Source organism: Labrus bergylta, chromosome 13 (assembly GCF_963930695.1).
Source record: "Labrus bergylta chromosome 13, fLabBer1.1, whole genome shotgun sequence".
NCBI lineage: Eukaryota > Metazoa > Chordata > Actinopteri > Labriformes > Labridae > Labrus > Labrus bergylta.
In genome coordinates, this window is record NC_089207.1 from 1,745,962 (window position 1) to 1,852,419 (window position 106,458).

The following is a 106,458-nucleotide window of genomic DNA, read 5'->3' on the forward strand; positions in this document are numbered from 1 at the left end:
TATATGAAGGGAGAACTTGTGTCTTACATTAATTCTGCTCTGCTGCCTGTTTTTGAGTCTCTATTCTGCATAGCATCCATTGAAGGGGCAGCCTGGGAGAAACTCCTTTTGATACAGAGCATAACAGAGTATAAATAAACCACACAAAGAGCTGACTGCCAGCATCACCATGCAGCAGGAGAAAAGACTTAACTGCAAAAATATGATAAGTGCCCTGCAATATCTAATGTCGACTTCATAGAAGATCATTTATACACAAACATATTATTAACGTATCTATCATGCATTAGAAAGGTTTCACGGTTAGGCTGCTACAACGCTGCAAGAAACGGAAAATATATAGGATCAAAGAAAATTAGAAATAAAAAGTAAATAACAAAACAAAAAAGCAAAGAATCAGAATGTTTTTTTATTGCCAATTTACACATACAAGGAATCTGTCTCGGTATATTGGTGCAAACACAGTTAAAGGAAATAAAGCCAAAATAGCAAGAACTTAAAATAAGTTATTATAAATATATATATATATATATATATAGTGGTATAAATATACTACATAAGTATAAATAACATAACAACAAAAGGTGCAATTAATGTAATGCATAAAAACAGATTCAGTCAAGCAACACTTAAGTTACAGTAGTGCTTAATTAATCATGCTGTTTATAATTTGTACATCGTCATAGCAACTTGTAATACTTCTGTGATGTGTGTATGATATGTAGATGACTGAGGGTAAGGCAAATCAGAATCAGAATCAGAAATACTTTATTAATCCCAGAGGGAAATTCGATCGTTACAATTGTTCCTATAGAAATATAATAATACAAATATTAATCAAATAGAATAGGAATGTAAGTAAGTATATTTACACAAATAGTCCAAAACAAATTGTTTGTTTCAATATTGCACTTTGTTATCATGGACATATTATTCATTATTATTATTATTATTATTATATTGCAGTTTTAATAAATAATGAGTTATGTGGAGGTTACAGTTTTTCAGTTTTTTATTTATTTTTTTCAGTTTGAACTAGTCCAGAGTCAGACGGCGTGTTTGTCACTCAAAGGGAGGAGTTTTATAAAGTTTGATGGCCGCAGGCAAATGTGATATCAAAAGCTTTAAACACATAAAATTACTATTTTTCCATTCATCATTTTCAAACTATAAACTCTTTATAAATGCCATTGTATATATAGAATAGAATAGAATTACTTTATTGATCCCAAACTGGGAAATTGTGGCGTTACAGCAGCAGGTTATCCAAACACACAATATGAGTAAAAAACACAATATTAGCAAATTTAAACACAATATAATATTAAATACAAAGTAAATAAGTACTAAAAATATCAAAACTAAGAATGTGAATATATACAACCAGGATTTAACTAAGCATTACTAGTCTTAAATATGAAAGATTAAATGTAAATGTGTAAAAACAGAGTTGTAAATGAACAGTATGACATGGGGAGCAGTGCAGAGCTGTGTAATCAATGATACAGAAGTTAAAGTGCATGAGTGTAGACATATTATCAGCAGAAACTATTCAATATAACAGAGAGTAGACAAATGAAGAGAACAAATATATATTATATTGCAGTTTTAATAAGTAATGAGTTATGGTGGAGGTTACAGTTTTTCAGTTTTATTTTATTTTTATTTTTTTCAAATAAAATTTCAGGCTGAACTAGTCCAGAGTCAGACGGCGTGTTTGTCACTCAAAGGGAGGAGTTAGCAAATTTAAACACAATATAATATTAAATACAAAGTAAATAAGCACTAAAAATATCAAAACTAAGAATGAGAATATATACAACCAGGATTTAACTAAGCATTACTAGTCTTAAATATGAAAGATTAAATGTAAATGTGCAAAAGAAAGAGTTGTAAATGGACAGTATGACATAAGTTAAAGGGTGAGTGTAGACATGTTATCAGCAGATAATAAAGTTAATGGCTACTGTACAAAAACAGATGTAGTGGTGAAATTAGCCTGAATTAATTTTTTCAGTGATAATGCAGACCCTGCTCATATGTACAGACTCATTACAACAATTACTTTGCTTTATGGCACTAATTAAATGAACGTGCCACGGGGCCTCGTGAAGTAGGATGGGCTTTTTCTATTTAACATAGCAACAGTGCTGCATGACCACCGGTGTGTCTGTGACAGCTGGGCCCATTCGTACTGACAGTACTGATTCTGGAGCCCCATTGGCTGACGAAGCCATCAATCATGTGAGCAGAACCCGCCCACTGTCCCCGTCGCGGCATGGAGAAAAAGCCCTTTGAAGTCGCGAGGGCGGCGCCAAGCAAATTGTTCCATGTGGTGCTCGAGAACCGGCGTCCTCATTGGATCAGATAAAACCCGGTCAACGCCCATTTCTGAAGTATCCCCTCTTCTGATTGGTTGAACCCGCCACTTCAGATTCGCCGTCTGCGCGTTCACAGTTTTCCTATTCTCCGTTTAGAGTTACGACAGTTGCGTAAACTTCCTTCTATGATGCTGGAAGTAGCCCTACGTCCCGTAACGGATACTGCGCAGCTAATGTGCGCAGCGACAAAAGACAGCGAGACCTGTGGGGAAGGAATAAAAAAAAGAATTTCAGTACCGTCGCCCTCTGTGTGCTTTAAGACCATCGTTATCTGAAGAGGTCGCTGCCCCGGGACTTCGGGAAAGAAAACCGAGAATTTGCGGGCGACGAGGTGCGGCGGGGTTTGTTTGATTGAACCGTGAGGTGCTGAACTCGTTGTTCTGAAGACTGAGGCAACGGGAGGATTTTTCCGTTGGACGGTGAGGCTGAGCGCACAGCGAGGGAGCCGCCATGGCAGTCGGATCATTGAGCCTCCACATCGGGATATGAAGAGGAACCGCATGTGTCCAGAAAACACCGCATTCACCGGGAGCACAGATCCTCACAGCTTGTTTTCAGATTTGTGAGAATAATTCCACGTTGAAATAGAAATCTCAGTCGGTTTTAATCGGGGAGGGGGCCACAGGGAGAGGCCAGATTCATGACTATTTTAGTCGGAGACGTGTCTTCAAAGGCCCGCTGAGAGAAAACCCTGGAGCACACGGAAGAAATGATGCTGTGATTTTAGGGACAGAAAGAAAAGGGTTCTTTTAGAAGGTGTTGGAGGATCTTGGACTTCGCTTTCTGTCTAACCCTTTCTCTTTTCATTTTTTTTTTTTTTTTTTACTGGTATTCATTTTTCTGCCATCCTTTTTTTTTTTGGATGAGAAGGTCCGGCGGATCGATCTGCCCGTCTGCCGTTCAGTGAGTGAGTCTCCAGTCTCCGAGTCCAGAGAGAACCGAAAGGGGGGTTTGGATCATGTCGGGTCGGCCCAGGACCACATCCTTCGCAGAGAGCTGCAAACCAGTGCCGCAGCCCTCTGCATTTGGCAGCATGAAAGTCAGCAGTGAGTACCCCTCCTCATGTCTTCTCCACCTTCTCTCTGCATGCACCAGGCCCCGAAAAGTGGGGCTTCACATTCTTGCAAAACCGGACTGGAAATGTGTCTAGTGAGCTAACGTTAGCTTCTTAGCCCCTGTCATGAATCTTGGTCACAGGCTTGAGATTGGCAAACACACACACTGCTCTCCTCAGTGTTAGCACCACACACACACACACACACACACACACACCGCTGCATTCTGACGCGCCGGTCAGCCTGACCTGCTGGGTTTAGCAGCAGGCCGTGCCCGGGCAGTGCAGCAGGGGGGGAAGCTGGGGGGTTGGCACCAGCCCAGCCGAGAGAACCTAGCCAACTCCTTTTTTTTTTTTTTTTTACTGCAGGTCCGCTCTCATTAATGCCCACTTGAATGTCGATTAGATCTCATAGCTAGGATTTGCTACATAGCATGAATACCGGTATGCGTAATAGCGCGTAATGGCGTTAACGCGTTAAAGCGATATGGCCGGTCCATTACGCAACTTGTCAAATCGGAAGGTGCCGCCCCACAGTTGTCTGGTTCACTGATATTATTTGTTCTGGGGCCGTTTCGATGTCAGACGTCGCGACGACTGGAAGGGGAGTGTGACAGAGAGGATCCTGTTCATGGAGCCACAGTGGCACCGTGCCACCGGGCTGCTTATAGACCGGCTGCAGAGAGAGAGCTGCACTAGGCCCAACGTTACCTGCAGAACCATGGGACTCTGACATTCCTCCTTCAAACTCATAAATCACTACATTTTTTGCTTTATAGTATCTCTGTATTTAGTCATAAGCATGCATCTTTCCACTGCACGTTTTGTTCAAATGTCTCTTGACTAAATCGCTTCTTGAAACATTTCAGCACTGTGTATTTTTACCATAGATTGCAGACACTGTACGTTCAAATAATCCTGTTTTTTATGATTATTAATGAGGGGCTGTCCCTGCTGGAGATATACAATTGACCTATAGCTACCACCCTTTCTTATCTGATGTGTGTGTGTGTGTGTGTGTGTGTGTGTGTGTGTGTGTGTGTGTGTGTGAGGAAAAAATGACTCCTGTTAAGGAATGTGTTGGTGGTGGTTTGAGGCTGTGATGTGGTCATGATGTGTGTTAGTGGGGTGAGGCCTGGGGCTCTCCTCTGGGCCTTGGCAGAGGAAACTACCCAGTGGACTAGGACACACACACACACACACACACACACACACACACACACACACACACACACACACACACACACACACACACACACACACACACACACACACACACACACACACACACACACACACACACACACACACACACACACACACACACACCGTACAAAGGAGAAGCACTTACATCCAAAATGTGCTACTCCTCTTGCCCCAGATACTACGGCTGTGCTGCTGTCAGTGTGTTACAATCTTGGATGTTTAGCTATAAAAAAAAAAGGAAAGGAAAAGCTCTCCAGGGTGGAAATCTTGTGTTTTTTCAATGAAGTCTTTTCCTTTATTGTTAAAGCATAAAATACTGAATTTAGCACCAAAGAGCAGACATTGACATTACATGACTGTTACACTGTGTTTTTTTCCAAGGCTCATCTGGTTAGTCAGTGTTTCATTATCAATCATTAAGAGCTGCAGTGTTGGTAGTCATCCAATTAACTAGGTATTAAATCAATGGATTTTTTTTATTAGCCCCATAGAGGAAGGTGTTAGCAGTAAACACATAAAACATTTATTTGAAGACTTTAGCAAAGGGTGATAAATCTGTTTGACTCATGAAAATCATAAAAGTTCAAAAGACGAATTGGATAACTTTTTTTGCATGATCGTGAATAAGTTGATACCTTTGGTTTAATAAGGTTGTTGTGTCTTTACAAGAGGGTTCACAGTGCATCGAGTTCAATACTTGTTGTGCTTTCAGTACAGGAAAACAGAATGTAGAAAACAATGAGCTTGTCCTTTATTTTGGAAACTGTAAACGATGGCCTACACTCTTACTACGAGTGGTAAGAAACTTAAAATAATGAAATGTGAATCGAGACTCTAGACATTTGGAACGCTGATTTGGTCTTAGTTTTTTAAGATTACGACCCCAAGCTCTCAGTCATAACGCGTCCTTCTTTGATTGTCACACTTTGACTCAGTTGGTCCACTATCCTTATCTGTAGATTCTATTTTGTTGAACTATTTTGTGCCATTCACATCTGCAGAGTTGTTCAGCCAGAGACTATCTCTAATTTGAAACTCACTAAGCCCCAAACAGAAGTCGGCTCGAAAAATCTTCCTTTCATGGGATTGAAAATGGCACCAACACGTTCTTGGAAGAGTTAAAAACATCACAATGAAGAGTCTGTAATGCACAAGTCTTTTGGTTTGAGGATAGAAAGAAGTAGAAATGATGAGAAGCATTGCAACCATCTTTTAACTTCTAGGTTCTCTAATGGTGATGTCCTGTTTTCCCTAAAGGCAATCATATCCATGTGTGTGTTGGGAAACTCCAATCCAATCCAACTTTATTTGTCAAGCACTTTAAAACAACCACAGTTGACCAAAGTGCTGTACAGAAGAATAAATAAAATACATAACAGCTCACATGAGATAAAAGAAAACTACATGTGAAATACAGAATCCATTTAAAAGAAATAAAACGAATAGGCACGCAAAAAAAGAAATCAAATCAATAAGTCGACGTCTTACTGTGTGTTAAAGGCCATGGAAAAGAGATGGGTCTTAAGACGAGATTTAAAAAGAGGCAGAGAAGAGGCCTGTTTAACGTGCTGAGGTAAATCGTTCCACAGCAAACGCACGGTCCCCTCCGAGCCTCCGCTTGGTTTGAGGCCCCCTCAGGAGCAGCTGATCAGCTGACCTGAGAGAGCGGGTGGGCGTGTACGGGTGTAGAAGCTCAGAGCGGTAGGGCGGGGCAAGACCATTAAGTCACACCCACATCTGTCAAGGAATCACTGATGCATTACTTATGACATTCTGTGAGACTATAGGGGCTCTTTGGAAAAGTCTTAAAAAAAGACCCCCATATGTCCTTTCTTATCTGCTTCTCTTGACCTTGTTAAAAAAAAAATGTCACAGGGAAAAGGAGAGGTTTGAATAAGAGGATAGGAAATGAGAACGGAGGAGATAAGGGAACGTATCTGACTGGTGGATGCTACTGATGTTAGCAGGTCTGCTAGTATGAAAACTACAAATCAACTCAAATGGACTACAAAGAGCACGTCTATCGCCTGGTGCGATCTTGACGCGTCTTTCTTTTCCAGCCATGAAACTCTGTGATAAAAACGACCTCATTAAGGTGCTTAAAGGTTACGAACCTGAACAGGCGGCCCGCTCAGGACTAGCAGCTTTTAGCCGCTTTGACGGCGAGCCTGCAGATCTGAGACTTCCTGTAAGGGTACATATCTGTAAAGTAGAATTTATTTGATATTAAAAAGGGTTTTATGACAGTTTTTTTAAGTCCTCATTTTACTGAAGTAATGTATTAAACTTATTGAATTGTCTTTAATTTAATTTCCTTTTGAATTAGTTACGACTTGTTCTGTCGTCTTTATCATTTTATCTTAATTATGAGGAAATAAACAACGATCTCGTTTCGACTAAGCTATCTTTAACGACATCAGAACGTCATAAATCCTGCTTCATATGGACAGTGGTTAAACTTTAACCACACTCTATTCTCAAAGTGATGCAGCTAGTGCAGTTGAATTATTGATTGATAAATCAGAGATTGGGATTAGAGGAATATTAATGAGCAGAGGACAAGGTGAGGCGATGTGGTGTTCAGGTGTTGAATGGTTGAGAGGCTTTCCACCTATAAGAAGGTTGACCCAAGGAATTGTGGGTCAGATGTTCTTCTTCTCTTTCATAAATGATGGTCAGTGTGTCCTAAGGCTAATGGAGATAATAAATGGGTCAAATGTTCTTTCTTCCCTCATCATTTAGAGAATTTAAAAAGCTCTCATCTTCTAACCTTCCTAATTAAAATAACTATTTGAACAGACTCCAGATTTTGTCCTCTGTTTTTTTTTTTTTTTAGCTCCACTCGAGTGAAGTTTTAGAATTGTGTAATGTAGAAGTAATGATTCTCTTATCAACAAGTGACAGAAATAACCTGCTACAACCTGATTCATCATCAGGAGATACACATAATGCAATGTCATGATTGCACTTTGGACCTACAATCACTCACACACACACACACACACACACACACACCACACACACACTCACACCCCTTTTATGTATGAGAATAACTTGACTATCTCAAGCAGCTGCTGTAGCGAGTGTGTATGATCCTGGAGAGAATGCACTTACCCCTCCTACACAGGCAGACAGGAACTAACACACACACACACACACACACACACACACACAAAAGCATATGCATGCATACATTTCCTCATCCACATGAGCACTCTCACTCTTTGGTTCTGTTTTTGGGGGTGAGGCAGCTGGCCAAGAACAACGAGCAGCCTGTTTAGCATTTCAAAGCTGCATCTCTTTTCTCCCCCCTCCTCCTCTCTGTCCTCCCTCTTTGCCACATTTTGCAGATGATGACGGGGAGGGGGGACACAAAATGAACTAATTATATACTCTTTGATTCCAAATGAGACAGTGAGGGGACCAGAACCAGAATCATGCACAGGATTTAAATAAGAAAGAGAAACAGACACTGTAGAAAATGATCCTCATCAGGTGTTTTCTGCGACGGTTATTGAACATCTTGTATGGTGGCCATTTTCCTCTGATGTCACACTCAGGGTGGGAAGCTCTGATGCTCTAATAATGTCAAACCCTGCAGTTGCTTGTTGTTATTTCAGCTAGTTATTTACCTGTTTCTGCTAACCAATTAGCTACTGCGAAACAGCAGCTAATGCCTCTCAAAAACTCCTAGCAAAATGTCCTCATAGTCAGAAAACATCAGGAAGGCATATATTCCTAGCTAACGTTTTCCGAGGAACGTCTGTCTTTACTTTTGTCCTGCTTTTTTTTTTTTCAAGCTTTGTGCAGGATTCCTCGTTAGCATACCTTGTTAGCATCAGGCTGAATTGGGAATCTACATTAGTTATTTCCGGCTTTTCCATCATATCATGTAACACAATCAATCTTTAATTTTAGCTAGAAAAGCGAAATGTATCTGTTGCCCAGAAGAAGCTAATGGGTTTAAATAAGGTGTGTGGGGGTGAACTAACTGTAAGATGTATAATGTTAGCATTTGTCCAGATTTTCTTTTAACTATATAATTCAAAAAGTGGAATACATCAGTGACGTTAAAGCTTCCGAGCTATAAGTGTGAAACCAGAAGAAAATGTCCCCTGAGTGAGTATGGACGGCTCTGCAGGCTGCATACAGCCACTCTGCTATCTGACATCTTTGCACCGCTATCTGCTCACTGATGTCTTCATGTCTTCATGTCTTCAGTGTTGCATAGCCGAACGTCTTCTGTGGACATTCCTGTGACAGGATTTTCCAGTACTGTAGTGAACTATCTTACCATGATTGCAACAGTGATGGAACATTTCATTTCAAACCTTTTTTTAAACAATGTTAGACTGTGTGTGTGTGTGTGTGTGTGTGTGTGTGTGTGTGTGTGTGTGTGTGTGTGTGTGTGTGTGTGTGTGTGTGTGTGTGTGTGTGTGTGTGTGTGTGTGTGTGTGTGTGTGTGTGTGTGTGTGTGTGTGTGTGTGTGTGTGTGTGTGTGTGTGTGTGTGTGTGTGTGTGTGTGTGTGTGTGTGTGTGTGTGTGTGTGTGTGTGTGTGTGTGTGTGTGTGTGTGTGTGTGTGTGTGTGTGTGTGTGTGTGTGTGTGTGTGTGTGTGTGTGTGTGTGTGTGTGTGTGTGTGTGTGTGTGTGTGTGTGTGTGTGTGTGTGTGTGTGTGTGTGTGTGTGTGTGTGTGTGTGTGACCATAGTGAAAAAGGACGCCCATGCCTTTAGCTTGTGGCCGTATGCTGCCCAGGAATTATGCAAATCTCCACATATATTCATCACAGATTTCCCTCTCCCTGCAGCCCAGTGCTGCATGTCACTACATTCATCTTCTAGTACTCAGCCTTATTGTTTCAATTCAGAGGGTGAATCTAATTGCGATATTCTCTCAGTAAATACATGCTGTGTATATCCATACGACTGCGTTTCCCAGATTTCAGACTGGTTTATAAACATGGACAGTTTTGCAGGATTAGGGTCTGTGACAGTCACTGGAAGTGATTCATAAACCCTTTTCACACATACAGAAATCTCCTGAAAAACTCCAGAGATTAGTCTACCTGGAGGTTCTTTAGGCTGTGTGAACGCAAACAGACGCATTTTTCGTGCGGACTTTACCCAGAGTTCCTCCTCCAGACCTCTAGTATTTTATCCGCAGAAAGTCCGAGTGAGCTGATGTCTGAACGCAGCAGCATATACTCCAGAGATTAGTCTACCTGGAGGTTCTTTAGGCTGTGTGAACGCAAACAGACGCATTTTTCGTGCGGACTTTACCCAGAGTTTCTCCTCCAGACCTCTAGTATTTTATCAGCAGAATATCCGAGTGAGCTGATGTCAGAATGCAGCAGCATATAAAACAGTGGCTGTCTAAAGTGTCTGCACGCGACCTCTACGATCTCCGTGCACGTAATTGAACGTCTTGTCATTATAGCTGTGTAGCGCCCCCTCTGACAGGGAAAGTCCCCCACTGTGAGGAGCATATCTGAACGGCTAGGTCGGGAGAATCTCCAGAGAAGTCCTCCTGTAAATATCTAGATATTATCCGGAGTGCAGATGTGAAAACGGCTTTAAAGAGTGGTGTGAAGGTTTCCCCTCAAACTGCAGTTCAGTCATGAATGATGTCACCGCTGTGACCTCGGAGTGTCTCGTGGTTTAATCACTTCATTTGTATCCTCAGGTTACCTACAGAGTAGAGGACTCGGGTCAAATGAGAGTTTTAAAAAGATGTTCAGTAATAATTATAAGCCTGTGATTGTTTATTTGTCTTTGCTAACATGAAGGGAACATATACCGGTTGTAAAAAGTTTGTAAATGTGGAGGACGTATTTGCTTTTTCTTAATGCATCAATTTTCCTGTAGATGGATTAAAACAAGAATTTTCAGAAAAAATATGTTGTGCATGCACATCATGTGCGTTAATAGACAAAATAAAAGATTGTTTAAGAGATCATTTCTGCACCTCCATCCAAAAAAACCCCTCAAAAATGCTCTTAATTAAGCCCATAAAAAAACTCCATAAAAACCCTGCACCTGTTATTTGTGGACCGTCAGAAGTGTCTGCAACCCCATTAACATTGCACTATCATCAGTGCGTTTAATGACAGCCAGGAGAGTGTGCACGCATTATCCTGCGCACATCGTGTCTACACATTATTGTGTGAATAGTTTGGCAGTAACAGTTGTTTGTGCTGTACTTACAGGTGAATCATGTCGCCTGATTTAACGCTTCATTATGGTCATTTTAAATCAGGCAGTCTGCGTTTTCATCATGACAGTCAGAGATGCATCGTGGTATTTTGGTAGCCATGACAGCACCAGATACATTGTTCAATCAATCCTACATGTGTCCTGTAAGCACATAACAGTGGTGGTGTCTGGCCTCATTAATACACACGTTGTTGTTAGCTGTGTTCTGCTCTGGCCTGAAACTACTCTGGTGACCTGAATTGAGTATTGATGCTAAAAGTTGCAGCAGCTGTTTCTCCTCTGTCACTTTGATGCAGCCTTTAACATGAAATCAGGCTCTGTGATTGGTCACGCACTGTATGTATGTGTTCTCTGTAGAGGCTGTGATTTCAAGTTTAGTTTGAGTCGAGGGAGATTTCTAACATTTGATTTTCCGTTGGTTCACTTGGTAATAACGTATTTAAATGAAAAGGTTCTTCAAACTCTAAAAAGAGTAAAATCTGGCTGTGACAGTTTCCTTAAAGCATAAAATAGAAGCAAATCCAGGATAATTTCTTGACCCTATTTGAAGCCCATAGCGAGTGTATAAGTGTGTAAAAGGCCATGCTTGGTGCTGACTTCCAATCAGCCATCTAAAAATCCTTTTCATCGCACCCTGATTGCTGTGTCATCTCGTATTCTCCCGTTGTGAGACCTCTCTGTGCTTGTACAGTACGAGTTGTTGCTGCGTGAGCGTGCACAGACTTTTCTCACGGTTTGAGGAAGTGCAGAGGCGTCATAGAAGAGGCCCTGCTGGAATATGAAGAGAGCAGAGTCTAACTCCTTTCTCTATGTCTCTCTCTCACTCTCACTCGCCCTCTCACCCTCTCTATGTCTCTCTCACTCTCACTCGCCCTCTCACCCTCTCTCTCTCACTCTCACTCGCCCTCTCTCTCTCTCTCTCACTCTCACTCGCCCTCTCACCCTCTCTCTCTCACTCTCACTCGCCCTCTCTCTCTCTCTCTCACTCTCACTCGCCCTCTCACCCTCTCTCTCTCACTCTCACTCGCCCTCTCTCTCTCTCTCTCTCTCTCACTCTCACTCTCACTCTCACTCTCACTCACTCACTCACTCACTCACCCTCTCTCTTTCTCTCTCTCTCTCTCCACTCGCCCTCTCTCTCTCTCTCTCTCTCTCTCTCTCTCTCTCTCGGAAAGTCTATTTCTGTCGTTACACAATCCGAGTTCAGTTACTCTTTCTAGACTCGGTCAGGGGGAGTGAAGGCCCTGCTGGTTTCTCACCCCTCCCCTCCCCTCTCTCTCTCCCTCTCTCTCTCTCTCTCTCTCTCTCTATCCTTTCATCTCATCTTCAGTAATTGGACCACTCACTGGTCACACGGTAGCAAAAAAAAAAAAGTGCAAACACATGCGTGATAATTTTATGTCTTGGTTGGACTGTTCTTGCTCACGTTTGAGTGCTTGTGTCTATGTAGGCACTATTAGTGTCAAAATCAATGCCACAGCTGGAAAATGAGCCGAGCGAGCCAATGAGAGCATCACAGCGCTCTGTGTTACCGTCTTAGTCAAAACGTCCACTTTCTGCTCGTCAGCCACTCGGGGGTTAATCTCCAAATCATTTAGTTAATTTTCCAAACAGACTGATCACATGCTGATAATCTGCAAGAAGCCTGCAGCCCATGCATGGTCACTCCCTCCTCGTATGGATCAGACTCTGTGGCCTGTCAGTGTCCTCCACATGGAGGTGGTCTGCTCCCAGCGTGCTGCAGGACGTTTCTATTAAATGACACCATAATAATCAGGGACAGTCACGGGTATTAAGCGGCACTAAATCCCCTCAACATGATTTGTACCCACTTGAGAGCCGGAGACAGATTTGATCGTAGGCTGACTGTCTCTGCAAACTCGTCAAGAATTAGGCAAATCTATCAAAGATATTCAAAATGATTTTAGTAATGTGTTTCTTTGTTCTGGGTGCAGTTTTGTGGGGAAAAAACAACAAGTATTAAACTAATACAAAGATTATGAGGGGGATTTAATTGTACAGATTCTGTGGTGAAATTGTGATTAGAATTAGGAAGCAGGCCAAACGTTTGTGGTATGCGACACACACGCATACACACAATCGCCTGGACGTCCTATTACAGCCAGCTAATGTGAATTTTGCCCCTTGACACTGTGGAGAGGAGGGAGGGAGGGAGGGAACCCACTTAAACAGGAAAGAGCCTCCATGTTGGGATCTCAGGGGAGCAGAGGCAGACTGGAGAGGAGGGAGGGGCAGATACTGATCCATAGTGCATTAGCATCAGATACAGATCTTATGACTTTTCACTGATCATGATCTTGGGTATTGCAGTGGTCGTGTCTGCTCACCATGGTTGGTGAGTCCGTCTTAAGGTAATGAGTCGTATCCAGTTGGGAGAGCCTCAGAAAGCTCCTCACTGATAATCGTTATTTGATGGATGAACTATGTGGCTAAAAGCTTCTATCTGCTATAACACACAGATCAATATCATTTAAAAAGAGTGTGTTTCTGGCAATAGCTGTTCATACTTTTATGTTTTTTTTAACATCATGACATTTACATTTTTTCACAAACCGGATATATAAAACAACTAAAACCCAGCAGTCCTCCTTTCTTTGTTTTAAGGGCACCATGTAATGATTCTTTAAAAAGGAACAGTTGGATGTTCTGTTTCAGCTCAGCCATGATTCACACATTCACACACAGTCAGCTGGGAGCTGATCAGTAAACCACAGCTGTTGACCAGTAGGAAGCACTGCTGGAACGAATGGGGCTTAAAACGGCCGTAGGAAGCCAAAAATGGTTGTGTGTCTCACAGTCACAGTCACATAGTGAAAGCTGCAACCTGTCAATCAAAAATCAGCATCTCCAGGAAGACGGTGTTTTCTGAGTCTGACTCTTAAAGACACTCTTTAAGACGTGAGACGTGAGACGCACGGGTGTAGATTATAAAAATGAAAGATGGCTGAATTCCAGTCAGCAGCTGTATTTTCAGGTTTTCTTTTGTGTGCATTGTTTCTCTCTGCCACTGTGTCGTTGCTTACTGGGAATGGAACACAACCAGTGTTTAAATGACTGGTTTCACATGTGAAATTAGAGAATTGATTCAAGTCTTTTTATGAGGCAAACACAGGAAATATGAATAAGACCTGTGGTAGGGAATTTCACTTTAACTCAAAATGCATGACATGACCTTTGTTCTTCAGGTTCCTCTCTTACCCTGCTGCTACCAAAAAGAAATCGGGTTCTGAATCTGCAGCACCACTTAGCTGGTCCAGAACTGCTAACTGCTAGCATCACTACAGTTAGCTGTCAGCATGACAAACCATTACTTTGTGCCTTTTGTTTTCAGACCCTAATAGGCGATATAGACCTAAAATCAAACCAGTAGTTCATCGGGGTCCACAGACTGGGACATGGTGCTGTGCGTCTTTTAGCTCAAACATTAAGTTGGCACTACATTTCAAGTTTTGCTGATAAAGACTCCCAAAGTCTGAAGAGACGATGAGGTCTCACCATCGCTGTTGTTTTCTACAGTGGAGTTATTAGTTGGCTCTCCGGCCTGTGGAAAAAAACGAGCTGATTCTTAAGGAGTAAGCTAGTTTTACTGACTGTTAGCCCAAACCGTGCACGGACCACGACCAGGTTTGACTTTGTGGAAAGCAAAGTGCTGAATTATTTTGCCGAAGAAAAGTGAGTTCTAAGCGTTTGTATTGATCTCCTCTCTCTGTGTTTGTTTCTCTTCAGGGGATAAAGATGGCAGCAAGGTAACAACAGTCGTGGCCACTCCAGGCCAAGGCCCCGACCGGCCACAGGAGGTGAGCTACACGGACACCAAGGTCATCGGCAACGGCTCGTTTGGCGTCGTCTACCAGGCCAAACTGTGCGACTCTGGAGAGCTGGTGGCGATCAAGAAGGTTCTGCAGGACAAGAGGTTCAAGGTAAATCAGGAGCGCTAGACTCTCAAACGAATGCAGGGCTCGACATTCTAACTGACCCGCACGCCCGGATGAATGATTGACAGAGTCTGAGCTGATTACACGTTCAAGAGTGGAGAGTGACAGCAGGACGAAAAGAGAGAAAAGTTTGATCCACAGTGACAGACAGCTGGAGGAGCTGGAACACGTTAAAGTTAAAGACTAGATCCTGCTAAAGATAAAAGTTATTCACAAAACATGTTAGCCCTGAAGAGAGCTCCTAAAGTAAAGATGTAAGGATGAAGAGTTTCTCACAGAGAAGAAAGAAGGAGAGATTCAGATCTATCACAGCCTCATATTAATATCACATTAAGTAGACTCTTACAGTTAGCAGCATGGTGAATAAACATGAGCACATAGATATAAGAAAAATACAAAATATGTTTATAATTAGAGCTCAATTCATAAATAAAAGTTGTAATTGACTTTTGCATCAGAATGGTTCAAGAGTAAATTGGTGACTGTTATTCTTCGGATCAAAAGTGATGTTCCTGGGCCAGCGGCTACATGGGTCGGGCCACTGATCTCTGAAAACCAGTGGACCGGAGGCAAACTTAATGTCAACCCCTGTAATGCTACACATCTTTAATCTGACTCACGTCTCTCGCTTGTCAACCAAAAAACAAGAAAGAAAAGTAGCATGTACGAGTGCTGATGATGTGCAAAAACTTGCTCTAATTTGTCTTTTTATTTTGTAGTCGTCCTTATTTTTTCCAACTTTGTAACCAAAGTAGGGACTTGTTGCTTTAATAAATGTGACTGAGTAACTGTGAAAGAGAATTGAATGGAGTGATCTTTCACAAGAACAATGAGATCAGTGAAACTGCAGAAAAGAAAGGCAGAAATCTGTGTTTTGCTTCAGTCAAAAAAAACATCCTTGCTTTAATCTGGTGTATTTCCTCGCAGGAAGTGTGTTGTGTGCGTGTGTTTGGAGGGAAGCTCTTCTCTTACACAAACAAACCTGAACCCATTAATACCCAGTCGTCTGTCTTAAGTGAGGTTCAGTCACCACCATGCCAACGTCGACCTTAACTTCCAGGCAAATCTCTGCATGAAACCTCCTTCTGTGCTTTGAATAGATTTGACTCATGGCTTGTTGTTTCTTGGCTGGGCTGACATTGTTTGCTTTACTCTTCATTGTGGGGAAGGGGGGTTAAAGTGGACCCTGGTGCCAGCTCACATAAAAGACCAGAGACTGCCAAGCCTGCAGGACAGCTGTTTAGAGTCTCATTAAGTTTATAGTCTTCAGAGGTTGGAGTTATGGGTGCTCTGTGTCCTGCCCATGTTATTGGCCTTGAGTAATACTGAACTAAAGTGATAAACAAGTTATCACATTTCTAACATTAAAACTACTACAGCCTGAAAACACAGCCATTAAGCCATTTTAATGAAATGTATAGAAAACCATATCCAAACACAGCAATACAAGTCATTCTAAATAGTCTTGTCTTGTCGCTACAACTATAAAATTACAGATTTCTGTTGCTTGATAACTCTGAATTTTGATATTTTAGCTTAAAAAATTCAACATATTGTACGGTTAAATCTTGGTGGCAAAAATGAAATTGCATTTCTTCTATTTAGACAGTTTTTAATTCAGCGACAGAGTGTCAAATTACAACCTGTAACAGAAGCAAAACCATATTCTACAATTCACTCAGCAGACGCTTTTATCCAAAGCGACGTACATCAGAGAGTAAGAACAACACAAGCAAGGATCTAGAAAAAAGGGAACAATGTGAGTAAGAGCAAACGATCAGCTTTGAGTCTGATTGGACACACAGGTGCTGACAGGAAGTGACCAGAGGCAAAGCACAACATTGAGGGCAGTTCTTGAGAGCTCTAATCAGTATAGAAACCATCTTATAAGTCATCGTTATCAAACAAAAACCATCGTCATTACCATCATCATCATCAATAATATGGAGACCATCATCATTAAGTTAGTAGGTATTCATGAAAGAGCTGGGTCTTTAGCTTTTTCTTAAAGGTGCAGAGGGACTCTGCAGATTGTCTTCAACGTTTCATTCACTGTCCCCTCTTATGTACGCTGCAATAGAAATAGTTGTTGTCAAACAGTATAGCTCCAACCCAGGCGTCCAAAACACCGGTCACAGTACATCAACAGCCAAAGGGCACATTCAAGATGATGCAATACAGTGTGTGGCAGTAATGGTTTCCACATGTGAAAGTCAGAACACACACACCATGACTCTGCTCTTCCAAAAAATAGGATTTCAGCTCATTTGAACATCTTAAAGTTGTAAAGAGAGGGGCCCTTCAAGGAAACGTTTCTAAAGAAGGCTTTATCACTTTAAAAAAGGATTGAGAGTTTGAGGTTCAATAGCACTCAAATGTCTGTACAGTTAATGTAAAGCTTCAGCTAACAGCTAACCTCAGGATTTAATAAAGCTGTGTAAAAACTACAGAACCCACCTACCAGCATCTTAAAAGCTTTCTAATGAACACGCTGTATCCCATCGGTTTGACCATAACAGAAAATGAATCAGAATCAGAATCTTGGTTTATTGCCAAGTACATTTACACAAACAAGGAATGTGACTTGGTGTATTGGTGCTAAACAATTAACAAGGAAATAAAGCAGAACTAACAACAACTTAAATAATACAGAATAAGAAGATATTACAAGATATAAAATAAATTTAAAAAAAAGGGACAATACCAAAATGTTACTGATAGATAAACTTCATTTTCTGTCCCAGCAGTGACACAAATGCTCCTTTTGACAAGGCTCAATCCATAAACACAACTTAGATTAAATCACACTTCAAACAGAAAGGGGAACTGTTAAAAACAACAGTGCTGCAGTAGGTTGACACCCGGTTTAAATCCCACAGTAGTTCGATGAGTCAGGGTGAGAGTTTTGGTCGTTACTGCATGGTGGTAAGCTCCCAATATATCTGGGAAAGGAGAGAAAATGAACAGAATCTTTACTATTTGGAATCATTCAAGTGTGAGAAAAGCAGGTACTATGTAATCAAAGGTCAAAGGTATCTTTATTGTCCCCACAGGGAAATTTGTTTGCAGCTGGAGACATAAATACATAAACAACACTAATAAATCATCCAAACATCAAGTACATGAAACATGAAGCCCAGCAGAGATGCTCCATCATCATGATAAAAATGATAAAGTGCAATGAGCAAAGGATTTAGAATTCAACTGCTATTCAACAGACGAATAGCAGCAGGTACAAATGAGACCCGATGCCTTTTAGTCTTCACCACAGGAAGTCTGTACCGTCTGCCTGAGGGGAGAAGACCAAACTCTGCAAAGAGAGTTGCACGTACTCATAATCACACTTAGATGTTTGTTCATTTGTACCCAGTCAAACGGTCATTTTAATATAGAGAATGAGTTCACACATCAGAGGTTTTCCTCAGATTGTACGAGCCAGCAGATGTCAAGCTAAGCTAGCCAGCTGCTGGTGATAACTGCATATTTACCAAACGGACATAAGAGTGGCATCACTCGCCCGCTGTGGGCAGCTCCCTCACTCTGACATCTCTCCATTAGTGCATGTCCATAGGATCCTGTCTGTGTGTATAGTTCAGCCTATGTGTGCGTTGCATGGTTAACAGAGTGTAAAAACTTAAAGTTCCCCTTGCAGGGATCAATCCAGTAAATCTTAATTAATCTTCTCTATCAGTAAAAACCTGCATGTTTCAAAATGTGGCTCTGCTGTGGAATGTGATCCTTGTTATATTCATTACAAAACTAAGGAAATTAACTGATTTAGATTTTTGTTGGTACAAATTCTCTCAACGGATTTGATTTTTGGTTATCACACAGTTAGTAACACACGACTTCTCTAAGTGAAGTTCTCGACGATCGCTCTGCTCAGAACTAAAGATCTGCTCCGTCCCTCTCAGGAGAGTCGAGGTGTGTTGGCGAGAGAAGAGGAGGAAGGGTACAGGACAGGCCTAGGTGTCTCCTCCACTGCAAACCTCCAGCTCTGTCTCTTGTGACTGAAGTTTAGTAAAGGTTCAGTCACATGGGTTTGCCTGTAGCCCCCCCTCCCCCCCCGGATCTGTTGTGCTGAGCAAACCGGTTCAGCTAAATACTTGAGCAGCTCTGTGCCCCATATTTCACCTTTTAGCAGTTTTTCCAGTAACTGCTAGTAATCCACTCTTTGAAAAAACACAAAATGAATGATGGACCAGCTGCCATAAAATGCACACAATGTAAATATCATGCACTCTTTGTGACTCTGCCATGATGAGGTCATGTCCTGCTCTTCATGTTAGCCTGTCCCTGGTTAGCCTGTGGTTAGCATGACACACTAGCAGGAAACATCCTTGAAACAGTGGAAGAAGCTCACAAACATTTTCTTCCTTGTTTGTCGTTAAGCTCTCTCTCTCTCTCTCTCTCTCTCTCCCCTGTTGCCTTTAGCTATGTCTCCTTCTCTGTCTTAACTGCCTCCGCTCCTTCCTTGTGAGCAGCTTGTTACTCAAAACTGAAACAAATGAGTGCTAAGACTCCTCACATGACTGCCAGGCTAGACCGTGTACCACAACCCTCCCTCCACAGATAAACACACAATCATATCCCAAACACCTGCCGCGTTCTGGTTTCTTCTGAAGCTCACTCCTTCTCCTCTAAAGCTCTTTCTCTACACTTAGATTCTTTTTTTTTATGTCTCATTTGGTGTTCAGTTGCCACACACACACACACACACACACACACACACACACACACACACACACACAGAGTCAAAACAGGACAGTCATGTGAATAGGCTCTGTGTTGGGGAGAAGCTGATGAATGTGTAGGGAAAATCCTTAGTGGGTTTTTTACAATCAGCTCCTGGTGCATTATGGGATACGTCCTCCTCCACTCCCATCAGAGGGATCACATATCAGCCTATTGGAAAATGGATGCTCTCGTTAGAACTGACAATCACTCAAACGGACAGACAGACAGAGGGTGAGAGCACGTCTGCTAATGGCCCTTACACAACACTCTTACAGTAACACTGTTCCAGAGTCTGTTTGGGATATTTTGCTCATTTTTAAAAGGAAAAAACTACGACAGATTCTCTGACTGATAAGTATCGTCTGTGTAGTCATAGCCGGATATCGCTTATCGCTGTGTGTCAAATGGTTTCTAAAGACGTCTCTAGATGAAGAGATCTTCAACCCGCAACAGTTCTGTGGTTGACACAGTTTGTTGTTGAAGATGGACGATACGTTTTCTAAAATATTAAATTATTTCTGCTGCCAGAGACCCACATGTGTATTAATTAACAACTGAACCTAGTTACCTAAACATTATTTACATCCTTGATTTACTTTAATAAAACACCTTTAAAAAAATTAAATAAGATAAGCGAGACTTAAAGGCTTTACATGCGATTTATTGATTTCTATTATATTTAAGTGTGAAAAATCACAGAAAGATTTTAAAGGACTTGTTATATCAGCAATGAGAAGTGAAATATTGTAGTTACAGAGAAAAAAGATAAAAAAGTCCTGCGTTCCCCGTAAATGTCCCGTTGTGGGATGAATAAAGGAGTATCTTATCTTATCTTATTCAGTATCGTCCATAAGCTGTTACGTAAGCAGAACAGTAAGACAGTGTGTGTCTTTGTGTGGGTGGTGAGAATGAGATTGCTCTAAATCCTGTTGGAAAGTGGATGTGGTTTTTGTCTGACTCTGCACATCAGCAGCAGCATGAAGGTGTAGCACTTCAGGGCGCCTGCTGTCGAGGTCTTCTCTCCTCTTGTGTCTCTGCTGGCTCGGCTGCTGACACACTGGAGGATGACAGGTCAGCAGGAATGACTGCAGTATCACTGGAGCTGGGCAGGGCTTCACTGAACAGCCTGTCTGCTCCTCCTCCATATGGTACCATCGCTCTCACATACAACAACACACACACACACACACACACACACACACACACACACACACACTACCGACTGAGCCACTGCAAGAAGACACAAGGGCGTTGCCTGCAGTGCACGATAATTCAATGGCTGGTCGTTGACCCACACACTATGATGTCACTTTATATTATAGTGGTTGTGTGTGTGTGTCGTATATGTGTGTGTGTGTTCATCATAGTGGGGTAGGGGGTTAAAAAGCAAGGGGGAGTATGTGGGAACCTTTTGTGTCTGCCTGTAAGTGAATCAGGAGAATCGTCCATATCAGGCGGCTGCTGCTGCTGCTGAGACGCCCGTGTCTCGTTTAGTGGACACACCGCTCTCTCTCTGCTCTCTTAAAAAATGAATGAGAGTGGATTAAATCCACATAAAGAGGCGGAAAAGTGTGGAAGGATGACAGCATATCTGCCTGCGCCAGCCAGCATGGTTCTGACCCACATCGCAGGGGGAGCTCATTAGTCAGTCAGGCAGATAGCACAGTTTCTCACTATTAAGTCAAACAATCCTCAGACAGTCCACCTCCTGCTCAGACGGTTTATCAGGCTGCTTTTCAAAACCATTTCATCCATGTAAGGCAGGAACATCTACATGATCATGTATAGCACAATTTCAGTTAATAGTCAGCACAATTTTAATAATAATAATAATAATATACTTTATTTGGCATGGACATCACAGATACATTGGACGAACCAGATGATTGTTTAAGTGTTTTAGCGAGCATGCTAGTTCTCAACACCTGTCCACAGGAGGCTTTAGAAAGGAAAACAATTATTTAATTCAAACAAAACACCCAAACATGTCTTGTTCTATCTTTTAAACTGAACATCTCTTGATTTTTTTATAAATTAAATAATAGTAAGACACATGTTTTTTGCTTTAAAATGTCATGTATCTTAACATATTAGGACCACATGACGGAACGTTTTTTAAAGTTTTGCCCTTTAACTTGACATTCAGGTTACTTTTTTTTTTCATTTTCTTCATGTAATCAAGCTCCAGAAATGAGGAGGAGGGTGCAGCTAGAGGGGCATCTATCTTCTATTAATATATCAGTTGTCAGAAAAGTTGAAAACACATTTTCTGCAGATAATCTTTTCATTTTAGAATTCAGAAATTATCCAATAGATTACATAATTTAGACCAATCAAGACGATGCAAAGAAGTAGTTGTAGCACCATAAAAATGTTTCATCCTGAGATAGAGCTTAATTAAAAAAAACATGTCAACTCTACATGGTTTACCTTAGTGCTATCCACCACCTCCAAAACAGAAGCATTTGTTTCCACCAAATTTCAGGTCAGACGCTCGATCAGCCGGTCATCCAGATAATCAAAATCCCCCCCCCCCCCCCCCCCCCAAACATCTCCCCACATTGTGTTGATGGTACATAGACAACACAGCAACAGTTAGTCAGATAGATTGCTAGTCAGCTTGTCAATCACACTTCAACCTTCAGCGTTCAGTTTGGGAATAAATCAGTGGGAGAGTCACCGGCTCGTCATCTGGCCAGTTGAAACACACAACTCAAATGTCTCAGTAAATTTCATCTGATTACATTCTGGTTTTGAATTCATTATTTCCATCCTGCACTCCACTGAGTTTCTAAGAAATGGATCATACAAATACCAAAAAATGTGAGCTTGCACATGTGAGGCAAAAACAAGTGACATCAAATAGTGCAAAACCTGTCTTCTATTAATGTAGCTGCTATCAAATAAAAAACAGATTATCATATGGTTTCTCAACTTCTCAATCGCTGTTTTCTGCTCTCCGTTTGTTTCCGTTGGTTTTCCATTCCACAATCTTGAAATGTTACACAAGCACTTAAAGGGACACTTCACCCATTAGCATTAATCTTTGTATCATTAGAAACCTGGTGGTGTTTTTGAATGGTCGTGCATCCTGCCCTCATTTTCCCCTGAGATGAGAAATCTTTGTATTTCTGAGTCTGTAAAGGAGCTTCCAGTGACGCAAAATGACCATTTTTGCATCACTGGAAGCTGTTGCGGTTAGCGCGGTGAAACTACAACGCTAGTTCCTCATATCGACCACTGAAGCTACAGACCAATCACAGATCAGTGGGTGGGAACTCACTCCCAGAATCCAAACTTAACTCTAATTCTAGCCGCCGCTGGCCTGTGGTGCTGTGCATTCTGGGATTTGGTGTCTTTCATCCACGAGCCAAAAAGACACTTTCTGTCTTTTCTCGGCCAAGAAGGCTCCAACTTCAAAATGTATTTCACATTTCTACATATATGACCCAATGTCAATACAGATTAATGTTTCAACGGGTGAAGTGTCCCTTTAAGAACATCTTAAAACACTGTGATGAAGAGGATGGAGGGAAGAAGAAGTGGAGAAATGGAGTATAAACTATAATGGATCTGTTTGTAGAGCGGAGCTTAATGTAATGGTTTTATCCCCGCCCGCCAACAGAACGTTAAAGTCCATGAGCAAAGCCACTCTCTGCATGGACACTGTGTGTGAGTGCCATCATTTTGCTCTCGTGGCTCTGAGAGATCCTGATGCATGTCCCATTATTAACAAAGTTGACTTTTCTTAAGTGTTTCTATTACGGGGTTTGTTTTCCGATCTCTTTGTGCTTCCCACTGCTCTTTTGTTGTAATTGTTGTTGCTTTGATGGGAACAGGCATTCTGCCACACAGTGCATTACTGTGTCATCATGTTTTAAACTCCTGGGATGTATCCGTCCCTGAAGGAATGTTTCTCCATTTTCTCTATTTTTTTTTTTAAAAGCATTCTTTCTCTGCACCCTCATCTCATTTTGTCATCTGGACTCCTGACACTCTGTCACATTGAGCTCGTGACGACGACGTAGCTGACAACAAGGTGATTGTTTTTCTGAGAGGATTAGTGACACAAGTGTTTTTCAGTCACAAGACACAGAAACAGTGCAAACAAGACTACTGACCCATGCTTCTGGCATTTTCACTTTTTGGTCCTTGAGTGAAACTTTCCACAGTTGTGCTGCAGGTCAAATGAAAAGCCTTCAAAGTCTCCTAAAGCTCCACTTTGATTTTTTGAAACCTGGCCCTTAAGACTTCAATGTGATGTGTCATGATTGTTTTTTGTGTTTCACAGAACCGCGAGCTGCAGATCATGAGGAAGTTGGACCACTGCAACATCGTCCGCCTGCGCTACTTCTTCTACTCCAGTGGAGACAAGGTCAGTGGGATGAGTGATGCTTCTTTCATCTTCTTCTTCTGAGGTTTCATCCATGCAGTCAACTGCAGAACAGACCAATGTGGGGGGGATTTAACACTTCAGGAGGAGCTAGGCAACTGTGTGATCAGTGGACACGCTCTTCCTCCTAAGGCACAGTAGTGACTGTTATACGAGAGCCCAACAGATGGATCTGTCACCCAGTGTTTTTTGGCCAGTTTTTGCTTTTCACACGAGGGCGGATATCTCACTTCACTATTGGGGGCGACAATTAACAGGATTTTTTTATTTTATTATCTATTTTTCTAGGATTGGGGGGGTCCGGACCCCCCTGTCCCCCCCGTGATTTCCGCCCATGTTTTCACACAAACATCATAAATGGTGTAGATGAAAGGCAGCGATATGGAAACTTTCCTTACAGAACACATTGCTTGGGGGTCGATTAGTAAAACATTTTATCATGTGTCTAAAAATGCTCGCTCCACGATGCCGTCACCTCTGTCTAGAAAACACGTAACAGTGTAATAAATAAGCGGACAGCGGTCTGCTCAAAAGTTTGATATTGGACCTTTTATGATAGTCCATAACTTTTTTCCTCTCTAAAATAAACATAAGTATCGGCGCCAAAGTCTCCATTTGAGGCTCTGGGAATGAATCGTTGTACATGTTCGATTCAGTCTTTATATGTTAGTCTTCTTTGTATTTAATGTCAAATCTTAACATTTAATCCATTCTTTTGAATATCACAGTTCTTAAAGTTTAAAAAGCTTTTTAAACACATTCAACTTTTGTAGTTTTCAGGAGAGATAGATCCCTCCTCCCTCCTCTGTGTCATGTTGAGCCTCTTCATCTTCAAATGCACCATAAAGTGTTCCTGGGATTACAGTGTTTAAAGGATTGAGCAGCTGGCTTTAATCACACTGGTAACATAATATTGCCCCCCCCCCCCCACGTCTCAGACTTAGTGTAATCACTATTAATACGCACAATATCTAAACTTTCCTGCCTTTTTTTAGAGGTTTATGTAACCTGTCTGCTGCACCGTCAGACTCCCTCTCTTTGGCCTTTCATATATTCATTAGTGCGTTCAGACGGTACAATGGGCAAAGGGAAGTCCCTCTCTCTCTCTCGGCTGTGGCCCCCCGCCCTTTGCCGTCTGTCTGGAGGGTCCGCTGGAGACTACAAGGCGAGGATATGTCATTCAACTATCTGACGGAACAGGCAGCGCTCCATGTGTCAAATATAGCCACACATGAACCTGGCACACGCTCGCATGCAGAGGGGACTTTAACCATGACTCTGCAGATTGGAATGCTCCCATGTTGCACACCTCTTGAGGCTAAAGGAAAGGCTGGGGGGAGGGGGAGAGGGGGGGGGGGTGATGGTGTGTGTGTGGGTGTGTGTGTGTGTGTGTGTGTGTGTGTGTGTGGGTGAGAGGAGAGACAAATGAGAGACGGGTGAGAGGGCCCCCAGTGAGCCGACCACTCACTGGGTATCGGTTAATTTTAGACTCACACGATTTTGGCCCTCCCCCTCAGTGCTGTAAGCCCCGCCCACTTCCCGCCCCTCGCCTTGTGCCATGTGCTCTCTGATCTCTGGGAATCAGAGCTAATTCTTTGTATACTGACTTGGCAGAGAGTCGACCCCACTCCATTCCAAATTTGATAAAGTTCACTAACAGGATCGAGTTATTTGTTTATCCACAATATTCAGTTGTGTCTATTCTAATCTCTGCCACGTTTGCACCATTTAAATACCCCTGTATTCTCTGTCATGTATCCATTTCTTATCCCCCCCTCCTCACTATCACTCAATGCTAATTATGGAGACTGGCACGGTGTTGCTGGTGTGGGCATTTACCACCTATAGAGCCCAGATTGAGAAAGGAAGGAGTTTGTGTTGCTGGTGAATAAAAGGCAAAAGGTAATTTCAGGGAAGTTAATGCAGACAAGTTCAATCAATCTTTATTTCTTGAGCACATTTAAAACAACCTTGATTGACCAAAGAGCTGTACAAACACACAATGTAAAAACAACAAATAAGATATAGAATGAAACACAATAAATAGGAGCATGAATAAAAATGTAAAAATGTCAAGCTCAAATGGATTTAAAAGTCAGAGCAAAGAGGTGAGTTTCAAGCAAAGGTTTGAAGTAGTTGATGGACTGAGCAGTTCTTATATTAACAGGTTGACTGTTCCACAGATTGGGAGCTCTGTCACCTCGGGGGTTTTTAGCCTGCTGCACCTTGGAACATCCATCTGCTGTGTTGACCGCATCGCTCTGACTGGAGCATGGAGGTGCAACAACTCGGACACATATTGTGGCGCCAGCGCATTAAGGGATTTAAAAAACCAAATAATAAAATCTTAAACTGGATCCTAAAACCAACAGCAAGCCAGAACAGAACGTGTGTGTACGTGTGTGTGTGTGTGTGTGTGTGTGTGTGTGTGTGTGTGTGTGTGTGTGTGTGTGTGTGTGTGTGTGTGTGTGTGTGTGTGTGTGTGTGTGTGTGTGTGTGTGTGTGTGTGTGTGTGTGTGTGTGTGTGTGTGTGTGTGTGTGTGTGTGTGTGTGTGTGTGTGTGTGTGTGTGTGTGTGTGTGTGTGTGTGTGTGTGTGTGTGTGTGTGTGTGTGTGTGTGTGTGTGTGTGTGTGTGTGTGTGTGTGTGTGTGTGTGTGTGTGTGTGTGTGTGTGTGTGTGTGTGTGTGTGTGTGTGTGTGTGTGTGTGTGTGTGTGTGTGTGTGTGTGTGTGTGTGTGTGTGTGTGTGTGTGTGTGTGTGTGTGTGTGTGTGTGTGTGTGTGTGTGTGTGTGTGTGTGTGTGTGTGTGTGTGTGTGTGTGTGTGTGTTGTCACTCTCCCTGATGGGAGGCTTCACACTGGCTGCAGCTGTGAGCAGGTTAGGACCACAGCTGTTGTTGTAAGCCGTCAACATGTGCACAGGTAGGCTTATGTAACGGCTGGCATGTGGCGCAGCGTGCTACTGCTTTTACCCTTTAACCACTTATATAATACTGTTCAAACAAGGAAGGCCACAGGTCCAAACTGCGTGGGCAACTTGGCAAACAGCGGTTTGACTTTGTGCCTCCTTTAAAAATCTGTAGTGACAAAGATTGTGTGTGTGAGAGACTTGGAGCTGCCCTGTGCTGTGGTGGCTGTGAATCACATGAGTTTATAGAAAAACATACAAACGCTTTTATTAAACTTCAAGTCACTGAAACAAGTCCACCTATGCTTGAATAAAACTCAACCTACCTTTACATCGAGCACCTTCAAGTATAATCAACACCATATGCTATTAAAGTTCCATCTCATATACACACATCACCTACGTCTAGGGGCTTCTTCTTTTTATTGCACAAACAAACACAATAGATCAATGGAAAAACAGACAGTACATAATTATAAGTTCATTAACAAAATGTTCATTTTGAAAGAAATGTGCTGGAGGAGTGTAGCCCTCCTAAAGAGAAACATGTAACACAGAGACAAATTATTAATGTAGTCCAAGCAAAAACAATAAAGCTAACAAGAACACATACTGAATAAGGTGTAAAAGAAGAAAGAGACAAATTAAAGAAGAGGAGAAAAGGAAAATAAGCTTTTATGGTAGAGAATGATTATAATGGCGCGTTGGTTAATTGGCCCGCTTTATATGGTTTTTAATTCTAATCACATCTTTGTGACCTTTTGAGCCGAACTGAAACATTTTATGATTCCATGTTTGATCCACTAATAACCAGTACAGACACCAGATAACATACCAGAGCAAGCATCATGTGTTTCAATAAAAACAGAAAATATAACGTCTCTAACACCCTGTTGACAATCTGTTCAGGTTGTGTTTACATGATGTTTGTTTTTCCTGGGGGAGAAATGGTATCAGAGTAGTTTCAGAAATAGTGAAGCTGTCATGTGTTGTCTGCTCGTTGCTCTGTAGGAGATCTTTACTTACAGTACACACACACTGAGGGGAGAAAGAAGTCAGGTGAGCACACGTGTTTCTCAAAGGGGATTCCTGCAGGAGAAAATAAACAACGACATTAATCACTCGATCTAACATTATAATACACAATATACAAACTCACCGCTGTGTAAATGCATGCAACAGTTGTCCCGTCTTGGACAACCAAACAATTCTGTCTGTGCAAGCATGAGATGAGAGGAAGTGACCGCGTGAACTGGATGTTTATGATAAGTGGGATGAGCTCTGATTGGTTGATAGATTTTAGCGGAGTTCAGGTGAGGTTTTGGAGGAAAAAAAGAATAGGGAAATAAATAAATACAAAATAAAATGATTAATCATAATTTATGGAGGTTCACTGAGGTCACTCCCCTCTCAAAGAAAAAAAACAGAAGGCTAAATCAAATTCAATTAACCTGGGTTACACACATCTTTTTCCAAAGCGTCTCGGCAGATTTCTTTTTTTTTTGCCCCTCACGAGCGTGATGAACCCACGAGACACACGAGACTTTGAGTGCAGTAAAGCTAAAATAAAAAAGCTGCAGGTGGCAGATAATGATGCATTCAGAATATTTCTGAAGCTACCAAGATGGACGAGTGCAAGTCACATGTTTGTTTTTTAATAATGTGACCGCATTTCATGCTCTGCTGAGACGATGAAATAACTGACCCCGCCCAGACTGAGCGACACAAGGTGTCCCTCGTGTTTCTCACACTGGTGTGAATGTCTCTCTGTTGTAATCACATGTAGTGATGATACCCCTTTGTTAATGTCCTGTATTTATATATATCTGTGCTTTTTTTAGAACGATATGGAAGTATGACAATGCAAGTGCCTGTTTCAGATCGGAGGTCCCTGCACAATTTTTCACATTTTTTTTTTAAATCTCAAAATGAGTGATGCTCCTCACACAGTTTGTCCCTTCTTTCTGTTTTTCACAGATATGTCATCACGGCTGGTTCTCTAATCACATGTATTTTCATGTGTACTATGCATAATTGCCAACTTAGATACACACATGTACACTTAACTTAGACCGTGCATTTCATACTGCACAGATTCCATCCATCCCTGTCTCTTCTCTGCGACGCAGCGCTGTGGGTGTAGCTGATAGATCGCTGAAGCAGTTGTTCAGGTGCAAGCGGTTTTTCTCAGCAAATTGGAGGCTGAATTATTTAGCCCGGGAGTGAGCGAAGGAGCCAATCACATCCCCGCCACTGGCTAACCATCTGGGAAAGAGTCGAGGAAGTGGCTTTGTAGTGTAGGCAGGAAGTGAGTCATCACTGTTGCTAGGCTAAATATAGCTTTGGTGGCGCTAGCAGGAAGGTGGAGCGGGGCCCTGTAGTCGTCACAAATGTTATCAATGGGATTGGAGAAAGACTGGGTGCACTGCGCACACACACACACACACACACACACACACACACACACACACACATATGCACACGGCTACAGGAGAAAAGCACACTGAGGAAAAGTGTGAGGGGGAAGGGAACGAGTGACCAATGTGTGCATAAATGAAACGATCAATGTTAGCGAGCTGTTTTGGAAAACGCTTCTGGTCAGTCATGATATCTGAACCTGTTTCTCTCTCTGTATAACAATAAGTCACCATATATGTCTAATGGTTTGGGGGGAGGGGAAACCAGTACAAGGAAAGGTGTTGAGCCAAACGACATGTACCAAAAAAAGTGAGTCTAGGAAGCTTTTCACAGAATGAACTGAGTCACTCATTGAGCTCTATGGACATGAAGTCAGCAGCGTGTCAGCTGGACTGTGAACTCTGAACAGATGGGGGGGGGGAGAGAGATGGACACTCAGTCAGAGAGAGAGAGAATAATTAAATGAATTGAAGTTGGAGGCCCCGGGGCAGTATGTCTCACACTGTGTGTTTTAATGGATGGACTCAGGTCGGTGACACTATCACACAAAGCTTCAGTGTTTCAGTATTCACTTCATTTCCCTACAGGGGATCTGATAGGTCGAATAATTCTATCATCTGAAACACGAGTGGTCGAGTTTTAATAAACAATAACATCCATGGAACTGTACAGAAAGTTCAAACCTTTTTGATGCTTGAACATGTTCCAACTCCAATAATCAGCAGCTAGGGCCATACGTGTGATCACCCACTTCACAGTGAGTTTGACCTTTGACCCTCAGGTCGTCGTTTTAGAGCTCCTGTCAGGAAGACTAAAAGACTCCAGGTCTCATTTTTACAAAGAGCAATTAATATGTTAAACAACAATGAGCTATTTGTTGCTCTTTTTGCACATTTGCACACCTCCACTTTGCACTTTAATAACTTGAATTTCCATTCTGGTCCGGGCTCTTGTCTGATTATATTGCGCTGTTTTTTATTTGGTTTTATATTTTGCTGTGTTGTCTGATTCTCCAATTTGTTTTGGTTTATGTTTCATGGTGATGTTGTCTTTGTGTTTCTGGTCTTCTGTGTGCTCCTGTTGCAACGCAAATTTCCCCTTGTGGGACAATAAAGAATCTGAACCTGAAAACTCTTCAGCAGGCCCAATGTGTGACATCTGAGGAGCTGGCTGCTTCCATCACTCAAACCTTTAGTGACAGGAAGAAGAGCTAAAACTGTGATTTGCAGATTGATTTAAAGGCCTCAAACAGTCGCTCCATTAGAAACACCCCGTGACTCAGTTTGCAGCTAACCCTGCTCAGAATCAAAGCAAAGAGGAAGTCCATTTGGGTGGAGAAGCCTCGACACAGCATCCTCTCCGGGTCAGCGCTCTCCAGCGGGGGGGAACGTGCACAGACCCCGCCCTTCAATCCATGCCTCCTCCAACCACAGAACAAGGAAATGATATCATTGTCTGCGGCCGCTTGTTGGAGTACAGGCCGTTATGACGCATGCTTGGATGTGTTTCCTGTCCTCAAGGGAAGAGTCCTTTTACAACGGACCACCAGTCAGACTAAAACTGTCTGCTGCATCAGAACACAACCAGCTTCTTTCATCAGGGGAAGTTTACTCACAGCCAAGGAGAGACAGAGAGGAGGAGGAGGAGGGATTGACAGGAAGTTTTTCCTGACCTACTTGGCAGCTGGAACGAGTCATTTGAATGTCATTTGTTTTGTAGGGGTTTTATTGTTAGCATATTGTTAGCATTTGCAGGGATTTTCTCATTGCACACAATGCTTTTGACTTTATTTTCTCTCCTCTGAATGTGCACGTCTGACCTCCTTTTGTGTTCTTTTCTTCCTCTCCCCGACAGAAAGATGAAGTGTATCTAAATCTGGTTCTGGATTATGTTCCTGAGACCGTCTACAGAGTGGCCAGACACTACAGCCGAGCCAAACAGACTCTGCCCATGGTTTATGTCAAGGTACACAAGTTCCTGTAACTTATCATTATAAACAAGACCAGGTTAGATACTAAATCAAATCATCGCACAGCGTACTCTGTGTCTTATCACTGCATCCTTCCACACTGTGTAAGATCCTCAAGTTGTGGTTGATTAAATGTTTTTGGTTGAGAATTTTTTAATGATTTATTCACAAGTACACCAAAGAATAAGTGATCATCAGTATATGAACCCGGTACACCTTCCACATATTGTTTCACCGTATCAACAACACAGAACAGTTCATCTCTTCCATCTCACAAGAAAGTTAAAACTTGAAAAACTTAAAACGATATGAAGATGTCTCCTAGCTTTATCTGAAACTCTGTGTGTTTAAAAGAGGTGAATGCTGATTGAATATTTATTATGCTGCATAAAGAGCTAAAGAATCAGAGTCACTGCTGTCACACGTTTGTGATAGAGATGTAGCACACAGATGATTTTGTCTCTAAATGGTCGTGTTTCTAAAGTTGAGGAGTTTGAAGAGGCTTTGTGAGACATCGTTGATGAATTGTTCTGTGCTTTAGTTTGATTTAAAGTCTTTAGTAGTTGTTTCTATCCTTTAATCCTGAAGTGAAAACTTGACGGCTGTTTGTATAGTGCTAACGTGTGTGTGTGTGTGTGTGTGTGTGTGTGTCTCTGTGTGTAGCTGTACATGTACCAGCTGTTCAGGAGCCTGGCATACATCCATTCGTTTGGGATCTGTCATCGGGACATCAAGCCTCAGAATCTGCTGCTGGATCCAGAGACCGCCGTGCTCAAGCTCTGTGACTTTGGCAGGTGAGACGCAGTCGGCGTGTTTCAACACATTCTCTCTCACGTGGGCTGGGTTTTTTTTTTTGTTGTTTTTTTCCCGCATGTTCAGGACTGTTCGATATTTTGTTCATCAAACCTGCTTCACTGTCTTGCTGAGGACATAACGCTCGTGCCAGCAGCTTGTTAAGCTAACTAAGCTAAGGGGAAAGAAGAGGAGATAACTGATGAATAAACTCATGGTGACAACTTCAAAGTCGTGTTCATAACCGTAGACAGCTTTGGTTGCAGACTTTACAAGATTTCACTGATTTATTAACCTTCATATTATTGCAAAAGGGTTGCAACTTCTTTTTTTCAATTTTCTTACTTTGAGAGTTTTTAAAAATTCTTAGAAGATTTTTTTTTAAACCACCATACTTTTAATAAACTAAGATTGAAGCATATTTGAATACAGAAACATATTGAACAATCTGAGATGTAGGTAGAACCAGATATCTTTTAATTGATGTAGTTTTTAGGTGAGTACATCAGTTCCTCATATTGCTGAGCAGACTTAACGTGAGGACAGTGAACACATCACGATGAGTGACTATAGTCTGCATGTTTAGAGGGGTGGATACAAGCACGTCTAACTACTCCTTTAAAGAGTGTATTGTGGTTTGATCATTTTCAATTTTCACCAATGAACCAAAACGGTTTCCATATTGACTTTCTAATAGTGGACGGTTGTTTTGTAGTTTTCTTCAAAAAAAACATCAGAATCAGATTTATTGTCCAGGTATTCTTAAACACACAAGGAATTTAACTTTGGTGAACAACATTAAATATCAACAATAAACACAAAAATAAGCAAAGACTTATATGATACAAGGATAAATAGGATAATATAAGATAATAGTGCATGTTAGAAACTTTTTCCATAGGTGTGTATTTCTTCTTCTGTTGCTCTAAAAGCAGCAGAGTATGGTGGTGATAATTGTGTGCTTTTGATTTTGCGTGCAGTGCTAAGCAGCTGGTCCGAGGAGAGCCCAACGTGTCGTACATCTGCTCTCGCTACTATCGAGCTCCTGAGCTCATCTTCGGTGCGACCGACTACACCTCCAGCATAGGTACGCCGCCTGCAGCTGTAACAAGCCCACCTTTAACTCCTCATCCACTCAGTCAGCTAAATAACAATCCTGTTTAATGTTTTTATCATCAAAAGGTTTGTCTGATGTTTGTCCAGGTTGTTAATTATCTTCTTCATGTTTTCTGTCTCTTCCTGTTAGACGTGTGGTCAGCTGGCTGTGTGCTGGCAGAGCTGTTGCTAGGACAACCAATCTTCCCCGGTGACAGCGGCGTGGATCAATTGGTTGAAATTATCAAGGTGATCACCGGCGGGGGGAAAAAAAGTCTTCACAAACTTCTTTTTTAACTGCAAACAAGTAAATAGAGAATGAAGCTAACGAGCTACATGTGGGTGTCGTCTGTCCTCTCCCCCCTGCAGGTTCTTGGCACCCCGACTCGAGAGCAAATCAGGGAGATGAACCCCAACTACACCGAGTTCAAGTTCCCCCAGATTAAGGCACATCCTTGGACTAAGGTGAGTCAACAGGTACAAAAAGACCCTTTTTTCTTTTCTAAGATCCACAGCATCTCTTGTCTCCATGCTTGTGTTTTTTGTCACACTGTAGTCACATGACGCCGCTTCACCGCCATCCAACCTCATCTCCATCTGTCAGAGCTGCATGAGACGCTAGCTGCCCCACGTCAGGGCAGACAGTGATTTGTGTCTTTTTAGGAATGCAAAGAGAACTGCTGTTACACTCACATTGATGTTAATGGACACCAGTTTGGAGATCAACATGAAGATTTAAAAACACTCCAAATAGTGTCGTTTAATCTGGAAATGTCTTAAAAACTCAAAACGTGTTTGGACTTTAATAATAATAATAATCTTTATTTATAGAGCACTTTTCAGAAACAAGTTACAAAGTGCTTTACAAGGACAGCAAATCTAAAAACAGGCAGGTCATAGAATAATAAACAGCAAGATTAAGGAATAAAAATCACTTGAAGATATAAAATCCCTTTTTTAAAAGAACTGTAGAATACAGAATCTTTTAAAGGAAGTGAAAATAGTAACAATTTAAAATCAACAAAAATCAGGAAAGGCTCGCCGGAAAAAGTGTGTCTTAAGAAGAGACTTAAAAGAGATGAGTGATTCGGCCGACCTGATCTCCTCGGGCAGGTCGTTCCAGGGTCTTGGAGCCCAAACGGAAAATGCTCTATCCCCCTTTTGTTTTTAATTTTGCATTTGGAACCACCAGGAGACCTCTGCCCCCGAGGATCTCAATGTGCTGCGTGGGTTTAGGCCACGGAGAGCTTTAAAAGTAATCAGTAAAATCTTAAAATGAATTGTAAAACACGCAGGGAGCCGCGGTGTAGAGTGATGTCCTCATGCTTTCTGGTTCTGGTTTAAAGTCTGGCAGCTGAGTTCTGATCCAACTGCAGTCCAGCCATAGATTTTTTTGTTCAGTTAAGTAAAAAGGCTTTTACAACAGTCAAGACGTGATGAGATAAGAGCATGTAAAATCCCCTCTGTGTCTTTACTTCCTGACAGTAAGTTGGTCAGGCTGTTTGAATTTTTACATTTTCCAGGAAGATTAAACAGAGCTGGTGATTTGACATTGCATCACTTTTTCTTTTTTTTCCACATTTGGCAGATTATTTGTAACTGGCTTTAACATGTTCTATGGGTTTGTAAAGTATGTTGAACCCTGTGTCATCTCATTTGAAGCTCTGGAACAACAAACTGATCAAACAGTCCATCAGGTCAGCAGTTTCAATATTTCTAACAGGTGGAGCGAACTCTCCTACTAGCTTCCTCTCATCAGTCCCACCCACTGCACCTTCATTGGATAACACACTCGCCCAATCAGCAGGCAGCAGCAGCAGGTCTTCCTGTTGGCGTCTCAAGCGCCCTCCTGTGGTTGCTCTCTGCAACTGCGTGCAGAACCAAAAGTACTTTGGACTATTGCAGCAAATCCCTGCATACAAACTAAAACACTCAGAGGGGTTTCACTGTTCACTGAAGGTAACTTAGAGCAGTGATTCTCCAAGTGGGGTCCCAGGACCCCCAGGGGTCTGCGAAACCATAGCTTGGGGCTCCACGGAATAATTTACAAACAATTGTAGAAGTGTGCTATTTCATTGAAAAATCATAACTACAAACTGGGAACTCTTGCTCCAATAAAATCAGCTGTTTTGTCCAATACTCCCGCCCACTTTAGTTTTAAATTCTGATATGATCGAGACATGTCGGTCACTTCATAGTGAGAAACGATAAAAAAACTCAAAACAAAAAAACACCTCGGCGCAACATTTTCTCAAAGTTTATCAAATGAATTACTTAAACTTATATACGTATATTAACTAAGTATAAATGTAGCCTTATTCTATTGTTGCAAAGTACTACATAGTACATTATTACATAGTATTAATATATGCTAATCAACGACAAGATCCTTGGAAAAAGGGGTTCATGGTCTAAAAAAGTTTGAGAACCCCTGACTTAGAGAGACACAAGTTCATTTTGTGTGTTTGTTTGTTTGTTCATCAACAAAATTAAATTGTCTCTTTTGTTTTTAAAAATCTCCTGTAATCACTCCCGTCTGCCTGTCCGTCTTTTTGTCTTAACTTGTGTTCAGGTGTTCAGGCCGCGCACGCCTCCGGAGGCCATCGCTCTGTGTTCCCGCCTCCTGGAGTACACGCCCACGGCCCGCCTCACTCCTCTAGAGGCCTGCGCACACTCCTTCTTCGACGAGCTGCGCGACCCCAACGTCAAACTGCCCAACGGGAGAGAGAAGCCCTCGCTTTTCAATTTCACCACCCAGGGTACGCAACGTGGAAGTCATGCACAGAAAACAACCTTTTTCACCCTGCAGAAATAATTTACCAACATGTTCACAACAACACATTCATTTCTCATGAGAGCTACTTCATAGAGAGGATTCTCACCCCTCCCCCTGACTCACTCAAATGTACTGGACTTCCAGAGTCTGAAACCAGAGGCAAACCTAAAATAAATCAAAGTGTCATAAGGCTTTTTGAAGACTGCGTTTAACAATCTAAAAAATCATATCAAGCAAGTTGAGTTTATTTATGTTAGCACATTTCCACAACAAGGCAATTCAAAGTGCTTCACACAAGACATCAAAAAGAGGATAGAAAATTAAAAAATCACTGAAATGATTAAATCTGAAAATATGTTCAAATGAAATTAATTGAAATAAAAAAGTAAAAATATAAATAATAAAGTTTTTTAGCTTTCGCTGAAAAACTTTTCAAGCACAAAAAAAAAAAGCTCAAACAAGAACAGAAAAAAAATTCTGAGACAAGTTTTTTTAAAGAGTTAAAAGTTACAGTGCAGAGTTAAAGTTTAGCGACATCCTGCTATCCATCCAAGAATTACAGTTAACGACTAAACACCTTTTTTTTTTCTTTTTTTTTTGTCATTCAGAGTTATCCAGTAATCCCTCTCTGGCCTCCATACTCATCCCTGCCCACGCCCGCAGTCAGGCCGCAGCCTCCACCCCAACCAACGCATCTGCCACCACAGGTTAGAGACATGCTTCAATCTTTCTTTTTTTTTACCCCATAAGCGTTTATTATTGTCACTTTTTGTTGCTGCTTTTAACGGACACAACAGATGAAATGTTTCTTAGATGAACGGGTATCATAAGTGAAGTTCAAGTTAAAGCTCTCTGGTTTTGGACAAACTGCTACATAGAACCCTTCAACTAAGAAGCAAAGTGAGCAATAAAGCTGCTGTTTCCATAAGATTGCATCATACCAGCTCATCTGCATGCATTTTACACCTGGAAGTTTTCAGGTACATCTGGAGACTGTTGGTCACCGAGCAGCTTCACATTGGTGTTAGAGGTTTATTATAAGACTTGATTCATTTTAGAAACTGAGCATGATCCATTCATCTCCCTGATGATGCTCTGAAAGTCATCTGTAAGGATTCTCTCTCTCTCTCTCTCTCTCTCTCTCTCTCTCTCTCTGTCTCTGTCTCTGTCTCTCTCTCTCTGTCTCTGTCTCTCTCTCTGTCTCTGTCTCTGTCTCTCTCTCTCTCTCTCTCTGTCTCTCTCTCTCTCTCTGTCTCTCTGTCTCTGTCTCTGTCTCTGTCTCTCTCTCTCTGTCTCTGTCTCTCTCTCTGTCTCTGTCTCTGTCTCTCTCTCTGTCTCTGTCTCTCTCTCTCTCTCTCTCTCTGTCTCTCTCTCTCTCTCTCTCTGTCTCTCTCTCTCTCTCTCTCTCTCTGTCTCTGTCTCTGTCTCTCTGTCTCTCTCTCTCTCTGTCTCTGTCTCTCTCTCTCTGTCTCTCTCTCTCTCTCTCTCTGTCTCTGTCTCTCTCTCTGTCTCTCTCTCTCTCTGTCTCTCTCTCTCTTTGTATATCTCATAACAAACCCTCATGATGACATCACAGTTTTTATCTTCCTGTCCACAGATGGCAGCAGCACAGAACGAGGTCCCAGCACCACCACCGCCTCCGCCTCAGCCTCCAACTCCACCTCTTGAGTCCGCAGACCGCCCACCACACCCGCCCCGGTCTCAGCCCCAGCCCCCAAAGGCCTCTCCATTGCCCCCGGGCGGGGGGAGGGGGGGGGCTGAGCTCCGCTCCGCTCAGCGCTGCTCTGCCCTGCTCCGCTCCCTGACACAGCAGCGGAGCGATGCTGATGCAGTCCGGGTTCAACAGCTAGCCAACAGCCCCACACCACGACCATAAACCAAGCCCCCCTCATCTGTCCCTTTTTACCCCCCCCCCCCCCATCCCCCCCATCCGACTGGCTCCTTTTCATCCAGCTGTTCGAACTCTACTCCATCTCTCTGCGCCCTCTCGACGGGGAAGTGAAGCGCAGGGCCCGAGGTGTCGTCGACTGTACTCTTGATTAAAGTACACTGTACATGTATACACAATGCTAGCCTGCTAATGTTTGTAAGAGGACAATCTGTAGAAAAAGTCCTAAGCTGTCCCCCCCCCACTCCCCTCCCCCTCAGCCCTCTCTTTTCCTGTCCTCCTCCATTTTTCTGCAAACTCATCCTTCGATCTCAGACCCCCGCGTCCCCCCTCCCCCCCACTCTTCACCTCGCCCCCTTCAGGGGTATCCTCCTCCTGTAGTGCATGGCCTGAGTATGGTTAGGATCACCCGGGGGGGGGGTCTCCCGCCCTCTCAATTCCACTTCCACAGACAAGGCATGAGGCTCACGCACGGGTATACACACACACACACACACACTCAAACACACACACACATGGATGCATGATGACCCTGATGTATGTGGAAAGAAGAAGAAGAAGAAGAAGTAGTCCCACCGATGACGAGGGGGGGTTAGAGGTGGGGTTAAAGTTTTTTTTTTTTGTTTTTTTTTTTTTCTTTGCCTGGGGTTGTTTTTTTAAACGGTTAGCTGCCGTTTTACTCGACCTTATCTTAAAGTTTATTTTTTTTTTACTCCCCGGGCAGATGTTTTTTTTCCTTTCTTGGATTGCCATGTTCGATGGATGTGACATGTATCTTGGTCCTGTGTGCTTGTATAATATATACATACAATACAAAACAAACATGCATTCATACACAGTTTATATATTACTTTTCCTTATGTATAAAAAGTATATATATAGATATATGTATATTAACTACAATGGTTCAGAAATCATTTATGGTGAGCTCATATCCGGCAGAGCAGCGGCAATATTTGCTGCTGCCTAAAGACAATAGATTTATAGAAGGTGGTGTTTTTGTTTTTGCTGGAGTGTGTTTAGATTCCAGCACTCTCTCTCTTCCCCTCTCCTCCTGTGTTGTCTGTGATATGGCTGTAGATGGATTTAGGGCATTGCTCTATTCTCTGTCTTTGTACCGCAGTGTTTCTGTGACAGTGCAGCGTCTAGACAAACATCTTCCCCCTCTCTCTGTCCGTCTCTGATTTTTCACTTTTTTTCTTTTCCTCGACATCCCCGAGAAGTTTTCGACGGCAGCGGCGGGTCTTTCATTCGTCGTCGACTCTCTCTCGCGTCGTTGTGACCACTGACTGAAGTGTTAGGCTTAGCCTCCTCCTTCCTGCTCCACCTGCCGCACATAGAGCCACTCGGTACAGTCTGTCAAAGGGTCTTATTTAACACAGAATACTCAACGTCTAGAAAAAAGGAATGAAAAGAAGAAAAAAAGCTGAATTTGTATATATACAGTATAAATGCTCCTCACCAAAATTCTGAATTCTATGGGTTTTTTTATGTTGTTTTTTTTTTCCATGTTGTGTTCAAGGTATGTTGTATATATGCAGACCCGTTTACTGTTCATGAGCAAAAACAAAGACGAGAAAGTGTAGGGGGAAAAAGTAAAACGATAAAAAAAAAAAGAAAAAAAAAAAGAGAATCAGGACAAAAACTGATGTTGATGGATATTGTAGATGATGAGCTTTATCCAGCCATATGTTCAATCTTACCTGTACAGTACAGTAGATGACAGCTGTATTATTGTAACAAGAACTAGTCATGTATAGTGTAACTATAGTTTGGAGTGCCTTTGCTTTCATACACCTTCGCCTTGTTTCCCTCCCTCAGCCCCCCTGTCATCAAACCTCCACCCTCCTCCCTCCCCCCCACCCGCCTTTAAACTGTGACTCTCCCTTTGGTGCTGTTGAATGTCCTGCTGTCTTGAGACACGCTCCGCCCCTCTTTTCTCTTTTTCATTGCACACTTTAATGTAAACTACAGACTTTGTTCATTGGAAGGATATTCTCCTTTAACTGAAGTGTTGATTTCAGATGTTTAAATCTTAAGACACAAGTGCGCGCACAAACATGTAAAACACAACAGTCCTGGCACAGACTCCGGGGAATGAAGTGGGTCGGGTAGCGGGAGATGTTTTAGATGGCAGCAGGGTTTTTCTAAAGACCTCATGTACTGTTTTTATATATATATATATATATATATATATATATATATATATATATATAAACAGTATGGTTTCTGTATTACTCAGTGTTGGTTCTGTTACCAAAGCCAAACTAAGATGTAGTTGTGATGAGCCATCCTCAGGCAGCTCCTTGTCTCTCTTAACTTGTCCCCCCCCTCCCCCCTTTCCCGTCTGTGTATTCAGGTGGATCTTCAGTAGCACCTAAGGGGGTCTGAGTCATGTAGCCTCTTGTCCCGTTTCCGGCTTGCTGTAATTTTTGCATTCATGAACATGTTGCTACCACCAGACAGTTAAGACCACCTCACCTCACCCTCAACCCCAGATTCCAGTTCAATAAAAACACAACAAAGTTACCAAAAAAAAGAAGGCAAACAAGTATATATGCTAGTGTGACATTTAACACTAGCATATATATGCTAACTGGGGGTTAAATAAAAAGAAAAATCACAGAAAATACTACGAAAAACATCCTGTGTAACAGTACTACTACTTGAATGCCTCTGTTTGTGACTGAATTTATTTTTCTTTTCTTTTTTGTTTGTTTTGTTCTGTGAAGGTATGCTAAATGTGCACCTCTGTAAATATTCCCTCTGCGTGCTCTGAGGAATAGTTCCCTGGTACTGTAATTTGCATTAAATAAAGAGTAGGATAGCCTGGAAATGATCAAGCGCTTTGTCTGTTACATCTATTTTTTTTAGTGTGCCGTCGTCTCTTTACGTTGATTTAAAAAAAACAAAAAAAACGTGAGCTTGTAGTAGAAATTAAGTTAAGTACAGCCAAAAGTCTTTACAAAATCAACCCAAATCCCATTACTACCAAGCTTTAATTATATAAAAGAACAATAATTGAGATATCAGACTGTATCTTAGACTTTTTGTGTATTTGTAGTTTTTCATCACTCAGTGTGTTCTTGCTTTTCTTCTTTGCCCTGCTCCGGTTCCACTCGGTGGATCATCTCCTCCAAGATTTGATTGGAGGCTCTTTCAGATGGACAGGTGAGCTGTGAGGCCCCTTGAATACTAGGAAGGAATCCAGAGTGCTCTGCGGTCCCCTGAATGAGACTCCGAGCTGCCTGCAGGTGTCTGAGCTGCCTCTGGTGCACTTTGGAGAGAGAAAGCAAAACGGTTAGATCAGTGAGTGAGGTCTCCTAAATTTAAACTGTATTTTAATTCTCTATTTTTGTTAAGGGCATTTCATTTCCCAAACCTCTTCTCCTGACGGTGATCTTCTCGACCTCTGGAATCAGGAAACTGTACACCAACTCTGACACGATCTCCTCAGACTGAAGATTGTTCAAGCTGCTCACAAACACACACAAGATATTTGTTTATGCTTAGGCTTCAATTTCTATTCAATTCAAAAAAAGCCTGAGCAGACGTGATGAGGTATCCATTACCTTTCCTCCATGGCATAAGCGATATCGTTGACCTCCTTTGCCCTCCTGTGGATCTCCTCTCTGGCCTGCTGGTCAGCTGTCTGCTCCACGGTTTCTAAGATGATGTCCTCCAGATACAGATCCAAAGTTTCCTGGTGGACCTGCACCACCTTGGACAAACACACACAAGCTGCAGTTTAATCAGAATCAGAATCAGAATCAGAATCGGAGTTTATTGCCAAGTACATTTACACATAAAGGAATTTGACTTGGTGTATTGGTGCTAAACAATTAACAAGGAAATAAAGCAGAACTAACAACAACTTAAATAATACAGAATAAGAAGCTATTACAATATATAAAATAGAATTAAAAAATGTAAAATAAAAAACACAAAATGTACAAAAGTTATTCACCAGGAACGTCTATTATCTTAAAGCCACTTCCTTAAATCGGTACATGTTACACACTTGTCTGAAGATCTCGTCTTCTTCTCTGCGTCTGCGCTCCTCCACCTGTCTCCTCCCGCTCTCCTCAGCCTCTCGCAGGCGGCGATCTCTCTCGGCCAATAGTGTGAAGGCGTGGATCCTGCGCTCCTCCTGGAGATGAATCAGATCTTTGGACAAGGTGTTGAACAGGTGTTCCAGCTCTGCACCCACCGCTCCGGCCTGAGACGCCGACTCCCAAGAGGTCTGGGAGAAGAAGAAAAGAGAGAGAGGGGAAATAAGATTTTGTACTTTGTAAAATGCTGTTAAGTATCGTGTCTTGAGTTTCACCTTATGTCTGAGTTTGTCTCGCTGCTGTTTCTGGGTCAGTATTCGCTCTTTGTCTGCTTTCTGTGACTCCTGCTCCTCTGCCTGCAGGGCGTTGACGCTTCTCAGTTCCTGGATGAGGTCAAGATGATTCTCTTTGCCTGTGAACATCTGCACCGCAACAATTAAGCCAGATCAACATCCTACTAGAAACTGTACAGGCATAAAAAAAAATCAAACATGGAGACACACACACGCATAAGTTCAGACCTCATATTGGACACTTCTCCCTCGCAGTAGTCTCTGCAAATGGATTACTGCGAGCTCCGTCTCCTCGTCTCCCTGATAAGAAAATAAAGATCAATCAACAAATAACCTTTCCAATAAGGGTAGGATGAACATGTTCGAGTAATAATAATGATAATAATAACTTTATTTCTATAGCACCTTTTAAAAACACAGGTTTACAAAGTGCTTTGACAAACAGCAAAAACAAGAACAAACTAAAGCAAACACAGAAGAACATAAACAACAACAAGAACAAAACAAATACAAAATACTAAAAATAATTCAATACAATTCAACAGAAAAGAACCCAAAGTGCACGATACCCAACAGACATATAGAACCAGACCATCAGAAGAACCATCACAAGAACCATCACAAGAACCATCACAATAACCATCATAAGAACCATCATAAGAACCATCACAAGAACCATCACAAGAACCATCACAAGAACCATCACAATAACCATCACAAGAACCATCACAAGAACCATCATAAGAACCATCACAAGAACCCAACAACACGAGCTGAGACCAAGAGGAGCAAAGATTTAAAAAGATGTAAGAAACTAAAAGAGATAAAAGAAAATCAAAAGAGAACAGCAATAAGAAGGTAAGAGCAGGAAAAGAAATAGAAACAAGTGAATAAATTATCAAAAAAATAATAATATTAATAAAAATCAAAAGTATATATACATAAAACATAAATAGACAAAGTAAGTAAGATGAAAAATGACCAAGTTAAAACACAAGAGGAGTTAAGATAAGAGCATAAATAAAAGAACAGTAAGAAGTAAAAGAAGATAAAAATAGTAAAACCAGTGTCAGTTTGTTTCACACATCAGCTGACCTCTGTCGGCTCCATCACTCGGGGAGTGACAGGACGAGGAACAGACTTCTCCTTCATCAGAAGAAAACGAAGGTAATTCTCTTGCTTCTCCTCCCTCTGTGCCTACAAAGTCAGAATTGATGACACATATGTAAATCGAACTTGAGTCATAAAGAGTCATTGAGTCTTTAAATAATGATTTGAAGGGTTGTGTTCAGATATTTCACTTTAAGAAAATGTATAAGAACAAAGTTATCAGACTGTATGAAATTTGCAGTTAGTGTGTTTTGTGTGTTTTCCTTCTAATTTCTGAGGAAGTGAAGACTGAATTGTCAGATTTGTTTTATGTTGATATTCATTCATTGATTGTAATTTGGACAGACCAGACATTTATTGTTTTGCTTTTTGAGTAAGGGGGCAGGCAAAAACAAGATGTATTCTTCTCCCTGCTCCTTTCTGTACATGGGATAAAGTGTGAATCGTTTTTTTTTTTTTTTTTTTCTGTTGTGTGTTTTGACATGTACGGAACAAATAAATTCAAAGAAATATTCTTAAGAAAGACATTTTGTTCTGCTTTACCTTGTATTTCTGCGTCAGTTTAACCGCTTTGCTCACTGAGGACTTGATCGCTTCCTTGGTGGTTTTGACTTTAGGTTTTGATCTCGTCACCTGTGGCTTGAGGGCTGAAGCGTAAAGTCCTGCTTCTAGCTCTTGCAAGCCTTTGAATCACAAAATTGAACATGATTTTAAACAAAGGAAGCTGTTGTGGTATAACGAGCTGTGAATGCTGTGTTGTATTTAAATCCAGACCTTCATATGTGTCCAAGTAGAAGCTTTTTAACTCATTGTTGCAGGTGGAGGTACGAGGAGCATACGTCTGAGAACCTGAAAAGCTTTTGACAGTTGCACGTTGCTCTCGCCTCCCTTCCAGATTTCTCCTCTTGGCTTCCAGTTTTCTCATCGCTACAGACAGAAAGATAAGGATACTTTAATAAAATGAGTAAACAAAGCCTTAGTTAATACATTTATGATCTCATTTGTATTGTATAATAGAAGAGGAGGCGGATGTCTTACACCTGAGGTAGTCCTTGTGGATCTTGTTCAGCTTGGCCTCCTTTTCTTTTAGGTGCTTAGAATGTATCTGGTTCAGTCTCTCACTTGTGATCTCTTTCTGGGTCTCGTCTCGCTGCTTCACGAGGTCCTTCAGCACAGCGAGACGAGCCTCCTGCAACCTGGCCAAGCACCACAGAAACAGAGGTTTTTGCATAGTACTGACAGCAGTAATATTAAGTTATTCAGGATTGCTTTATAAGCCCATCAATATATATATATGTTGAACATGTTCTTTTCAGTAAGAAATATATCAGCCAAAGCATTGTATGTTTAAAAAAAAAAATATTACAAAATTCTGGCCAAACTTATGTGCCAGCATTTACCCACTTTGTCCACTTGGGGGCAGAAAAAACAAGCTTTGACCCCAACACTTACTTAGTCAGAGGAACATTTTATACAAGTTTATTACCAGTGACCATTTACATATAAAAATGTGATCTTTCTGAAGTAAAACCAATAATCAACATAGCTTCTTAAAGCTGTTATATTTTACATTTTAACATTTTCAGAACACAGTACATACAGCCGCACAAGTTCTGGGACCTTATTGTAAGCTTTAGGGTAGTTTTCATCGGAGGAGGCTTAAGATGAAATGAATCTTGGACAAGAGGAGGAGTCTTAAACGACAGCACCAACAAGTTTTAGGTACGTGTGTGGTTACGTTTTGTATTTATGTAGTATATTACACTTTATGTGTACTGTGTGCATGTCTGTGTTAAACTGAATATTCTGACTACATTTTTGTCAAAACTGCAGCTCTCAGCTGATCTTTTTTTTAAAATCTATATTGTGGTATCAATCTATTTTTTGTACATTTTTTTTTTTTTTTTAATTTAAATTGTGTACTGTGTTCACTTTTTGTTTGTAATCTTTGCTCTTTGCTGCTGTAACACCGTAAATGTCCCCGTTGTGGGATAAATAAAGGATTATCTTATCTTATCCAGTTAGACTAACTTCTTGATTTCCCCTTCTCTGAACTCCCACACTTCAGCCTCCATCCCTTCCATCATGCGTCTCCTTTTGTCCAGCTGACTGATGTCATCCAATGGAGGAAGTGAGGCCTCCCAAACTCGTCTGGCACGGGCCCGCTGTATCATCTCCACCTCTGCCAGCCCTGCAGGCAGACCTCGACCTGAAAAGGATTTTCATTCATCAGAGAAGGTTCTAATGTAATTATTAGAAGTGAAGGTTGGTATTGGTCTGTTAGAAGAGGTACAAGTAGACTAATAATCACCAAAAGGAAGAGTAGTCATGTCTAGACCAAGAAGACTTACAGAGAAGTCAGTAACTGGAGAAGAGAGTAATACTTGTTCATGTACCCCAGGTCAAAGCTGCCAGTCGCAGAAGCTCTGAGGGGGTTGTCCCGGGTCGTACCACATACTCAGGGCTGTACGGGTCTGTCTGTGATTCACTTTCCCTGTAGTCGGTCTGAACCCCCACAGTGCAGTGAGTGGGCTGTCGCTCAGCTTTCTTCAAACCAGTGGATTCAAATTCCCCTCTGAGAAGATGAAAAAAAAGACAATAAACCATTGGGCAGCAAAGTGGCACAGCTGGAATAGATGGGAATATGTTGAACTTACTTTGGCAAAGTGAAAAAAACATCTGGGGGAAGTTGCTGTAAGGAGTGGATCATGGGGCTAAAAGTAACACAGACACACACCATCAAAAACTTTTTCAGTATATAATGGAGAAACTATGGAAGCGATTAGTGATCAGAATTCAAATGATAAAGCTAATTTGAAAATTAAAATGCATTAACAGAAATGCTTTATCATTTTCAGAATATTATTTAACTCAAAAATAAAATGATGACTAATTTATCTAATTTGGATTTTAGTTTTCATCTTCAAAAATGCACATTCTTTGGCCAAATTAAAATGAAGAAGAAAATGACATTTGCTTTTTCATTTTCAAAAAATGCCCCGCTAAATTTGTATCATAATTCAAATGAAAAAGCTAATGTTAAAATGAAAATGCATTAACAGAAACAAGTTTTAATTTACAGAATATAGGTGCGTTATAGTCACAGTGTTAAGACTGCAGGCTGGCTAAACTAACCGTTTAAAATATTTCCAGCGGTCTGCTCCGGTCACATGGCAATCCTCCCTCGTCAGACATAACGTGTCGTTTTGGATAACCCTGTGAAGAAGGCAATCAAGAATCACAGCTACGTGCTCATAAGTACATACGGGACACAGTTTATAGTTATTATAAGTACTCAAGAACCTTGAGTTAAAACACTAAGTAACCACTGCAGATTATGAAAATGGTGTATACCCAGCCAGCTGCTGCAGTGCTTCTCTGCGCTGCTCTGTGTGGCCTCGCCAGCGACGATCAATAAAAGTAGGTACAGGGTCTGCAGAGTCCAGTTGAAAAGTATAGCGTGGGTGGTGATGCAGGTTACTGAACATGGACCCAAATTCAGGCACTCTCCTCTGACGAAGGCAGAGAGAAACACTTGTAAACAATCAAAAAAAATGTATAACACTGACTAAAGCCTAGGGCTGAAACGTGTTTGCTTCCTTCAGCTTCTGTTAACTTTATTATTAAAAGTGTAATAATTTATTGTGTTGCTGACATTTTTTTGCTATAGCAATCAATTGACAGTTACTCATCCTCACAGTAACAACTGAGAAAATACATGATTATTGTATATTAGTCATGGTTATGGGTCATGGTTATTGGTTATTAGTTATTGGTCATGGTTATTGGTTATTAGTTATTGGTCATGGTTATTGGTTATTGGTCATGGTTATTGGTCATGGTTATTGGTCATGGTTATTGGTTATGGGTCATGGTTATTGGTCATGGTTATTGGTTATTGGTCATGGTTATTGGTCATGGTTATTGGTCATGGTTATTGGTTATTGGTCATGGTTATTGGTCATGGTAATTGGTCATGGTTATTGGTCATGGTTATTGGTTATTGGTTATGGGTCATGGTTATTGGTTATTGGTCATGGTTATTGGTCATGGTTATTGGTTATTGGTCATGGTTATTGGTTATTGGTCATGGTTATTGGTCATGGTTATTGGTTATTGGTCATGGTTATTGGTTATTGGTTATGGGTCATGGTTATTGGTTATTGGTTATGGGTCATGGTTATTGGTTATTGGTTATGGGTCATGGTTATTGGTTATTGGTCATGGTTATTGGTCATGGTTATTGGTTATTGGTCATGGTTATTGGTTATTGGTTATTGGTCATGGTTATTGGTTATTGGTTATTGGTCATGGTTATTGGTCATGGTTATTGGTCATGGTTATTGGTCATGGTTATTGGATATTGGTCATGGTTATTGGTCATGGTTATTGGTTATTGGTCATGGTTATTGGTCATGGTTTGGCCGTGACTTGTTGTTAGTGGATGAGAGGTAAACAGAAATTGTGTGCAATCATTATTACAATTATTATAATTGTTCAAGTGAATATTTCAGCTATAAATGGAGGTTATGTTTCTAGATGGATTTACTAAGGATAACACAACAATCAAATATTTTTTATTCAACACATGTAATATTCTTACTTGCTATAAGAAAAAAAAACCTATAGAAACATAGGTTGGACATAACTTACAATTCGGTGCTTTGAGGCGTAGGCCTTGAGGCTGGACCTGGCATGGTCTACCTCGGATGACACTGTGTAAACTGGATCTGTGGCAAGAAACAAACAGTTATCATTACAGTCAACCAAATGAGCTAACGTTAAACAGTAACTTAGCAAATGTTAAAACGCAAACTCCCGTTTGGTTAAGTGTACTTACCATACAGGTAGTCATAAACTCGTTGCCTCATGACAACTTTGTGTTCTTCATGTTTCTTAGGAACTGTGTGAGTGACAGAAACGTTCATTTTCTTAATTTAAGTAGCCTTTAAAAGGTGTTTTTTTTACCCCCTTCAAGACTCTGACAGGCAGCGTTATCAAAGACCTCCGTTAACAGCGTTACCATGGTGACAGTAAACAGAACCGTTTGGAGGTGGGCGGGGCTTATTGCGATGAAGCTCCACGAATGAGGGACAAATACAAGTGTTTCTTTGATGAAACTGTGGTACTAGTCTTGATTTATGTTTGAATTAACGTATTCCTGTGTATTTTGCTGTTGTATGTTCATCCTCTGTAAGATTTTGAACAACATTTTTTTGTATGTTTTACATTTTTTAATAAAGACGGATAAAAAAAAAAAAGAATCTCCTCTGACGAAGGCAGAAAGAAACACTTGTAAACAATCAAAACATTTTATAACACTGACTAAAGCCTGGGAAACATGTTTGCTTCCTTCAGCTTCTGTTAACTTTATTATTAAAAGTGTAATAATTTATTGCGTTGCTGACAATTGACAGTTATTCATCCTCACAATAACAACTGAGAAAATACATGGTTATTATTGGATATTGATCATGGTTATTATTGGATATTGATCATGGTTATTGGTCATGGTTATTATTGGATATTGATCATGGTTATTGGTCATGGTTATTATTGGATATTGAAATAATATCGCGGCGTAAAAAGTGGTGTTTGATTGTCGGTTGTTGTTTTGAACCGAACACGTTCGGAAAGTGTAAATTTGGCACTTTGGGGCCGCCATACATTGTGACGTGTGCCTGGCTGAGGCTCATGGGTAACGTAGTTGTAAAAGCTCCCCCCCCGAACTAACACTTTGAAAGACTCAGGCCCTTTCCGAATTACATAACCACACAGATATCCATAGATAGACCTCCATAGACTCTCAATAATAGACATTTACGGAGAGGGGAGTGTAGCCTACTTCCGGAAAACTCGGTTCCGTCCATGATTTTTTATTTTTTTTTAAACCCGTCTTTATTGACAAATTTAAAACATACAAAAAAATGTTTATACAAAATCTTATAGAGGATGAAGATACAACAGCAAAATACACAGGAACAAGTTAATTCAAACACAAATCAAGACTAAGGGGGATTATATATAAAATAAATAAATAAAAATCTATCTTTTCCCAAAAGTATGATTTTGAGTATCAGGCAAATATAAGCAGACAACCGCCCCTCACTGTTTCTCAAGGCAACCTTGTAGGCCTACGCATAATAATGCTCTTACAGAAAGCCAGGGAAAATCAAATGTTGAATTGGTGGATCTAGTTGATCTCCTACACACAGCCAGCAGCCTTTGTAATGTGTTGCTGAGGTCAGGAGGTGAAGAGCATTAGCCTACAGACTGTACAACAGCAGCTGATGACAACAATAACAGTCCGTCCTTGACACTAAACTTATAAAACACCCATAAAACACTACCCACATGACCTGCTTCATTAGTATCATTGTATTATTGTATTATTATTTAGGTCAATATATATACATATATACTGTACACTCTATATATTTTTATTATATTATTATACTAGTCCATATTATATAACATTTCATTATATTACACTATATTGTTCATATTGCACTATATTATATTATATTATACTACATTATATTATATAACTGCACTCTGCATCACTGTGGTACAACACTGCCTCTCTTCTCTGCTGTTTACATTACTTGCTGCTAATTATCACACCAAGTCACTTTGATCACTTGTCACTTTATCTTTTCATTCTCTACAAATACTGTCTCAATTCTCAATTCCCCCCAGTTAACTTCATCATTCATTTTGTACTGTATATTTTTATTTTTATTTTTATTTATCTTATCTATTCTGTTTAATGTGTATTTTTGAGCTTTCTTGTCTGTGCTGCTGTAACGCCCGAATTTCCCCTCTGGGGATCAATAAAGTATTATCCTATCCTATACCTTATTCATGTCAATGGAATGATAGTTTTATTTAACTTGTACAAAGAGGTGTCAGTGTGAGTTTTAATTTTAATGTATGGTCAGCTGTCACTTCCTGTCTGATATGAAGAACGCATGAAGGCATTGCTCTATTTGGTACAACTGATCTGTATTTTCTTTGGCGTATTCAAATAAATTGTAGGTTTTAACTATTTTCTTCTGAACCCTTCAGGGCAGATTTTCTACCAAACAAGGTTAATTCTGACATCAACAGGAAGTTTGTGTTATCAAAGGGAAACAGTGCACACATAGGCCTATACACAAAATATGGCACTGAGACTGTGTCAGTCATCTTTTACATATTTTTCTTACCCTTTTCTAATTTGAGGAACAACAGCTGAGGAACCTTAGCATGTGGGAGATTTCTCAACTCTGTGGAAAAGATAGTTTAAGTGCTAAGCATGCCAGCTCACAGTCAGCTGAACTTCTCCTGCCTAAATGTCAAATAAACACCGTCTAATATTAGGAATTGTAGGAAAAGGAGAACAGTCTTGTGACGGATTACTGCGAAAAATGACTCCCTCAAAATAGTGTCATATCTGTTTTTGAAACAGTTCAACCCGAGGATTTTATTTTTCACTAGACATAGCAGTTTAACTGTTTTTTTCTGCAGCATGCAGGAAGAGTGAGCGTACACGAAACAATAAGAAAGGCTGAGTTTCTATCAGGCGGTTTAACGATAATGGATATTATCAGGATGCCTCGGTTCAAGTTGCCCACTTGCAAACCACAAACTCCACAGCGAGCTTGCACATCAAAACCACATTATATACCTCCAATAACTCTGAAATGAGTTGTCAGCTAATCTGTGACACACATAAATAAAAGTGGAGTCAGTGATACTGCCTATACACCCACATTAACATTTTAGAAACAGGACATGTTAGAAAGTCTTTATGTTGAGACAAACAAGCTCCTTTTGTCAAAAACACTTACTCAGCATGAAATATTTCCCCTGAAGTCTAAAGTCATACACAGTGACATTCATGAAAGCTAATTACTTTTTCTTTGAAAAGGTTGTTTTAGCATGCTGCACGGTTAGATTGGAGTTTGGTATCATTTTGTTTTTGTGTCACAGTAAGAGGGATTTGAGTATAAACTAAACTACGGCCTTCAAAGTTTCCAAACAGAATTCACACATCCTTCTTTGTTTCAGAAAAATTACAGCCTGATCTTGAAGAAGAAACCACATTAGTTATATATACCCCACATATCAACACATTCATATAAAGCAAGGCGTTCAAGCCAAGTTATAAAATATATATTTAGACATATTGTGTTTGTGTCTGTTTTGTTTGTTGTCTAGCTTTTAGTGTTGCCTTTGTGAAAGGGTGATCATGTGACAAACAAAAGGAAACTGGTGTGTTGACTTATCAGACGTCATCCTGTGTGGTAGACGGAGGCAGATGTTAAAGTGGAAAGTAGTTTTGTGGATGGGGGAAGAAGAAAAAGAAGAAGAAGGGAGGGATTAGTTAGTCAGATGTTTTTGAATATATTCTTTTGTATCATAAAGGCTTGCCAAAGCATTTTTGAGTTTAGTTCTGGATGTGGTGGAGAACCCGTTCTTATCTCAGAGCTTACACGGCTTCAAAAAGAGAAAAAGGAGAATTATCTACTTCAGTTAAATGACATGACATCTCATGTCAAAACCAGTTTGGTGTTAGTGTTCAGGATTGAAGATTAAGTGAAGGACTTTTTTTTAACTGGAGTGAGAGGACTATATGTTGACCAGTTTGCAGAGGAGCCAAATCACAACAAGCGATGGCGTACACGATGTGGATATATGTCGTGGTTATACTCATATTATCTGAAGCGTGGGGCAAAGTGCCAGGTTTGAAATCATTTATTTATTTTTATGTTCTTTAACAGTATGCTTAACCTGACTATCTACGTATATGCTTGTAAAAAGGAGGCACAAAGCTCGCTCTGGATGCTGCCTCTGTTATATGCATTTTGAATCTGCATACTGTGTTTCTATGTATTGTTTCCTTTTCACCACTGGGTGATAAAATATGAAAAAGTTTTTGCAAATATGTGTTAGTACAATGATCGGAAACGTTAATGTATTGCAATAAAAGTATATAAAAAAAATCATTATCAGAATATTTAAGGACTATGTGATCGCCTTGTTGAGATGCTAACCTCCACAATGAACTCTTCATGAAATGCTGAGCTGCAGTTTTTAAGTCTACCAGTTGTGATTTGTTTAGACCTTGTGGCACTGATGGCCATGATTGTGATTTATTTTCAGAAACTTTCGAAATAGGTTCAAATGTCAAAATAGTTAATTTCTCTGTATCCTGGGATGTGTTGGTCGACCACTTTTTTGAGTCGTAAACTGTCAAAAGTGTGTAGGTGGCAGCTCTGAGATTTCTGTCAAAATGTGACTTTGACTCACAGTGTAGACAGAAGAGTGGAAAGAACAGAGAGGTGTGCTGAAAGTAGAGGATCTGTGAGGAAACTCTTAGATGTATGAAAAGGTTATCCCCAGAGTTTCTGAATGAATATAAAGCAGCACTTGTTGCTTCAGTGGAAATCTTGGTCTTCATGCCAGAGAAACATGATGATGCAGCTTTTCTCCACTGTGGGGGGTTCTGAAAGGTGGAAGAGACACTTATGTTTGAGGTCTGTGGTTTTTGTTGTAGCCTGCTTCATGCATGGGGGTTTTTGTAAACATCTTTAGAAGTAAACAAGTGTGAGACCTCCTGAACGATCAGCAGTGAGTGAACATTCATCAAACAAGACAGAATTTTCTGAAACCATTTCAGAAAATAGTTTCTGTCAGAACTAGTCCTGCTGCAGTTATTCATGTCATATCAGTTGTTCTTATACAGTTTTACACCTTAACTACTTTTTCTAACTAATGACAGATTAACCACATTCATTTTTTGCTCATTGAATTAAACATTTTAACCTCTAACTGCTGCTTTCCTGCTGAATAACTCCACACTGTTTTTACTAACTTTCCTTGAACCCACCTTCGTCTCCCTCAGGATCTAATCAAAACACATCTGTGATCACCAGCACTTCTCCTCCTAAAGTTCATGGTAAACTTATCCCCCCTTTTTATATTAAAACACGAGTCAATCGTTTTTTTATGAGACTATAAATAAAACCAGACCATGTCTTTTTAATCTTAGTTCAGATGTCAGAGTTTTTGACTCAAAGGAATCAGCAAATGTGCTTTGAAACATGAAGAAAAGTTTAGTCTGACTTTTTTTTTAGATGATATCGTAATGTAAATATGACTGATAATCATGAGAGTGTAACTAAACTGAAAAAGTTGGACCTGTTAGTTGAAAGACTTGATTTTAAAATGACTGTTCATAAGATTTTGTTGATCTAAAGGTGAAACTAAAGTGATTCATTTTGACTGTTAGCAGTTATTTTGGATCAAACATTACATCACTTTGCATGTTTTCCTCATAGAACAAATCTTAACACACCTTTTATATTGTTTTAATCTGAACGGCATGTAACATAAATAGAACTACAAGTATATTGTGTTTTTATTTTTCGCTATTCAATTGAACTTATCTTATTGTTTTATCTCTATTGTAATTTCTTGCTTTATTTGATTAATGTAAATATGTTTGTTTTTGAACTTTTTGCTATTTTTACTAATTATACTACTGTTTTTGAGCTGCTGTAACAAAGACATTTCTCCCAATGGGGGATCAATAAAGTTGATCTTTATCTTTATCTTCTTCTTGACAGTTTACAGAAACGCATTGTTCAACCAGGGAAGGGATGTGAACCTGACATGCAGCGAGAGGACATGGAATGAGACCTTTTATATAATCTGGGAAATAAAGCTGAAAAACAAAATCTGTAAAATATCCTTTAACAGTGATGGGGGAAGTGAAGACTCCTGCAATGACGGGAAGTCACTTCGTAACACTTCCAGCTCTCAGTCATACCTGCACATCTCAAAATTCTCAAATAACGACGTGGGGGTCTACAAATGCCAATCGCCTTACCGAGGAGGAACCGTGGATGTTATCATCAATGTGAATACGACAGGTAAGATCTTTTTTTTCAAGATTTATTTTTGTGCCTTTAATGGAGAGATAGGACAGTGGATAGATTCAGAAATCAGGGAGAGAGAGAGCAGGGAGAATGACATGCAGGAAAGGAGCCACAGGTTGGGTTTGAACCTGGGCCGCCTCCTTGGAGGAGCATGGCCTCCTTGGAGGAGCATGGCCTCCTTACATGGGGCGCGTGCACTAACCACTGGACCACCAGTGCACCACTAAGATCATTTTCACTTTAAAAGGTGATGGGTTTACATCACAGCATCATATTAATAAAGTTTATCAAATCAAAAATTAAAATATTCTCTTAATGACTTTTAGCCTTACTTAGTCGCAGCCTATTTAATGCATTCATTTAACCAACAGTTTGCAATATCATAGCCTCATAACGAGACAGCTGCAATGTTAATTTTCCTAATTTTGTTAAAGCATCTGTGGGGATCTTTCATTGTGTGTTCATTTTGGCAGCCCTGTGAACATGGTTTCCTTTGCTTCCCTGTCATATCTCAGGCTTCTTCAAACGGTTTTATTTTGAAATGTGACCATCGTCAAGCTGCTGCTTTCATTTGACATTTTCTCTCCGTCCCCTGGCTTTTCTTTTCTACGACCCTGAACCCACTCATCTGCAAATGTTCACCTCTCATGAGTGCTAGAAATTTACTGATGTTGCTTTTGTAAAATTGTACATAATCTTGAAGATCCTGAAATTACCAGCATGAAACCAAAACAACTCGCGATGTAAACAAAGTGAAGATAGGACTCTGAAAACTCTGAAAACATCACAGACAGTGGGACTCGGGTGTTACACCCATTGTAGACAGTCATGACTCACAGAGTTATTTTCAGAGGATATACTTTTTCTACATTTAAGTGTGAAAAATCATACAGAAAGCCTTTAAGGTCTCACTGTTACGGACCCCCAACAATAACTTCTCGTGTATCATTTTATCTTCAAACAGTGCTACAGGACCCAAATTTTCCTCTGAGGACAGTTTGTGTATCAAGTTATGAACATTGACCACAGAATCTGTAAATTTCTCCAACTTTCAAATTTCTCTACATATAGTGCACCTTTAATATTTTTTTATGTGATTAAGTTGAGCACACCTTAAGACAGATTTCTGAGTCTCATTTCTGCTGTTCTATCTCTCTTTATTCAGTTTGTCCCACTGTGACTATGAGGGTTAAACATGAAGACAACAAGACGGTTGCAGTGTGCAAGGCTGAAAGAGGATATCCTGCCGCCAACATCAGCTGGAACTTTACTGGGAACTGGTCTGTGGACCCTGTTTCCACAGAAGACGGACTTCTTACAGTAGAGAGTCGTCTGTTACTCCCCGAGGGAACAGACGCAGAAAACATTAAGTGTGTCGTCAGGCATCCCTGCTGGGAAGGGGAAAAGCCTTTCAGCCTAAACCACATACAAGGTCAGAGTTTTGAGATTTATAATACGTCTGAAAAAAACACATTCAGCGTTTTAAAAAAAACACAGTGTTAACATCAAATGTCAAAAACAGAAGAGTGTTATTTTGGCATCTAGCAAATTATTAACATACGCAATCTTCCCTTTCTCACTGTAGGTAATGTTCCTTGGCTGCTCATTCTTACTGTTATGATAATCACTATGTTGGTGGCGGGACTTTTATTTATTGCACAAAAGAAACTAAGAATGTTGAGGTAAGAATTATAAATTGAGAAATGAATGAATTTAAATAAGTTTAAGCTTGCTATATTTTCTGTTTGTTTACTTAGATGTGCACTTTTTTTTTTTTTAAAGGCAATGCCAGCAGTCTGACCCCTCCTCATCCAAATCTTCACCAGTAGGTTATCTTTCTGTAACTCTTACAGTTTATCTTCTCTTTTTAAATATATAACATGTCGTGTATAATTCTAATTCGGGGCACCAGCTTAAAGTATAAGCACAAGATAACTAACCTTAGTTGATTAATTAATCTATACATCTGTCTCATATCATCGGCAAATTCTCAAACAGTTGAAACCATAAAAATACACAGACAAAGTACTGAAAGTTTATGGTTTTAACTGCTTGAGAATTTGCTCCGATGATGTGAGATAGATTTATCGATTCATTAATTAACTAATGTTAGTTATCTTGTGCTTATACTTTAAGCTGGTGCCCCAAATTAGAATTATACGCTGCACACACATTACACCTCTCTGTGTTTCTTTTTTTTTTCAGACAGAGGATGTGGAGGAAGTGCAGCCGTACGCCAGCTATGTTCAACGAGTGAACTCTATCTATAACTCATCTGCCGATTTGTTCACATAAGATTCCACACGTTACACACGCTCGTTCAAATGCTGCATCTGCAAATGCGTCTCTTTCTCATTGTGAGAAACTGAAGGCTTTGAAACTGAGATGTGTTGAAATAGTAAAGAGAGATGTGAAGGTGTGATAAACTTTGATAAATATGGAGCCTAATGACTGATGGAACAGGGGATGTACCCAACAGCCTCAAACTGGCTCCAAAGCACAGTACATAAAACCAGCACCCTGTGTGTGTGGGTGTCAAGAAGAACATTAATACTAATGAACTGCCGTATAACAGAGAATATCATGTTCAGCTGGACACTGATTCTACAAAAAGACATTTCATTGACTGCGATTTTTATCTTGTTTTTTAAAGATATTTTTGGGGCAATTTTAGCCTTTATTGGACAGGACAGCTGAAGAGAGACAGGAAGTGTTGTGAGGGGAGAGTTGGGGACGACATGCAGCAAAGGGCAGGGGTCGGATTCAAAAACTAAGGCTGCTGCGATGGGGACTAAAGCCTCTGTTCATTGGGGCGCGCGACTCAACCACTAGGCCAGCCGGCAGCCCTTTTATCACATATTTAAGCACCGTGTGTGAAGAGTTGTTCATCGTTTGTTTGTTATATCGCTGAGGTCAAATTATTAAAAGGGTTAAGAAAAGAAAAAACGCTGTTATTTAATGATTCAAGATAATTTGTGTATTATTTAAAGTTCTCATGTTGTGTCTTTATTTATGATTCAGTAAACACATTAATCAAGAATACACCAGAACACATTCATCTACATCTATTTAAGCTCTAAAAAAAATAAAAACCTACATTGATATTCATCAAGAAAATCAGGTGATCAGATTGACTTATTTATTTTTCAGATGCTGATCACACTGTATGTTTGCAGTTTCATAAGTGTGGGAAGCAGTTGGCCATGTAACCATTGTGTTCTTTTCCTTTCATTTCTGCCTCTTTTTTTTTTACTGTGGTTACCATTTATAAGAAATGAAGGGTCAATGTGACTTTTCCAACCTTGTAAATTTGAGTACAAAAGCATGTGTTAGCTGTTTATCATCTTCAGTTTGTCAAATGTGTGATGATAAACATTACTGAGGTAATGACTATTTACACTTAAGTCTTTATTGTAGTACTCTTACGATGAGCATAAACTCTCTGATGAGAGGAAGAGGAAATGGAAACTTTTAATATGAAGTGTTTCTGCCAAACAATGTCTATTCTTGGCAAGCTACAAATGACAGAGCAACAAGTTGTAGTAAGTTTCATTTTTATTGTTGGGAGCTTGAAACCCTTATTTAGTGCGTCGATTTTATGGTACTATATAATGTGTTTCTTCACTGAGATTTCTTCAGTTTGATTTCTACAAAGGGACACTGTAGAGGGACCACTATGATGTTTTATGTACTTAAATAAAGAGAGCACTTAAGCTGCTTTTTTTTGCATTTAAAGTCTTTATATGTGATTTTTCACACTTAAATGTAATAGAAATCAAGTATATCCTCTGAAAATAACTCTGTGAGTCATGACTGTCTACAATGGGTGTAACACCCGAGTCCCACTGTCTGTGATGTTTTCAGAGTTTTCAGAGTCCTTTCTTCACTTTGTTTACATCGCCCGGACGGCCGGCTGACTCCTCCCCTCGTGTATAAAAGTTGTTTAATTGAGGGACTAGAGAAAAGAAGAATAACATACTGTACTCACTGCTTAACTGTGTTTCTAGATCACGCTCATTTCAGGTAAATTGAATGCAGTGTGAAGACACGAGAATAATAAAGATCGCTAGCATTAGCAAAAAAGGTTGCACAATTTGTTTGCCATCAAAATAAATTACTTTTTATTTGCAACCAGTCAACAATCCTAAATGTTGTAACTGACAGTTTCTCACAAGCAAGTGGTTTTAGTGTGTCACAACACATAAAAAAAGGTATTTACCTCAGTTCAGAAGTAAACCTACACCCCGTCAAGGTTAGTACCTCATCGCCAAATACGTGTATGAAGGTTTCTTGTGGAAAAATAATTCATATTCATATTAAAGAATGCAACCTGACCACTGCCCAAATCACACCAAAACAATTTGGCAAGATTTTCAACAATTAGGCTACTGCTTCCAATAGTATATTCAGGAGGATGTATAGAAGAATCTTAGTTCCCCCTCAGACCTAATAATAATAAAAAAAAATTCTTGAAGTGGATGGGCTGAAAAAAAAAATCACTATCAGCAGCAGTTGTTGATTCAGTAAAAACACAATAGCTTACAACTTACAATAGAAAAGTGGGTGCAATTATTAGTCACAGTCCTCGGATGAATCAGATCATAACTTAAGATAAGGGCCTTTAGAGAGCATACATTTGGATGAATCATGATGACGTGGAGTCCCCCAGGGTTCCATTCTAAGCCCTGCTTAATTTATTCTGTACATCCTTTCTGAGTTAAACCAAACAAGAAAATAATGTTGCATATTAAACTTATGCAGACAAGTCAGACTGATGTAGTTATTCACCTGAAGTGACTATGAGAATTACTATATATACTTAACACCAGAGGTTTGCTATATTATCAGCTTTTCCATCACAACAAATGTAATATTCTCAGGTAACTTGCAGTGTATGTACAAGCAGTAAACGTGTATGCTATGTCCTGCAGTGGGTGGGCGCTTCTGGTGGCTATGTAACACTGTAACACTGGCTCCCAGTTACTGCTGGCATCAAATTTAAAACTCTGCTGCTCGCTTACAAAAAAACGTCTCCTCCTTACTTTAACTCTCTGATCCAGGTCTACACTCCCTCCCCCCACTACGCTCTGCCAATGAAAGGCGTCTGATCCAACCTTCACAACAGGGTCCTAAGTCTCTGACTAGACTCTTCTCCTCTGTCGCCCCCCGGTGGTGGAATGAACGTCCAAACTCCATGTGATCTGCAGAGTCCCTCTGCACCTTTAAGAAAAAGCTAAAGACCCAGCTCTTTCATGAATACCTACTAACTTAATGATGATGGTCTCCATATTATTGATGATGATGATGGTAATGACGATGGTTTTTGTTTGATAACGACGACTTATAAGATGGTTTCTATACTGATTAGAGCTCTCAAGAACTGCCCTCAATGTTGTGCTTTGCCTCTGGTCACTTCCTGTCAGCACCTGTGTGTCCAATCAGACTCAAAGCTGATCGTTTGCTCTTACTGACATTGTTTTCTTTTTTCTAGATCCTTGCTTGTGTTGTTCTTACTCTCTGATGTACGTCGCTTTGGATAAAAGAGTCTGCTAAGTGAATTGTAGAATTGTACGTGCACAGGAGGAGGGGCCCAATTTGAATGTTTACATGCTGTGACGAACATTGCTACTGACTCTTTAAGCTAGTGAAGGAAGTTTTAATTCTTCTACCACTGATCTTGGTAATGCACCTTTCGTGTGGAAAATGAATTGAATGGAAAACTTAGCTGTTGTAATTATAACCCCAATTTCCAAAATGTATTAATTGACAGCCCACGGCTTATTGAAGAGATGACATATAGAGATGGTCTGTTTCACCAATCTCTTCGGGGACAGGCTGAGGTGTTAAAAAATGAATCTTCTGCTAAGATGCCCATGCCTTTTCTGGCAAACTGGTGCAAGAGAGATACAATCTGTGTTCTCATAATTTTGGAGTTAACAAGATACCATAAATAAGCTGAGTTATTAAACATGATGAAGATGCTTTTAGCTACTGTGCTGCAAACCAGTGAAACCAGTTGCTCAGTTGCATTATGTGTCAGGAATCTTGCCTTTGGTGGTAAAAGCTACAGATTCTCACCCAGAGGTTGAGTTGCCTTTTTAAAGAGGTCAAATCTGATAAGTATTTGTCCCCTTCTTTTATTCTTTTTTTTCAGAATAAAGGGGTTTGGGAATTTATGCTTCATTATTAATGACATAGAGACGGGATGAAGTTCTCAGCCTTGTATCGCTTTACAAGCAAGTTTAAGTCACAGATTTTCCAGTAAAGATCTAGATGTGGTCAACACTTAAACAGGAAACATGATTCTTGATATGTAAATGAGTTGAACGGCGCACAAATATCTGACACCAAATTTTGTTATTGATATTATCCACTACACCTTAGTAGACATAATTTTTACCACAGGTTCCTGTTTACCCATCATAATCATCTTCACATCTGCCCATAGATTAACTCTCAGAATTAGGTTGCAGTTGAAGTGCTGCAGGGACAGAAAAAGCTGCATACTCATCATCCACAGTGGAAGCTCTGGTTGATCTTTTTGGTGATGTTGTGGTCACTAAAGGAATATGTTTTAACATATAAACCTTATCACCCTTTCTTTTCTTTTAAAGGACTGATGTGCGATTAAGGCCGCAGTTGGATTTTAAAGCCAGGATGTCTCAACTTCCTGCTGAACTCTTGAGTCACTCGTGGACAATTGGACGGGTTGCAAATGGCTATTATCAGTCTGTGCACAAACAAAGGAGAACCCAAATCCCCAGGCAAGAAATGACAAGCCCTCTTAGCAATCTTAATGACTACACAGTATGTCTCAGTTTTTGGAATAACGGGTGACCTATATATTATAGTCTCTCTTTAAAATTACAAAGAAAAGATATAAAAATGAATACTTATACATTTGTACATTGTTAACCTTGATATTTTATCCCATACTGAAACCCCCCTCTATATTGCAGGCTGGTGTTCTATGTCAATTAAAAATGTATTCATTTGACAGCCCAAGTTAAAAAAAAAAGTGATAAAGTAATTGTATCCTTTTTTATATGTACACATTGATTGGGTATTTTATAATACAATGACAATTTTCACAGTGTTAACCATTGTTGGTGTTGTATTATTGTCTGACAGATAGTTAACAAACTTTTGTCTTTATCTCCCACTGAAGGCATGACTCTTCCCTGGCTGCGCATCTGCACTGCTGTGGTAATCACCTTGTTCTGTCAGGATTATTATTTCTCAGGCACAAGAAAACTGAAAAGGTAAGAACATTGTTAGTCCTTATAGCCATGCTGTTTGTATGCACTTCATACACTAGTTTAGCTGGCCTGAATGTGCAAGCTGCAGAGCTTCAGTCTAGAGCTCAAGTCACTGAACATGTTGTGTCCACCTCTTGCAAGCGACACTTAACCATCCAAACCTTCACAGTAGTTCATCTTTCTGTAAGGCTGCGCTTGTGTGTGCTTTTCACTGCACACTTTGTCAAATAGACAAAGAGGATGTGGGGCCCAACTCAAAGGGACTCTTCTGCCATCTACTGTTGGTTATCAGAACATCGTGATCATGAGCTGTCCACGTTTAAGATGTCTCATAAATATTAACTCTTGTAGATAGTCAGATGCCTAATTTCAATTGGAGCTGATTTTGTTTTCTGTAATAATTCTTTCTTTTCATGTTCTGCATTGATAGAGGCTGTAGGAGCCAAAATGCTTGTTTTATTTGATCCTTGCAAGAAACCTAACAGAACACTGAGAATTTGTATTTGAGTATAATTCTGATGCTGAACACTAGGTGAAGTCTTGACTTATGCTGTGCATAAAGCCAAGACTCCAGGTAATTGGATTCAGGTGTGTGTTTCGAGGCATATAGTTTTTTGACTGTCTCGGCCTGTTGGGTTGACTTGGATGTAACAGTTTATGCTTTATGATGTATTGGACAGAATGGGACCTTTATGTTGCATTATTGAACCCCGATCATGAACTATAATAAACGGATTGAAGACTCTATTGGAAAAGAGTACCAGACATTTGTTTGTTGCAACACCAGGTGCACGCGTCCGGAAATAGTTCCACAACTCACATATCAATGGTGACTGCTTTGGAAAATATAGGGTTTGTTTTAAAATGGTCACCACAGAGGCCTTCCTTACATGTTTGTCAAATCAGCAGCCCCCTAAAAGCCAGCAGGGGTCTACAATTTATGTTTGAAATCTGCTATTAAGTTGTTGGCCTTGTCAGCCATTCTGTCCTCACTCTCACATTGATTGTTAAGTTGAAAACAAAAGAGGAAACCGTTTTTGTTTTGGCCTAACGAATGTATTTCTGTCCACAGAACATGACATCCTTGTACTCTCTTGCTTTTTCTTTTCTTTTCATTTCCTTCTTGAAAGGGGGCAAAAAGCCTAACTGAAAGTTTGACCTAACTATGAAAAGTTGTTGATGCAGTTGGTTGATACAACAAGTATTTCTTTTATTTAAAGATGTCTTTTAAAAATCAGTAAAACAATAATCAAGCAATAATCAAGTAGCAAAACATTTCTGGTCATCCAGGTCCTAACGTCCTTAAGGCACGTTTCTAGTTTACATAACTGACTGGTGCCATCGGGCTTCATTGATACGTAAAGCTGAGTATCATCTGCATAACAATGAAAATTTATGCAGTGTTTCCTCATAATATTTCCCAGAGGAAGCATATATAATGTAAAGAGAATCGGTCCAAGCATTAACCTTGTGGCACTCCATGGCAGTATGCTGCTGTTTCATGAACCCCAATATATAAATAAATAAATGGATACAGGCATACGAAACATTCAAAATGTTAATGTCAAATCATAAATATATATTTGAAGTATATTTGTGTGGTGTTTATGGTTCTCAGGCGCATTTTGTTCCAATTGAGCACAGACTTTGATAGCAGGTGAAGGTATATGGCATGGACACAGTTACTGTATATATAAACACATAATATTATTTAATCATGGACATAACATGTAGTCCCTTTACAAAAAATACAGATTACAAAACTGATACAACAACGTCCTGCATAGTCCTCAACAAACATCAGGTTCTGTTTCCATCATACAATAAAACTGCAGATTTTTTCAGAAAAAGAAATTGCAAGTTTGTCCGTCGTAACATCACAGTTGAGACAAGGCTGGAGCGACAGTTTCTTCAGTAAAGATCAAGACTTGGTTGACAGCTCTACTGAATGCTTTGCAGCTGAAATGCAAATGAGTTCTTGGAAGCCGTCTAAAAAAGTATTTTACATAATTTCCTTCCTTTTGCCCCGTTCAGCCCATCAGTACATAATCATCTTCACAATCGCCTTTAATTGAGCCTCCAGACTCATGTTGGGGTTGGAGCGCTGCAGGCACGTAAACTGTTGCATAGTCACAATCATCCACAGGGGCAGCTCTGGTTGTTCTTGATGGATTAGCAGTGCTGTGGTCAATAGAGGCATACGTTACATCCTCGTTTGGCTGTCGTGAAATAACACACAGTGAGAGGACAGTTACTTGGATCTGAACATATGGTTGACATTATTTATTCTGCCGTTATACTGCGCAACTAGAATGTTTTTCAGATGTGGTTAGTGGCTGTGACTTCCTGGAGATGAAACAAACAGCACCACAGTCTCTTTACGACAGAGGCCTTACATTTATGTTCATTCAATATGCAAATCTAACACAGTAACAACTATGGCAGGCCTATCATAAAAGCACAGGAACCAAAGGCTTTGCAAATTTAGTCCAAACAAAAAAGACGTAATATTGATGTTTGAAAGCCTACCTTTGTATTCATGCTGTTCTCATGTTTGGTTGTGGAGTCCCCTGAAAGAGAAAACAGAAAAACAATGAATGTCAAGACTTTGTCAAGGTTCGCCATATATATATATTAACTATACTATCATTTGTGTAATTACCTTTCCTTTTCTTCTTGGTCCTGAGAGTAAGAAAACACAACATTAACCACTTTTCAACAGAACAATAAAACACACGAGGGTGGAATTTATTTCAAAGGCTTTTAAAACATGTTGATTCTTCTTTCAGGTAGACAGTCTTAGAAATCACAAAGTGTCGTCATGAAATGAAATCTGCAACTGCTATTCCGAGGTGTTACCCTCCAGTAGTTTCCTTGACAGCTAAACAGATGACGGTGCATGGTGCAACAGGAAATACTTTGCAACAGCTTAAAACTCACTTCTGTCAGTTTCAGACTGTATTTTACAGTTTTGTTGAATCGTGTGTGTTATTTCCTTAAAGCCTAACTAGGGTCAAGGACTGCAAATTAGCCATGGCTCGAGGTCCTATATATGTCGCATCAGTTGTACTTTACTTAGACGCCTACATGTAATGTCCTGGTCAAATTAACAGAAAATAAATAAATAAATAGATGTGTCAGTGACTGAACGCACAGGGGAGACATCTTACACCGTGTTTAAACAAACATGTATCAGTATCACAGCAAAGATGACAGTTATCTACTATGTGTTATCTATTCATGGCAGCAAGATTAGCTCAAATCGAGTCTATTTTAAGCCAGTTGCCACAATTTCCTTGATGAAAAAAATGCAGAAGCTGCATGACACATGCTCAAGTGCATCAAAGCTTTTGGACAAATATTCAACTTAATTGATTACACTTGTTTTGGGCATATTGAACAGTTTAAGAAAAAGCAGAAGAATGAACGTATTACAAGCTGGATGATAATAAGGGACAGCTGAAATTGCTCTTAACTTAGTGCATCGAATAGCCACTTACCCTGAAGAGCAGTTTCCCATGTTGTGGCCTCACAATCTGGATTTTCACTCAATATTTGGCCAGCAGGTGGATGGTACCAGTGCTTGATCTGTTAGGAACAACTTCACAGCTTGACACTGTGGTAGACACTGACCTCACTGATCTCTCTGCTGCTTTATCTGAGTGCACACATACACACCACAGTGGAGAGATAAAGAGAGAGAGAGAGAGAGAGAGAGAGAGAGAGAGAGAGAGGGAGGGTTGAGGGGACAATGGCCTGTTTGTTGTATTCTGATTACCTGTCACACAACACACACTTATAGATAGATGTTCGCTAGTAAACACAGATCTAACTTTTGGTGCTATGTAGCTTATCTAACTAGAACAACTCTTTGTTATAATCATTAAAAGTGCTTGAAAACTAGTTGTGAAGGTATTATTAAAGTCTAAATGATCAGCTTAAAGTAATGAAGTAACAGCTGAAATGATTGACTTCAAGTAACAGATAGAAAATAGCATTAGTAAGCTAAACATAACCTGAGTAATACATGGTTTCAATGGATAAGAAAGAAAGGAGAGACAGATTAAATAGTTAGCTACAAGGAATGGTTAACAGCTGGAATAGTTAGCCACACAATGCACTTTCAAAATGTGATTGAATCACTTGACAGACTGAAGAAACAGTTGAACCACCTATCTACCAAAATAATTAAAAGCTTGCGGTAGTTAGCTAATATGTCTGAATGAGCTGTTTCAAAACATAGTTAGCCTACGTAGCATGAGTAGAAAATACAGCTTTGGTGCAACCATCATAAAAAAAAGACATATCAATGGTCCTTTGTTCTTGTATGAGTCCTAAACATCTGCACGGAAACATCCTGCTTTCCTAATAGGTCCAGATAGGTGAGGCTGATCTCTTTATGGAAATGTTTGCTATTGTCGCTGTTGCTCGTCTCATTTGATTAATTTTGCAAATTTTGTCAATACCGAAACATTGAAAGTCATTCAGCTGTTTTTTCTTGTACTTTATGGATGTAAAGGTCAGAGACATTTCCCTATAATATGCAAAATTGTGGTAGTTTTAGTACTCTAAAAACAGCAACTCAGTACAATGACGTTTAAAATCTGTATTTTAATAATGTCCATTCATGTAGACACAGCTGTTTTCATCAATTAGCCACACAACTTTTTAGCCTTTACCATAGTCTTTAGAAATACATATAAATATGTAACATATACATTTATGTGGCAAGCCATTCAGGAAATTAATATATTGAATATTCATTCCATATATTCAAGTTTTCATTCAATATATTCAGACTTCATTCAATATATTAATTTCCTGAACGGCTTGCCATACATTTACATATTATACATATTACATATATTAAAAGTCAATGGCCTCTACACATGCAGTGGATAGTACAACATCAAACACCGGAGGGCGCTGTACAACAACTTTAGGTGTTTACTACTGATCAGGAGTATTCACTCTGATTCTGATAAAGAATGAAAGCTGCTGACACCCTCTACTGTTTGAACTGAGTCAAGAAAAGAATAACATACTGCATCCATATTGCAACCAAGTTTCAATTCTTCCATAAACAGCACTGTGCTGAAACTAGTTTATTCCAACAGCCTGCACTCTAACAGACTTTTTAGCTATTTCTTCATCTGCTGAGCTGCAGAAATTTGCACTGATTGGATAAGCGGAGCAAGCAGGCATGTTATTAAATCATGAAGATGAGGAGAACTGTCAGTTCTATCTCTACACTGATTAAAACTGGTTACAAGTATGCAGCCTGTCTAATGCAGTGTTGATTCTGCAAGTTACTTGGAAAAACTTAACCCTGTAAGTTTGTATCTTAGTTTTTCTGTACAGGATGAACTACACCAGTGTAAAGAAGCGTTTCTGTAGGACCCTATCACAGAGTGAAACCACAAGTATAAGACACAATTTGCAATTTTCACTTGTGTGTACACATTATAAGTTGTGTGTGTCAAGATAAACTGAAAAACCACACTTGTGCCGGATGGTCTTAAGAAAATCTGTAGGCGGGTCAGGAAGTGGTAAACATTGTCACAGGTAAGATAAGCCCATGCAGCGGCCACATTATCTTTAAGATCTCAACTCATGAGCATATCAAGCATACCAAATGGAAAGACCAATATGCACATATCTGCTGATTTTAAGCAGTTTGACATTTGTCTTTGTCAATGGAAGACGTCCAGGTAAGCCTCAACTCTCATATATCTTCCAGTATATTTAAAAAAAAATGATAAGGGTAATTATCTTTGCAGGCACAACTGTGGCAAAGAAGACGATAATACAGTCTTGGTTCTCTGTTGAATCTCCATCGATAAAGGAATGGTTTAACTATTTTAGAGACATCTCGCTTAATGAAAGATCATTAGCTGTAATTCATAAGGCACTGGCTTCTTACAGGCTTGGGATTTCCTTATTTCAACTCTTTCAGATTCACTGTTTACTTGAATTATATGTAATTGTTGATATTTTACAGATTCAGCTCCTTCCTGTGAAGTCTCGGTGTTGTTAAGGAGGGGAACGATGTGGAAAACTGCCCCAGGACAAAGTCTGACCGTCACCTGTCCAGTCAAACACTGTGGACAACCATTGAAAGTCACCTGGTGTAAACTCCTCCACACGGACAAATGTGAACAACTAAATCACACAGAAAATGTGGAAGTGAGACAGAATAACTCAGATCACAAGGATGAACTAATGTCATATTTGACCTTCAAGTGGATTTCCATTCATGATGACGGCCTGTACAGATGTGGTTTCAAAGGACACAAATACAAGCATATCAGTTACATGATCAACATCTCTGTTTCAGGTTGGCAGATTTCTCTCCTTCTTTGCTGAAATATAGACATAAGATTGATTTTTTTAAGTGTTAATTCTACTTTTGCCATCTTAATCTATAGACCTTTACCAGGGGTTTCAAAATGTGCATCATGAAGCAGGTAAGAACTTTATCTGATAAACTTATGCACATCAACATTTTAAAGAAAAATTTGTTTTGTAGATGCTGTATCTCACGTTGCACATGTTGAGGAAGTGTCCTGGCAGCCCTACAGCTTCATCTGTGTTAGCATAGGGTTTCTGGCTGCTACATTGACCGTGTTGATGCTCCTCAGATTTTATGGCTGGAAAAGTAAGAACAAAAGTGTAATCAGAGTTTGAAATAAAGTGACACATTTTCCAAATATTACCAACTGACCATTATTTAATTATCATTTATCTTCTTTACAGGAGTACTGATTGTGAACCAGACCAGGGCACAGGTAAGCTGATACCAGGTCGCCAACTTAAAGGGACAGTCTCTAATAACAAAGATAAACAAACATGTTTCAGCCCTATAAGCTCGAGTAGTTTGAGTTGAGCGCCACAGCTAGTGGCTCTTTCTGGGAGTGCATATGTTCCCACATTTCCTTTTTCATAAATTTGTATCAGTTAGGGTTAAGGTAACTTATCCTAACCCTACCCTGTGGGAACATAGGGCCTAAATTTGAGAAAATTCTTAGAAATGTGGGACCATTGGGCTGTGGGAACATAAGGCTGACCCCCTGTTTCCAGCCAGAGGTGTCAGAAGTATTCACATTCATTAATCAGATAGAAGTATAGATACTCGGGTTTAAAAAGACTTCTGTAGAAGTTGAAGTATCAACTCAAGCTTTTTACTCAAAGTGTAGAAGTACTGGTTTCAAAAATACTTAAAGTATAAAAGTAAAAGTAATGTAAGGGGAAAAAAATGCCATTAAGGACAAAAGCTTAGGCCGCGCCACAGAGGCCTATAGTGCACTACCCCACCTCCCCAAAAAAACATTTTTCTAAAGGCCATAATGACTTCAATGTTATATTAAAATGTTAATTTTTAAATATTTGGGATGCACCTGTTTCAGCTGCATTGATGCCCATTGAAAATGAACGCATTTTAGTACAATTCAAATACATTAAAGAACCATATATGTGAACTACTGAGCATTAACATGTGTTTCATGGAGCTGAAGATATGATGACTAGTTGCTCTGCCACGGACATCTTCGTACTAGGCTACATACGTCTGCTATTTCCTTGCTGGAGTGTGAGGTGATTTGTGTCATGTGCAGGTATGATGGATCGCGTACAAACCAATAGGGTGTTGGAATGGTATATGTTTATACTTCTCATCCAACCACAATCAAATTCACTCTATCTGGATGGCATGATTTATCTGGATAGGTTTTTGTTTTTTTGTGTGTTTTTGAAAGATGACAAGCCAGAATGAAACAGGAGTAACGAGGCGATTTTTGTAAGAAGTAGAAAGTAAAAAGTCGGCTGAAAAATAATAATTACTCTAGTAAAGTATAGATACCCAAAATTTCTACTTAAGTAAGGTAACAAAGTATTTGTACTTGGTTCCTTGACACCTCTGCTTCTTGCTAGATTAAATGTTCAAACATGAGAGTGGTTCTGTCTTCATCCTAGAAAGACACATAAGGGAATTGGTAAAAATCCAACAATCGCTTTAACCCAAATTCAAAACCCAATTCACAATTATGTAAAGTGAGTGTATTTTATTGGCTTTTTAATCCTGTTTGGTGTATATTTTGGTGTTTTAGGAATTTTCCTGCCACAAGATGACCAACCTTCCCAAGTGGACAGCGCCTTCCATTCCTGTTCAGCCAGCCAACCTCTACAGTCTGAATGAAAACCACTCTCAAACTGGACTAAGACGAACATCACAACCTCCCCTTACAACCAATAAGAACCAGCTGGCTGTAGCAAACCCATCAGATCAAAGTCCAGGGTTGCAGCATGTAGTGTATGCTGTCATTACCCGACAAGCTGTGATACCTGCCAGAGAGCAACATCACCGAACTACAGGAAATAAAAGCACAGAATATGCTGCCATCAAAGTTTCCAAATTCATCAGATGAACACATGCAGATGAACACGTGCATGGAAGAAGTGAACAAAGTTTGTGGCGGTGTCATGGAACAGATCGTGTTCAAAACCAAGACTAGAGAAGAGGTGGACGGTGGAGGCGTGTGGTCATGAAGCGAACGGTTCAGAGAATGTCAATTTACCTCAGCTGGCCTAGAAGCAGCATTGAGGTTTTTTCTTTAAGCCTCAGGTTGCTTCCAGACAATGCTGCTTTTATTTGATCAATTTCTCGTTTTACCCACTTTCATATCTTTGTTTGGCAGTTTGTGTAAAAAAAAGAAATAATAATAATAATGGCCAATTTTGGATAAAATATTTGGCAGATCTTTGAGGAATCAGTTTGTAATTCAAAAGTGAATGTTGTTGTTTGTTTTTTCTTTGTGGGACAGATATGTAAAAGAAAAAGGTTTGCCCATAGTTTATAAAAATACTTACCAAGAATAAATGACATAATGAGCAAACATATCTTCAAGTTTGATATTTTATCTTTCCATGCAGACCTCTCTGTTTTTTCACATCCACCAGAGGAAACTCGCTCGTCTCTGGTTATAGACGTACAGGAAGTGACATACCGTGTGGTATTAGACGCCACACTTCTGTTCAACCATTGTTTACAGACTGAGACCCCCACAGTGCAGAGACAGTGTATCATGGCTGTATAGGCCCATTTCATGTCTGTGCCTTATTGAAAAGATGAATTATATATTAAACAAAAAACTATTTATGGGCAGGTCTCCAGCAACATTAAAAAATGGGGGAAGAGAGTTTGCATGGGTGGTTCAGCTCCCTGACAAATATAGCAAATTGTGTTATCTCAAGCCTGGTTTAATCTATGAAAAATAAAGCATTTTTCATAATTATTCCCTCGGCTGTGGAGCGACCTGCCTGAGGATCTCAGACGAGCTACATCAGTATCTTCTTTTAAAAACACATTTTTATCATAAGGCCTTCTTATAATCCTTGTTTCATGATGTTTTATTTGTTTCACTGTTAACTTAAGCCAATCTTTGTCTCAGTTGTTTCTCTTCTCTCTGTTCATTGGATGATTGCTGCACTGTTGTTTTATTTTTCATGCTTTTTTAATAGGATTTTATTGTTGTGTATTAGACTGTTGGGATTTTTCTTTTTTTACGGTAAAGCACTTTGTGACGTTGGTTTTGATAAGTGCTTTATAAATGAACTTTATCATTATTGTTATTATTTGTAATAATTAACCAAATAAATCCATGACCAAATGCCGTATTCCTTATCTCTTGTCCTTCAAGATATTTAAATCATTTGATTAGTTTCACAAGTAAAGTGTGACTGCTTTGCAAACAAATGAAGTAAATAATGCTGCAGATCTCAGGCGAACCATTTGCCTGTTTTGATCTGGGTGATAATATCTCATGTCAATGTGAGAGACATGAGAACAGAATCAGAAACGCTTGGACCGACCTTTTTAGACCTTCCTCTGCTCATCTTATCTCACCCTAACTCAAGAAGTTCTTATGATGTTGTGCAGTTAATTCATTATTTCACACACTTCAATCGAATTCTCACAAATGTCCTTTCATCAAGAGACATCATGCAAAGACAAACTCCTGAGTCCTGTGACCAGCATGGCTCTCATGGTCTTAGCGTTAGTTAGCTGATATGTTTTCTTAGGAGAGGAAGGTGAAAAGGTGAAACTTGTGTTCAATAGTCTCTGAAATCGTGGGAAATTTAAAAACTTAATTTCCGTCTTTGGGTGGAAATTTTCCCCGTCAACAAAAGTCTCTGGTAGAAACACAACCCACACAACATTTCTGCTCTCAAAGTCTATCCCTCCCCATCTCTCTCTCTCTGTCTCTCTCTCTCTCACACACACACACACACACACACACACACACACACACACACACACACACACACACACACACACACACACACACACACACACACACACACACACACACACACACACACACCAGCAGTAATCGTGTTGTTCTTGTGGTGGACAAAGCCCTGTTTCAGACCACAGAGCGATGAAGAGTTTGAAGGCTTGTGCGCAGGCAGCATTTGATTAGACCTGATTAGATGGAGACTGAGGTCATGCAGAGAGTGTGAGGACTAGACGTACTGCAAATAAATAAACCACCTGACCAGGTGTGGGCTAAAGAAGCACTGTATGTTGAGATCTTTCATACAAAACTAAATTAAAAAAACATGTCTCTGGAAGATTCTTAGACATTTATAAATGTCATTCATGTCATTTAAAAGTCTAAATCTGTAGAATATGTGATTTTTTGATCCAGCAGATGTCGCTCTTGAGCACCAGCATGAAACCAAAACAACTCGTGCTGCATTGTTGGGTTAGCATGCTAATGCTAGCGATCTTTATTATGCTGGTATCTTCACACTGCATGTAAATTTAGCTGAAATGAGCGTGATCTAGAAACACAGTTAAGCAGTGAGTACAGTATGTTATTCTTCTTTTCTCTAGTCCCTCAATTAAACAACTTTTATACACGAGGGGAGGAGTCAGCCGGCTGTCCTGGCGATGTAAACAAAGTGAAGATAGGACTCTGAAAACTCTGAAAACATCACAGACAGTGGGACTCGGGTGTTACACCCATTGTAGACAGTCATGACTCACAGAGTTATTTTCAGAGGAGATACTTGATTTCTACATTTAAGTGTGAAGAATCACAAAGCCTTTAAGTGAACAGTGAGAGGGAGGTCATTTTTTATAGATTTGCTCTTACCAAGGAAACTGAAGCTAAATTACATTTGCACCCTTTAAAATTGTGTTTTATGCATATTTTAGTTCCAGAGCAACAGAGAATTGTGGAAGCAGGTTCTTCAGAGTTTTGTTAAAGGACACTTTAAACACCTTTGAACTGACTGGACTGCTGTGTTTTGTCCAACACTGTATTTATTGATTGCATAGATGTAACGTGGACATTTGAGAGATTATCTTTTTGACATGCAATAGGTTCATCTTGGTGTTCTTGATTTGTACTTTGCCTGTTATTCTGCAGTCATTTATTTCTAGTTTTTGTCTTTTTCTGTTCTGTCTTGGACTTTGTTTAAAATTATTTAATTTGAGTGGATTTTAAACTCATGATTGTATGAATGGACCCCAGGACGAGTAGTCGCCACTTAGGTAGTAGCTAATGGGGATCCAAATAAAAAACAACAACAACTGAAAAAGATACACAAGCAATCAGGGAAAACAAATCAAATCAGAACAGAACAGACATGTGCTGCAGGCTCTGTGTCTGAGCGTGTGCACAACATATGTGTGTGTGCACATCACACGTTTGGCTCTGGATCTAAAAAGCCACAAAGAAAGGAGCATCTGGAGTCCAGCAGGTCCGGTACATCAGAGGGTCATTTCATATTTTCCATATTCTTCTGAAAGATACAAAGAAAAGTCAAAAAAAGACACAGACAGATTTAACACTTTTATTGTTCACTTTGATGCATACATATATTTGTTCCACTTTGCACATTTGGTCAGGATGCATTGATTCAAATTTTGTGACTGGAGTTATTCTGCGAAGAACTGGTTAATGTGTTTTTCATTTCCATTTATTGAAAACATGTTCTGAAGCTATATTTCTGCTCTGAAATATCTACTGCTCTGAGCTCAAACTGGGTGGTTTATACATATAAAGTGAAACCATGCAGACAGAGAAAAAGCTGTCTCGAGTCTTTGAAATCTTAAGAAGTGTGATGTTCCTGATTGAGCACTGATATTGAAATCTGATGGCCATCACATGTTTATTTGAGGGCTATCAGATAACACATGATTCCAATTATCATGTTTTTTTTTTTATTAAAGATTAAATGTTTCTGTACACAGCAAAACATTTACCCAAAGCATCACAAGGTCACATTTTTAGGCCTTTAAGTGCCACTTTGATCCAGAGTCATTTACCAAAGCAAAGGCAGGTTTAAATAAAAAAACAAGCAAACAAGAAGAAGAATCTCCTTTAATGACATGTTGATGTCTTAATTTCATTAAAATGTTATTTCTTCACACACATAAACCTTCCAGACTGTGTGATGCACACACAGCCAACCCAGACACGCATTCCTTTCAGGGGCACCAAAAAGGTTTCAACATGGCTACCTCAGGGAATTGATTCAAGCTATGACTGTGGAATTTAACCTTGAAAAATATGCTACACACACACACACACACACACACACACACACACACACACACACACACACACACACACACACACACACACACACACACACACACACTCTCTCTCTCTCTCTCTCTCTCGCTCACAACATACACAAACAGACCTTGAAGCATGTAGAAAAATCTGCAGTAGGTATTACACAAACAAGATGTAAGTATGCAGCCCTCTCAGTTGAACATGGCCGAGTTCAGCGAGCTTTTAACAACTCACAGAAGTGATGGAGGCCTTCAACTGAGGTACAAAAAATAAAAGCAGTCGCGGCGAGCTAATTGTGCCTATAAACTGTAATATATACTCGATAAAAGTTTGCAATATTACATTTTTTCCAACTGTCAATAAAGACATGAACAAAAGCATTTGGTCCCTCTGCTCTGGAACTAATCTTCACAATTCAAGAATATGGAGAAAAAATAAAGACTCAATTATAATTTAAAACATTTGGACACTGCAGTTTTTCTTTAGCAAATGTTAGTCAAACAAGGGTAAATACGCTGGGGACTATATTCAACTGCAGAAGTTTGGTGCTCTATACTTGAGCACATTGGTGTGTACTGGTTTGACTTGGAAAGAGTACATTGCCTATATTCATATCAGCGCTGCATGTGGCTTGTTAGTGTAGTTCTACAAAGTTTGTACAACAATTCACAGGTAGAAGAAAAGGCTGCTATATAGACTAACAGGACAACATATTTTGTAAGATGTGCAATATGCTGCAACAGCGAAAATCACTCTAATTTCATTTGGCATACAGTGAATCTGCTGCATGTTGAGGAATGTGTGACCAACAACTCAATCAATTACAAAAAGCCAGAGAGAGAAAAAAACACACATCCATTCAGCGACTCCTCGTTGACTTCATGTGAGGACAGCGTGGAGATTATGTAAGATTCAGATTAAGGAGCGCAGAGATGAATGTCATGGTACAGTTGTTGCTCATAAACAGGATTGTATATGACATCCTATAGAGACTGTGTCAGCACATCTTCCCTTTGTATCCGATGATGATGATGAAGATGATGATGCAGAGAAACTCTCATGTTGGCTGGGAGAAGCTCTACCTCTTCTTTCAGTCTCTTTCTCTCGTCTGAAAGATTATTCAGCTGAAAAGAAGCATAACAAAGCTTTCAATCTAGTACGGACGATAAAGGTCAGGTTTTCTGTTGGCCCTCTTAAGCAGTGGTGACATTTCTCTTTTACTGAACTCCAGCAGAGTTTTAACATTTTAATTTAAACCTCCGTGATGTGTAACTTAGAAAGCTATAATAGAATCAAAATTATTATCATTCAGGTTTTTAGACAAGTGTTCAGATCATAAAATCCCAACAATAAAGCGTGTTGCCGTGGCATATGAGTGGCATATGAGTGGCTCGTGCTGGCATATGCCGCAGCATATGGCATATGCCACTTGCCACATACGAGTGGCATATGCACTGCACGAGTGGCAAATGAGTGGCAAGGTGGGTGCTCGGGCCCTAGTTAAGTTGAGATGTCATGTTCCCGTGTGTCGATAGCATTAGCATCACACCATGACAATAATCTATTCAGTCCTCAAATAAACAGGATTAAAAATATCCAGAAGACAAGAGGAAAATCAATAATCACATAAAAAACATGTGTGGAATGTATAAACTAATCTAACATATTATAACATTCAAACTCAACGGGCCGTCCGCTTCGAGGGTTACAGCCTCTGAACATGGGCCACGCAAACTAACCGTTAGGACACCTGCGCCCCAACAAAGACTTACTGTGGTCTCAGTATAAACTCTGTATATTTCTGAGATTCGGAAGAATTTTCCTCCCACTTACTTTTGAACAGCATAATCTGAAGGGCTTCTAAATAACCCCCTTAGTCAGTCAAAACTCCATTTTCTCAGACAGGTCCATCTTAGTCTTGAGATGGGCTAAGGTTTAAACTAGGCCTAATCTGGGAAAAACTTAAAAGTCCATTCTGAAGTCAAGTCTTAACATGACTCGGTTATTTTTCAGGATCAGACCTTACACCAGTTGGTGCCACCTATAAGTGTGTAAAATATGACACCTGGGTGCAAACTTGTTTTCCTTTGACTCTGTAAAACCTCGAACTTCACTGACATGGACATTAAAGCTAGACACACTCACACACTGACCTTCTTTGCGCAGGAAACACTTCCAGAGGCAGAAGCAGAGAGACATGACCAGCAGGGCTGCCACTGTAGTGACTGAGATCAGGATGGTGAGAGCCGTCCCAACTAGAAAAAAGACACAATTAACTACACTGTGTAAATACTGATGTCGCAAAATAATAATTGAAGAAGAATATTTATTTTATTATTATAATTTTTTTTATTTGTAAATTTTATTTCATTCAAACAAACAATAAAGTTAAGAAAAACAAACAAACATAAAATCTTAAATTTTGAATGAAAAGGAGCAGAAAGAAGACTAATCTTATAATATCTGCCCCTCTTTCACAAAGCATTAATTAAAACAAAACAAAACACTTAATTAAAAAATAATGGAATATTAATGTCATGAGGAGCAAAATATGGTAATATTCTATACTACAAAACGTCTTCCTGTAGTATTCTCTGGGAAAATAAGAAACAATTCTAATAAAGGTTTGTGAGGTAGCGGATCTGCACAGACACTAACTCACTTTTTGTGTTCATAGATACAGCAATCGGTGACTCGAGCCCTTTGTGGTGCACCAAGCATTTGACCGACACGTCTTTCAGCAGGCCTGATTGGACCGTCAGCGTGCTGATGACCAGAGTGGTCCCGTCCCCCTGTGGGAGCTGCGTGGTCACAGGGGGGCCCATGGTGCGGTTGTCTCTCTCCACGTTCCACACGATCTCTACTGGGGGGCGCGACACCGACGTGCAGTTGGCTTCGATCACACCTGGAGTGGTGGTCTTGTAGCTCACCTGAGGTTTGGGCAGCACTGGGTGGAAAAAAAATGTAGACTGGTATCAAACCATAAGAGCAAACATGCTTATACTGTGATAAAATTGTATGTTAAAGGCTTTATATGCAATTTTTTGATCCAGCAGATGTCGCCCTTGAGCACCAGCATGAAACCAAAACAACTGGCGCTGCATTGTTGTGTTAGCATGCTAATGCTAGCGATCTTTATTATGCTGGTATCTTCACACTGCATGTAAATTTAGCTGAAATGAGCGTGATCTAGAAACACAGTTAAGCAGTGAGTACAGTATGTTATTCTTCTTTTCTCTAGTCCCTCAATTAAACAACTTTTATACACGAGGGGAGGAGTCAGCCGGCCGTCCTGGCGATGTAAACAAACTGAAGATATGACTCTGAAAACTCTGAAAACATCACAGACAGTGGGACTCGGGTGTTACACCCATTGTAGACAGTCATGACTCACAGAGTTATTTTCAGAGGATAGACTTGATTTCTACATTTAAGTGTGAAAAATCACAAATAAAGACTTTAAAAAACAAAGGTTTACATCATATTTTTTTTAAACTGTGCTCTTGTGCTATGTGCTAGCCATTAGCACAACACATGATACCTGGGAACAGTGAGGCCTTTGAATGAACCCAGGTTTGTGAATTCCTGCTCACTTAAGATCCATAAATGAATCTCTGTCTGTTTTGAATCCTTGGCTCTCAGAGTTGAAGGAGGAATGTGACACATTGGAACTGAAAACATTTTTATTGGCAAGATCACGGTTAGACCACAGATATTTTGCCCTCATAGTTTGAACGTATTCTCAGAGTTCTAGGCGGTGAACCCCTCAGCTAACCGCCAACCGTGTGGATTGTTTTCAGATTTTCAGGGTGGGTCAAAAGCCACAAGAAACATCTTGTAACAATCCAAACCAAAATGCCTCTGTGAACGAGCACAAAGCTGGGGTGAAATTTGGGCTCTTACTTGAAATGAAATTCCAAAGTTTATTTAAAACTTTCCTGCATTACTAGATCACATTTGTGCCACATTTAATCTGACTTTAATAAAGTCTAAGAGAGGTTAAATTAAGATCAAATAAGGTACAAATAATCTAATGTTAGAATTTGGTTTTCCACTGAACGCTAACTTTGACTTAACATGTGATTCTTCACACTTAAATGTGGAAAGTTTTCAGAGTCCTATCTTCACTTTGTTTACATCGCCAGGACGGCCGGCTGACTCCTCCCCTCGTGTATAAAAGTTGTTTAATTGAGGGACTAGAGAAAAGAAGAATAACATACTGTACTCACTGCTTAACTGTGTTTCTAGATCACGCTCATTTCAGGTAAATTTACATGCAGTGTGAAGATACCAGCATAATAAAGATCGCTAGCATTAGCATGCTAACACAACAATGCAGCGCCAGTTGTTTTGGTTTCATGCTGGTGCTCAAGGGCGACATCTGCTGGATCAAAAAATCACATACAAAGCCTTTTAACATTTGGAAAATAACGGTTCAACTAAAGAACCATTTCACCTGGACTATATTTAGCAATAAATTACATTTACTTTCTACTTCCTGTCAGTGAGGAGAAAATATTATACTTTATTCTCTGGATTTATTATTGGACAGTTTAAGCTCCTCTGCAGAATAACATCCTACATCAAACCAATGATAAGATCATTCAAAACTGCTTTTTTTTAACAGAACAGAATAGATATAAATTCAATTCAGCTACACCTTGAAGAACTATAGCAGTGCAGAAAAACTAACGGATACTCATATACTAAACCGACCAGTAAAAATGTACCCGGCAAAATAATACAATAGTTTTCTTATGGGCCATTTTTATACTTTACAGTGAGTAAAGTTTGTTGTTAAAGTAAACTTAAAGTCAAACAGATATGCAGGAATTTTAGCTATTCTAATTCCCTCTCTCTTTTAGCTTTAGCTTTGGAGAGCAATGGAGTGAACCAGCACAGGAAATCATGTTGTGGTGCTAATAATGTTGTTTCATTATACCCTTACATGTTGGTTAATCTGTCACTGTTTGGGAACATGACAGAGGAGGGGGCGTCACAACACGAGAGCGAGATGTGGGTGGGAGGCTGCATTAAACATTAGACTGAATGCTAATCAAGCAGAAACACCTACTGTACTGTACAGTCTGATTAGAAACAAAAGCACATCTGTGTGTTGAGCTAACTGTGAGTGAAAGAGAACAGGAGAGAAGTGGTGGAGCCAAAGAGAGAGAGGGAGACAAAGCACAGAGGGAATCAGTGTCTGCTGCAAACACTGACACAGTCATGCATCAGGACCTCGCTCCCTGCCTCCATCATTCCTTCCAATAGTCCATTCTTCACATGGACACACTGTTCTGTGTTTGTTTGTGGAAAAGCCTGGCTGTATCATGAAAACATTAAACAGCTACAAATGGGAAGAAAAGATCAACATTCCTGCCTGAGTCCCAGATGTACCTGAGTTTCCAACAAAGAGTCAAAGCTGTGGCTCAAGGCGCTCTCACACACACACACACACACACACACACACACACACACACACACACATCTGAATCCTTTGTTTTTCACACTAGCTCCTGTCGACCCAGCTCATTCATGTATAAGACTTTTTCTTTTCAAAAACATTTTTATCTTTATAGACAATTTCTGCCAGATTTGATCAACACATAAGTAGAAAAAGAAACATTTGTAAGGGAAAAATGAGTTGAAGACAATTTGCAGCTTGACCCTAGATGAGGGTACATGAGTAAAATATGCCAATTTGATGGATTGCCTTGAAATCCTTCGAGTAACTTGGTGCATACATTCATGCCGCCAAGGCTAAAGATAAAACTACCATCAACTTCAAATTTCCAAAATATCCAAGGTTTGAGTTAGCTAAATCAAGAGGTTATCTTGCTTAGGGTTAGGGTTGGCCAAATTGTATGGGCACTTAAAGGGTTAATATGTGATTTTTCTCACTTAAATATAAATCAAGTATCTCCTCTGAAAATAACTCTGTGAGTCATGACTGTCTACAATGGGTGTAACACCCGAGTCCCACTGTCTGTGATGTTTTCAGAGTTTTCAGAGTCCTATCTTCACTTTGTTTACATCGCCCGGACGGCCGGCTGACTCTTCCCCTCGTGTATAAAAGTTGTTTAATTGAGGGACTAGAGAAAAGAAGAATAACATACTGTACTCACTGCTTAACTGTGTTTCTAGATCATGCTCATTTCAGCTAAATTTACATGCAGTGTGAAGATACCAGCATAATAAAGATCGCTAGCATTAGCATGCTAACACAACAATGCAGCGCGAGTTGTTTTGGTTTCATGCTGGTGCTCAAGGGCGACATCTGCTGGATCAAAACATCACATATAAAGACTTTAAGATGCTTCTTAAATGATTAGAAATTACAAGAAGGACAGCAACCAATTATTGCACTATAGTCTTTTCTTTCCTGTAAGCAAGCCTTACACATTGCATGATGCATGACTTCCACCCTATTGGACATATTCTGCTCGATCCACGTGGAGTTTTTTTTTAAACTTATCCATTTTGTTCCTTTAAAGGCCATGCATTTCTGTAAGGTAGTCATCAGCATTAGTAGCTAGCTTGAAAAGGTTGTTTACCATAGGTGGCGAGGCAAACCGTGGAGCTCATCAGCCCGTTAAGATGTGTGCTGTACATGCAGGTGTAGCAGCCCTCGTCCTGGATGGAGACAGGTTGGATGATGAGCTGACTGTCGGACAGAGAGGAACTCAGCCAGACTCTCCCCTGGTACGGGGGCTCTATCATGGGGTCGCTGCGCTTCGCAAAGGAGGCCACCTCCGCAGGGTCTCCCTGTGCAGGGGTGTGTCTCCATGTGACCTGCTGCACCTTTTCAGGCAAACCATATGAGCATGAGAGGGAGGCCTTCTTGCCGCTGACGGCTGTCTTGTTGCTTTCGGCGGTGATTTGTGCTGAGGCAGTGAAAGAGTAATGGAGAAAATGGGAGAAAAGAACAGAGAGGGTGAAAACACGGGCAATGCTATTATTCAGAAACACATGAAAACAGGAACCTGTCGCTGGAATCTGCAGCATCTGTTTCTGGTTAGAAGACTGAACCCGCCTTCTCCCCCCTTCTCCACAGCGCTTTATTAACCTGACTGGTGGCGCCTCAAAGGGCTCATCAACTTGTGTTTACAGGTCATGGGAGGTCAAGGACATCTATATTCAAATATTTTCTCAGTAAATCCCCGAAGCAGATTTATAATCAGGTTGCTCAGAGAAGTAACTTGTTGTTTTAGTGTGCTGGAGAATTGGTTTGGTTTTAATTTCAGTGGATAGTTCACAGAGCAGGCATGCAAAATCAGCTGTGCTGTGTTCCAAGTGAAATAGTTTTCATCATAATTTTGAGAAGCAGCAGAGTGAGAATAAAACTGCTCCAAACAGATGTCAAGAATTTCTGACGCAAAAGATTTTTTCCAATGTACTCAAAAGATTGGAATTTTGTTATTTTTATTTTTTACCTTTTTATTTATTTACATATATTTTAATCGTCCTGCTTTATTCCTGTATTTAATTTAACTTAATTATAATTTTTTTCTTTTTTTTTTCTGTTTGTCTTGTTTTGTCTTGCCTCTATAGTGTTACCCTTGTTTGGTATTGTTCTATATCATTTCTTGTCTGGTATTGTACTGTTGTAAAACATTTGAAAAGAATAAAAATGTTGGTCATGAAAAAAATACAACTAAAATAAAAAAGATCGAGTGGTGGTAAACTTTGTGTGTGGGGCAAAATGGCTGCAAGTGCTGAACAAGCGCAGGGTTGTGTGATAATTGAATTAAACATTAACACTGACACCTTACAGCTCACTTTAAAGGTTTACTTTAAAGATAAGTTAGTTTGTTTTCAATCTACTCTCATCCAACAGCATCTTGATATCTGAGCTCCTCAGTTTGTTTCAAAGTGTGAGTTGTGTGTTTCCCTGAAACACCATGGACATTAATCAACCTGGACCTCAAGAGGAAGGCTCTCCCACCTCGTGCATGACTTCCCAAATTCACAATAACAGAGCCAATTTCTGATCTGTATTGTAGGCTAAGAAACTAATGTTTCATAGGGATTGCTGCTGTCAGGGTTTAAGATATGTCAAACTGTATGTGCTTTGGCTTTAACCTTGTATTTCTAGCTCTCTCTCACAGGCCAGCATTTCATTACAGCTCTTGGCTTCGATTTGTTGCGCCTTACTCTAGACTATCGGCCACATGTAATGCCAAAGATCCAGGACCCAAAGCTTATTTTATTTTACCTTTATTTTACCAGGTAGTCTCATTGAGACTCATCTCTTTTTCAAGAGAGACCTGGGTACATCAGTGGCAAATAATAAAAACATCGAAGTAACAGACATCAAAAACACAAAGTAGATGCATGGCAAATACGCACAAAAACATCATACAAACACATTAACAGTCAAGTCAGGTGTCCAATGCAGAGCTATTAACATAGACAACTCCCAGTTGATTTAAATTTGTGCTCTTTCAGCATCCCTTTAAATTCCAGAGTGACCAGATCACTCAGACGCAAGTCAGCCTGAAGTGTGTTATAAAGACACCAACTACATACCTAAGATCTTTTTGGCTTTCTTAAAGTCTACAGTAAAAAACACTGGGTCACTGTCTGCATAAAATGGATATTTTTGGACATAACACTGCATGAAGGTGAACTTCACGTCCTACAATGATCCCCCATGTGAACCCTCAGGGTTTTAAATAAATGGTTCTTGTTTAAGCTGTAACAAAGTGGTGTTCTTGTCCTTAATGAATTTACTTACAGGTAACAGTGAGGCAGGTTGTTCCTTGCTTTGCACCAGAAGGATGCATGTCAAAAATGCAAGTATAGCAGCCCTCATCACGGAAGCCCACCCTGCGGATGGTGATAGCTGAGGTGTCTTTTGGCGAGGAGGCGAGCTCCACATGCTGCTGTCCACTCACACTGTCTTTGAGGCCAGGTTGGTAGCTCAGCAGGGTCTGGTTCTGGACGTCAAGCCACCGCACCTGCCTCAGAGACTCGCCTTGAGCCCTCGAGACAGAGCAAGTCAGGGTGAAGGGCTTCTCCACGGGAGCTTCCAGATGCTCTGGTGCTGTCACCCGGCCTGAAATATCCATTAGTGTTCAAAAGGTTAATATTTATCAAATTCACAGTTTGAGGTTGTTTTTTTTTTTTCCTCATTTCATTTTGGCACAGCATAACTCACCGTGTAGTCCTCGAGCCATCAGGAGGATTAAACACACCTGCAGACCTTTCCAAGAGGCCTGGAACATCATCTTCATCATTGCTCATTTAACTGGAAGGAGGACCGAGATGTGGAGAAACGTTTTCAGTCGGTAAAATATAAACCCAAACTATCTTATGAATAATACAACAAGTAGTCCAACAAGAGTTACTAAAGGATTTTGATATCATAATCTCTCTCTCTCTCTCTCGTACTTTGCTCGCTCAATGCAGTCTACCCCTCCTTAACTGGGATACTCAGGGGAAGCAATAGGCTTCCTTTTGCTTAAAGTGTATTGAAATTAATCTAACTTCCTTAAGTGGCAAAAAAATAATATACAAGGATTAAAAGTAGGCTCAGTTATCAGCGGGTTTCAATGCAAGCTTTAAACAGGTACCCTTTAAACATGCCTTTTAAATAAGGTTTCACTCTTCCACATCAGTATCTAGGGGGATTTCAAGTCAAATACCACTTTTTTCAATAAACTTAGATAACAGGCCCACAAGCTTATTATAGCCAATACATTACAGCTTTATTATTATACTTAGGCTATAAGAGCTCCCAAAACGTTTGTTAAAATAAAACAATCTGTTGATCATCCAGAAAGCAGAAGAACTTACTTTTACAATTTTAGACATTTCATTCTCAACTTACCTTCACTCGTCCTGTTGCAAAAAGATAAAAGTCCAAAGTTGAAGATGATCTACCTCTGCAACATGTCGCCCATCCAACAGTCTCATGAAGCATCTCTCCAAGAAGGAGCGAGGGACTAATCTGGACTCATCCCGAGTCTTTTCTGCACCACCACAATGAACACCAGCCGGCAACAGACTCTGAACTTCAGTATGAGCTGCGACTGAGATCTCAGAACAGGCAGGCAGAGAGAACACTCTCTGTTTAGGACCAACAGCGCCATCTAGCGTCAAGAAGCGTGAAATGTCTTGAGACGAGAAATTTCATTGGAAATATTTTAAGTTGTAGACCTACAGAATGTTTATTTAATTATTTAGCAAAAAAAAATTGTGTTTTGTAAATAACTACATTTTCCATGGTCTGTAAAGGCAAATACCTAATTTATTGAGTTTCTATTTGTGATGTTTTTTTTTATTTTGTGGATAAACAGAAACAGTAAAAACAGGTGACTGCCGTTTTGTCGACGTCCTCAACATTAAAGAAAATGTAATCAATCGTCGTTGTCGTAATAAATAAAACGCCTCAAGAATTATACAACAAAATCTAAATTCTGTTTATTGATTTTGGAGTCTTGTTTTTTTTTTTTTAAATGACGTCACAGGGTTGAGACGGAAGTGTAAGTGTCGGGCTCATTCTGATGACGCGTCTGCAGGGATTACGGTTGAAACTTAACAGCTGGAAGCAAACCTTTTTAAAATGAGCTGAAAACAAACGTTTCAAACATTTAAACCTTCTTAAAGCTTCTTAAAGCTTCTTAAACCTGGATTATTTTTTACATTAGTATGAATTAAAGCGGCTGCACCAGTTTGTCACGGAGCTGGTGAACAGATGTTATCATGTCGTTTGTGGTTGATTCAGTCATCATGTTCACCTCACAGGTAAACAACACACCTCACAGGTAAACAACACACCTCACAGGTAAACAACACACCTCGTTAAGTTTCATACTTTAAAATAATAATATCCAGTTTACGTTTATTTATTCGTAAATGCTAGAACAGTTATTTTGGTAAGTAGTAAATAATCCACTGAAAACCTGAAGTAATACATTTCAATTCATTATTGCAAAATTACAAACAATATAAATCTGATATTTTGTGCAGTTTAATTAAAAATAAAATGTGCAGAATGTGCTTTTTTGTGGGTATATTGAACTACAACGTTAAGGTTCTTTTTTTAAAGTTTTTCAGTAAACTTTAGTTGAAAATGATCTTCTACCTTCTGTAAGAATCAACATGTGGCTGTGATCTTTCTTTCTACTGTTTCAAAACTATTTACATATCTAACAGAACAGCATCCTGTCTGGATCAAACTAGGAACCAGTTTAATTCAGAATTTACTTTAAACTAATGTCTGCAGTGAATAGTTTTCTTGCTCAGACTAAACAGTAATCAATGTTATATATAAATAAATAAAGCTTTACTACAATAACTTTAAGGTTAATCTTCCTGCATTATGTCATCATTTCATGCAAAACAAAAGATAAAGATAAACTTTATTGATGCCCTTCATGATGGAACAGCTCAAGAAAACAGGAAGCAGGAATATAATTATTAAAAACAACAAGAAGTTAAAAATCAAACATATTTACATCCGTTAAATAAATGGTGAAAAAATACAATAATAGAATAATACAAGGTCTTTACACTTCCACTTGTGGAAAGAGTTATTATTATTATTATTATTAGAATTAAAAACACACACAGTGTGTAGCATTATTGATGTGAGTGGTGATGAAAACAACACCTGTTGAGCATATTGAGTTGTTTCCTAAATGTTCCAAACGTTAAATAATAACCATCACACAGGTATCCTTAAGGTGGTAGGCTGAGTTCTGCCTGAAACCTTTATTTTTTGGAATCAGGGTGCTGTATGTAGAGTTTAAGCTGTGAGTTGGTAAAAAGACCAGAAAATGTCTCACCATGTAATTTCCTTTTCTCTCTTTCCTCTTGAAATTCAACCCAACATAGGTGCTGTTCTTTGGTTTCGGCTGGTTGTTCTTTATGCGGCAGCTGTTTAAAGATTATGAGGTACAGTGTTACACCATTTCTAACCCTTAAGAAGGATGCTTTGACTGCTGACTCCGGTGTTATAATGTTTCCTTTAAGCTGATAGAACTATAGGTGTACTTCATCACACACTGATAATGTGTTTGTGTTTAATATGTTTGTGTTTTTATTTACAGGTGCGACAATATGTCGTCCAGGTGGTTTTCTCCATCACGTTTGCTTTTTCATGTACCATGTTTGAGCTCATCATCTTTGAGATCCTTGGTGCCTTAAGTAGCAGGTATGTATATTTTATGTAGAATAAAACTGTGTTTTTCTGTGTTTTTCTCTATAATTCTGCGTATTGCTTATTGCTTGTTGTCTTTGCTGCAGTTCTAGATATTTCCACTGGAAGCTGAATCTATATGTGATACTGCTGGTTCTGATCTTTGTCGTGCCTTTCTACATTGGTTACTTCGTTGTCAGCAACATACGCCTGCGTGAGTAAAAGTGACACATCTTATGATTTTAATATTCATTTTGTAACTCAAAGTGAACGGTTCCATTATTAAAAAACATGTTTGCTTTGTGTCCGTGTAGTGCAGAGACAGAAGCTTCTTTTCGCGTGTATGGTTTGGTTTACATTCATGTATTTCTTCTGGAAGTTGGGAGACCCGTTCCCCATCCTGAGTCCAAAACATGGTGAGTGTGCACACATCTCCAAACCCTGTACAAGCAAATACTCAAGGCACTGGACAAAAAGCCAACAAGTTACCACGACTGTAACATCATTCAGAGGTCTAACCTCCTCACCTTTGACGATGTTGTGGGTCTTGCTGATGCTTGTCTAGTGTATAAAGTTATTAATGGTCTGGCTCCTTCCCCACTAAAAGAGTTTATATCACCTCGTGCAGATGGAGGAAGAACAACAGAGGGGATTGTGTTATACAGCACAGATCCTCTGAGTCGTCTCTATTAGAGCTACACACTTTTGGAACTCCATACCGGCTAAAATCAGAGAGTGCTGTAGCTTTGCTGAATTTAAATTTAAAATCAAATCATGGCTCAAATCAGCTCAATCGTGTCCTCATCACACATAAACACTTTTTCATGAACTATGTCTGATAATGTTGTAATGTGTTGATACAGTATGTTATTATGGCTTTGTTGTTGTGGTGTATTGGAGATGTACAGTATGATGCCGTATAGCTGTGTTTTTTTTTTTAGTGTAGTTAAATGCTCTTAGCCTGTTATTGTTTTAATATAATGTATGAATTTCATTGTGGACTAGTGTCATGTCATTGTTCAGTGGTTGTGTACGGTCTCACTGTTGTAAAGATGTTGTTAGTGTATGTTTTGTCGCCGTCTCCTGCTCAGGGAAAACAGATGTAAATTAGCTTATAGCTAACTCTGGTACAGCTAATTGGCTGTACACTGTCCCTGTCAAATAAACAAATAAATACAAATAAATAAATACAAATCTCTGGACGGCATGCAGACCTAGTTTATTACTGTGGATGATGCCTTTATTCTTCATGATTTGATGCAAGACGTTTTGACTGTAAGTGAAACACAAAGTGTTCCTGTTGTCTCTGCTTTAGGCATTCTCTCCATCGAGCAGCTGATCAGTCGTGTCGGTGTTATCGGAGTCACTCTCATGGCCCTGCTGTCTGGCTTTGGTGCAGTCAACTGTCCTTACACGTACATGTCTTATTTCCTCAGGTAAGCTCAGCAGAAAGTTTTATTAGCAACAAAAACTTAAATGTTGCTCTGATGCCTTCTACTCCTGTTGTTTTTTTTTTTTACAGAAATGTAACAGACAGCGACATCCTCGCTCTGGAGAGGCGGCTACTCCAGACTATGGACATGATCGTCAGCAAAAAGAAACGGTAAGCAGAAATGAAAAATTAAATTTATTCAAATGAATAAAACAAATGATTCAGTGACCACTTTTTTGTTTTTTGTGTGTAGAATTGCAATGACACGGAGGCAGATGTACCAGCGTGGAGAGGACCAGAACAAACAGACAGGATTCTGGGGCATGATCAAGAGTGTTACCTCCACACAAACAGGCAGCGAAAGTATCCTTGAATAAATATGATATCCTTAAAATGCTGAGTTTGATTTCATAGAACCATGCAGTAATGTCTACAGTACAGTTATGAGGTTATTAGTCTGCCTTAACTTCTTCCCTTCAGACCTCTCCCTGATCCAGCAGGAGGTGGATGCTCTAGAGGAGCTGAGTCGACAACTCTTCCTGGAGACTGTGGACCTTCAAGCTACCAAGGTAACACATATGTATTTATATACACATCAGAATCAGAATCTGAATCTGGGTTTATTGCCAAGTACATTTACACATACAAGGAATCTGACTTGGTGTATTGGTGCTAAACAATTAACAAGGAAATAAAGCAGAACTAACAACAACTTAAATAATACAGAATAAGAAGATATTACAATATATAAAACAGGATTTAAAAATGTAAAATATAAAAAATAAAAATAAAAAACACAATGTACAAAAGGTGTAATGTAGGAGCTGTGCAGAAAAAAAAAGTTAACGCACAAAAACAGACAAAACAATGCGCACCAACACACCTGGGCGACCGTCCTCGGCGCCATCTCGATGTGATCACATGACATGTGCCAGTTATTGTCTGCTAAATGTATAAAATAACATCTGTTTGCTTCATTTTCACCATATCAGCCTAAAAGGTCATGTTGTGTTTAAGTGCTGTCTGCTGCCCTCTAGTGGCCAAATGAAAACTGGCATTAAAAGTCTAAGTTTACTTTATTTATCGTGTGGGTGATCTGAGATGCACAGTAGTCTCCATAAAAGGCTCAGATTAAATTTTATGAATTGTGCCATATCTTTGAAGACCAAGAACCAAAAGTGTTAACAGTTAACAAAGGCCAATAAACACCCCCCCCCCCCCCCACCCCCCCACCCCCCCACCCCATAAAAAAAGGAAACTCATAGTTGCTAACTGTTATCACTGTGGAGTGTTATCACATGTTTACCTGGGTGCAGATAGATACACATGCTTGTTTATATTTCGCTCCAGTACATCTCTGTTTGTGTTCTGCTCTCGCCTCTCCCTCAGTTGATGATTACAGCGGGCGACTTGTGCTGTTCGAGGTCGCAGCCAGTCAAAGATGACTGAGACGGTTAAAAGCAAAACTGCACTCGGCTGGACAAATAAAGATATCTGAAATATACACACAAACATGTCCTTTCTCCCTGACAGGGTTGAGTGATCTATACCAGTAGATCTTTAAACCCATTTTTTTTTCTCTCTTGGTGAAAGTGTGAGCAATCAAAGTGTATTGTAACATCCATAACACACAAAGCAAGTTGAATGTCTTGACAGGTGTTGCAAATTAGCATTTTGCTATAAACACTTAGAGCTGTGCATCTGGAACTTGTGCATGGTTAAATGTTACAGCACCAATGTTACTGTATGTTAAATAAACAAATAAATAAAATACATTTAAATGATCCCCGTTTGCCCGTGTGTGATAAATGATTTGCTGACTCTTAATCATCACCTTCACCTTTCTTTAGGAGCGGATTGAGTACTCAAAGACATTCCAGGGGAAGTACTTCAACTTCCTCGGCTACTTCTTCTCCATCTACTGTGTTTGGAAAATCTTCATGGTGAGAACATTCACATTTATTTATACCCTGGTTTTGTGGCTTCCCCTCCCACTCTCCCAGTTACATAATCAGATGTTGTTAAAAAAAAGAAGTTAGACTTCTCTTCAAAACCCTTCTTGTGTCTCTCACAGGCCACTATAAACATTGTGTTCGATCGAGTTGGAAAGACAGATCCGGTGACGAGGGGGATTGAGATCACAGTGAACTACTTGGGCATCCAGTTTGATGTAAGGCACACACACACTCAAACATGCACACGCACACACCTGCAGAGAGAGAGTCACATGTCACACCACGCGGCCTCCTGTAAAGATAATTATCTGCACCATTATCATCTCTCTCTGTGCTGCTTTCTCTGCAGTGAATCTGATGATGATCACTTTAAATCTCTTCTCATGTAGACAATTATAGGAGGGACTTTTCACAGCTCACACTCGGGGCTTGGCGTTGCGTTTGAAATTTAAATGAATAAAATGATGAATTGTAGATTGAAAGTTGTCTCCCCACTCTCGCCTGTCTTGTTTTAAACTGCCTCGTATTTCATCTTCTTGTGTCCTTTATCTCTCTCTACATCTCAGGTTAAGTTTTGGTCCCAGCACATCTCTTTCATCTTGGTGGGAATAATAATCGTTACATCCATTCGTGGCTTACTCATCACCCTCACTAAGGTAAAGCTATGACATAACACATCCTTAACCCTCTTGCATCACTATGGACATTTTTGTCCATTTGGTCAAATTTTATCTCTTCATCTGGCCATCATTTTGTCTGTTAGTGCATTTGGCACACGTTTTTTGTAATAAAAGACTCTCTCTTGACAAATTTTGGAATGCACATTTTTTTTTTTAATAGATCAATAGAACACTATTTTATAATATTGGATATTTTTTCCCTCCAATGTCCAAACAGGGAACTACATTTTAAATCTGATGCTGCACAAAAACTAACAATGCATCAAAGTCAATATTTTGGATAATCTGTGACATATCCAAGACTGATTTGGAAAAAATAATCCCCCAGCCACCAAAGATTTTTTAAATGGAAAATAACTCATTTTTGTGTCTTTTTCATAAATAACAACAGTGACATCAAGTAATCAAATTGGCACTTAAAGGGTTAAATTCCTAAAAAATGATTGAATGTTTGGTAGTTTTGAGCAGGGCTGAAGTTGTTTAAGAGATGTATGCAAAGAAAAGTAGAAAACAATATGAATCTGTTCTATTTTTATATCAGTTTTTTGGCATGGACATTTTTGTCCTTACTGACTTAAGAGGGTCGTAAATTAAACTGATGCCTGAGGGTTAAATGGCTAAAGACATGCAGGTCAATACATCCATGGCATGTTGGTTTAACCAGATTGAATGTTTTTTCTTTTTGATATATAGTTCTTCTATGCCATATCAAGCAGCAAGTCGTCCAATGTCATCGTGCTCGTCCTGGCTCAGATCATGGTGAGTGTGAGATGCTTTATCAGAAAACAGAGCGTAGCCTCCTAAAAAACAGATTGACCCAAACTTCTTCTTTTCTGTATTTCAGGGGATGTATTTTGTATCGTCCGTGTTGCTGATGCGTATGAGCATGCCGCTGGAGTACCGCTCCATCGTGACAGAGGTTCTCGGAGAGCTGCAGTTTAACTTCTACCACCGATGGTTTGATGTCATTTTCCTGGTCAGCGCCCTCTCCAGCATCCTCTTCCTTTATCTCGCCCACAAGCAGGCACCAGAGAAACACATGGTGCTCTGATCCCACACATCTCTCCTCACCTGGATGTGACTGCTGACTCCTGGAGGGGCTTTAAATCTTTAAAGTTGAATCCAGAACTTCTTCTTTTTTTTAAGTATTGGACATAATTATCTGGACTGCCTGTTCCTGAATCAGGAACAGCTGATTGTTAGATTTAAGGAGAGGGGAAATATTGGAGCAAATGAATAACCTTTTATTATCAAGTTCCTTGAATGAATTAAAATGTACAGAAAAAAACGAGGGTCACAAAATGATGTACCAACAAATGGCAAAAAAAATGTTCTTTGTGCTCTTAAAATGTTTGCCTCTGTGGCCTCAAAGACTTTTTTACTTTCTCAGTCTTAACACACTGGAGCTGAACTATTCACAGCACTCTCCCACTTCTGTTCTGCTAAGGTTTAAATAGACTGTATGAAGGAAATCTCAAGAGGGTATGATCTACATCCTGAAGACTGAAGTCATGTAATTGGAACTAAATACACAAAATACGCTGAATTCAGATAGAATGTGTTTATTTGTGTTCATGAAAGTTTGTTATTCAATTCAGAAATGAGAACAAAAATAGTCAAATTTATCGAAAATTAAATAAAGGCAGCAAATCTTGCATACTGAAAAAAAAAATACATTGAAGGCCATACAGTCGTATTTAATGGCAGCATGTTCATTCAGTTTCTGCAGGATGTGGTTTATCACAGTAAAGATGGTGAGCTCAGGTGTGGGAAAGACTTTTCTCCCGACTATTGCACAGGTGACTAGATCAAGTGTTTGCATCCAGGAAAGACAATCATTCAGGATCATGCTTTGTTCTCAGCCTTTTTTTTTATACATGCAGTTATTCCACTGTGATCGAGGTACTGACACTGAGCTTTACTCGGCTGCGTGAAGAGCTGATTGTTAAAAAAACCAACAACAACAATGGATCAACATTAAGAATGACAAAGGTGAAACCAGGGATTGGAGGTTATTCGGTGGCTTCTTAGAATATTTCATCCAAACTCTCTTCTGATGAAGATGATGATGAAGATGAGGTCTGGAAGAGAGAAAAAAATAAAACCAATTATTTTGGACATTCAGCATTGTTTCATATGTCAGCTATTAGGTATAAAAATGGGAATGACAAGAATAAAAACACAGCTGCTAAAAGTAATAACATAAAGTCATCCACACAGCTTCTGCACGCCGTGCTAAAGGTCGATTGAATATCAACATGCAAACCTGCTGATATATATCAGGTTAGATGTTTTCAACAGTGATTGTAGTGGCTATTTGTCTAAAAAAACAAAAAAATCTAAATAAACTAATATCAAACATAATCAAAGGACCACTGATGCATCATGGGAATGTGATGTACGCAGGCAAAAGAAATCCAACGTCCATGCAAGAGATCTGCAGTTTATTTGGTTCAAAAGAAAGCAAACAAAAGAACAAAGATAATCATGTCTCCTGCTGCCTCTCATAGGCCCACCCAGGTGCATGCTGGTCCTCTACCTGCCTCTTACTTAAATAACCTCTGGTGCCCACAGTGTTACCAAATACCTAACAGAAATACTCATTCAGAACTAAATGTACTAAACAAACAACTAGCAAAAAGAAAATATCACCCACAATCTATTCTAAATAAAGAAAACATGTAGAATAATTAAATAAACAACAACACCCAAATATTAGTTAAACTAAACACCAAAACTAATTCTAACAACAATTAAATAGCTCCAACAGTGATAATCGTAATTTGTTGCATTATGGTAATAATATAGTAAAGCTTTGTTAACTGGGAATGCCTTTAGTTTTGTAGATATTTCATCATGAAGAATGTATAGAACTTATGCATTTACTAAGCTACAAGACATTCTACCACAAATTAAGCTTGGACCTGCTGGCGGCAAAAGAATAATCAGAGTTTCTGAAACAATGGAGTATTTACTATTGTTATCTATTGTGACTATTTCAAAGTGGTCTCTGTCTGCTCAGCTCAGTTTCTCTTCTTGGGGATGTCAGACAACACTGGTAACTACCAGATGACATATTTTCTAAATATGCCCAAGCTTTGTTTTCTGCATCATAAATAATATAAAAAGTGTTTTAATAGATAACCTATCAGGTAACATATACACAGATTGAGAGAGAGAGAGAGAGAGAGAGAGAGAGAGAGAGATATATATATATATAGCAGTCAAACTAACATCCCTAGAACTGACTAGACTCTTCTCCTCTGTCGCCCCCCGGTGGTGGAATGAACTTCCAAACTCCATGTGATCTGCAGAGTCCCTCTGCACCTTTAAGAAAAAGCTAAAGACCCAGCTCTTTCATGAATACCTACTAACTTAATGATGATGGTCTCCATATTATTGATGATGATGATGGTAATGACGATGGTTTTTGTTTGATAACGACGACTTATAAGATGGTTTCTATACTGATTAGAGCTCTCAAGAACTGCCCTCAATGTTGTGCTTTGCCTCTGGTCACTTCCTGTCAGCACCTGTGTGTCCAATCAGACTCAAAGCTGATCGTTTGCTCTTACTCACATTGTTCCCTTTTTTCTAGATCCTTGCTTGTGTTGTTCTTACTCTCTGATGTACGTCGCTTTGGATAAAAGAGTCTGCTCAGTGAATTGTAGAATTGTAGAACCCCACAGCCATGTTACTGTGTTTGCTGTGACTCACCCGCTCTCTGGCTGCTTCAGCGGGGGTTTCAGGTCTGGCCTCTTCCTCTTCCTCCTGTCTCTCCTCTTTGCTGACCTCCGGGATGTCTGCTTTGTGGACCTGAGCGTAAGAGGTTTCCCCGAGCAGCAGGCGAGTGATGGTCACTCCTTTATCTTTGAGTTGGCCGTAGACGCTCTTTTTGGCGACCAACATCTCCAGAGAGTTTCCACTGCTGCGGATCATTTGCACCACCTCATCATGGCTGCTCTGCTCCACGTTTACTCCGTCCACCTCCACTACGATGTCATCATCCTCCAGACCGGCCCTGTCCGCAGCTCCACCTTTCACCACCTTATGGGACAAACCCAGTGTGTCTTAAAACTTTGACACATAAAGCTGTTCTTTAAATATTGCAAATTCTTTTTTTATTATTATTCTTTTTTTTTATTACTTTCATGCTTTCCATCAGTCATACAAGTTTTTATCAACCAAAATAATACCATAACATTTAACTTAGTTACACTTTTCAAGAGTGAAATCAGGATCACATGAGATATTTACCTTTATATCTCAAGACACAACAGAGAAAACACATCAAATAAAACAAAAAATATAGATATATAATTACGGGACAAACACAAGTGTGTCTTAAAACTTTGACACATAAGGCTGTTTTTCTTTTAATACTGCAAATCTTTAGTGATGCTTACGTCCATGATGTACTGTCCACACACGCCCTGAATGCCGTTCAGGTGAAAGCCATAGCCAGCGGCGGTCTTCTCCATCTTACACAGTTTAGGCTTTAGCTCCTCCCTCCTCTCCTCAACAGGTATGGATGGTTGGACTGGAGCAGGTAACTTGATGGCCTCTGTGTAACTGGGCGGCAAGTTGGAATCCTGAAACTCCTCCAAGAAAAGCATCGGAGTGGCTTTCCCCTGTGAGAAACATCAGAACGACAAAATATAGATGTGTCTGTAAAAAAAAACAAGGCCAAACTCACACGCATCACAACCACAGCTCCCCACACCCGACCTAACAGAACTCAATAACAGGACCGTCACACGCATTGCAACCTCAATAGAACAAACTGCTCAGATAATGGCACACGATCGTTTGCTTCCCAACAGTATTCAGAGGTTTGTTAGAAACTAGAGAGAGCCGGTATGAACTAAGGGGAACAGGTGTGTATAAAAAACCAAAGGTAAGGACAAACATAAAGAACAGGTGTATTTCAGTAAAAGGGGTTAACTTGAGGAATTGAGAATGTGTAGTTCACTTTCCAGATTTAAATTTTGGTTTTAAAAAATGGTGTTTAACAAATCTAAAAGGTTGGTTTGATTATTTTTTGTGAGTGTGACTTCTGTTTTGTTTTTTGTTTGTTTCATTTGTTTTGTTTTGAAATAAATTCTTGGAACAAATTTTGTTCTGACATGTTTTGTTTTGTTTGTAACCAAACTAGTCGTGTCTTAAATAATAAGATTTGTAACAATTTCACCTTTTCGGTCAAATTTTTTTTGTTTATTCTTGTGACCGAAATAAATGATTACTACTAACAGAAGAGGACATCACACTGACCTCGCCCCACTTCCCTCAGGACGGAGGTACAGAACAATGAGGTGCAGAAAGGCTCGCCTCAGAAAGGAGCCTGATCCCTGCTGTAATAACGGCCCTGAATAAAAAGGCCTCGCTGAACAGGCCAGAGTGGGACCTCTTGACTTTTTGTCTATCTCTGTTTTTCTGTGTATGAATCTTCTTTGGTGGGACTCGTCCGTTTGGACAGTAACGGTGCTGTGGAAAATAATTTCCCCTCTGGGACAATAAAGTCTAAAAGTCTAAAGTCTGTTGTGTATGTCAAAGCTTGATGATGGCTCACTGACTCACCAGTTTGTACATTTGGTCTGTTTCTTTGTCCACCACCAGCAGGCAGCAGTTATTGCCACTCTGCTTGATCTTGTTCACTGCCTGCTCATGGCTGCAGGTTTCCACTTCCTTGCCGTCGACGGCCACAAGTCGGTCCATTTCCTTCAGCCCTGCTGTTAATGCCGGGCTGTTTCTTTCTATGTCCTTGATGAAGTGCCCTGCATCGATTTAAAATGAACACATTTTAAGAAATAAAGCCAAAAAACTGAAGCCAGTATATATAATATATGTAATATAGATAATGGTCTTGCCTGCTTGGTTGGGCTCTTTCTTGAGCAGGAAGCCGTATCCATCAGATCCCTTGGTAATGTGGATTTTGCGTGGCTTGTGAGTGAGGTACCTGGTCGTGGCTAACCACGCCCCCATCTTCATGTATTTGCTCTGGTAGTACTTGTCTGTTTCTTCGTCGACCAGCAGGAACATGACGCAGTTGCCGGCGAGCTTGATCATGTCCACTACTTGTTCGTGCGTCGAGCTTTCTACATTGTTCCCGTTGACCTCTAGCAGGCGGTCGTTGACTCGGATGCCGGCCTTGTACGCCATGCTTCCTGGGATCACCTCGGTCATAAACAAACCCTTCTCTCCTAGGAAGGATTTAATGAAAGATATGTGATTATTAAGAGGAGATGTTTGGACTAAGAGTACAGAGACAGTTCTCTGCAGACTGATTCAAATAGTATTACCACTATAAAAATGAAACTCTTTTAAAAACAATAACCTACATTTACAGTTATAATAATAATGATAATATACTTTTTTTGTGTAGCCATTACAAAACCTTTAGGTTGGTCTTTTGTATTCTTCCAATATGATTGTTGACATTGTTATTTTTTTAAGTGACAGACTGTTTGACCTTTATAAAAAAATCCTTTATTCTAAATACTTTAGAGTCTTAATATGTGATGTTTCACACTGAAATATAATATAAATCAAGTATCTCCTCTGAAAATAACTCTGTGAGTCATGACTGTCTACAATGGGTGTAACACCCGAGTCCCACTGTCTGTGATGTTTTCAGAGTTTTCAGAGTCCTATCTTCACTTTGTTTACATCGCCCGGACGGCCGGCTGACTCCTCCCCTCGTGTATAAAAGTTGTTTAATTGAGGGACTAGAGAAAAGAAGAATAACATACTGTACTCACTGCTTAACTGTGTTTCTAGATCACGCTCATTTCAGGTAAATTTACATGCAGTGTGAAGATACCAGCATAATGAAGATCGCTAGCATTAGCATGCTAACACAACAATGCAGCGCCAGTTGTTTTGGTTTCATGCTGGAGCTCAAGGGCGACATCTGCTGGATCAAAAAAATTGCATATAAAGCCTTTAAATAGGGCTGCACGGTGCAATGGTAAGCGCTGCAGCCTCATAGCAAGACGCTTCCTGGTTTGAATTCTCTGTCTGACAGTTTGTGTACAGTTTGTATGTTCTCTCCGTGCATGTGTGGTTTCCCTCCGGCTTCCTCCCACAGTTTAAAGACATGCTCGCTAGGTTAATCGGTGACTCTAAATCGCCCTGTAGGCGTGAGTGTGAATTTTTTGTCTGTCTCTTGTGTGTCAGCCCTGTGATTGGCTGATGACCAGTCCAGGGGTGTACCCTGACTCTCACTCAAAGACAGCTAGTATCGCTGTATAGATAATTGATGGATAAATAAATCATCTAAAGCCTGAAAACAGGAATCCTACTTGTTTCGTCTGAAAAATTGTAAAAAGCCATTTGTTGGATCCAGAGGAAGCTACACCGAGTGAACACTTTCAGCGATCTAGTAGATCTAAAAACTGCTCAGATAATGTACAAAGCATAAAATCATTTGCTTCCCAACAGTATTCAGAGGTTTGTTTGAAACTAGAGAGAGCCGGTATGAACTAAGGGGAACAGGTGTGTATAAAAAACCAAAGGTAAGGACAAACATAAAGAACAGGTGTATTTCAGTAAAAGGGGTTAACTTGTGGAATTAAGAATGTGTAGGTCACTTTCCAGATTTAAATTTTTGTTTAAAAAAACGGTGTTTAACAAATCTAAAAGGTCGGTTTGATTATTTTTAGTGAGTGTGACTTCTGTTTTGTTTTTTGTTTGTTTCATTTGTTTTGTTTTGAAAGAAATTCTTGGAACAAATTTTGTTCTGACATGTTTTGTTTTGTTTGTAACCAAACTAGTCGTGTCTTAAATAATAAGATTTGTAACGAGGGGCGGTGTAATAAGATGAAGCTTCAGCCTAAACCTTTTCACTCAAAGTGTTTTTGTTTTTTCTTGTGACCGAAATAAATGATTAGTACTACTAACACTTGTGTCAAGGGAATAAATCAGCTTTATAGTCTGAAGATATATGGATAACTGATTACGGATATCAAGACACACTTCAACAGTTGATGCTGTATAATATAACATATGATGTTATATAACTAAAGTTATCTCAAATGATCCATCAGCTCCACAGTTGTAAATTGAAGAAATCAAAGAGTAACTTAAGACTCGGCTGTAAAGCAGTGTTTCACTTCTCTCCCTGGTTAAAGGTTTGAAGTCTGTCCCACCTTATGTGTGTGTGGTGTGTTCAGGTGTAATCAGAAGTGCTTTCATTGCACTTGTAAACACGCCCAACACTGTTGACATGAGGTCATCCACCTGTGCTCCTTCAGTGCAGTAAGGTTATAAATGAAACCTCTAAACGTCAAGAACATTTAAAAAAACAGAATGTCAGCTCACTTTCTACTGAGCGGAGAGAGAATCCGTATCCCGCGCTGGACTTCACCATGTAGCAGAGTTTGGGTTTCTCAGCCATCTTGGAGACACCGTTGGCAACCGGTTTGCCCTGAGGTTCAGAGAGGTTCACTCCCTTCGCTTTGGCTTTCTTGTAAGGGGCTTCGTCCAGGATGTGAAACGTTGCTGTCGCTCCACTGTTTCTCACCATGTCCACCACCTGACCCGAGACAGAGCAGCATGGTTAAAAAAACAAGGTTCCTGTCAGTGTCACAGTTTATTTCCATCAATATTGAGCCCTGAAATATTGGAAACTGACAAAATGTCAAAAGAAAATGATCAGCCAGCTTAGACAGATGACGCACCAGAACACAATACTTTTAGTTGAATTTGGAAATAGCAACATTTTTAGGTTTTAAAACATTTTTTAAGGACACCAGCTGCTTGAGTTTCAAGTCATTCTGCAGCAGATTCCAGACTGAGGGTGCAGAATACCTAAAAGTCCTTTCCTCAGTTTTCTGTCTGAGTGTTTGGGACAGCGAGCAAGTTAACAAAGCTAGCTGATGTTACTTAGAAGATAAGGGACACCATGCCTCCAAATTCACTGCATTGCTGTTTTCAAGGGAAAGTAGATGTTTTATAGATGTCTATTCATTTATGTCCTCTTCATTTTATACTTTGGACCTCTTAACAAGTTTACCTGCCAACATCCATATGTCCATCTAATTATGACAGAAGCAGAAATAATATGAGGGAGTAAGAAAAAGTAAGATGGGAAATTGTTATGAATATTTAGAGGAATGATTTTATGTTTGCTCAGACTTGAGAATGCTTTATTATAATTAAATTCAGAGGTTTCAAGTAACTAAGTACAAATACTTCATTACTTTACTTAAGTAGAATTTTTGGGTATCTATACTTTACTGGAGTAATTCTTTTTCTGCCGACTTTTTACTTTCTGCTCCTTACGTTTTGAAAATAGCCTCGTTACTCCTATTTCATTTCGGCTTGTCATCGTTAAAAAACCCCACAAAAACCTATCCAGATAATCGCTCCGTTTTGCACCATTACAATACTTATAGGCAACTAGTCATCATATCTTCAGCTCCATGAAACACATGTTAATGCTCAGTAGTTCACATATATGGTTCTTTAATGTATTTGAATTGTACTAAAATGCGTTCATTTTCAATGGGCATCAATGCGGATGAAACAGGTGCATCCCAAATATTTAAAAATTAACATTTTAATATAACATTAAAGTCATTATGGCCTTTAGAAAAATGTTTTTTTGGGGAGGTGGGGTAGTGCACTATAGGCCTCTGTGGCGCGGCCTAAGCTTTTGTCCTTAATGGCATTTTTTTCATTACTTTTACTTTCATACTTGAAGTAGTTTTGAAACCAGTACTTTTACACTTTTACTTGAGTTGATACTTCAACTTCTACAGAAGTCTTTTTAAACCCTAGTATCTATACTTCTACCTGAGTAATGAATGTGAATACTTTTGACACCTCTGATTAAATTATGTTGGTTATTGATGGCAAATTACAATTATAATTTATTCATTCACATAACCCTTCTGATATACAGTATGTTGTCGTTGTCTGGCCTCCATATCAGTCTTATTGAATATTGTGCACTGTGGTTAAATCCAAGTCTATTTACCTCTGAATGGGGCAGTCCGTCCACATATGTCCCCCCGACCCTCAAGATGCGGTCTCCATCCTTCATGCCAGCCAGTTCAGCCGGACCTCCCATTTCCAGGCAGCGTACGAGGTGACCCTCCTCCCCATGCTCCAGTCTCAGGTAGAAGCCAAATGTTTGACCTGGCTTCTTGGTTAGAGAAATCACCCTGGGCTTGTACCCGGCCATTTCCTAACATGAACAAGTAGGTAAAGTTGTTTTGTTTTAAAACGAAAAAAAAAAAATGATGTTGACAATCGTCCTCTCTCTCCCCCTACCTTCCTCCTGTTAATACTCTCGCCCCATAAACATTTAATAGCAGATTACCCAGGGTCCTTTAAGAGGCCTTAAAAGTGCTGATAAGTTCAGATGAAAAGTTAATCTTTAATAACCAGAGCTCTGGAATCAGTTAATGGTTACTGAGGCACAGCTGACTGAGATGAAGACGTCCATTAAATGACAACGTGAACTTTAAATGTAAGGAACGTCTCTCACTGTAATCCTCTTATTATTATTACACTGTTATTGTCCGTACATGTGTTGGGATGTGGTTTGGAAACAGTTGTTCCTTTTGAACTTCTGGTACTGGTTTACTACAGCCTTGAACCTCCATGTGATAAACACTGACACTCCTTTTTTTTTTTACTAGAGAGGTTGTCGTGCCGTTTTGTTCTTAATAATTGATTAATTTTCATCTTTACTTCTTTTAAAGTAATTTTTTTTCTATACCAAAAACTCCCTGTGACACATTTATAGTCATTTCTATACTTCCTAACTCTGGACTTCAATTGATTCTTACTTTGTGTACAATATTTAAACCAATTACATTTTTTTATGACAAAAATAAGAAGTAAACACACACATCCCCCAAACTTAGCCTCATTTAGCTGAATTTGTATGAACTTCAGAAACCCTTTTTGAACTTAGATTTTATGAGTGTTAACATGACTTGACAGCAAAATGCAGATCGTAAACATGTGCAGTATGAGACGGCAATTATAGGACTATTACAACAAAGGGTTAAAGCATAACAAACATTATCACAAAAAGCCACCTCAAGTGAATTGTTTCTCCAAGAAAAAAAACAAGATGACTCACTCTAAACACTTTAAATCATCGTCTGTGTTCAGAAAGTAGAATACTTTCTTTAGTTCTACATGTTAAAGGTTCAAAACATTTCTGACTTGTGTCGACTCTTAAACCCAAATCTATGTGATGGACAACCTGAACACTAAGATCGGTTTGACAAAAACACTGAGGGGTTTTTTTTGCTAACAAAGGCAATATTGTACGGTCACTTTTGGGAAAATTACCAAACTTGAAAGTGTTTTAAAATTTATTTTAAAAAACACTTACATTTATCTTTTCTAGATTCTTCTTCAAATTTATTTTTACTGAATTTTGGATAATTACACACATTTACACAAACAGATTCCCACCCCCATACAATCCCCCCCCCCCCCCTTGCTGTCACTCACGTATAAAGACTCTTTCACTACCTTGCCATATTCTGTTGGTGAATAATAAATAAAATAAACATATATATATACACAAATAAGTATTAATAATAATATTCTGATAAGGTGGAATAAAAAAAGAAAAAGGCAAAGTAAATTCACTATTTATTCCTGTACATGTGTGGAGGGTTTGCCAAAGAATGTCAGGAACGATCTTTTCTAGATTCTAAACACTTCACCCTAACTCTAACGTGTAGCCCCTTGTGGGTGATCTAACCCCTCAATGCAAAATGTGATATTGGATATTCTTTGGCTATCTGAAATTGTCCTTTTGCTTTGTTTTCAAATAGTTATCTGATACGGGATCAAACATTTTTACAAAGTATACAAAGAATAATCTGAGTGTTTTGAAATCAAACTCACCAGCTCTTCACTGCTTAGTGTCCCAGACCAAAGGAGGAGTTCACCTGTCACAGCCGAGCTGTTATCTGTATCATATCTTCAACCTGCTCTCCTCCCCCACTCCCTCTTTCTCTCTGTGTGAGGACTTTGACAGACCAAAGGTGAGCCTAAAGGCTGAGTTATTTAACAGTGTCTTGTGTCAGGAATGTCTCAGGACGCCATGGCTCTGTGCTGCCTGTCCTCGGGGGGGGAGGGGGGGGGGGGGGGTGATGAAGAAACCATGAAGCAGTCATCTGTTCGGTGGTCAAAGGTGAAAGAGGCAAGTGGAAATCAGTAACGTCAGGAAATTGCGAAACGATTCACATAAATACTCATTTGCATAAATCCCTCTGATACGAATTTGACTGGACTTTATTGGTTTTAAAAAAAAGATTATATGATATATTAAATGAAATATGTTTAAAATGATTATGAAAAGAAAAGTCTGACAGTTTAAGCAATAGATAAAATGAAAAAAAAAACAACCTTCACGAGGCCAAACTTCTTGTTTCTGCTCCCAATTTATGAACAGTTGAACTCATGGAAAAAACACATTTTGATTGAAATTTAATTTGGAATAATAATTTACCAGGATATGTCTTTAAAAAACGATCTAATTTTACGTGCCTTAGAAAAATCTTTCCTCGTTTTAATTGGTTGTATTTTAAGAACCTCTTGAGCCGTTATGTAGAGACAAACCAACAGGGACACAAAAAGAGTGGTGCTCACTGAGTGAGTGAAAACAGGGCGCAGGGCTCATTTCAGCTTGCACAACTTCCATCGGCATTAAAGTTGGTCAAAACTTGCTGATATTCAAGCATTCATAAACACACTACAAGTTCATTAGGTTTGTTTAAACACTCTTATTTATTTTCTATGAAGCCGCTTGTACTTTTATGTCATCACAGGTTAAAGTTTTACCACAGTGTCTTGTCAAAGCTCTTACAAAAAGTGTTGCTATGGTTACTAACTATGGGAGAGTCCTCTGGCTATAAAAGGCTCATTATGACAGATCTGTACTTGGGATGGGACAAAGGTGGAAAAACAAAACAAAACAGCAAGCAAAACAAACAAAAAAACGTTTCCAAACGATTTAAGTTCTTGTGTTGAACGATGTCTACAGAGACGAGGGTTCCCATATTATCTTTTTTAAACAGCCTCCAAGGACTGTTACTTTCCAGTTAGGGTAAACCAGTTACTGTATGCATTGATAACAACACTGTATTATCCACTCATCGGCCCCTCTCTTTACAAATATCATTTTAGAGTTTGTTTACAGAGCCAAACACATTCAATAACTTCACTGGACTGAGGAGATATAACCAACCACCAAACTAAAACCAAAGCCATGACAATCAGTCGCAGAGAGATTCGGCTGCTTTTTCTGAACATGTTGCTGCCATCTACTGTTGTCAAGAACTTTTTTTTTACTTTATTTGTACTTCAGAAATACACTGTGGTGTGCAGTAAAAAGGATTTTCATGAGGGGGGGGGGGGGGGGGGGGGAGTTCACAGCAGGATGAAGGTGATCTACAAATTTGTGATTATTCCAAAGAAATTAAATGTTCTATTGTCAAATAAACTTGACATCAAATCAGTTGTACCTAAATCTTTAAGCGTATACATTTTTAATGATTCTCTTTGCTTTTGTGGAAACTTTCAACTTCCTTTCAAATACAATAAAAAATAATAAAAAATAAAAAATAAATAAAGGCATAATCTCTACAGGTTATTCGCTTAATCATAGAAATCAACCAACTTTAGTTCTTCAATCTTTGATAGCAGATCAGATAAGATCTAAACATTTACAAATGTTTTACCGCTAGTTGGTAAAAACATTTCCACCCAAGAATGTGCAAAAAATCAGTTGTCCTTCTTTTGCTGCATTTATCATTTATCGGTCACTTTTCTCAGTATTTTCAGATGCAATAAACGTATAAAATCCAGTAATTTACACATTTAATGAGGTGATCTTACTGTGGTAACACAAACATTTCAGAAAAGATCTGTGAGACAATGTTCAAATATTTCTTGGAGGCTTTCAGAAAACTCCCGACCTCACAGCTTTACAAAGAAGTCTTTTTCTCAGTCCATGGACCCTTGAAGGGGGCAGTGGTCACCACCGATATTCAATAGGTTCTTCTGTATGACTTTAAATGTATACTGTACTTCCTTTTGGTAGTCAATGTTAATTACATACAGCAGACCCATGAGCATAGCTACCATATGCTACCAATAGTCCTTCATGCCATGCTGCTTGATCTGATGTTCCAGGACGACCTCATCTTCTATCACCAGGAGGATGCTGACGTTCATATGCTTTGTTATGCCGTCCTCAGTGTCTGTAGATTTACTAAAAACAGAAAACATAGATATAGCTGTAAATTATTTGTAATACTCTCTGAGAAACAACATTTTTATCCGGCAGATCCCCCATAATCCTTCACTCTGAGAGTGAACTGAGCACAGACACAAAATATGGCAGCACCCAGTAAGACCTCAGGGTTTCTCTCTTCCTGCAACCCTACCCTGTGGTAACACTTAGGGGAGTTTACAGCTGAATCAGTGCATAGAAAACTTGACATAACATTGTGACAAAGTGGGTGAGAAGCTCTTCTCTTAATCACCACTTGTCACTTAAGTCTTTATTTAATATCAAATCACATCATTGATTACAGTTGTGTATTTAGCTTTAATTTAATTTTGCTTGTGTAACATTGCTGCACTTACTACTATCCCGGGTTTGTTTGTGTTAGCAATAAGTTTCAGTTCACATCAAAGCCTAAATTAACTTAAAGCAAACACACAGTCTTGACTTAGTTCAGTCATTTTTATTTAGTTTCTCGCGCACAGCCTGCATTTGAATTTTGTTCTTTTAAGGAGGATGATTATGATTCCAAAGAGCTGCAGACTTTCGCTTTAAGTCTTTGAGAAGGTGTGTCTTTCATGAAAAACCCATTTTACGATATACAAGTGTACGACGGAGGATGAGGGCCACGTTAAAATATTATAATTTTGAGATTAAACTCAGAAATTTCCGCTAATAAAGTTGTAAATTTACGAGAATAAAACAAAACGTTTATTTTGTAACGTGGCCCTAAGTGTTTAAGATTGCAACAAGGGCTAAAATATTGATAAAATCAAAACATATTTTGGTACCACTTAGTTTACAAGTTTTATTTTAAGCCAGAGATAATGCTTTGTGGTGTATCATGAATTAAACGGTATTGGAACATATCGTTTCTGCCTCGTATACGTTTATCATTGATGTTTTTTCCTTTTAGGCTGTAGTCATTCTAAACTAACTGACTTTGACAGGGAAGTGTACGGAGTGTGGAGTTCTTCATGCTGATCGCCCGCCACAGTGGAGAGCAGTGTCCTGACCATAGACTGTCCTGACTTGTGATGAGCTTCTTCTACAGTATATCAAGGTAAGACAACACCACCAACCCTTGTGCCCTCCTCAAATGTATTTATATTTTTCTGCTGCGTTAGTTAAAGAACTTTTGACTTTCTCAAAACATTCAATTATTTTCAGGATTGTAACCCTTTAAATGCAAGGTTATTAGTTGAATGGTGATTAGAGTTTTTGATATGTCAAAGACTAGCAACAAAATGTATTTGATTGCATTAGTCTTTGCATTGTCAAAATGTACACACACAATCTGCAATAAAATGATAAATATTTGCTTTTGTATTTTGCTGTTTTCTGCAATTTTTATGGCTTTTGACAGGGGGAAAGAGGGGGCGGCTGCGGGAGAAATCTTGCACGAGAGTTCTGCCTGGCCCCTGGTCTCAGGTGTGTGAGAGACAGGGCGGCTGCAGGGGAAATCTCACGCCAAAAAAAAGGCTCTCTGGTCAGATAAATAATAAAAAATTAATGAAGTAACTTGAGGTTATAGCAATGATTGTAATATTTGATTTTTCACACTTAAATGTAAAAGACTAGAGAAAAGAAGAATAACATACTGTACTCACTGCTTAACTGTGTTTCTAGATCACGCTCATTTCAGGTAAATTTACATGCAGTGTGAAGATACCAGCATAATAAAGATCATTAGCATGCTAACACAACAAAGCAGCACGGGTTGTTTTGGTTTCATGCTGGTGCTCAAGGGCGACATCTGCTGGATCAGAAAATCACATACAAAGCCTTTAAGTTAAAAAGTGAATTTATGTGACGCTGACTGCCTGGATTGATGAGTCCTCCATGCCAGCAGTTATTTATTTGTCCTGCAACGTAATCTTGTTGGTGTTTTAAAGTAATGGCACAAAGCATGCATATACTGAGGCACCAGAAGAAGACACAGACGTGAGCTGTAAAGTACGACCACAGGAGTGAT

General features: G+C 39.6%; 8 protein-coding genes across 14 annotated transcripts; 4 read left to right on the plus strand and 4 right to left on the minus strand.

Annotated features, from left to right (window-relative positions):
• Window positions 1–2,524: 2,524 nt before the first annotated feature.
• Window positions 2,525–40,621, plus strand: gsk3ba (glycogen synthase kinase 3 beta, genome duplicate a). 4 transcript variants are annotated; one of them, XM_020659423.3, is made up of 11 exons: window positions 2,530–3,427; window positions 14,601–14,794; window positions 23,838–23,921; window positions 31,117–31,227; window positions 31,895–32,025; window positions 33,004–33,110; window positions 33,270–33,367; window positions 33,488–33,595; window positions 35,691–35,877; window positions 36,503–36,601; window positions 37,492–40,621. In XM_020659423.3, the coding sequence occupies exons 1-11, from the start codon at window positions 3,340–3,342 to the stop codon at window positions 37,560–37,562; spliced, it is 1,278 nt and encodes a 425-aa protein (XP_020515079.1). In that variant the 5' UTR covers window positions 2,530–3,339; the 3' UTR covers window positions 37,563–40,621. The 4 variants fall into 4 exon arrangements, with proteins under 4 accessions (XP_065817913.1, XP_065817912.1, XP_020515079.1 ...); XM_020659424.3 differs by having other exon boundaries at window positions 33,488–33,583; XM_065961841.1 differs by lacking the exon at window positions 36,503–36,601 and having other exon boundaries at window positions 2,525–3,427; window positions 33,488–33,583.
• Window positions 40,622–40,762: 141 nt separating this feature from the next.
• Window positions 40,763–48,241, minus strand: cfap91 (cilia and flagella associated protein 91). Its single transcript, XM_065961838.1, has 17 exons — window positions 48,078–48,241; window positions 47,891–47,967; window positions 46,592–46,749; window positions 46,373–46,453; window positions 45,895–45,951; window positions 45,634–45,812; window positions 45,269–45,446; window positions 44,276–44,433; window positions 44,012–44,164; window positions 43,781–43,920; window positions 43,223–43,324; window positions 42,356–42,427; window positions 42,110–42,256; window positions 41,804–42,025; window positions 41,355–41,503; window positions 41,165–41,256; window positions 40,763–41,059 (listed from the first exon to the last, which is right to left on the minus strand). Exons 1-17 carry the CDS (start codon window positions 48,163–48,165, stop codon window positions 40,854–40,856), a joined length of 2,259 nt encoding a protein of 752 aa, XP_065817910.1. The 5' UTR covers window positions 48,166–48,241; the 3' UTR covers window positions 40,763–40,853.
• Window positions 48,242–51,542: 3,301 nt separating this feature from the next.
• Window positions 51,543–57,891, plus strand: si:ch211-214p13.9 (cell surface glycoprotein CD200 receptor 1-A). Of its 2 annotated transcripts, XM_020653456.3 has the most exons (7): window positions 51,543–51,964; window positions 53,127–53,180; window positions 53,851–54,156; window positions 55,328–55,594; window positions 55,748–55,844; window positions 55,945–55,987; window positions 56,368–57,891. In XM_020653456.3, exons 1-7 carry the CDS (start codon window positions 51,895–51,897, stop codon window positions 56,455–56,457), a joined length of 927 nt encoding a protein of 308 aa, XP_020509112.2. In that variant the 5' UTR covers window positions 51,543–51,894; the 3' UTR covers window positions 56,458–57,891. The 2 variants fall into 2 exon arrangements, with proteins under 2 accessions (XP_020509112.2, XP_020509114.2); XM_020653458.3 differs by lacking the exon at window positions 53,127–53,180.
• Window positions 57,892–62,610: 4,719 nt separating this feature from the next.
• si:ch211-214p13.7 (uncharacterized) lies at window positions 62,611–65,088 on the minus strand. Its single transcript, XM_065962444.1, has 4 exons — window positions 64,922–65,088; window positions 64,084–64,103; window positions 63,951–63,991; window positions 62,611–63,640 (listed from the first exon to the last, which is right to left on the minus strand). Exons 1-4 carry the CDS (start codon window positions 64,939–64,941, stop codon window positions 63,452–63,454), a joined length of 270 nt encoding a protein of 89 aa, XP_065818516.1. The 5' UTR covers window positions 64,942–65,088; the 3' UTR covers window positions 62,611–63,451.
• Window positions 65,089–66,339: 1,251 nt separating this feature from the next.
• si:ch211-214p13.8 (B- and T-lymphocyte attenuator) lies at window positions 66,340–71,093 on the plus strand. Of its 2 annotated transcripts, XM_020653447.3 has the most exons (6): window positions 66,345–67,132; window positions 67,423–67,758; window positions 67,850–67,888; window positions 67,951–68,079; window positions 68,178–68,209; window positions 69,527–71,093. In XM_020653447.3, exons 1-6 carry the CDS (start codon window positions 67,057–67,059, stop codon window positions 69,842–69,844), a joined length of 930 nt encoding a protein of 309 aa, XP_020509103.2. In that variant the 5' UTR covers window positions 66,345–67,056; the 3' UTR covers window positions 69,845–71,093. The 2 variants fall into 2 exon arrangements, with proteins under 2 accessions (XP_020509104.2, XP_020509103.2); XM_020653448.3 differs by lacking the exon at window positions 67,850–67,888 and having other exon boundaries at window positions 66,340–67,132.
• Window positions 71,094–73,266: 2,173 nt separating this feature from the next.
• zgc:113337 (uncharacterized protein LOC503741 homolog) lies at window positions 73,267–84,018 on the minus strand. The gene is made up of 7 exons (XM_065962393.1): window positions 83,841–84,018; window positions 83,169–83,258; window positions 82,746–83,066; window positions 80,563–80,892; window positions 76,671–76,955; window positions 76,162–76,263; window positions 73,267–75,132 (listed from the first exon to the last, which is right to left on the minus strand). Exons 2-7 carry the CDS (start codon window positions 83,245–83,247, stop codon window positions 75,125–75,127), a joined length of 1,125 nt encoding a protein of 374 aa, XP_065818465.1. The 5' UTR covers window positions 83,248–83,258; window positions 83,841–84,018; the 3' UTR covers window positions 73,267–75,124.
• A 483-nt stretch (window positions 84,019–84,501) lies between these two features.
• si:ch73-390b10.2 (Golgi pH regulator) lies at window positions 84,502–92,344 on the plus strand. Of its 2 annotated transcripts, none has more exons than XM_065962082.1 (14): window positions 84,502–84,777; window positions 85,850–85,909; window positions 86,065–86,168; window positions 86,261–86,367; window positions 86,468–86,569; window positions 87,469–87,589; window positions 87,676–87,756; window positions 87,839–87,948; window positions 88,066–88,154; window positions 89,436–89,528; window positions 89,660–89,755; window positions 90,107–90,196; window positions 90,914–90,979; window positions 91,065–92,344. In XM_065962082.1, the coding sequence occupies exons 2-14, from the start codon at window positions 85,883–85,885 to the stop codon at window positions 91,269–91,271; spliced, it is 1,293 nt and encodes a 430-aa protein (XP_065818154.1). In that variant the 5' UTR covers window positions 84,502–84,777; window positions 85,850–85,882; the 3' UTR covers window positions 91,272–92,344. The 2 variants fall into 2 exon arrangements, with proteins under 2 accessions (XP_065818154.1, XP_020509110.1); XM_020653454.3 differs by having other exon boundaries at window positions 84,502–84,757.
• On the minus strand, window positions 91,767–102,252 carry pdzk1 (PDZ domain containing 1). The gene is made up of 8 exons (XM_020653453.3): window positions 102,098–102,252; window positions 100,200–100,409; window positions 98,540–98,753; window positions 96,088–96,420; window positions 95,798–95,994; window positions 94,627–94,851; window positions 93,938–94,267; window positions 91,767–92,301 (listed from the first exon to the last, which is right to left on the minus strand). The coding sequence occupies exons 2-8, from the start codon at window positions 100,404–100,406 to the stop codon at window positions 92,248–92,250; spliced, it is 1,560 nt and encodes a 519-aa protein (XP_020509109.1). The 5' UTR covers window positions 100,407–100,409; window positions 102,098–102,252; the 3' UTR covers window positions 91,767–92,247.
• Between the last annotated feature and the right edge of the window lie 4,206 nt (window positions 102,253–106,458).

What these genes read in the sequence shown, in the direction of transcription:
- gsk3ba (XM_020659423.3), top strand. Translation starts at nt 3,340, where the DNA reads ATGTCGGGTCGGCCCAGGACCACATCCTTCGCAGAGAGCTGCAAACCA. An exon ending in TGCCCATGGTTTATGTCAAG is followed by an intron (nt 31,228 to 31,894) that starts GTACACAAGTTC and finishes CTCTGTGTGTAG; the next exon opens with CTGTACATGTACCAGCTGTT. An exon ending in AATTGGTTGAAATTATCAAG is followed by an intron (nt 33,368 to 33,487) that starts GTGATCACCGGC and finishes TCCCCCCTGCAG; the next exon opens with GTTCTTGGCACCCCGACTCG.
- cfap91 (XM_065961838.1), bottom strand. Translation starts at nt 48,165, where the DNA reads ATGAACGTTTCTGTCACTCACACAGTTCCTAAGAAACATGAAGAACAC. An exon ending in CGCTGGAAATATTTTAAACG is followed by an intron (nt 45,952 to 46,372) that starts GTTAGTTTAGCC and finishes TGTTACTTTTAG; the next exon opens with CCCCATGATCCACTCCTTAC. An exon ending in ACTGGCAGCTTTGACCTGGG is followed by an intron (nt 45,447 to 45,633) that starts GTACATGAACAA and finishes AATCCTTTTCAG; the next exon opens with GTCGAGGTCTGCCTGCAGGG.
- si:ch211-214p13.9 (XM_020653456.3), top strand. Translation starts at nt 51,895, where the DNA reads ATGGCGTACACGATGTGGATATATGTCGTGGTTATACTCATATTATCT. An exon ending in AGCGTGGGGCAAAGTGCCAG is followed by an intron (nt 51,965 to 53,126) that starts GTTTGAAATCAT and finishes CGTCTCCCTCAG; the next exon opens with GATCTAATCAAAACACATCT. An exon ending in CAGCCTAAACCACATACAAG is followed by an intron (nt 55,595 to 55,747) that starts GTCAGAGTTTTG and finishes TTCTCACTGTAG; the next exon opens with GTAATGTTCCTTGGCTGCTC.
- si:ch211-214p13.7 (XM_065962444.1), bottom strand. Translation starts at nt 64,941, where the DNA reads ATGGGAAACTGCTCTTCAGG. An exon ending in ATGGGAAACTGCTCTTCAGG is followed by an intron (nt 64,104 to 64,921) that starts GTAAGTGGCTAT and finishes TCTTACTCTCAG; the next exon opens with GACCAAGAAGAAAAGGAAAG. An exon ending in AGAACAGCATGAATACAAAG is followed by an intron (nt 63,641 to 63,950) that starts GTAGGCTTTCAA and finishes ATTTCACGACAG; the next exon opens with CCAAACGAGGATGTAACGTA.
- si:ch211-214p13.8 (XM_020653447.3), top strand. Translation starts at nt 67,057, where the DNA reads ATGGAAAGACCAATATGCACATATCTGCTGATTTTAAGCAGTTTGACA. An exon ending in GATCAACATCTCTGTTTCAG is followed by an intron (nt 67,759 to 67,849) that starts GTTGGCAGATTT and finishes CTTAATCTATAG; the next exon opens with ACCTTTACCAGGGGTTTCAA. An exon ending in CAGATTTTATGGCTGGAAAA is followed by an intron (nt 68,080 to 68,177) that starts GTAAGAACAAAA and finishes TCTTCTTTACAG; the next exon opens with GAGTACTGATTGTGAACCAG.
- zgc:113337 (XM_065962393.1), bottom strand. Translation starts at nt 83,247, where the DNA reads ATGATGAAGATGATGTTCCAGGCCTCTTGGAAAGGTCTGCAGGTGTGT. An exon ending in AACCTGCCTCACTGTTACCT is followed by an intron (nt 80,893 to 82,745) that starts GTAAGTAAATTC and finishes TCACTGCCTCAG; the next exon opens with CACAAATCACCGCCGAAAGC. An exon ending in TGTATCTATGAACACAAAAA is followed by an intron (nt 76,264 to 76,670) that starts GTGAGTTAGTGT and finishes TCTTTTTTCTAG; the next exon opens with TTGGGACGGCTCTCACCATC.
- si:ch73-390b10.2 (XM_020653454.3), top strand. Translation starts at nt 84,716, where the DNA reads ATGTCGTTTGTGGTTGATTCAGTCATCATGTTCACCTCACAG. An exon ending in TCATCATGTTCACCTCACAG is followed by an intron (nt 84,758 to 85,849) that starts GTAAACAACACA and finishes AACCCAACATAG; the next exon opens with GTGCTGTTCTTTGGTTTCGG. An exon ending in GTGTTTGGAAAATCTTCATG is followed by an intron (nt 89,529 to 89,659) that starts GTGAGAACATTC and finishes TGTCTCTCACAG; the next exon opens with GCCACTATAAACATTGTGTT.
- pdzk1 (XM_020653453.3), bottom strand. Translation starts at nt 100,406, where the DNA reads ATGGCCGGGTACAAGCCCAGGGTGATTTCTCTAACCAAGAAGCCAGGT. An exon ending in GAAAGAGCCCAACCAAGCAG is followed by an intron (nt 95,995 to 96,087) that starts GCAAGACCATTA and finishes AAATCGATGCAG; the next exon opens with GGCACTTCATCAAGGACATA. An exon ending in CAGACCAAATGTACAAACTG is followed by an intron (nt 94,852 to 95,797) that starts GTGAGTCAGTGA and finishes TGTTTCTCACAG; the next exon opens with GGGAAAGCCACTCCGATGCT.